We start from the raw sequence: 121,896 nt of genomic DNA on the forward strand, positions 1-121,896 counted from the left end.
CATACATGCCCCCATAGATCAACAAGAAACCATTACACGGCAGTGTGGCACAGTACAGCCATCCATAGAAATAATGGCTACCTCTTTTGTAAGCAGGTTTCTTTTAACCTGAGTCCAGTAGCACTGAAATTTTCTTCAGTCTTACATGTTTGAGTAGATTTTAGTATCTCATCTGTGTGGATGATGAGTCTGTAGGCTTTGGCTCTGAAAGCTGTAATTACCAATGTTTGAAAGACATCTCTGAGGGTGAGGATATGAAGAAAATAAACCAAAACCAAGATGTATAATTACCACACCCCATCTTCCTGTCAGGAACTTTGGATGGTTAAAAGTACATTAGGACATTTAGACAGGCCCTTGTCCTATCAGGGGGTGTCATCAGGTTGCCCCGAATGTACGTAATCAATCTCTTTGGCAGTAAATGACCTCTTTCGCATACACTATTAGCTCAAAGGTCCTTCAAAGACCAAGGATGGAAAAAATCATGCTGCTTTATTACTGAGTGATCATATCCCTGACAATGATTATAAAGGTAATTTTTATTGGGAGGGGGAAAAACACATGGAGAAAGTGAATGAGTCAGGAGACCTCATTTCCAGTTATGATGCCCTCATATGCTAACTGTGAGCCCAGCAGCTTTCCTCAGTTTCTAAACATGCCTCAATTTTCCCATCTGTAAAATGGAAATAATCACAGAATTGCTACATACAAAGAGGTCATAGATATGAATCAAAATACTAGGAGATTTCTATAAAACTCAGGATATAGGAGAGGAAAAAAAAATCAGAGTCAGACCATTTCATTGGAAATTTGGTCATCAGTTTCTGCTTTCATCTATGGTTAAATACTGAAATCATATATATATATATATATATATATATATAGTATTTTCTGAGCATGTTGAATGCATAGCTACAATGTGAGTAGCTAGGACTTGGAAGTGTTGTAAGAAATGACAAGATTTCTTGTCATTGAAAATTAACAAAGCAATTAATCGTTTCAAAAGTAAAGATAGCTTAGACCTGACTCACAGTACTTGTGTTCTACCCAATTTTCTTAGATTTTCTTTAAAGAAAACTTAACAGTTCTGTAAGAACAACTCAAGTGAGACTGGCCCTTGGGTAAAAAAAATGTGGGGAACTAAAGCTTCTTTCCTCAATAACATGTTTGAATGCCTTGTTTACTTTTGTGTTATTAAGTGATACTTAAATAAATACCTTGTTGAGTAATGGTGCAAAACTGAAATTTATTTAGGACACTGCTCCACCCAAGGTGAGTGATTAAAGCTATGAATGTAAACTCATCTACAGAACTCCATAAGTAGGACTAGAAATGAACAATTGTGTGGGGCATATGACATTGCTGGAGGGGAGAATGGGAAAGGCAGGAGAAGTCTCCCTGGAAAAATGAAGAAAGTGTAAAGAGTGGCAGGGAAACTAATAAACTGAAAATTGATTCTGACTATAGACAGCAGTATATCAAGTTGATGCAAATTAAGGTGGCATGAGATTTGCTTTAAAAAAAAAAAAAAAAAGTCTTTTCCCCGAATAGTATAATAACAACCACCTTATTTTAAATGTAGCCAGGAAGGGCTATGTTTGCTCATGTGATCAGGTTTCTGCACTTCCCACACCTGGGGAAGTATCAGCTAATATTGATTCAGCACTAATTTATACCTGATGGTCAGGGCCGACTAGAATAGAAGAGAACTGGTACAAATTAGTGGGGCCCTGGGGTCCTAGAAAGAGGCCTGGGGCCTGACTGTTGTATATCAATACAAATCACCTTTTCTGGGAGGGAATGGAAAAAATATTTTAAAGGACCTGAATCTGGTGCGCTAAAGATTCCCTTTAAGAATTTTGGGAATGGATAAAATCAAGTTATGTTTTTAGATTATATTAAGTTTAGTTCATTAATCCAGGAATCCAGCAAACTAGAAGCAGAACAAGCTTTAAAATCTCTGACTCATTATTATATTATAAATAATATTAGCCAGTCAGTTCCATTTACCAATTCCTTGATGAAATCCCTGTATTTAAAAAAATCTCAAAACTAGTCTCATTATAAATATCACTGTACTTTTTATTTTTTAAAGATTTTTATTTAGTTATTTGACCCAGAGAGATAGAGGGAGAGAGAGTACAAGCAGGGGGAATGGCAGGCAGAGGGAGAGGAAGAAGCAGACTCTCCGCTGAGCAGGGAGCCTGATGTGGGGCTCAATCCCAGGACCGTGAGATCATGACCTGAGCTGGGATCAGCCACTTAACTGACTGAGCTATCCAGGTGCCCAAAATTTTTTTTGTTTTAAACCACAGGAGTTAGAGACTGTTTCTTTCAAAACTGTTTTCTTTGGGTCATTTCCATGAACTGATGTCAATTATCAACATTTCTTTGTATTTGGCTAAAAAGTGAGAAAATATTTGGGGCCTGCAATTAAATTTGGTAGACTTTTATTTATTTCTAATCTATTATTTCCCAGATTTGCCTGATCATAATGATCATTAAAAAATATATAGTCCTACCCTTCCTGCTCCCAGACATGCAAAATTAGACTTTTCAGGAAGGTAGGCTGAAATCTCCATTTTACAGCAAGGACTCCATTTATGCCTCATGATTTACATGTTTGGAAACACAGTTCTGTGTCCTTGTCCTATTCCTCAAACCCCCATCTCACTTTTCCTCAGTGACTGTGGGCTTTTTCTCATTCCATCCCACCTAAGAAATAAGGTGCATACCTATCAAACACTGAGGCCCTCAGTAGCAATAAATCTCTGTGGCAGCAGCCGTGGACAGCATCTACAGTCTTGGGCTGGAAGGTGATGGAATAGAGATGGAGGTGTGGTTTGGAGAAGCATTTCTAGAGACCCTGACCCTCCCCTTTGTGACAGTTGTAGATGACTTTGCTGCCTCCTGCAGTGGCCAGACTCAACCTCCCTTTGTGCTACATAAAATTTTTCTTAACCTCCACTCTATCTCCCAGTGGGGAAAAACATTGTTCCTTTTTGTCAAATTTGTGCTCCTGATCAAATTCTCTACTGCCTCATGGAAGCTAAAACTATGAATACTCCTCCTCATTCAAACCTTGCTTTTTCTTCTTCTTCTTCTTTTTTTTTTTCTCCTTTGGGTTCTTTGGCTTATCGGCATATCAATAGACATTCTTTTTAGACTAAACCAACATATGTTTTCTTGGTCTCTGTTGAACCCCACAATCCCATTTTCATTCATGCCTTATTTTTACTGTCAAATTTCTCAAAAAGAATAGTCTACGTTGGTCATATCTACTTTCTTAATCTTCTCATGAACACAACTGTAACCTTGCTTCCACAGAGCCACATTTTATAGATACTGTCATTTTGGAGATTACCAGTGTTGAGATCCAATGACTTTCTGTGTAGCCCTTAACCTTCTTATCCATTCAGTAGCATTTGATATTGCTGATAACCCTTTTTTAAAACTTAATCAACTGGTGATAATTTAATTATAAGAACAGAAATCTATTCAAGTAATTGAAATAAGGGGGACTTTAATGTAAGACTGCAGAAAGCTTTCCCACAGAATGTGTAATAGGTTGGTACAAGGATTGGAATCAGGAACTGGGAAGCTATCAGTAACCAATGAAGTCTTAACAAATAATTATTGATCACCTCTCATATTCTAGGCACTGGCTAGGTGTTAAGTACTAAACAGAAGAGACAAGGCCCCTGGCCTTAGAGACTTTACAACCTAGTTGGGGAGGCTTACTATAAGCAAGCAAACAAGCAAGTATTTACAACTTGTGATGAACATTGCAAATGAAACAGACTTGCTTTATGATAGATTATTGCAGGTTATTACTGATAGGTGAGGACTCAAAAGATACTCTGAAGACATGACATTTAATCTGAACCATGAAGAATGTGAGGAAGCCACTCAGGGAAACTGAGGAATGTGAAGGATGTGGAAGGAGTGTTTCAGGTTGAAGATAACCTGTGTGAAGACCCTGTAGTAGTGTTTTGGAATAAGTAAAAAGAGGCCACTGTGGCTGGAACTGAAAAGGTGAGGCAGAGAACAGAGAAAGATTAGCCTGGGCAAGGAGACTGAAGCTAGAACAGGCCAGGACTTTTAAGTAAGCAGAGAATCAATTAAACAAGGCATGAGTAGAAGTGGAAAGACCAGTTGGCAACTGTAGCAGTAGCTCCAGTAAATAATGATGGTAGTTTGTGGACTAATGTAGCAGCAAAGAATACGGAGAAAAGGGGATGAATTAGACATCTACTTATGAGGGGCAAATGAGAGGACAAGCTGACGGGTTGGAGTTGAAGAGGAAAGGAGAGTGAGGAATCAAAAATATTGCTCAGGCCATGTTATTTAAAATAACTGGGTGGACAATAACTGGGTGATACCATTTACTGAAGTGGGGGGAAAATACGGGTAGAACTTCTTTTTGATGGAGGGGAAAGCAGGAATAAAGAAATGAAGATTTCAGTTCTTTCAGATATTCATGGAAACTTGACATATCAGACAGGCAATAGAATGCTGAATTTGGAGGAAATGTCTGGGCTGGAGAGATTAATTTGGGAGTTGCCAGCATTTTAGAGTATTTAATATCATGGGAATGCTTGAGATCACAAAGAAGAAAGGAGAAGATTTAGAGCCTGATTTTTAGAGGGGATTGGAGGGAGAAAAATCCTTGAAGGACACTGAACGAGACTGGTTAGAAAAGTAGGAGGCAGAAATACATACTTAGCAATAATTACTTTGAATGTAAATGGACTTAACACCCCAGTCAAAAGACATAGGGTGATGAACGGGTGAAAAAGCAAACCAATCTATATGCTGGCTACAGGAGACTCATTTCAGACCTAAAGACACATGCCAGGGGTGCCTGCATGGCTCAGTTGGTTGAATGGCTGAGCCTTGATTTTGGCTCAGGTCATTAGTTCTGAAATTCCCCTGGAATCGAGGCCTGCAACAAACCAACATTCCTTGGGAAGTCTGCTTGAAATTCTCTCTCTCTCCTCTCTCTGCTCCTTCCCCATTGCTCTCTTACTCTCTGAATAAATAAATATGTAAATAAAATCTTTAAAGACACATGCAGATTGAAAGTGAAAGGATGGAGAAACATTTATTGTGCAAATGACTGTCAGAAGAAACCTGGGGTAGCAATACTTCTATTAGACAAAATAGTCCTTAAAGATTGTTAACAAGAGACAAATAAGGACACAATGTAATAATAATTGGAAAAATCCAACAAGAAAATATATCAATTGTATATATTTATGCACCCAACACAAGAGACCCAAATACATAAAACAGTTAATAAACAAACATAAAGGAACTGATAATAATACAGTAATAGTAAGGGATTTTAACACCCCATTTACATCAATGGACTGAGCATCCAAACAGAAAATCAGTAAGGAAACAGTGACTTTGAATGACACATTAGACCAGATGGATTTAACAGATATCGTCAGAACATTCCTTCCTAAAACAGCAGAATACACATTCTCTTCAAGTGCACAGAGAATGTTCTTAAGAATAGATCACATATTAAGCCACAAAACAAGTCTCAACAAATTCAAAAAGAGCGAAGTCATATCAAAAATAGCTAAGTCATATCATGCATCTTTCCTGACCACAACACTATGAAACTACAGGTCAACCACAATAAAAAATCTGGAAAGACCACAAATACAAGGAGGTTAAATATCATGCTACTAAACAGTGAATGGGTCAACCAAGAAATCATAGAGGAAATCAAAACGTACATGGAGAAAAATGAAAATTAAACCACAGTGTATAAAATCTTTGGGATACACCAACAGCAGTTCTAAGAGGGAAGTTTATAGCGATACAGGCCTACCTCAGGAAACAAGAAAAAAATCTCAAAAAAACAACCTGATTTTACACTTAAAGGAGCTAGAAAAAGAACAAACAAAATCCTAAATCAGCAGAAGGAAGGAAATAATAAAGATTAGGGCAGAAATAAGTGATTTAATAAATAAATGATTCATTTTCTATTATAGAAACTTAAAAAACCCAATAGAACAGATCAATGACACTAGGAGCTGGTTCTTTGAAAAGATCAACCAAATTGAGAAACCCCTAGCCAGACTCATCAACAAACCAAACCAATCAACCAAACGAGGGAGGACTCAAAATCATAAATACAAAAGGAGAAATAACGAAAGATACCACAGAAATACAAAGGAATATTGTGAAAAATTATATGCCAAAAAATTGGACAACCTAGAAAAAAAATGGATAAATTCTTAGAACCATATAACCTACGAAAAGCAGGAAGAAATAGAAAACATGAACAGACATACTACAAGCAATGAAATTGTATCAGTAATCAAAAAACTCCCAACAAACAAAAGTCCAGGATCAGTTAGCTTCACAGGTGAATTTTACTGAACATTTTAAGAACGGTTTATATCTATTCTTCTCAAACTGTTCCAAAAACAGACGAGGAAGGAAAACTTCCAAATTCCTTCTATGAAGCCAGCAATACTCTGATAACAAAACTGGATAAAGACACCTCAAGAAAAGAGAACTACAGGCCCATATCTCTAATGAACATAGATGCAAAACCCTCAACAAAATACTGGCAAACTAAATCCTATAATACATTTAAAAACATCATTTACCATGATCAAATGAGATGTATTACCAGGATGCAAGTGTAGTTCAATATTCACAAGTCAATCAATGTGATACATCACATTTGTACAAAAAAGAATAAAAACCATAGGATAATTTCAATAGATGTAGAAAAAGCATCTGACAAAGTACAACATCCATTCATAATAAAAACCCTCAAAAAAGTAGGTTTAGATAGAACATACCTCAACATAATAAAGCCTTATCTGAAAAACCCACCGCTCATATCAGACTCAACGGCGGAAAAACAGAGCTTTTCCGTAAGGTCAGGAACAAGATAAGAATGTCCACTCTCACCACTTTTATTTCAACATAATACTGGAAGTCTAGCCACAGCAATCAGACAATAAAAAGGAATAAAAGTCTTCCCAATTGGTAAGGAAGAAGTAAAATTTTCACTACTTGCAGAGGACATGATACAATGTATAGAAAACTCTAAGACTCCATCAAAAAAAAACTACTAGAACTGATAAATGCATTCAATAAAGTCACAGGATACAAAATCAATGTAACGAGATTCATAACATTTCTATACTCTAATAATGAAGCAGCAAAGTGATATTAAGGAATCTATCCCATTTATAATTGCACCAAAAAAATAAAATACCTAGGAATAAACTTAACTAGACCTAAAACTATAAAACACCGAGGAAAGAAACTGGAAATGATACAAAGAAATGGAAAGACATTGCATGCTTATGCATTGGAAGAGTATGGTTAAAATATCTATGCTACTGAAAGCAATCCACAGATATAATGCAATCCCTATCAAAATACCAAGAACATATTTCGCAGAACTAACCCTAAAATAACCCTAAACAATAAAATAACCTTAAAATCAGAAAAGAATCAGAAAAGACCCAAATGGCCAAAGCAATCTTAAAAAAGCAAAGCAAAGCTGGAAGAATCACAATTCCAGACTTCAAGTTATATTACAAAGCTGTAATAATCAAAACAGTATGGTACTGGCACAAAAATAGGCACATGGGTCAATAGAATAGAACAGAAAGCCCAGAAACAAATCCACAATTATATGGTCAATAAAGCTTCAGTGAAAGAGGCAAGAATATGCAATGGGAAAAGGCAAATTCCTCAACAAATGGTGTTGCAAAAATGACAGAGACGTGCAAAAAGATGAAACTGGACCACTTTCCTACAGCATACACAAAAGTACACTCAAAATGGATTAAGGAGCTAAATGTGAGACCCGAAACTATAAAAATCCTAGAGGAGAGGACAGGCAAGCATTTATCTGACATTGGCCTTAGCAACATCTCCTTAGGTATGTCTCCTGAGGCAAAGGAAACAAAAGCAAAAATAAACTTTTGGGACTACATCAAAATAAAAAGCTTCTGCAGAGCAAAGGAAACAACCAACAACACTAAAAGACAATCTACCAAATGAGAGAAGATATTTGCAAATGACATATCCCATCAAGGGTTGTATCCAAAATCTATAAAGAACTTATAAGACTCAACACCCCGAAACCAGATAATCCAAATAAAAAATGGGCAGAAGACATGAACAGACATTTCGCCAAAGAAGACATAGAGATGGCCAACAGACACATGAAATAATGCTCAAAATCACTCATCATCAGGAAAATGCAAATCAAAAACACAATGAGCTATCACTCACACCCCTCAGAATGGCTAATAAAAAAAATCAAGAAATAAGTGTTGATGACGATGTAAAAGAAAGGCACTTTCATGCATTGTTGGTAGGAATGAAAAGGTGCAGCCACTGTGGAAGACAGTATTCATGTTCCTCAAAAAAATTCAAAATAGAGCTACCCTATGATCCAGTAATCACATTACTGGGTATTTACCCAAAGAATGCAAAAACACTAATTTAAAGGGATACATGTCCTCCTATATTTATTGCAGCATTATTTACAATAGTGAAACTATCAAAGCTGCCTAAGTGTTCATTGACAGAGGAACGGATAAAGAAGGTAGTGTGTGTGTGTGTGTGTGTGTGTGTATAAAATTGACTATTATTCAGCCATTAAAAAAAAGAACAAAATCTTGCCATTTGCAACATGGATAGAGTTAGGGAGTATGATGCTGAGTGAAATAAGTCCATCAGAGGAAGACAAATACCATATGATCTCACTCATATGTTCAACAAAACAGTTGAACAAAGGATAAAAAAAGAGACAACCCAAAAAACAGACTCTTTACTACAGAGAACAAACGGATGGTTACCACAGGGAAGGTCGGTGGGGGCGGGGGGAATCAGTGAAATAGGTGATGAGGATCAAAGAGCACACTTATCAAAATGAGGGCTGATTAATGTATAGAATTGTTGGATCATTGTACACCCGAAACTAATATACCACCGTATGTTAACTACACTGGAATTAAAGTTTTAAAAAATTAAGGAGAAAAAAGAGAAGAGAAAAGGAAGGAAAGAAAAGTAGAAGGAAAGAAAAGTAGAAGGCAGACCAAGCAGTTGCAGTTAGACTCCAATAGAAGAGACCTTTTGTCAAAAGTTGAGCCTGACCAGCTATGCTAAAAGCTGCTAAGAGTTGGATTAGGATGAGGTCCAAGGAATATTGATTGGATTTGGCAATATGGAGGCTGTTGACAACATTGATTAGCCATTTTCAGTGTCATGTGTGGAGAGAAGCCAGATTAAAGCACATTGAACAAGAAATCAGAGTTAACTTATAGAAAATTTTCTCAAGAAGCACTGCTATGAAGGGATCGGGGAATTAGGGCTACAGATGGAAAGGGATAAAACAAGAATCTTTATTTTCCTTTATTTAAAAATGTTCCAGTGCAACTTGTTCATACATATTTGGGAATAATCAAGCATTGGATAATGAACAAAAGGGAGAGGAAGAGGGGCACGTGGGTGGCTCAGTGGGTTAGAGCCTCTGCCTTTGGCTCAGGTCATGATCCCGGGGTTATGGGATCGAGCCCCGCATCGGGCTCTCTGCTCAGAGGGGAGCCTGCTTCCCCCCACCCTCTGCCTGCCTCTCTGCCTACTTGTGATCTCTGTCTGTCAAATAAATAAATAAAATCTTAAAAAAAAAAAAGGGAGAGGAAGAAGGGAAGGAATTTATAATCACAAGTAGAGAAAATGACTCTCGGTAGGAGGGGAGATAATGCATCACTTATAATCGAAGGGAAAGGGAAATTGGTCCAAATGTCAAAAGATTTGTAGACTTAATGGTAGGGTTATTCTGGAGTTCTATCATGAGAGAGAGGTGTGGGGATGCTTTTAGATGACTGAAAAAAAAGGGGGGGGGAGCATAAGACATAAAAAAATCATCTTGTGTAACCGAGCATACTTTCCACTCCTGTTTCTCCCCCTCCCACCAAACTTATCTTCAGAAACACCAAACACTCTCCATTTTATTAAGGAGGACTTCCTTTCTGCCTTCTTTTCTAGTTAATTTTGTCCTTGATCCTCTTGTCCTTTATTTCTACATTTTTCTCCCTTGTCAACTTAATTTGTGCCCCTGGCTTCAAATACCATGTATACGTGAATACCCCAAAATCCAGATCTCTGCTGTTCTCAACTTCACTATCATTTAAAAACTACCTTCAACAATTTTTTCCCCTCTTTTTTCTTCTTGTATCTATATGAGATAGTCCATGTTAACCAAACTTATTGTGGTAATCATGTTGAAATACATATATGTAAATCCAATCTTTATGCTGCATACCTTAAACTTATCCCAAGCTGTATGTCAGTTATATCTTAATAAGACAAAGAAAACACTGCCTCCACTTGAATAGCCTCTCATTATTTTATTTATAGCTGAATTCACAATTATCTTCTCACCAAACCTACCCATTTTCCTGGCTGCCCTGTTGAACCCACTACTATCCTGCCAGCAGTACAATCCCAAAGCTTCGGAGTTGTCTGACCTACTTTCAAGGTCTATCAGTTGAGAAGGTCCATCACTTTCATCGTTTCCTCCTCTCCACATCCTACGTCATTCCCCTCTCATTCCATAAACTCATGTGGATTACTGTCTGCTAAATCATCTTCCAGTCTGCAGGTTAAAAACTGTCCTTACATCAATCTTCACGAAGCACAGCTCCACTCATGTTCCCCCCACCCACTCAAGAATCTGACAGCTTCTCACTGCATACACTACATAAAGTACAAGCCTTGCCAACCAACCTCCATGGCTGGTCATCAACAGATCTTTCATTAATATATCTTTCATATCTTATTATCATTAACATATCGTTCATTAACAAGCAACCAATGTAGACTGCCCAATTGTCTGCTAACATATCTTGTGCCTTCCTAATAACAAGACTTCCTCATATTCTTCTTCCTGATGCCTTTCCTCAAAAGTGGTCCTTCCTTCCCATCACTTCCACATTATTTCATTGACATCTCTCCTCTCGAATACACGTTCCCGCATCATTTTTGCCTTGATTTTAGGCTTAGCTTTTTGCCTCCGGTAGACCACAATTTACCAAAGAGTGAGAACAGTTTTGCCCTACAGAGTATACAACAGTGTCTGACACTCTGAAGACCCTTAATAAGGAACTTGAGGAGGCCTGCTGCTAGCGATGTGCTAGTAAACCTTCATATAGGCCAACTAGATGTATTAGCACAGCCCTTTTCAATAGGATGCTGAGTAGGGCACTGAAAACTGTGTGCTACAAAGACCTTAAAATAATAAGAAACTTCTCTCATCAAGCACTGCTGATGAATTGATTGCACCCTAACAACAGTGCCTCAACTCACTCATGTAGTAAAAAGTAAAATTCAGACACCTAAGAGGAAATTAATCCAGGACACATTTTGATCATTCTAAAGTCTTATAAAAATACAAAATAACACTATGATAATCAAGCATACTTTCTTCACGGGACTACAACTCTTCTCATGCATTGTTGACACCATGTTTGGAACTAAAACAAATGGAATGCCACAGCGTGGAAAGAGAATATTTGCAGTTTCATTGGTCCCCAGATCTTTAGCCTCTGCAAGTTTTGCCTTTGTACAATATAGTCTTTTAGTTAAAAGATAAAAGTCAACTTATATATCAGCTTAGAGAATGTGTCCCTGGCATCACAGTTGGCTAAAGAAATTGCTGTGGAAATGAAAGGTCATCCTCATCACTATTTTGTATCCCTGTAGAAATAATTGTATACTTACTCTTCTGATATTTACTCTTTAAGAATAAAATATCCCCTATTTCCATTGCTTCTTTTGAACTTCTTTTAGAAAGCAAGCATAGGGAAAAATCTCCCTGACATTCAAGGATTTTATGGATATGACAACCAAAGTACAAGAGCAAAGTAAAACCAAAACAAGTGGAACTACATTAAACTAAAAAGCCTTCTGCATGGCAAAGGATGGGCAAAGGACCTAAACAGAGACTTTTTCCAAAAAAGATATTCACATGGTTAGCAGATATATGAATGTTCAACATCATTAGTCATCAGGGAAATGCAAATCAAAACCACAATGAGATACCACCTCACACTTGTTAGAATTTCTTTTTCAGAAAAGAAAAGATAACAAGTGAGGGTGAGGATGTGAGAGAAGGGAACCCATGAGCACTGTTGGTTAAAATGTAGAGTGGTATAGCCACTATGGCAAAGAGTATGGAAATTCCTCAAAAAGTTAAGTTAAAAGCAGAACTGCCATGTAAATCCCACTTTTGGATATTTTTCCAAAGAAAACGAAATGAGTATCTCAAAGAGGTATTTGCAATCCCATGTTCACTGCAGCATTATTTACAATAACCAGAACATGGAAACATATATAAAGTAGACATAATACAATGTAATATTATTTAGTCATAAAAAACGTCCTGCCATTTGTGATTATATGGATGAAACATGAGGGCATTTTGCTAAGTGAAATAAGTCAGATGCAGAAAGACAAATACTATATATTCTCACTTATATGTGGAATTAAAAAAAAAATTATCAAACAGAACAGATCAGTGTTCACTGAGAGAAAGGGTGAGGAGAGAGGGAAATTGGTGAAGGTGGTCAAAAGATACAGATTTCCAATCATAAAATGAATAAATTCAGGAGCTATAATATACAGTGAGGTGATTGTAATTAATAATACTATACTGTATATTTGAGAGTTGCTAAGAAAATAGATTTTAAAAGTTCTCACCACACACACAAATGTAACTGTGAGGTAATGGATGTTAAATAACCTTATTGTGTTAATCATTTTGCACTATACATCTATATAGTGCAAAATCATTACATTGTATACCTTAAACTTACACAATCTTATGCCATTATATCTCAGGGAAATATGTCATTCTTTATCTAGGGAAAAACAAAGCAAAAATTTTTTTTTACATAAAATGTTTCTTTCTACTTAAATATATATTTTTTTTCAGTTCCTTTATACAGGCCTCTTGGGAATAACTGTTCCTAACAGTGAGAGAGAACAGACTAGAAATCAGCAGATGTCATTCCCTAACTGTCCTCAAATGTGCTTCTCTGTCAATTTCACGTAGTTATTTTATTTTTTTTTTTTGCAAATCTCAACTGCCTTTTTCACCGTCCACTTCCAACCTCTGATGAGCCTCCAATATCCACTAGGACTAATACTTTTCACTTTGCCGAAGGACCAGAATACAAGATATGCTTTCTTTTTGAACACCAACCCCAATATAAATATCTGTAGGGTTTATAGGAGCCACACGGTACACTTTTCTACTCTGGCTATATCTTTTCAGCAGCTCTACCTATGGTTATATTTATTTTTGTGATAAAAGCACAGTTTTGGTTCAACAAGCACTTGTTAAAATTTGCAACTCTTTCAATGATATTGAGCAAATATCGATTGTCTACCATGTACCAAGCACTGTTGTGAAGATTCAGCAGTTATAAATTTAAAAGTCTTGCTTTCATAGCTCTTATATTCTAGACAGACAGAACAAAAAGTAATTATAATACATAACAGGCTGGATTGTGATAAGTTTTCTGGAAAAAAAAATAGGGTAGAGAATAGGAAATGCCTAGGGTGCTTGCAATTTTAACAAGGGTTTTCAGAAAAGCTCTCGTTGTGAAGGTGGTGACATCTGAGCAAAGAACTGGTGGAAATGAGGGAGCAAGCCATGTGGGTATCTGGGGCAAGAACTTTTCAGGCAGAGGGAAGACCTAGTGCAAAGGCGCACGTAGGCTGTCACAAGCAGTAAGGAGTATTACTGTAAGCATCTGCCAGGGACAAAAATTCAGGCAAGGCTTTTTTTGTTGTTGCTATAAAGAATTCACCGACAAGAGAGTTTAATCAGCTTAAGATGAACATCAGTGCAGATCTGTTTAGTGTTCTCTCTCAGCCATGACCTCATTGCTAATACTGACAGCCTGGCCTGACTCTTAGATTTGGATGAACTTTGGACGTGCAGCCTGGCAAACCTGGATGAAACCAGAAAAGAGAGATAGCCTTGTAGGTCCAATGCTTCTTTACCTCATTTTCTCTCCACTTGAGGCTGCATATTAATCATATGTAGCCACTGATTCCAAGTTTTAATTTAATCTAAAATATGTTTACTACTATATATGAATAAGAAATAAATATAATAGAAGGCTCAAAGGCTCAAAGGAGCCAATGGTGGATTTCTGTCCCATTGACAGCCAAGACATAAGGCTACTGAGGACAAAGGTGGTTCCCATGCCACCAAATTGTTTTCTCAATGTTGTTTTCTTCTAGTCAGAGCAACATAGGAAAGAGGTCATTACTAACATTAAGTCTCATATAGAGTGTCCCATTTAGATTCAACCAATACCCTGGACTTTTCCATCCCATAGCTAACACAGTAGTTTAACAGAGCCCCTAGCTGAGCAATCCATACCTCCTTCATGGGTTTTCCAATTTGCTGAGGAGAACATTTTCTTTCTTTCTTTCTTTCTTTCTTTTTTTTCTTTTTTTTTTTAGGAGAACATTTTCTTAAAGTTTATACCCTGAGAGACCACTCCCACCATTGATAAGAATAAAACATTATTAAACATTATTAAGAACTCAACAAATGGACATCTGAAATCAGGGTTTAGTTCATTTTAGCCCACATTTGATTTGTTTGGAGACTGAATTCCTCGCACATGAGGATCAGTACTTATTTCACAAGAATAAAGGTTTAAGAGATGACCAAGATTTCTTTAGCAAAGAGAAGCTGATTGAACATCCACATAGGTCATGATGACTTATAAATAACTAAAAATAGGATTCTAAGATCATAGTAGTTCTTGGTGTGGGTCATTCAGATTTGCTCTAGATGCCTGATTTAATTGGCTATGCTAGATTGAAAGACATAGGAAGCCTTTAAAATATGGCTAGGCATGTGGTTTTAGATCCAAATCAAGTATTGATCATTATCACTGTGGCTTGGTATACATTTAGAATTGTTGTAATTTAATGTGTTGAGGTTGTTCCATACTTATATTTAGGAGTGACCAGAGAGGACATTTCTATAATGAAACTATGCTGTAATCAAATCAACAACTTAGTAATTTACCGGCTTTTAAAAAAATTTCACATTTTAATCTGTCAAGGTTTTTGTTTTTGATATTCTAATGTCATTGCAAAGAAGCTACTTTTTCCTCGTGAAAGAAATCAATTTCCTAATTAATGAAGAGTCTTTAATTTTGGATGGAAAAACAATTATACCAAATTTGAAAGAGTATTTATTTTATGTATAACTAAAATACATGTTATTGTGTAAAGAAAAACGTATAGGTAGCAGGCTATCTTCACTTATAAAATTTCTTTTGAACTAATGGGAACTTAATCTTACACAGGAGATTCTTGGAATGTTGTAAATACTCTATCGTCATATAGTCACAGCCTTAAGCTGTGATGTGCTAGGCTTACTCACAGATTCAAGTTAGTTCACCTAAGTTGGGTTCTTAGCTTCCTTCTTAACTAGCTAAGTAATCTCGGGCAAGACATTTAACATTTTTGTGCTTTAGCTGAGAACATCATGGGGATGATAATAATAGTACCTACCTTGGAGATTATAGTAAAGCTAAATGAGTTAGCTCTACTATAACATTCTAATTTTTTTAAAGATTTATTTATTTGAGAGAGACAGCAAGAGAGAGCATGAGTGGGGAGGAGAAAGAGAAGTAGACCCCCTCCAAGCAGGGAGCCCAATGCAGGGCTCCATCCCAGGACCCTGGGACCATGACCTGAGCCAAAGGCAGATGCTTAATGACTGCGCCACCCAGGCGTCCTTGGGGTTCACCTACTTTTTACAGAAGCTAGTATGCTTTCTGGACTCAGAGCACAAGGAAGCAGAGAGGGATGACTCCTCTAAGTGAAACTAAACCCTGCATATAGGGCCCAAAATCACAGGAAGTTTTTCCAGTGTGGACAGACACCAAGAGCAGACCAATCTGATAACTCACTCTCTCTCTCTATTATCTCAGGGAAATCAATGGAGAGTATTTGAGGTAGACCCTTAAATTAACTGTCCCTGCATAACGTTTAAAACCTTGGTTTACTATGGGGTAAACTTTGGTTTTTGATAGTTACCCAAAATCTTCATATTTCTTCAGTTTCACTGCAGAATAACAACTAAATTTACCACAGTGGATTGTTACTTTAAGTCTGGTATTTATTTCTCCCAAGAGACCATCTGCTTCTGGGGAAAGGCAACAGGGTGTCCTCCATTAATACATCTAACTGATGGTGTAATGATGTACAATTCCTTATTAACCCTTGCAATTCGGCTACTGTGGAACAAAAGATTTGATTCTCTTTTCACTGCATAACTACAAACCTAAAGATAGACTTTTATAAAAATGTTGACCTGTGGTTCAATCCAGCTTCTAGACTTTGCTTTTGATGCCCTGAAGTTCTTTTGGTCAATTAGTCTGTTTGCCACAAAAACTCCATTTCCAAAGTTAGAGGGGAAAGGGTGGATTCTTCTGGTACCAACTCTAAAACGTCCCAACAGAACAGGTGTACTTGCAAAGTAAAGTGAGCCTTAAGCGTCGTTTATCTCAAGTTGTACAACCGGCGCAGGGCGGGGGAGCCCTCGCTACTGGCTTACCCGGGTGTGCGTGTGTCTTTGGGTGTTGGGGCACGCGCAGGACACTCACGAAAAGGGCAGCCCAATCAAACTCTCGCTCTCACCTCAAAGGCTGTCAACTCTCACGCCTCTCCCAGCGCGCACAGCCAGCCCCCGCTTCACTCTTCCACTCCCTCACGCCCAGCCTCCAAAGTAGCATGCACCACTGTCATTGGTAAGTCCTCCTCTCACTCCTACTCCACAACCAATCACTCGCGCTCTGATGGGGAGCGGCGGAGCCAATGGGAATGCTCGTTGCGGCAGATGCCGGGTCCGATCGCCGGGAGGCGGGGCCGGGGGCGGGGTGCGGGTGGGGAATCAGTTGCCATTTGGAGTGAGGAACTGGCGGAGGCGGCGGCGGCGGTGTTTGCGGTGGCGCGGGATCCGCGGAGAGCCAAACACCTCGAGGCCCTTTCCACAGGTCTCGATCCGCAGAAGCAGGGGTCCGGGCCCTCCCAGCAGTTGCCGGGCGATCCCGCGCGTGCAGCCCCGCGAGGCAGCGAGCGGCCCCCGAGGCTGCGTGATCCGGACTGTTGCCCCTCTCCCCTGTCAGCGCGATGCCCGGGGCGGCGGCGGCTCCGGGCTCCTTGCGGCCCCAGCCGTGACCGCCACACGGAGCCCGGCCCGGCGGTTGGGGCCGTTGGGCGTTTGTTTTCGCAGCCTTCCCCTCCCCCCTCGCCGAGGCGGCGGGGGTGCGCGTTGGGAAGGGGGAGCCGAGAGACTCCTCCTCCTCCCCGATACCCCCGCCCCTCCCCCTTACACACTCGCACGCACTATCGCGCCGGCTCCCACACGCTCGCGCGCCTCCCGCTCTGAGCCTCCGTGTCGGCCGGCGTCGTCCCGGGCCCTCGGAGCCACCATGTCCACTGCCGCCTCCTCCAGTTCCTCTCAGACCCCTCATCCCCCGCCGCAGAGGATGCGGCGCAGCGCCGCGGGCTCCCCGCCCGCCGCCCCCTCCGCCGGCAGCGGGAACGGTGCGGGCGGCGGCGGCGTGGGTTGCGCCCCGGCTGCGGGAGCCGGCCGGCTGCTGCAGCCCATCCGCGCCACCGTGCCCTACCAGCTCCTGCGGGGCAGCCAGCACAGTCCCACGCGCCCACCCGCCGCCGCCGCCGCCGCCTCGCTCGGCAATCTCCCGGGGCCCGGCGCGGCCCGCGGCCCCAGCCCACCCAGTCCGACGCTGCCGCCGGCCGCGGCCCCGACCGAGCAGGCGCCGCGGGCCAAGGGACGCCCGAGACGGTCCCCCGAGAACCACCGGAGGAGCAACTCACCTGAGAGACGGAGCCCCGGCTCGCCGGTGTGCAGAGGTAGCGAGCCCAACCCTTCCGTCCTCCCGGGCTGCGTCTTCCCCGACGGTTCCCTCCGTGGAAACTTCAGCCTCTCCGGGCTTCTCTTTGCTAGTGCATTACCGAAGGTGTGAAAGTGGCTTTGGGAATCTCACCTCCCTGCGGTCGCTGCGGGGCTTGGAGGAGCGAACTGCAAAGCAACTTTTATTTGACCCACATGCCGCCCCTCAGATTTTATCTTCCATCACACGCCTGCATCGAAAGGTTTTTCAGTTTGAGCTGATTAGCTCACTCATGTGTTTGCTGTTGGTAGCGGGGGAAGGAGGAGCTGGGCGAAACACTTAAAAATACACGCACACAAACTCTGGCAGCGGATAAGGTGGTGGTTGTAATCTACAGCCTCTTTGTGCTTTCCTACAAAGTTCCTAACGTGTCTGTGACCACTGGAATATATATATATTTCTTCATTTTTGGAAGGGTGATGGCATTAGTTTTGGTATAAGGATATCATAAGGATATGTTGGCTGTGTAGAGGAGACAGTTGTGGATATGCAGTTGAAGTGTAGTGTTTTGGTGGTGGTTTGGTTTGGTGGTGGTTTTTTTTTTTTTTTTTTTTTTTTGGGTCTCCCTGTTTTTTCTACTTTATATAGTCATACGCATCAGAGCAGTACTTCATTGGAAATCATCTATGCCCAACACAAGATTTTCATGGTAAATTTCCAAAGACCTATTTGTGGAGTGTGCTCACTCTTTCCTTCCATTTTTAAGTACACTTAACAGTTCAGCTGAGCTGTTAAAGGATCTCAAGTTTCTTTTTTGTTAGGTGTCAAAGGTAATGGTAAGCTAGGGGATGCTGTCGGCTTCCCTTAATGTTTTGTGTTTTGGTTTGGTTTTGTTTATGTCTGGGGACACAGTGCATGATCTAGTTGGGTCCTGGGGGAGAAAAGGAAGATTAGCCAAAACAGGGACTTAAAGCTCATAAGGGAGAGTGGAGTAGCTAATATAATTAGATACCAGGCTAGAGCTACAGATGCTGCTGCTGCTGCAGCATTGTGGAGACAACTGATCATACCGAGTGGAAAACTCTGTTTGGAAGGGAAATACTGTGGAGCTCTGTACGTTGCTGTGGTATGTGGATTTTTTTTTTTTCTTTAGTGGAGCTTTTTAATGAAAGACTTGGAGAAAGTGATTATGTTATGATGGATTGCAGTTTGGATTTTTTTTTTTTCCTTCTTAATATTTCTGGTTGGTAATTAGCATGTTGCTAAGGCACTTGTTTTCAGACCACTTGATGGTTTGGCAGAGTAGGATGTAGTGCAGTGGTATGTGTACATGAGCACCAAGAAATACCTCCTGTAATCTGTATGCACCAGGAGGAATTTGCTCCCCCACTCCTCCCCCAGGTCAAGCCAGCTGCTGCAGAAACTGACATCCTCCAGCAAATCCTGAATGAATGAATGAAAACAACGTGATCGCCCTAATAATGACCACAACTGAACACACATCTTTGGCTGTATTTTATAGAAAAGGCCACCATTTTCTAACAGATTAATGCCATATGCAGCTCCCTTGCACATTTTCTGGAGCTATATGAAATGAGAGGTAAAAGAACGAATGGAAGGCTGCAGTTAGAGAAATTTTTGAGTGATTTAACTTCAACAGTGCTTAGATTGAGTTTTGGGATTTTCTTTTAGGGACTAATGTAACAGCCATAAAATAACCATTTCAGACTGATTGTGTAGGAAGGTATTGGGGGCAGAGTAAGAGTAGTTGCTGCAACAATGTAATGGCCATCTAGTGCCTCCTCCCCTTTTGTTGATAAACACTAACGTCTTACAACACATCATAGTACAACTTGTTTTTCTGCATCCCTTCAAAAGCCTTAATTGCTTAAGAATTACATGGTCCATCATAAAGTAGTTCTAATGAAATTTGTGATCAGGCTTAAACTGTCCCCTTTGTTGTAGTGTGGCATATCTGAGTTTAATGCAATTTTAATGTAATCATGATGAAAACATTTTCTGAATCTGGTCGCGCAGCAGACAAATTTGCATCACCAGAGAGCTTGTATTGGGAACAGAAGGGGCTTTTCTGCTGTTTTTAACACCAGGTGTTTTGCCAGTTTCTTATATCTAAGGGATTTTGAATGCAGGCTCTTTAGCTTCCAGTTCCCTGATTATATTACCTTTATGTTACTTCTCCACATCCCGCCTTGCTCCTCTCTACTACCCAAATTAAAACTGTGCAACTAATCTATTCTGTTTAGTTAGCCATTTAAAATCCATACTGTGAACAGTTGAACAATTTTTGAAACATTATCTACTCAGTTTCTTTTGAATTCTGCAAGGTTCTGACTTCAGTGGATTTTAGCCTCCACAGGTCAAGGCTCCTGCCGCCGCCGCTGCTGCAGACACTGACATCACTATACTGCATGAATGAAAAACAACAACGTGCTCCATTTCTTGCTCTCCACCTCCTTCCTTTTCTGCACACTCCTGTGTGTGTGTGTGTGTGTGTGTATTTCAGATGGTGTTATGCTGCATTTGAAACTACATTTAAAAATGTTAATTTAAGTAGGTGGTGGTTCAAGGGATAGGTATGTAGTATAGAGGCATATTGTTTACAAAAAGCTTCAAGTGCTATGAGCATTTAGACTGGAAGGGACATAACTGAGCTTTCAATATATGTTTTTTTATCTGGACTGGTGGTTATGGAAGAAAATACAGGTTTAAACTCTTTCTTCGTGATTGTTTTACCGAGAGGGAATTATGAAACAACATGATTTCTAAACATGTTGGATCATTATTATTTCTCTCTTAAACATTCTTAATATGCATATTTATAGGGTTAAGTCTGTAATAAAGAAATGATACTCAGATTATTTCACAAAGCTGAGGAAAAGCTGGGTTGTGTAAAGAGATGCAATCAAATTTTAATATAGTAATTTATAAAATTCAACAAGATGGCAATTAATTTTTATAGCACGAGTTTTAGATCATTTAAAAGGGTATCATAACAGAAGATGCATCTTTACCTGGACTTTTACAAATTAAAACTATCTTGTTTATGCATGTGGATCATATTTTTGTTTGTATTTTAAAAATTTCTTTTGTATTTTTAAAACTTCAAGGTTTGTTATTTATATTCATTTCTTTACTTCTGCCATTAGCAAAATGTCACCCTCCCCCTTGTTTGGTTCTGAAGGGTCTTGAAGTGGTGAATGACAAGCTGCTGAATGCATCCTCAGGCTCCCTGTGATGTGTTTGTAATAGATGTAAAATCATAAAGTATTATGCAAATAGTTATTTTTTTGTAATGGTAATACATAAAGTCTACCTTTGAGATAAATAGAACTCAAATGAGAATATAGCAGGATGTTAGTGTTAAAAATTAATGATCTGTAAGCTAAAATCATGAGTAATAACCAAAAGAAAATAAAGTTGCTTCTTTCTGAAACCTCAGAGCAAAACCTATGGATTTAGAAACATAACAAATGCTCACATTTTACTGTGCAAGATAAGACAGTAAGTAGCAATTGCAGATCCTATTGTGGTTTTTGTAAAGATTGAGCATTAGGATGAATTATAAATTCTAAAAGATATACAATCAGTTGCATTCGAGTACTCTGGATGGAGAATACTGCTTATTCTTAAGTGTGCCAAATCTAGCTAAAAAAACATGGGAGAACTTGTAATTTATATGGCTCCTGTTATGGAAAATAACATGTGTTGATTCCTGGTTTAACATAACATTTATTTAGGACTAATATGCTAGCAGATTACTAACTCTAGAGTGAAATTTGATTAGAGTTTTTCATGATTATTATTGAGAGCTTTATTGTTTAATGCATTAAGAAGTTATGATTATATTTTAAAAGAAAATACAAAGCCAGCCAGCATGTAATGTTGAATGACTTCATGAAATGTGTGTGTCTTTGTATTTTAATCAATTGACTTGCTTTCGGTTTTTTAATCTTTTTATTAAATTTTCCTTTTTGAGCTATTTTATGCTATGCTCAGTTTGTGGAATGCAACGTTTTTAATTACTTTTTTTTTCTCCTTACTTTTTAGAAATACTCAGACATTCTCTTCATACAAAGTTACTCTCAGGCTGGTATTCATAGAAATTAAGCCCTTCTCATGGCCCCATCTTTTAAAATTAATTTTGTTAGAGTGCTTAGAGGAACTTGTTTCAAAGCTTTCCTATACTTGGTAAAAATAGTTAAAAGTTGTGGTTTGTTTCCCCCCTCCCCCTAAAATGACAGGTTTCAAATACTGGTTTTGGGGAAAGGTTTTAGGCCTTTGAGAACTACATTAAGTATCAGCAGCATTGATTATTTTAGCTTTTTCCATCAGTTATGGTGCATAAGATTTAAGGTTCACTTAATAAGTGAAATTATAGAAGTTATCTGTTCTTAAACTACTGTCTTATGTTCAAAGATTATATTCCCCTCAAATAAGGAGCATTAAGCATATTGAATATTATACACCTAAGATATATAAAAAGCACCTTGCTCAATTTAACTGTATGTATAATTTTGTGTGTATATATTGAGCTAAAAATTATTTCATTATTTATAATACTTTTTACAGAAGGACATGCCATTCACTGCAGTGTACATTTCTTTAAGGATTTAGTGCAAATTAGGAATTATGCATTGGGAAATGCTGAAGGGTAATGACATCCTTGTGGTCTTTATTTGTAAAAATGCAGGCTCAATGTGAATAAGAAACCAAATTATTGGGGTCCATGGCAGTGAGTAACAATGGAGATAAATGGTAATGTTCAATAAATGGCTAGTAGAAGGTTTTTCTTAAGGCTGAAATTTAAACAAATTTCTAGAAACCTGTTTTATCAAAGCTTTCACATATCGCTAATAGTCTGCCAAAGATTATATCCTGATGGCCATGATATCCTTAGTTTTAGTTCAGTCTTTTCTCCCCTGCTTAAAATTGTTGGACACCACCACCATGACAGGCTTTTCCCTAGCACCTGTGCCTGGCGCTGTTGCCTTTGGTCTTCAATATATAATTTTGTTACTAAATGATAAGGAAACCAAATTACAGATGCTGTTTCTGTCCTTTATACTTGTATTTTAACAAAGGTTGAACTTGAGACTGAGTCTTTTAATTAGGTTTGCCAAAAGTGGAGGGAAGAGAGAACACTACTCAACTCTTAATATGGAGAGCCGAAGGAACTGATGGCAGAGCCAGAAGTTACCTCTGCCCTTTACCTGGACCCTTAAACTGACCATGATTCCACCTATCATCCAGCTCATTCTAAAACAATAATATCTGTGCTTATTCTGCAAAACAGATTAGTAGTACTTCTGGAAAAAGTAAGGATTTTACTTGCATTATGAACAATTATAGAGAAAAATACTTCTCTAGTATTTCTGTTTAGTAAGGCCATACATGGCAGATACCTTTAAGCAGAGTTGTTTACTTCAAATGAATGCTATTGAGACAAATAACAGAAGGGGGTAAGCTCATGAATACCTGAGTAACTTCCCCTATATTACGTGTGTCTCTGGTTGTAGGTAGAAAGGAAGAAAGCATTTTAGTGCTTTTTATACACTAGGCAATGTATATGTTCATTTATCAAGAAAGTGCATTTGAAGTGCAAATATTCTGATTCTACGTCTAGTGTTTATTCCACAAGACTGTCCCATTGCTCCTAACTCAAGAAGACTCTGATCTTGGTGACCAGCTGTAATTTCTGAGCTAAAAGAATTACTAAAGAGTAGGTTTTCTGTTTTCACAGCACTATTACACTGCTGGGATATGCTTGTCTAAACATGTAAGACAAAGGATGGTGAATGTAACTGGAATAGAATATATATGGATTGGTCACATTTCTCCACTTGTTCTTAAAGAAAAGTTTAAGAGAGGGCAAGAAAGTGAGAAATCTCCTTCCTAAGGGATCAGGGATATGAACTTGACTGTTTCTGCCCTGCTCCCATCTAGAATTTGTTCTGTCTTGAATCATAGTGAGAAGTACTTTTCTCCACGAATGTTAAAATTAGTTACACATGGTGCTAAACTAATGAATGCTTCAGGAATCATTAAGCAGAGACTGGTCTTAAGTGATTGTCTCAGCAACTGGTGCCAGGTTAATTCAGCCCTCCCAAGAGCTAACAAGTTACCACTGCAATTTGTGGGTTTGAACTGTGAATGTTTGTACTTAATGAAGTGCCACCATGGTGCACCTTAATGATGGCTCACCAAAAATAGGGATGAGTGAAAGAATCTAGTGAAACCCATTATTGTGTGGCAAAATCAGTGTCCAAAATTGTCTTACAAGTTATTAGAATTAAGAAATTACTAAACATCTGAATGTTTCATAAACGGCTAGAACTTGCTGCCTAGTGTTACTAAAGATCAAATACATACCACCTACTGACAGTAATAACTCCTTATTTAGCTAGTATAACCACAGGAAGAACTTTTGTGAATAGTTCATAAAGCTAATTTTAACTTTGACATCACTAAAAAATAAGTTTACTGAATGAAACATTTTCTAAAAGTATCATGCACTTATTTTCTTAAGCAGAACAAACAAGATATAAGTGAACTCTTCATGGATTATTTGCTTTATTAATACTTACATGCCTAACAAAATAATTATTATAGATAGTATTGAATATAAGATTGAGTGCTGACTGACAACTAGATTGCCTTGTAACTAATTCTATAAATTCGCTTTTGGGATTGTCTTTTTTTTTTTTTTCCCTTTAAGAGAGGGAGAGAAAGAATCTTAAGTACGTTCCATGCCTAGCCTGCAGTCCAATGTGGGACTCAGTTCCATGAACCTGAGATTAAATCAGGAGTTAGTTGTTTAACTACTGAGCCACCCAGGCACCACAGGATTGTCTTTTTTCTGATGAAGGTGGAATGAAGCAATGTGTGGCTATGTTATTCCTTAATAGAATAACTTAGCTCTTTTCTCCAGAATTGTCACATTAAAGGCCAATTATTTTCTAAATGGTACTATAAGAGTCTCAGAAACAAAAAGGTATACTGAGAGATAATAAATTGGGAGTGAGGTGCCTGGGTGGCTCAGTGGGTTAAGCCTCTGCCTTTGGCTCAGGTCATGATCCCGGGGTCCTGGGATTGAGCCCCGCATCGGGCTCTCTGCTTGGCAGGGGCCTGCTTCCCGCTCTCTCTGTTCCTGCCTCTCTGCCTATTTGTGATCTCTGTCTGTCAAATAAATAAATAAAATCTTTAAAAAAATATAATAAATTGGGAGTTAAGAGACTTGGGTTCTATTTCCAGTTTCAACATTTGACTTGCAGCAAGTCACAGATTTTTGGCATCTTATTTTCTCTGTCTTTAAAGTGAGAGTTTGGGGGGTGGGTGCCCGGGTGGCTCAGTCGTTTAAGCATCTGCCTTTGGCTCAGGTAATGATCCCAGGGTCCTAGGATGGAGCCCCACATTGGGCTCTCTGCTCAGCAGGGAGACTGCTTCTCTCTCACTCTCTCTCTCTCTCTATGTCAGAATAAATAAATAAAATCTTTTAAAAAAAAAAGTGAGAGGTGGGGTTTTTGAGATTTTTGTTAGGTAGAGAAAAAATTCAGAAAGGAAAAGTAAGGTTATTACACTAGATAGTTTTTTTAAGTATTCCTCGCTAGCTTTACTGAAGTATGACTGAGAAATAAAAATTGTCTATATTTAAAGGGTACAGTATGATGATATTATCTATGTATACACTGTGAAATGATTACCACAGTAAAGCTATTAATACACCCATCACATTTTGTTTTGGTGTATGATGAGAACATTTAAGATCTACTCTTGACAGATTTCAAGTACACAATACAGTATTAATTAATTAGAGTCACCGTGCTATATAGGATTCGCTATTATTCACCCAGAATTTGGTCATCTTATGATTGAAAGTTTGTACCCTTGACCTGTATATTCCCATTTTTGTCACCTGTAAGGCCCTGGAAACTATCTCTCAACTCTCTGCTTCCATAAATTTGACTTTTTTAGATTCCACAAGAAAATGAGATCATACAGTATTTGTTTTTCTGTGTCTGGCTTATCTTCTTTGGTTCCAGGTTCATCTGTGTTGCCAATGACAGGATTTCCTTTTTTTTTTTTTTAATGCTGTCTAATATTTGTGTGAGTGTGTGTGACAGTTTCTTTATGCATTCCTCCATAAATGAACATTTATGTTATTTTGTATCTTGACTATTGTGAATAATTTAATGAATGTGGGAGGGCAGATATCTCTTTAAGATACTGATTTCATTTCCTTTGGATGTATATACCCAGAAGAAGGATTGCTGGATCATATGATAGTTCTATATTCAGTGTTCTGAGGAACCTCTATACTATTTTTTTCCTCCAAGATTTTATTTAAATTCAAATTAGTTAACGTATAGCGTAGTAGTAGTTTTTAGGAGTAGAATTTAGTGACTCATCACTTGCATGTAACACCCAGTACTCATCACAAGCGCCCTCAGTGCCCATCACCTTTCAATGCACTCCCCCCCCCGACTTCTCTCCCCTCCAGCAAACCTCAGTTCTCTGTCTTTAAGATTCTCTGTTTTTATTTTATTTTTCCTTCCCTTTCCCTATGTTAATCTGTTTTGTTTCTTAAATCCCACAGATGAGTGAAATCATACAGTATTTGTCTTTATCTGACTGACTGACTTCTTTTTTTTTTTTTTTTTCCCTCTGGGAACTAGCATGAATTTATGACAAATTTATGTCCTTCGTACAGATCCATTAGGTAGATCAAAGAAATGCTCAAGATACAGTGTATCTTACTTTCTGCAAAACTTGATGAAGTTTTACATTTTTTTTTCCAATTTATTTATTTTCAGAAAAACAGTATTCATTATTTTTTCACCACACCCAGTGCTCCATGCAAGCCGTGCCCTCTATAATACCCACCACCTGGTACCCCAACCTCCCACCCCCCCGCCACTTCAAACCCCTCAGATTGTTTTTCAGAGTCCATAGTCTCTCATGGTTCATCTCCCCTTCCAATTTACCCAAAAGCACATACCCTCCCCATTGTCCATAACCCTACCCCCCTTCTCCCAACCCCCCTCCCCCCAGCAACCCACAGTTTGTTTCGTGAGATTAAGAGTCACTTATGGTTTGTCTTGACTGACTTCTCATAGTGTAATACACTCTTGATTCCATCCACATCATTGCAGATGGCAAGATTTCATTCTTTTTGATGGCTGATTCTTTTCATTCTTTTTAATATTCCATTCCATTCCACACAGACACACCCATACCACATCTTCTTTATCCATTCATCAGCAGATGGACATTTGAGCTTTCCATACTTTGGCTGTTGTTGATAATGCTGCTATAAACAGTGAGGTGCATGTGCCCCTTTGAATCAATATTTTTCCATCCTTTGGATAAATAGCTAGTAGTGCATTTGCTGGGTCGTAGGGTAGTTCTACTTTAAGCTTTTTAAGGAACCTCCACACTGTTTTCCAGAGGGGCTGCACCAATTTGCATTCTCACCAACAGTGTAAGAGGGTTCTCCTTTCTCCACATCCTTGCCAACATTTGTTGTTTCCTGACTTGTTAATTTTAGCCATTCTGACAGGTGTATCTGAGGTGGTATCTCATTGTGGTTTTCATTTGTATCTTTCTGATGATGAATGGTGTTGAGCGTTTTTTCATGTGTCTGTTAGCCATCTGTTTGTCATCTTTGGTAAATGTCTGTTCATGCCTTCTGCCCATTTCTTAACTGGATTATATTTTGGGTGTTGAGTTTTGATAACTTTTTTAGATTTTGGATAATAGCCCTTTATCAGGTTTGTCATTTCATACTCCCATTCCATCAGTTACCTTTTTTTTTTTTTTTTAAGATTTTTAAATTTATTTATTTGACAGAGAGAGATCACAAGTAGGCAGAGAGGCAGGCAGAGAGAGAGAGAGAGGAGGAAGCAGGCTCCCTGCTGAGCAGAGAGCCTGATGCAGGACTCGATCTCAGGACCCTGAGATCATGACCTGACCATCAGTTACCTTTTGTTGCAGAAGCTTTTTATCGTGATGAAGTCCCAGTAGTTCATTTTACTTTTGTTTCCCTTTTCTCTGGTGACATGTCTAGTAAGACATTGCTGTAGATGAGTCACAGAGGTTGCTGTCTGGGTTCTCAAGGATTTTGATGGTTTCCTATCTCACATTTAGGTTTTTCATCCATTTTGGATTTGTTTTTGTGTATGGTATTAGAAAGTAGTCCAGTTCCATTATTCTGCATGTGGCTGTCCAATTTTCCTAACATCATTTGTTGAAGAGACTGTCTTTTCCATTGGATATTCTTTCCTGCTTTGTCAAAGAATAGCTGTGGGTCCATTTCTAGGCTCTCTACTCTGTTCTATAGATCTGTGTGTCTGTTTTTAGGCCAATGCCATACTGTCTTGATGATTACAGCTTTGTGATACAGCTTGAAGTCTGGAATTGTGATGCCTTCGGCTTTGGTTTTCTTTCTCAACGTTACTTTGGCTATTCAGGGTCTTTTCTAGTTCCATACAAATTTTAGAATTGTTCTAGCTCCATAAAAAATGCTGATGTTATTTTGATAGGGGTTGCATTGAACTTGTAGATTGCTTTGGGTAGTATAGACCTCTTAGGACTATTTGTTTTTCCAATCCATGAGCATGGAATGTTTTTCCATTTCTTTGTGTCTTCTTCGATTTCTTTCTTAAGTGTTCTGTTGTTTTCAGCATACATATCTTTCACCTGTTCAGTTAGGTTTATTTTTGGTGCAATTGTAAATGGGATCAATTCTTTGATTTTTCTTTCTGCTGCTTCATTATTGGTATATGGAAATGCAACAGATTTCCGTACATTGATTTTACATCCTGCCACTTTGCTAAATTCATGTATCAGTTCTTCCATTTTCTTGGTGGAGTCTTTCAGGTTTTCTACATAGACATATTGTTTTCTATTCCCACCAATTTAAATTCCCAATGATGGCATACTCTTGTTACCTTTTCTCCACATCCTTGCCAATTTTTTATGTCTTATCTTTTGATAATAGCCATTCTAGCAGGTGTGAGTGGTATCTCATTGTGGTTTTAATTTGCATTTCCCTGATGATTAGTGGTGTTGAACACCTTTTCATGTATCTGTTGGCTATTATATGTCTTCTTTGGAAAAATGTCTATTCAACTCTTTTGCCCATTAAAAAAATTTTTTTTTGCTGTTGATTTGCAAACATTTCTTATATTTTTAAAATATTAACTCCTTAAGTTAATATTTTAAATATTAAGTTAAAATATTAACTTCCTTACTCCTTACAGATATTTTCTCCTATTCCATAACTTGCCCTTTTAATTTATTGATTTTTCTTTCCCTTTGCTGTGCAGCAGCTTTTTAGTTTCATGTAGTCCCACTTATTTATTTTTGCTTTTGTTGCTTTGCTTTTGGTGTATATCCAAAATGTCATTGCTAAAACTGATATTAAGGAGATTTTCCCCTATGTTTTCTCCGATGAGGTTTACAGCTTTGGGTCTTATTTTTAAACTTTAATCCATTTTCAGTTAATTTTTTATATGGTGTAAGAAGATCGTCCAGTTTCATTTTTGACATGTGGATATCCAATTTTTCCAACACCATTTATTGAAGAGATTGTCCTATGTCTTCCTATTGTGTGTTCCTGGCACCCTTGTCAAAAATTAGTTGACCATAATACATCTGCGAGTTTGTTTCTGGGCTCTCTATTCTGTTCCATTGGTCTATGTGTCTGTTTTTATGGCAGTATGATATTGGTTTGATTATTGTTGTGTAAACTAGATAATCCTTAGTAAAATGACCATTTATTGAGCTTTTATGTCAACCACTAGTCTTCACTGAAACCTAGTGTAGAGCACTTTTATAACTTCTCTTCACAGATGCGTAAATGACATCCTGACAAGTTAAGTAATTGCCCAAGGTCAGGCAGCATGCATCTGGGGCCCAGAAAGCCCATATAACTCTTTAAGTCCCAACTCAAGTTAACTGAGAGTTGCTTTTGGAACCCAGTTCATTATGGGACAGAAAAGAATGCATAATGGGTTATCCCATTGCTTATACAGTTAAGTCATAGAGAAGCCAAAAATAGCATTAGAGGGTTGGGTGAAGAGAAAGCTACATGGGACTAGACTCTAGGGTCCACAGAACTTAAAATAGTTCCAAATATTCCCAATGATTCAGGCCTCAGGTATGCATATAAGAATGTCATAGCATTTCAAAACCCTATCATGCCATTAGTAAGCCTTCCTCTTGGTCCTTAAAGGATCTATCACTTTGTTAAAGCAGAATTTAGATTTCCATTTTTTTTAAAAACTGCCTTTTGTTTGAATTCTCAAAATCTGGGTAGACTAAGGTCTTTTGTATTTTCTTATTTGACAGTTTAAACTTTACATGTCTAATAAAAGCATCGTAAGGCTCCATTCATCCCTAACACAATTCTTTACGCTTGCCCTCCTTTGATATTTTAGCAACATTCAAAATAGTACCCTTTTATATATCACTTTCTTTTTTTTTTTTTTTTTTTTTTTTAAGATTTTATTTTATTTATTTGAGAGAGAGAGACAGTGAGAGAGAGCATGAGCGAGGAGAAGGTCAGAGGGAGAAGCAGACTCCCCATGGAGCTGGGAGCCTGATGTGGGACTCGATCCCTGGACTCCAGGATCACGCCCTGAGCCGGAGGCAGTCGTTTAACCAACTGCGCCACCCAGGCGTCCCTATATATCACTTTCATGGCAAAACAACAAGGTGCACTATCTTCTCAATTTATAACTGCTTGGGCTCTTTCACTTTTTCTGGATTTGCTGATGTAATCCAGAAAAGATATTCTGAGCTCAATTTTAATAATATCTTCCATGGTGAATTTTTTTCAGTGTCATTTGTGCTTATTGTAAGCTCTCTTTAATAGTAAATGTGGAACACGAGTCCTTTTATAAGTAACATTAGAAATGATATTTTTATTGTTGTGATATTGAAAGTGTTATATAGAGTCTGTGTGATGGATGGAGTTTTTCATGATATTTCCTCTGTAATTAACTTTCCTAGTTAAATACATCAATCTGTAAGTTGAATCAGTGAAGTAATATTTCTATCTTAGAAGATAATAAAAACTGGCAGGGCTTAGTTGCTCAGGGTTACGTTAGGTTTAGCCATAAAAAACTTTGCTATTCTCATGTATACCTGTGAACTGATCTTTCCATGAAGATACAAAAAGATCACAGTGAAATACAGATTTGTTTATATTTGAGCTGATAGTCTGTAAATAAAATATATTTACAATATCTTTGAGGGTTCTGTGACAGTGTCATTTTCTTCTAAAGTATTTTTGGAGGCAATCTGATAAATTGCTGTGAAAAGAATCAGCTGTAAGTTAAACTAAGTGTCTAACATTTCCTAAATAGAGGTTGGCAAACATTGCTAAGTGCAGTTTCATTAGTTTCTAGATGTGGGAGTTAGACTGTGCTCAGAAATAAGATTTTTTTTTTTAAACCTACAATATTCTGCAATATTTTGGTCAGATAGCTTAATAAACGCTTTGAAATCCTCTACATGCCAGAGTGACCCATTATTAAAAAAACAAAACAAGGGGCACCTGGGTGGCTCAGTGGGTTAAGCCTCTGCCTTCGGCTCAGGTCATGATCCCAGGGTCCTGGGATCGAGCCCTGCATGGGGCTCTCTGCTCTGCAGGGAGCCTGCTTCCTCCTCTCTCTCTGCCTGCCTCTCTGCCTACTTGTGATCTCTGTCAGGTAAATAAAGAAAAAATCTTAAAAAAAAAAAAAATCTTAAAAAAAAAAACAACAACAAAACAAAAAATCTAGTCAGTCGCATTTGCTTACTCTTTGGCTTTTTGGTTAACGAATGGCCAAAGGTTAATGTAGCTTTAATGTAATTTCCACGATAACTGTTCATTCATTCAAGAAATGTTTCAGTTACTGTACTGGTTGTTGGCAATATGTTGGTGAGTAAAACTAATGGAATTTCTCCCTTTTTTACACAATAAAAATTGCTTGAATCCCTATTATATTTGAGGAACTCTGAACCTTACGGAATATGTATTTTAGGTACAGTTGGTGTGCTCACAGTCATTTTTCTCAGTAAAATCAATTTAAAATCTGCCAAGATTAAAAAAAAAAAAAATCTGCCAAGATTTTAACCCACTATTTTCTCTAAGCCTTGGGCTTCACATATGAATTTTTATGTTCCTTTGCTTTTCTAAGTTAACTTGAGCTTTTGGTATTTGTTGAATACTAAATACTCTGTTTATATATGTTTTTCTTTGGCTGGATAAAGCCTAGGAGACCTTCATTCTGTGGCTTCTATAATATATCTAGGTCTAAGTTATATCCCTACGTGGATGTATAATGTTCTGCTATAGTTGGCCTAGGATTACTCATTGACACTTTCTCTTCACACATGTAAGCAAATACCCTCTCGGTATTCTGAACTTTTGGATGTGCCTTCTTGTGTAGAAATGTAGTCATATGTAGTAATGATATGTGGTGATACCTGGACATTGGTGTCTTGTGAGACTATTGAAGTGAGTACAGCTTGGTTTTGGCTTAATATCTGCTATTATTGAGCTATAAGAGAATGGAAAAGAAGCTTTTCATATGTTACATTACCATTAATTGATATCATGGTTGAATGCACAATAACTTATTTGTCTTTACTATACTCAGAATTTAGTTTTCTTTTTAAACTATTCTTACAACTTTTTTTTTTTTTTAAGATTTTATTTATTTATTTGACAGAGATCACAGGTAGGCGGAGAGGCATGCAGAGAGAGAGGAGGAAGCAGGCTCCCCACAGAGCAGAGATCCCGATGTGGGGCTCGATCCCAGGACTCTGGGATCACGACCTGAGCCAAAGGCAGAGGCTTTAACCCACTGAGCCATCCAGGCGCCCCTCTTTTTTAAACTATTCTTAAAAGCTTTTATCTTAAAGAATTATTAGCCTTAAAGCCTTTAGTATTAGTATTTGGTTATGTTAGTTAATCTTTAAGATAGTTGTCCTGTTCTACTTTGTACTAAGCCAAGTGGTCAAAAAATAACTTCTTTATACAGTTATTCCATTTAATGAAATAAGTATCACACTTAATCTCATGGTAAAAAAAACAGCTGGTAGGTGAAATGTATGTTCTGGGTCGATTTCTTTTTTTATGTTTCTTATGAATCATTGAAGAAATTCTTTTAATCCCTGAATATAACCATATGATATGATAAACAGTGTAAAATTGTATGTAAGACTTTTACAAAGTAGGAAGGCATAGGAAAAATAATGAAATAAATTATTGCTAATATTTCTTGTGTCACTTAAAAATATTATTCCATTCTTGAATTAAGTGCCTCAAAATGTAAAAGAAAGTACATATAGAGTATATTAGCCAAATCTTCGATTAGACTCACTGTATCATTTCCATAGTTAATATAGCAATTTTAGAGTCCTTGACAGTTTACTTAAAACTTTTCATCCAAACATTGTCTTAATGTTTTTGTAGTTCTGTATTCAGAGTAATTTTGGTGGATGTGCGTGCTTCATCAAATAGCACCTTGTCATTTTCAGTGTTCCGGTGTGGAGCATGGTGGTTGGTGCTTAGAAGGCCCTGCAGCAAACATCTGCTAAATCTTTACATAGGAATTATGAGAGATTTATTTTGGATATATAAGGGTTCAAATCACTGAAGAGTGATTATTGTGACATGCAGTCTTATTGATATCTGGCAAAGATGAAAATTAGTAGACTACATTTGTGTTGCCATGTTTTAAAATACCTAAATGTGGGCGCCTGGGTGGCTCAGTGGGTTAAGCCGCTGCCTTCGGCTCAGGTCATGATCTCAGGGTCATGGGATCGAGTCCCACATTGGGCTCTCTGCTCAGCAGGGAGCCTGCTTCCCTCTCTCTCTCTGCCTGCCTCTCCATCTACTTGTGATTTCTCTCTGTCAAATAAATACATAAAAAATCTTTAAAAAAAATAAAATAAAATACCTAAATGTTTCAGGAACTGATGGGTTTTGTCTTCATTTGTATCATTCAGTGGTAGCCTGTAAGATTGGAAAAGCACTGATTTAAGCCTTCACATGAACTGGGAGCTGGGTGGGACAAGGATGGATTCGGACAAGGATGGGGCAAGGACAAGGGTGGGACAAGGATGGATGATGTCAGGACAGTCCACATTTTGAAACATGGAGAATATATTTCTACAGAGTGAGTTTCTAAGTTACAGTTGGAGTTCTGTTAAGTGAATTTCGGCCTATTGAAGCTCCATGGAATCAGCTTCTAAAGCTGTTAAATTTAGAGAAACTAAAGTTATCATGCCCCAAATTCAGTGGGCTTTTTCAATTAAAATTCTAAATGTTTTTATAGTCTTTCATAATGATCATGATTATACTAAGCTCCAAAAAGAAAAATGTAAATTACATATTAATTTTTGCTGTGTTATAATGTAAAAAAAAATTTTAACTGTAGAGTGGATTTGGTGGTAGTTATTTGCTTTAGAGAATGCCTAACTTATGTGCAAGTAAAATTATTCAATTTACCAAAGTGTTATTGACACAAACTTTTTAGGAAGTCAGTTACACAAGGTTGAGGTTCATCTGAGGTTGTAAAAACATATTACTGAATAGTGTAATTTCTCATTGCTGCATAAAATGTTCTACAGACATTTAGCAGAATTAACTAATATCCTAAGAAGTTGTTACAAATGAACATGAATAGATATTTTCCATCCCCTTTCTAGTCTGAATTTTAAAAAGTCTAAGAAATTTGGTATTCAGCTAACCCCTAAAAGGGAAAGAACTCCTATGCACTGATTATTATATATCTCACATTTCTCTGTGGAAAGATCTGCTTTTAAATTAGTAAATATTCTAAGGCTTTTTCTGAAATATTTTGTCCTAATAAAAAAAAGTTATTCAGTTAAAATTTCCTAGCATACTATTTCTGATCAGCTTCATGAAGGACGTATTTCTTCCTTCATGAAGGACTTTCACAAAATCTTCTACCATTGCTAATGTCAGGAAGACAAAGCATAACTAAGCATAATTATACTAAAAATATTATTAATACTATGAATTATGATTTCATATATAACTGCATATTACTATAGGCTAATTTTAACTTAGTTTCTTTGTACACTTAAGGACCAGGAAATTAATTAGCCAACTAATGTGTTCATTTTGAAGGTCTATACTGTATGGATATGGGCGTGTGTGTGTGTGTGTGTGTGTGTGTGTGTTAAAGAAGTCCCTAAAGTTCACATTCCTATATCGGCAATTACTGGTAATCATTGGCACCTGATACTTTCTCCATACAGAGTAGAGATTCATGGTCATCTTTTCAGAATACTTTTAGTGCTTCCAATATACTCATGGTAGTGATTTAGATTTATCTCATGAAAAATGCAAGCAGTGGACCTATAACCTATAATTCTAAACATCTTCCTTGTATATGGGGAAACTTGCTGTTTATCATGTTACAGTTACATTTCCTTCCTGGAGCATGTCTTGAACGCTGACTTCTTTGACTAAACTGTTTACTTCAGGGTTATTTGGTAAAAAATACATTTTTTGATTTGGAGAAATGAGTTAATCAGTCAAAATAGAAATTGCCTTTTCTAAATCATCTAATAGTTTAGAATGCCAGCCCAGTTATATGCAGTTTAGTTTTATTAATAAATGTATGATAATTTTCTCTGCTGAAGTTGTCTTTAGGATTTTTGAGCAGAAGATTATATTGGTATTTAAACTTAAAGTTTAAACAAGCATTGAAAGGTGTAATTGCATTTCTTTGGACAGAAGAGGGTATTCTAAGTGGGACCTGTGTATAGCAAATTAAAGCAGACATTATCCTTACATTCTGCAAGTTGTCATATCCAGATATTTTTAAAATCCTTTTAATGGTCTTTTGGATGTTTTGTTCATGCTCTTTATCTTCTTGTTAGTCTTGTTACCATCTGTATAAAAGGTTTTAATTTAAAGTGTATTCACAGGGTGCCTGAGTAGCTCAGTTGGTTAAGCATTTTTCTTTGGCTCAGGTCATGATCCCAGGGTCCTAGGATCCAGCCAGAAATCATGCTCCCTGCTCATTGGGGAGCCTTCTTCTCCCTCTTCCACTCCCCCTGTTTGTGCTCTCTCTCTCTGTCAAATAAATAAATAAAACCTTTAAAGGAAAATAAAGTGTGGGGCATCTAGGTGGCTCAGTGGGTTAAAGCCTCTGCTTTTGGCTCAGGTCATGTTCCCAGAGTCCTGGGATTGAACCCTGCATTGGGCTCTCTGCTCAGCGGGAGCCTGCTTCCCCCCCTCTCTCTGCCTGCTTCTCTGCCTACTTGTGACTTGTGATCTGTCCGTCAAATAAATAAATAAAATCTTAAAAAAAAAAAAAAAGAAAATGTATTCAACCTATGTTTTCACAGGGTAGAATATATCATACTCTCTTATTAGCATGCTTTTTTAAAAAGTGGCATATTTTTCTATGCTACTGAGAGAAAATACCTTATTAATAATTTTACTGTATATAATTCCAAATTTGGATTATGTGCTCTATTTATATGTAATAAGATAGGATTAGGAATACAGTTATCAAGGTAAAGTATATCAAATGAGTTAAGTTTTAACTCAGAGATTTGGTACAGAAATGGAGCTGAGGGGCGCCTGGGTGGCTCAGTGGGTTAAAGCCTCTGCCTTCAGCTCAGGTCATGATCCCAGGGTTCTGGGATCGAGCCCCGCATCAGGCTCTCTGCTCAGCGGGGAGCCTGCTTCCTCCTCTCTCTCTCCCTGCCTCTCTGCCTACTTGTAGATCTCTGTCTGTCAAATAAATAAATAAAATCTTTAAAAAAAAAAAAAAAGAAATGGAGCTGAATGTTTTATTTTATTTGCTTATTGGCACTATGGAACACAACCTTGATCAAGACTCTCAGACCCTGGGCAACCATTGGATTAAGTTCTTCCTGTCAGCATAATCATTGACTTTTTACTCCTCCCTCATTTCTCCCATCCTGCTCATCATGGTATCTTGTCCCATCTCCCCTGAATTATGCCCTGAATCTGGTGGCTTCTTTCCATGTCTTAATTATTGTTGTACTGTTGTGTTTTCCCCTGCTAAAACCTCCCATCTCTAATTGAGTCAGCTTACTGCTATAAGCACAGTCTTTCTTAAAAAAGGAAAAATCTAAAGTTTAAAATCCTTAGCTTGGCATAAAAGACTTATCTCGGCACCCTCCGTTGTGTACCTCATGTTCTTTCCGAACTAAACTCACTTTTTCTTGATAATGGTGTTATCCTTCTATCACACCATGCTTTGAATACATGTTCCTTGTCAGGGTGGGGTAAAATAGATTACCTTAAATTAGATTAAGTTAGATTACCCTACTTATGGTTACAATTTATGATAATAATTAGTGAAATTATAAAATCTGGCCCAAACTACCCGGCTCAAGGATAACTGTAGGTGCTAGTACTACCAATTTTACTGCATCTCAGAGTTTAAAGAAAGGTGGTCCACCAGCTGTTACTACTAGAACTACTTTGAAAATTTATCTTGGAAGATCTATTCTTTTCTCATCTGACGCAACACTTTGGCAAGTGGAGTTCATTCTTATCAGTACTTCTGTTAATATGCAAAAGATACTGTGTCTAGTTTGATTGTGTGACCTTGGTGGAATATATTTTTATATGATTTGCTATGTATTCTCAGTAACTAAAGATTCTGTAGATGCTCTTTGATAGTTTTAAAAGACCATCTTCGAAGAAGTTCAGAAATGTTTTCAGCCACGGTAGCCTTCTAAAAATAAGTCCATGGTCTCCCAGAGTGCTTGATAGGACAAGAAGTTTAGTGTATTTATTAAGTGGTCTTACTTCATATAAACATAGTTCTTGAATATACACCATATCAAAAGTTTTTTATTGAATGAACCTATTTTAATTACCTGTTTTTGAAATATCTAAGCGTAGAAATTTTAGTCTTTTATATAGATGTGGAAAATAGGATGACAATAGGACCTGAATTCGAATTAGTCACTGTCTTGTACTTTATTCACAATGATTTTAGATGAGCCTCACATTCAGAATATTAAAAAGAAATATGGAGCTACTCTATTTGAGGCTCTTCTAATAAGTCTTCAGTAAGGAGGTCCAGAATATATGCCAGGTGATTTCTAGTTTTTTAATATTTATTTCACAAGGGCCAAGGAAAGATGAATAAATGATTCCCACAAGTTCAACAAATGTTCGAGTAATTGTGCTAAATATTAGAAAACCAAAAAAAAAGAGAGAGAGAGAGAAACCTTAACTTTGGTGGGATAAGAGTTTATTAACCATTTAAATATGAACTTAGTACAAACTAAACAGTTTAGCAAATGGTATTGGGGTTTTCTTTCTTTCATTAAGTGAAAGTACAATAGCTAAAATATAGGTGGAAAGAAATGTAAGAAAGGGTGACTTGACATCTCCATCAAAAATAAGTTTACTGCATTATTCATAATGTTTAGACATATATTGTTCAGTACTTGTTGTATCTCAAGACTACATAGAAAAGATTCTAAAGATTCTTCTTCTTTTTTTCTTTTTTCTTTGAGAGAGAGAGTGCAGGACCAAGGGAGGGGAGAGGCAGAGGTAGAGAGAGAGAAGCTTAAGCAGGCTCCACACCCCATGTTGAGGTAGCACAGGACTCAGTCTCATGACGATGAGATCATGACCTGAGCTGTAATCAAGAGTCAGACACTTGATTGACTGAGCCACGTAGGTCCCTGAGGATTTTAAAAATTCTGACCAGAAGTAAAGAGGAAAAGAATGTGAAGAAAGGGGAAATATAAATCCAGTCAGCCCACCTTTTTTGTATAATTGGCTTTGGATGGGTTGGTTTTCCTCCCACATTGAGATGAGTCTTCCCAGTATATCTGGAGATTTTTAGGGTTTTGATTCCAAATGGCCCAGCTGTTCTATTCAGGTATTATTAATGATTCAACCTGTATCCAAAATGACAGCCTGGTATTTGTTCACTCAGTTCTTGGGCACTTGGGTTGAATTGTTATTTTATCATTTCAGGACAAAAATAATTCAGATCTAATATAATAAACTCTGAAACTCTGTGACTTTATTCCAGTGGTAGTTCCTAGGCAGTGACACTTTGACTGAAGTACAGTTCAATCAATATCAGTAGACTATTTTTGACTAAGATTATGGCCAGTTCTGTGGCTATTTTAGAGGAATAAAATATGATGCTATTCTAAAATATTTTATGATACTTTTCCCCTGCACTTAGTCATGCCACTAGTAGCTTTATTTTTTCTTAAGTTGCTCTCAGTCCTTGGCAGCATTTCCTGGCAACATTTTATGCACAATATTTGTAGAATTGTTGAGGTGGAAGGTGTTCTGTGTATGGAAACACAGAACTGGTTTTTACCACATTCTGTTTTACTCCATAGCCTCTACAAAGGTGTCATTTTGTCTTAGACATTTTCCTTCAGGATGTTTCCTGCAGCTTTTGGCTATTTCCAACTTCAATGAAGCATCCAATTTTGGATAAACTACTGCTTCACAGCTACATATTTGATTCTTTGGTGTCAATATTTAGGAAAGTAAATTCTAGAGTAAACATCTGTGTTTCCATATTTCTGAGGCCTTCATTCTGTTCAGCCTATTGGTTCTGGGTTTATAGAGAAGTGTAGTTAGTTGTGTATTTGCCAGTCAATGACATGTTCACCATTGCTGGACTGGGGGACACAATGTGGGGAAAATACAGCTCATAGACAGAGTTTAATTTATTAGATTCTTTTTCATTAAGCAGATCAGTGATATCCACACATATCCCAGTACAGATTTCCATTTATCATTTGTCTGCCATCAATAAATTTGCTTTCCTGGCAGTCATATCTCACTGAGATATGGGCCTTTCTGGGCCTTTACTCTTAACTTGTATAGTTAACCATGAAGTTAACCAATTATTATGCCATTATAAGCTAACCTATAGTTATTATTACCTAAGCAAATTGTTTATAGCTTAGACTTAAGTGCTTAAATCTTACCTTTGTAAATTGTATGTTAAAATATATTTGGATTTAGAAATCTTACAAATTTTCAGTGTAGATATCATGAGAAGAAACATTTAATGGTCTAGGAGACTGTAGTGCTTTTTGTGTCATATTCATTCTTAATTCTAATAAGAGGTCAGAATGCTGATAATTTTTTTTCAGAAGCTTTTTCAGAATCAGAGGAACTACCATTGTCATACAGATTTCTAAAGATTTCATTTTACATGGCTGAGTTTTTCATTTTTGTAGTAGTGATAAGACCTCGATCCCATAATGTTAGTAGTCGTAATCATTTCTTTCTTTGCCTTGAAAATTATTTTAAGACTCTGTTCTTTATTGACATACCCAGTAGATGGCTGTGTAGTATGAAAAGAACCTGGTTGTTTTTTTGTTTTGTTTGTTTTCTTTTTTATTTTTTTGTCCCTTCCAGATTTATTAGCCCCTTGCAAGGAGAAGGTCTTCTTCAAGGCTTGTTTCCATCCTGTCTTGTCCATGTGACTCTTTCTAAACCCCTCAGTCCATTGCCTTACCATTCCATTTCTCGAGGTAAACTCTACTTTTTCCCATAAAATTAACTCCTGACTATTGATCCCTTCCTGGTTCTTGCTGCAGCCTTCTTTGGAAACTTGACTCTCTGATTGCCCTCTTTAGAGGGTAGGAATGGGCAAAAATCCCATTAGTGGAGTGACCATGGGATGCTCTGTTTCAGGTAGTTTCCCCTCTAGGTTCACCAAGAGCTCATTTCTTTACCAGGCTACCTAGGAAGAAAGTGTACCTCTCTAAGGTTAGCATCAATTTTTCTCAGAGTCAACACAATCAGAATACTAGAAGAATATTGAAATTTTAAATATGCATGTGTCTGGTTCTAGAAGGAATTTAATAAGTCACATTTGGTTTGTAGCTATTCTGTTAATTTATAGTCTGAGATTCAAATATGCTAAGAGGATAACTATGTGAATTTCAGATCCTCCTCTGGTCATTATTTCATGTAGTGAAAGACTTGCCTTAGCATTATTACGCAGTCTGCTGTCCCTTGTCCTTTGAAAGTTACTACCTGAATGGCTTATACCTTCTAGCAGTTTTTGTGTTAATTCCTCCCAAGCTGTTGGTTATATGGAACTTCAAGAAAAACTCATGGGAACAATATTCCTCATGTTCTCCATATTTCTGTAGCAAGAACACGGCTTTAGTTTTTAATCTGTGCCTTTAATACTTGAAGGTCACTTCAGCTTTATTAAAATGTGTTCAGTGTAGGCCATTCCGGATAATTTTGTCCAGATAAATAAATAAACATATACGTTCATACATACATACATACATACATACACACACATAATTTTATTTTAGGGTTTTTTGTTTTGTTTTTGAGAGAGGGAGTGAGTGCAGGACAAAAGGGAGAGGAAGAGAGAGAATCTCGGTCAGACTTCATGCTGAGCACAGAGCCTGACATTGGGCTCAATCTCACTCACCCCTGAGATCATTACCTGAGCCAAAATCAAGTCAGACACTCAACTGACTGAGCCACCCAGACACCTCTATATTTTTTTAGTTGCTTTGGTTTCCTTCAAGGACTCCTCTATTAAACATGGTGGACCATCTTATTTAAATTACATATTAATCATTTTCTCTTGAAATCTTTTGACCTCATTTTTTTAAAATATAAAATTTGTCTTGTGTTCCATGTTCTATTTCTATTTCTGTTAAGGTGTTGCCCATTGTGCTTTTTGTGATTTAGTCTTCATTCCTGAAATAAATTTTTCTTATGTTTCTAAATCTTTCCTGACTTTGCTCACCTCTCTTTTTATACTTTCCTTGCCCTCGAACACATCACTTCTGATTTTTCTAATTATGAGATTTTTTTGTTGCTTCTATCATTTAAAAAAAAAAAAGATTTTTGGCTAGTTTTGAACAATTAGTATAATTTTCAGTGTATATGGGCATGTCTTTCTTGCATGCTTTCATTATATATAGACCATCATTGATTCCTTGTGCTGTTTTTCCCTTGTGGTATGATTATGTGGGATTAGTCCCCCCCCCCCATAATTTAAGTGAAATGATTTTTCCTGTACTTTGGGAGGGAGATGTCATTCAGGATAGCTTTTCTAGCCTCAGAACTCTATTTTTCTCAATTATCTTTGTTTGTTTGTTTATAAAATGACTTAAAATCTCTCGGTTCTGTTATCACCCTCCTTACCTACCTTCCCCAACTTTATCTCGACTTTCTCTTTGCTTTGCTTGTATTGTCCCTGTAATGTTCAGTTTGGATTAGACTCACAGTAATTTCTCTTTCGTGTTGGACTCTGTATTGGAAGCAGCTTTTGTTACATTTGAGACTCATCCTTCGTTCTGGTACTTCAGACTTTCTTCAGTTGGTGTCCTGCACTCCTGTAGAACCCCCTCCCAATTTTCGCTACGGTTCTGATTGCATTTACCTTCTAGTGATTGGTGTCCTTTTGTTCTCAGGATCTTCAGAACCCACATATTTTCCTTCTGCTGCCTCTCAGACAGATCCTAAAAACATGATGGTTAATTTCTGAATCTTTGTCCCTACTAACTTATATTTGGAGTTTTTGTGGGGCTATTTTGTGACAGTATTGTGTTGCAGATGATGTCCCTGAGTCTTTTGTTTGGCTAGTTTCATTGTTCTGTTGTCACATGAGCTTTAAAATCTTTTCTGCTATCAGCTTTTCTCCTTTTGGAATGTTTTGACATTAACTTTTATATGAAGAACTGCCTTGAATACTGACTTACTGCTCTACGTAATGGACAGAAAATGCTACATATATTAGAAACCTGCCATAATGCTAAAATAAAAATAAGAGGTTCATATTATGAAATAAAAAGTTCCTGGACATAGGGAGTGAGTGCTTCACCAGTCTTCACTATGACTTCACCAAGGTTCTTTAAAGGACTATTATTTTGCCACCAGAAAAAAATGAAATAAAACATCATTAATATCTTATCTGCTATACATATAACTTCTTTGGAGATGTTTTCCAAAGGTCAGAGCTCTGTCTCCCTTTGTTACGTATTCTTCCACTGCTTGTCACCAGGCTTTGTGGTGATCTTAGGGAAGTTTTTTTTAATAACTCTTGATTCCAAAAGATACTCTCTTGGGTTTCCTTTGAAAACAAGCTGAAGGCTTTTCTCTGAATGTCTTATTTCAACTTACGTGACATTTGACACAAGTTTGAGTGAGTGAGCTATATCTCAGAGAGTTCTTCCTAAATGGCTGCATGACTACATTTTTTTAAAAAATTGTTTTTCTTGACAGACCTCAGGTTACAGGCTGTGTCAGGCTTCATTTGGTCAGAAGCATGTTTGTTTCTCTTGTCAACTTCTTGATTGGTTCCTTTCCAGATTTCTGGAGGGCAGCCATATGGTCATTTCGGCATGTTCTCTAGATTGCCTCTATGGCAGAATTCCAGGTCTGGTTGATTTGTGTTTCAGAATCTACCCACTCTAAGAGGGTTTCAATTTTTGCCGTTTAGTTTGATTTCAGATAACATATTCAGCTCTCGTGTCCTTCCTTTCTCTTATCTGAAGTTCATTTAATTTTGATGATTTTATTTCAGGTGGCCAGTGTATTTTCATATTCTTATATGTCAAGGAAGAGAGACCCATAAAGGCCATCAGTAAAGTTCCTGGACTATACTGATTTTGGAAAACTGAATCTAGTAATAATTTTATTAGATAAGCAATATTAGTGTTAGATTGGCTAGAGAAGTATACTAACCTTCCTTTCTACAGTTTTAAATTATTTCTTACACAGTTACAAAATTTTTTTAGCTAATTTATTTTAAAAATCATTCTCTGTAACTGTCAGGTAAGGAGAAAATTACTGATGTTAAAGAAAAAAATATTTATGAGACTTGTTAAAGAAAGGTAAAGCAAACTTCATTCAGGGAGACTATCATGATTGGTGTAGGGACCACTGCAATGGAGTTTTGGAGTCAGGGAGAGAGATTGGGCTCAAACTCTGAATACAACTAGGATTGGTGGGGATTTCTAGGCAAGGAGCATGGTGAGTATTAGTGGATGAAAAATTACTATAGAGGAAGGAAATATTGGAGTAAGGAGGGATTCTGGCTAAACATTTCTCACAGGATTATCGTTAAAGGTAGACCAGGGTGATTAGCTATCATATGGGGAGGGGTAGAGGTTGAGGAACCTGATCAGATATCAAGGGAGATCAAAAATTGAGGATGGGGAATTCTTTCTAAAATTGGATAGTGCAGAGATAAACATGGAAGTCCAAAAGTTAGGGCCTAGTTGAGAAGAGTTCAAAGGAGACTGACTAAAGTTTGGTCAAGGAGAAACTCTGATAGTGATAATAACTTAAAACTATAACTCTCAAGGAAGAGGTCTTATTACAGAAATACTGATGCAAACCTCTGATAACAGATCTTTAGCAAACTTATGGTTAACCTCTGTGAGCCAATAGGAGGAATATTTCCAGCCTGTATTTATTTATGGTTGTTTGTGATCTCCACTAGATCAGGAACTGTATCATTTCAAGTTGAAAAAGGCAACTTAATGTCTTCAGTCTTGGCTCAATTTTTTATTTTGATTTCAGTGGTGAAGATTGAAGTTATATGAATGAGTTAAGTTTGACATCATGAAAAGCTCATTGATTTTCTGGTAAAGGTTGTTTAATTAACTTGGGCTTAAATGCTTTAATCAAATTAATTATTAAGATTTAACTTTGCTTATATATTCAATTTAATTTTGTTCTGGCACTTTCATTTTATAAGGGAACCTACTTTATATATTTTTTCAGACTTCCTCATATTTTTCAGGAAGTAGATTTTATTGTACTTAACTTATATTTGCATGCAAAATACCCTGTTTGGGTGGGAAGGTCTCTGTCCAAAAGAAGCTTTATTGAACTTTGTTATCGCATCGGTCTGGTGTCCCTAAGCATTCTGCCTAGAGTGCTCTTAAAATTTGAAGGTTTCTATGTCATGGCTGGCACTAAATTTAGAAAATGACATTTTGAAGGAGATGATGAGTGTTTAAATTTATTAGATTCTAGGGGCGCCTGGGTGGCTTAGTTGGTTAAGTGTCAGACTCCTGATTTCAGCGCAGGTCATGATCTCAGAGTCATGAGATGGAACCCTGGGCTCCAGGCTGGGGGTGGGGCCTGCTGGAGATTATCTCACCCCTCTGCCTCTCCCTCAACCCACCACTCACACCCCCTCTATCTCTCTCTAAAATAAATAAATAAATAAATAAATAAATAAAAATAAAAAGTATTAGATTCTAGAAGTTTAGCTGCTAGTAGCAGATTTCAAAGAATTGGGTGATATATTTGCAGCAGGATATTTCCTTAGGTTTGTGTAGTCAAACTTTTTAAATGTTTTTTAATGTTTTAAATGAGAGTAAGTTAAATGAGTTTTAAATGAGAGTAAGTTACTGTCATAAAAGGATTTTCTTTTCTTTTCTTTTTTAAATTCTATTTATTTGACAGACAAGATATCACAAGTAGGCAGAGAGGCAGGCAGAGAGAGAGGGGGGAAGCAGGCTTTCTGCTATGCAGAGAGCCTGATGCGGGGCTCAATCCCAGGACCCCGGGATCATGATCTGAGCCGAAGGCAGAGGATTTAACCCACTGAGCCACTCAGGTGCTCCAAAGGATTTTATTTTCTAGCACCTAAAATTCCAAACAATCTAGTACCAATCCTTCAGACAAAGGTTCTTAAGCTTTCAGTAGCATTAAGAGTCACCTGAGATGCTTACTAAAAATTCAGATCTCTTGATCCCACTACCAGAGAGTGTCACATGGTTGATAAGAAATCAGGCACAGAAATGAGCATATTTAACAAAAGTCTTTCACTTTGAGAAGCATTGCTTTAGGACTTATGTGTTTCCCAGCCCTTATGATGCATCTCTATCAGTCAGGTTTGGTTTTAAAAACTATGTGTTAATAACCTGGTTCCATCCTGTAACCTCTTGATTAGAATCTCTGGGAGTGTGGCCTGGTAACTTGCATTTTGAACAAGCTGCCTGGTTCTCCTTATATGGAAAGCCACATAGGATCCCATCCTTGAGTTCCATCGCTTAGTCCACAATTGAATTGTCTGAGGGTCTTGTGTCTTTTTATTCTAGGATCTCCCAATATCTCATTTCTAGATGAAATACTAAAAAGCTGATGCTTTTGTTTTCAGACAGGCCCAGGTGTTAATGTTGTAGTGGCTAAAAAGCATTGCCAGTTTTTTTAAAGCATTTTTTAACATTGTTCTAATCAATACTAGGTAATTTAAGTCATATGCATACACACACACATGCATAATGGGACTTAATGACTGTTTTTGTTTTGAATGTTAACAAAGTTAAGTGATAAACATGATTATTTTTACTATGATAACTTAAATGATAAAAAGATTTTATATACTTAAGAAGCTTAAATTTAAGACAGAATATCATAGATGTATGTTTTGATACTGTTGGCTAGCACTGTTAATGTGACATTTTAAAAACTAGTTTTATGAGTTCTGAGATACAAACAGCTGGAAGATTCAGATTAGTACTTAGTTGTCTTAAGCTTTTTGCTCCATTGCATGGTTTAAGATTCTTTACAATTGTAATCAATGGATTTTGAATAAAGAAAGAAGCAGTTAATTCATGGTTTTGTAATGGCTAAGATTCATGGAATTATAGTTGTTACACAATGGTTGAAGAAGTAATAGCTTTTTTCAAAAAGTTTTAAACAGTTATTTAAATGCTTTCTCTAAGTTTAGATGTGCTTTATGTAATAAGTATAAATGGAAAGCTTTGGCTAATAATCATTTATTGAGAATTAAACACAAAGGATTGATAATGCTTATGTAGATTGAACGTAGTATGAAAAAGTTGAGGTGTGTTAATAGCCCAAGAAAGAATATGAGCACTTTTAAAAATTCTGCGTGGTGGTTTACATTCTGTGTGGCTACATTATGGTTTACATTCTGTGTGGCTACATTATGGCACTCAAAAATATTGTATCATCTTTGCCACTTACGTTAGTTTGGAAGATGTGGTGGCTTGTTTCATAGCTAAAGTTCTTTAAGTTTCCAATATTCAATAATTTTTTTTTAACTTGTGGAAGTTTTAGTTTGTTTTCCACTGCAGATTAGTTTCTTAAGGCCTGAGCGTTCTAAACTCACTAACCAGAAAATCTTCAGGCATTACCACTGAAGTAAAAATTGTTGGGAAAAGATAAATTAATATCATGTTACACTGCTTCGGCAGGTTTTGCCCATTTTGAACAATGCTTAATTTGCTATTCAAATTCAGGGTTCCCTAATTTAGAGTTTCTTGCCTTTAAACCTGTTTTTTTGTTTGTTTGTTTTGTTTTTTAATTATTACATTAAAGCTGAATTTCCATTTGGTTGTTAGAGAGCAAGAATTACTTTGTACAGTCCTCCGTAGGTATCTTGAGGAGGCCCAAGCCTACCAACTGCTGCTGCCATGTGGCTTCCTATTCAGGGAGGTGAAGAGGGACAGGAAAGCACAACCTTTAGATGAATGTAATGAGGAAGACTTTTTATATATTGTGGCTATCAACAGTTTTTTTTTGGTTCTGTTAAAAGGATGATAGTACTGGAAATGGATGTGATTTTATTTTATTTAAAATTTATTTATTTATTTATTTATTTTTTGCTGAAGTTATTCTGTATCTTATCCTCAAATATTAAGTAAGGGTATTAGCAACAGGATTGGTAAGTAGCATGGCAAAGACTCTTACTAGTCCTTTGGTGTAGTTGGAGAGCATCATTCTTGCTATCTGCTGAATATTTTTTGCCTTGTTTGCCTTCTTATCCTTCATTGTTGTATGTTTGCCATACATACATTGCTTTATATTATAATTCAGTTATATGTATCATATCTCCCCAACTAGTATATAAACTCCTTGAAGAGAGTCTGAAACTTATTTTGTAATTTCCCTTGGTACATGTAACAGTCCTTTCCATATGGTAGATGTTTAGCAAGTTTTCTTTAGAAATAATGATTACCTGTTTTGACCACTCGTGAAGGTACTGTTTTCCTGATGCCTCTTTACTTTAAGTAATGATAATAAGTATTTATTTGATTTTCTTTCATACTTTATGTAAGTATAATTGAATCTTTATTTTAGCAATTTTATTAGGTTATTCAAGCTCTTATAAATTAATTCACAAATTGTTTCTAGTAATGCTTGCTTCTAGCTCATAAGGTGTCCTCTGGTTTGATCTAACCTGAATTGAGGTAATTTTGTAATAATTAGTAGAAAAATATTGTGATTACCCAATTCAGAAATAAATACATATTCTAATAACAACTATAATGCTGAAATAAACAATTTATTGTGTTGAATATATAAGTAATGCAAAACCAGTGTTGATTTTCCTTAGTGCAGTACATTGTAAAATCTGAATTGGTAGGAGATACTATGAAATTAATAAATAAAAATTTGTGAGAGTCAGGGCTTAGATATAAGGCAGTTAAAGACTAACTCACTGCCATGGAAGTTTGGATAATAGTAACAGGTCATCTTGTTGAAATAGAACTGTACTGTTTATGATAAACCTTTTGTTAAATCTAAGGCTTTAGTGATACTTGATAGATGGGGTTATTATGACTAATCATATCTTGGAAGAAACTATCCTCGCCAATTTTCAAACCTGTTCTGAATTTTTACACTTCAGATAGTTTGGAAATTAATAATACCCTGTCTTTGACATTTTCCTGGTTGTGAGCAGTGGTGAGAATCTTTATTTTAAAGACTATCTTTGAAATAGGAACTTTCAAGAATATTTGCTTCATATACTTCAGTTTCTTGAAAAAAATGATGACGGGTAGAGTGAATTTTCTAACAAGATATGGATATTGTGTTGTCCTAACTTACTTTTTCCTTTCAAAGGAGATCTTTTTATTTGTTTGTTTTGGTGTTGGTAATACCTGGTGCTTATTTATACATTCTTAACACGATTAAGCGGTAGGGTAATATCATGAAACTAGACAGCTAAGTGGCCAATCTGTGCATTGAGTCTAGCACTCAGTTTCAGGTCCATTAAAGTGAGTGGGGCCGTCTGTTGAGATACAGGGAGAAAACATCATAATTTTTATTTTTTATACATGCATATTTTTATTTTGTATGCCATATCATATATGTTTGTTTTGTCTATTTTATAATATTTAGCATATTTGTAATATAGTACATACCACATTTATAAATAAATAGCCTATTTACCAATAGGAGTTAAGTCAAAATGGTTTGAAGACCACAGTTCTGACAAAGTAGCTGATCACAGGATATTAAGAGGAGAATATGTGATCATTTGAGAGTGATGGGCAAAGGTCCAGTGATAAATAGTAGGAGTTACTAAATACAAATTAAAATATATAGATCAAGGGGCCTATTTATATAGATTCTTCATCATAAAACATAAAAATGGCCCCGATAGTTTGTTTTCCAAGTTAGGAGGAGTTTTAATAGCTGTAAGTTGAATACATACATTTTAATAGTTTGGAGCAATTTAAGTTTAGGCACAGGTTTTTCACATGTAATGGTTCTTCTTTTCCTGGTTATAGCTGACCTTTATGTTGGACTTTTTTTTATTTAGTAGTGTACTGCTATAAATGTTGGCTTTTTTTTAGGGGATAATATGTTTTTGTCTTTTGTGTCCTGCTGGTGGAGGGAATATAAAGTAACTTCTAAAACTTTTAAACAAATTATTATAAATTAGATTATGAGAGACATGTTTTCCAGAGTTCCTAATATTTGTGGGTATTGCTTTTATAGCCAGGAAAAAAATTCTTGAAAGAATTAACAGAAATAATTTCTACTATTAAAAACAGTTTACATTGATATTAGTTTTTACAAGAAGAGAGAGAAAAAAAAAACAGTGAAATACAGGACATACAACAAGGAAGCATCGCAAATAGGAAGAAAAATGTTACATGACAAGTTAAACTTTTTATAGCAATAACATAAGTGGGATAAATTTACTTTCTACAAGAAGGCATACTACAAAGTTTTTTTCTTTTTTTTTCAAAAAGCCTAGTTTATATACTGTATACAAGAGACACATAAACAGAATGATTGAAGGAAAGGGAAAATTAAAGAATAGGGACCCAGGCAAATTATAATAGAGAGCAAAAGGGGGTCATAATGTTTCATTTAAAAGATTTTTTTTTTTTTTAAGATTTTATTTATTTGTCAGAGAGAGAGAGGGAGAGTGAGCGAGAACAAGCAGACAGAATGACAGGCAGAGACAGAGGGAGAAACAGGCTCCCTGCCGAGCAAGGAGCCAGATGTGGGACCCGATCCCCAGACGCTGGGATCATGACCGGAGCCGAAGGCAGCTGCTTAACCAACTGAGCCACCCAGGCGTCCCTAAAAGAGTTTTTTTAAAAAGTGATAAATGGAACAGATTATAATGGTGAAGTGTGCAAACCATGATGATGACATCATGGATCAGTATGTGTTAAATTACACAGAACTCAAATATAAATGATAAAAAATTGCAAGAAAGAAAGGCATGTGTGTGGCTTAGTTGTTTGAGCATCTGGCTTTTGATTTTGCCTCAGGTCATGATCTCAGGGTCCTGGGATCAAACCCTCTGTCAGGCTCCATGCTCAGCATGGAATCTGCTTGTCTCTCTCTGTCTACTCCTGCTCGTGTGCTCTCTCTCTCTCCAATAAATAAATAAACTGCAGGAAAGAAAGAGAATTATTAGTTCTCAATGGTAGTTTAGAAATTTGAGAGTTTTCTTCTAAATCTGTGACAGATCCACTGGTAATTATTTTATTCCTATATTCTATATTTTTATTTCAGTTGATGTACAAGACAAATAAAGAGCTCTATATTCTGAAAACAGAAAATATATATCTTCTTCATGACTCATGAAGTGTTTATAAAAATTGAAAGAAAATTCAGGTAATTGCAAAGAGTAGGTAGAAATAGGTCATCCTAGATTCTCTGCCCACGGTGAAATGAAATTAGGGTGCTGTGTTTTGTTGTCTGATTAAAAAAAAAAAACCTACTTAATGTATTCTGGTTTCAGGAAGATAGTTAAAGAACAGTGTTCAGTAACAAATGTCTCTTGACTATAATGTGCAAGGCATTTTAGTTCAATGTGAGATATAATCCTGAATAAGACTTTGAGCCTTGGAGCTTGTAATTCAAGGGGTTTTATTATAGAAAGCACATCGGTGGTAAATTACTGGGGATGTATATATGAAAACCTCTATAATTTCTTTGTAAAGAAAAAAAATATAGAGTTAGTTATGATCATTTTCATTTAGAGTTACCCAAAAGGAGAAAAGTAGGTGGTTGTGGTAGATGGAGTGAAAGGTATAGAATGCCTGGAGATCTTGCTTCTTTTTTACCTCTGTCTTCTGTTAGCAGTTCTCTTTCACTAGACAATTCAGTTTTATCCCTCTGGGCGTCAGATTCTTCATATGTAAATGATGAAATTGAATTCAAATATAGAGTTCTTTATACATGTTATTTTTGTGTAGCTGTGAATAAATTGATCAAATAAATGTTGAGCATTGACTCCTTTTCCGTATGCAGAGGCTAAACTTGTTGGGAAGAAAGACAGACTTACGGTTGCATGCAAGCAGAGGTAGAGATGGAGAAAGAAAACACTGGGAAAAGTTTCACAGAGGCGGTATGACACCGAAACTGGTCTGGGAGATAAGACTTTGTTAAGTGAACAAAAAAAGGAGAGCGTTCTAGGCTCAGTAAATAATAGAATGTGTAGAGGCAAGGAAGGGAGTGTTTTACATTTGGGAAACTGCAGTTAGTTCATTTGGCACTTTGTAGTTAGTGTGGATTTATAGAGGAGTAGCAAGATACTAAACACAGAGGTCTGTGGGAGCCAAATTGTAAAAAATGCAGGCTTTACATTAAAGGCAATGATTAACCACGGAAATGGTTTTTTTAGTGGTGTGGGGCGGTAGCCCTGTAAGATTTAATTGAGATGGATGCAGGGATAGCAGTTAGAAAACTGGCAGTCCAGGTGAGACCTGAGAGAGTCTTAATTAAAGTAATGGCAGTGACAAAGATGGGTAGGTTTTAGAATAGATTTCTAAAATGGGTGAGCTTCACAGCATCTGTGACAGCCCTGGAAGGATATGCAAGATTTAACATGTAAATGTATTTTCCTTCGGAGAGGGTCTACAAATTTCATCAGGTCATAGAAGGGAACTTTTAGGGTAAATACATATTCTAGGGAAAATTGACAGGGTGACATTCGCTCTAAGCTATGAAGTTTAAATAATTTTAAATTTTACGTAATTTGTCAGTGACTAATTAATTTTTTTTTCACTTTTTATAGTGGACAGGCCAAAATCTCAGCAAGTTCGAACCTCTAGTACAATAAGGCGAACCTCTTCTTTGGATACGATAACAGGACCTTATCTCACAGGACAGTGGCCACGGGATCCTCATGTTCATTACCCTTCATGCATGAAAGATAAAGCTACTCAGGTAAAATAAGCAAATCAAAATCAGTTTTATTACTCTGCAGTTCTTCTGTTTTGATCACATTAAAGAAAATGTAATTTCATTAAATTTTTTCAAATTTAAAATATATTCAACCAAAAAGGGAAGCCATTTCTTTTTTAAACTTTGTTTTTTGTCATTTGAGTTTTAAAAGTTTTAAAATTATTTAGAATTTAATAAATAGCACAGAAGTCTTTATTACATGGTTTTTGAGACATAGTTTTAAGAATTGCTTAACAGAAATTAATATAATAACTAGTGTCTAAATGAGAAAATTATAAATAAGTTTTGGAGAAAAGTTTGCACTGTTCTTGGACATAATTTGTAAAATATTAACACATGGCTTCTCACACTTTTCTACATGTCGAAGGTTCCCCAACCTTTTTGATTTTAGAAGTGTTTCCTTCCAAGTCAGGAAAAAGTCTGAAAACATCTTAATTTATGATTTCTGAGTTCTTGACCATATCTTCATAATAGTAGTCAATCAGCATTGTAAAGAACTAAAAATATAAGAGATGGTTATTGGTGTTAAAGAACTTGGAGCATAGTTAGGAACATAGATGTTAATTTCTGAAAATCAGTAATAGAAGATAGTATGTAATTAGATGTTTGATGAAGAAAGCACTTCAATGTGAGAGACTCAAAAGGAATGAGAAGATTTGGGGCTTTGTGGATTAGGGAAATGGAAGGATTAGAGCTTCATGTCTGAAGAAAAAAGGGAGAAAATTTTGGACATGATTTATGAGAATCTTTGCAATTTTTGTAATTTTCTCAGCAAGTTGAAACCATGAAATTAGCTTCTTTATCATTCCTCATATCAATTTTGTCTTTGTAATATTTTGTGCTTCTCCCCTGCACCCCTGGTCTTTTGCTTTCTGCTCTTCATTTTGTGAGGAAAAGATCAGTTGATATGGTATGCAGTGGGATTCTCCAACAGAAATAACTAGCAAAACTTAGATGTAGGCCTGGACACTTAGAAATGGATGCAGGTAATTCAGGACCACCTTTCTGGAGAGGTTGGGTTGACATGTGTGTTAAGTGTAGACATGGAACATAAAGAAAGGTCAAGAGACCAAGGACTTAGTCTTTGGAAATGCACAGAGGGAAAGAAAAAACTAATATATTCATCTGGAAGCAACATGAAGAGGAGGGAGGGGGTTAACATTTACTGACGATGGATCCTGTGCTGTGTGTTTTATATTCTGAGTTTCATTTAATTCTCATAGAATGTTACAAGATGACACAGATGGGGAAGCTGAGACTCAGGGAGGATAAGTGACTTACTCAGGATCATAAAGCCAGAAAGTGCCGGAGCCAGGTTTCTGACACAAGTTAGTTTGTCAGTAATTCTGAGCTTCAGTTTTATGGTGTTTTTAGGATGAATGGAATGCTGTGCGTGCATGTATCACTTAGTCGAGTGACTGGCACTGTACTTCAAGATAAAATCTCTTTTTAGATTTGAAAAAAATCCTACTTTGTATTGATCATGTACTTTATGCAGACACTATTCAGAAAGAGGAGCCAGAAAAAGAGCAAAACCTTAGAGAACTTATAGTCTAGCCTTAGAAGAAAGGGAAAGATGTTCTGAGGAAGAATTGGTAACACTGTCAGGTGCTAAAGAGAAACCATGGAGAAGAAGGGCTCAAGTTAGGAATTCGGGGCACATTATTTTGGAGAGTGTAATATTGATGATATGACAGAGGAGGAAACGCAGATATTGGAGAGTTAAGAAAGCGAGGTAGAGATAGAAAAAAGGGTTTCTTAAGCTTGTCTGTTTCTTTATCTGCATGACGGGGTTAGTGAAGCCTAGCTCATGATAATGTTACATGACTAAATATGATAATATTTGAAAGTGAGTATGTCAATACCTATTGGTAGTAGATACAGATAGGGTCATTTGTAATGCAAATTTAAATGAAGACCAACATACCATGTACATCTAAGTTAAAATAATAAATGTGTGTGTGTATGTGTGTGCTTAAAATAGATTTTGTTCTCCCACTTTGACAAATATACCCTATGGACCTTGAACTTTAGGTTTGAACTAAAGTTGGATTCTTCAGACATACATGCCAGAATATGTCTGCATGCATTGAATACATCCTGCCTTTTGAACCTAAATCTGTATCTCTTCCTACCCCACACACCTTTCTCTTCTCTGAGGGATAGCTTCACACATAACATTTCAACCACCCCGTCCTCACATCTATGCTTCATTCATATTTCTTCAGCAAGTGAGACCCAGGGTATAGGTTCTTTCAGACCTTGGAGGCAAGGCTACTCTTTTTAGGCAAGGAATTCCTGGGTCTAGATTACCCAGGGCATAGACTGAGGCAGAGGTGTGGGCTCATGGTATGTATGTTCTTTTGGACCTATGATCTCTTCACCTGTGAGGAGGGGTATGATTAGAAGAGGACCAGAACAGTTGCCCCTAAAACTTGAGGTCCAGGGCAAAAGTCTGCATGGATCTCCATTTAGATACTTATTTGAGAAAGGACATTGAAAGGAAGGTAAAACAAAAGCCTCATTTTACAGATGAGATACTGAGGCATGGAGAAGTTAAGTAATTTGTTGTTTATATTGCTACTAAATCAAGAGATTTGAACCCAGATTTGGCTGATTCTAAAGCTTTGGCTTTTTCTCCAAATCCCCACTGCCTCTCAGAGTAACCACATAAAGCATATGACACTTAAGCGTAAGAAATGTTCTTGCCCCCAAGCATCTGTTGGTTTAATTAAAGATACAAGAGATGAACATACGAAATTTTTTTTTTTTAATTGCCACATCCATTCTTCTTGGGCTAACTCTTGAGCTCTTAGGGAGACAAGTAGAAGTTTTTGTTTATTTAGAGGGAAGTCAGTGGAGGGAACGTGTACAGTCTGTTTACTACAGATATTAAATATCGAGGCTGTCTGGTTTTGATGGAGGGTATCTCTAGTATTTTCTTCCTTTCATATTTCCATATTTCAACTACTGTAATTATTGAGGGCTAGGAATAAAATTCTTAATGTTTAATATACTTACACATTGGACCTTTTAGAAAGAAGTAGCGTAGTGTTGTGAAAAATACCATGGACCTTGGAGATGGATCATGTGTTCAAATCAAGGCCCAATCTGAGAGAACCTACCTTCTGGGAGAATGGAAGTTTTTTTATATCTTGATAGAGATGTTTGTTATGTGGATGAATGTACTTGTCAGAATGTATACAAGTATACACTTGTATATTTTACTATATAACTTCATTTTTAAAATATAGAGCAATAAACAAATATTGAACTCTAATCGGATGTTTAGGGGTGAAGTATACTGCTGTCTGCAGCTTGCCTTGAAATGAATCAAAAATAAGATCAGTTGATGGACAGGTAGATATATGTTGAGTCAAATAATGTAAAGTATTATGTATAGAATTTGTTGACATTATGAGTGCTCACTAAGGGGTTTTTTTTTCAGTAAAGTGGTATGTTAGCAATTTTTTGAATAATATATTGGGGAAATAATCATGGCCCACTAAATTAACTTTCATTTTGTCCAGACTTCACTTTCCTTTTCTATAAATTGAAGTTAGCAATACCCAGTTTGCAGAATCATGCATTTATTCTGAGGACTGAAAGAGAAGCATCTTCACACGTTTAAGGCCAGTGAAGACATGGATCATTGCCAGATTATTAGAATAATCTGTATAGCTTAATAGAAATAAAAACTAAAAACCCATTTGTGGAATTTAATATTACTTTAAGACATTAGCCTTGCAGATACAACCTTTTTTTAAAGAAAAAATTATTGCCAACTCTTAAAATTGAACTTTATAGTTAAGGTTACAGTAATCAGTACTATTTTCTCAGTTTTCACCATATAGTCTAAAGCTTCATCTCTGGATGGATTTAAAGTTCTGAACATGAGCATGTTTTTATTTTTTATTTTATTTTATTTTATTTTTTTAAAGATTTTATTTATTTATTTGAGAGAGAGAGACAGTGAGAGAGAGCATGAGTGAGGAGAAGGTCAGAGAGCGAAGCAGACTCCCCATGGAGCTGGGAGCCTGATGTGGGACTCGATCCCGGGACTCCAGGATCACGCCCTGAGCCGAAGGCAGCCGTCCAACCAACGGAGCCACCCAGGCATCCCATGAGCATGTTTTTAAATGAGAAAGTAATGTATATAGTTTTTATGAAGTGGTCAAACAGTGAAATATAGCTTAGAGCAATAATAAAAGGTGTTTCTTCTGAATTCCTAGGTATAGTAGCAATGAGGGCTTTTCACAAATATATACATTCTCTCTTCATGGCATATGGTAGGATTTTACTTCTCTGCCCACTTAAAGTTAAGTTTGGCCATGAAACTTACTATGGGAAGAAGCTTTAAAGAACTGGTGCACCAAAACAAGCCAAATTATATGAAAATAATATGAAAAATATATGACAGTGTCCCTGATGAATTTAGATGTAAAAAAAAACCTCAAAAAAATATTAGCAAACCTAATTCAACAATACATTAAAAGGATCATACACCATAATCAGTGAGATTTATTCCAGGGATACAAAGATGGTGTAACACCTGAAAATTATTCAGTGTGATATACCACATTAACAGAAGGATTAAAAGTATACGATTTTCTCAGTAGATGCAGAAAAAGCAGTGGACAGAATTCAACATTCACTTGTGATTAAACAAGAATTTCAAGGGGCCCCTGGGTGGCTCAGTGGGTTAAAGCCTCTGCCTTCGACTCAGGTCATGATCCCGGGACCCTGGGATCGAGCCCCACATTGGGCTCTCTGCTCAGCAGGGAGCCTGCTTCCCTTCCTCTCTCTCTGGCTGCCTCTCTGACTACTTGCGATCTCTGTCAAATAAATGAAATCTTTAATTTAAAAAAAAAAAAGGAATTTCAAAATAATGAGTATAGAGACAATGTATCTCAACACAATAAAGGCCATATCTGCCAAGCCCATACCTAACATCATACTCAATGGTGAAAAACTGAAAACAACTTCTTTAACATCAGAAACAAAATAAGGATGCCCGCTCCACGTACTCCACATAGTATTGGACATCTTAGCCAGAGCAGTTAGGCAAGAAAAGGAACTAAAAGGCTTCCAAATAGGAAAAGAAGAAGTAACACTGTCACTATTTGCAGATAACATGATGTTATATAGGAGACCCTGAAAACTCCAAAAGACGGGTAGAACTAATAAATGAATTCAGTATGAAGTTGCAGGATACAATATCAATATACAGAAATTTGTTGTGTTTCTTTATGCTAATAATGTATCAGACATTTTAAGAAAATCGCATTTACAATTGCATCAAGAGAATAAAATAGGTAGGAAAATAACCTAACATAATAAAAATTTTTTTAAAAAAAGGAAATAATCTAACCAAGGAGGTGAAAGACCTGTACACTGAACTATATAAGGCATTGACTAAAGAAATGGAGGAAGACCCAGATCAATAGCTATTCCATGCTTATGGATTGGAAGAATTAATATTGTTAAAATGTTCATATTACCTAAAGGATTGAATGCAATCCCTGTCGAAATTCCGGTGGCATTTTTCACAGAAATAGAACAAACAATCCTAAAATTTATATTGAACCACAAAAGACTCTGAATAGCAAAAGCATCCTGAGAAAAAACAAGCTGGAGACATCATAATTCCTTACTTCAAACTATATTACAATGCTATTATAATCAAAACAGTGTGTTATTGGTGTAAAAACAGACACCTAGATCAGTGGAAGAGAACAGAGCCCGGAAATAAACGCGTGCATATATAATCAATTGACCACTGAGGAGGAAAGAATATACAATGTGGAAAGGACAAGGCTCCTCAATAAATGATGTTGGGAAAACTGGACCACTATCATATATTATACACAAAAATTTAACTCAGATGGACTAATGACTTAAATGTTAAGACCTGAAACCATAAAAAAAATTCTAGAAAAAACAGCTTTTTGACATAGGTCTTAGTGAAAATCTTTTGAATTTGACATTAAAAGTAAAGGCAACAAAGGCAAAAATAAACAAGTTGGACTACATCAGACTAAAAAGCTTCTGCATAGCAAAGGAAACCATAAACAAAATGAAAAGATATCCTATTGAACAGGAGAAAATATTTACAAATTATATCCAAAGTGGCAAAGAACTCCTATAATTCAATGGCAAAATAACAAACAATCCAGTTAAAAAATGGATAGAAGATCTGAATACACATTTTTCCAAAGAAGGCATTTAGACAACTAGAAGGAATATGAAAAGAAGCTCAGCATCACTAATGATAAGGGAAATGCAATCAAAGCCACAGTGAGATACCATCTCACACCTGTCAGACTGTTGGGAAAAAAATAAGAGATAACAAATGTTGGCCAGGATGTGGAAAAAGGGAAATGCTTATTCATTGTTGGTAGGAATATAAATTGGTAACAGTATGGAGTTTCTTCAAAAAATTAAAAATAGAACTACCATATCATCCAGCAATTCTACTTCTGGGTATTTATCCAAAGAAGACAAAATACTAAGCCGAATACGTACATACACCCCCATGTTCTTTGGACAGTTATTTATAGTAGCCAAGGTGTGGAAGCAATCTAAATGATTATCAACAGATAGATAGACAAAGAAGTTGGGCTTTGTAGATACGATGGAATATTATTCAGCCATAAAAAAAGAATGAAAGCTTGTCATTTGCAGTAACATGAATGGACCTTGATATAATGAAAGCATTATACTTCAGTGAAATAAATCAAAGTCAAAGATAAACATGATCAAATATGATCTCACGTATATGTGGAATCCTAAAAAAAAAAAGACACAGATACAAAGAACAGATTGATGGTTGCTGGGAGTTGGGGGGTTGGGTGAAATGGGTGAAAATAAAATTATTTATAAAATAATTTGTCTAGTGGGTATCATGTACCCCATGGCAACTATAGTTACTAATCCTGTATTGCATATTTGAAAGTTGGTAAGAAAGAAAATCTTAAAAGTTGTCATTACAAGAAAAAATTCCCATAACTGTGAGTGGTGATGGTGTTAGGATTATTGTGCTGATCCCTTCACAGCATAGACAAATATTGAACCAAGTTTTACACCTAAAGCTAATATAATGCTATATGTCAGTTATATCTCAATAAACTTAACTGCTGCATTCATTCTGACAGGAGTAGCATTAAGTATACTCATTTTACTAATTGTTTTTCTTCTTAAATTGGAAGTGATTCTTTATGTGTGAAATGCCATCGCATCATTGAAGTGAATATGTTGTTTTGACTCATTATGTGTAAGATGGTGAATTTCTTTAATAGATTACTTTATAATTGGTCATGACTACATTTTGGAATAAATGCTATTTATGGAGTCCTTTTTAAAAAATATACAGTGGCGTGATGCAACATGGGGGCTTAAGTGGGTAGGAGAAGAATCCATGAAACAAGATGGGATTGGGAGGGAGACAAACCATAAGTGACTCTTAATCTCACGAAACAAACTGTGGGTTGCTGGGGGGAGGGGGGTTGGGAGAAGGGGGGTAGGGTTATGGACATTGGGGAGGGTATGTACTTTTGGGTAAATTGGAAGGGGAGATGAACCATGAGAGACTATGGACTCTGAAAAACAATCTGAGGGGTTTGAAGTGGCGGGGGGGTGGGAGGTTGGGGTACCAGGTGGTGGGTATTATAGAGGGCACAGCTTGCATGGAGCACTGGGTGTGGTGAAAAAATAATGAATACTGTTTTTCTGAAAATAAATAAATTGGAAAAAAAAAAAACAAATTAGAGAATCAAAAAAAAAATTTCTAAAAAGAAAAAAAAATATATACAGTGGCAAATGAAGTGTTTGTTAATATTTATATTTGTTTCAGAATTCAGAAATAAGGTCTGAACTTTTTTCTTTTTCATAATGTAATCCTTAGATTAGTGTCATACTTGCTTCATATGAAGATTTTGCAAGTTTCCTTCCTTCCTTTGTGCTCTGGCACAGATGGCGAAAATATCCCAATTATCTGTTATTTGAGTCCAAAAAGATTTTACCTATGAAGCTAACTAGACTAGTGTGTTTTCAGATTGTAACTCTTTAGTAAAGTCTCAATTTTTTCCCATGGCTCTTGGTTTCTATTTTTTTTTTTTAAGATTTTATTTGAAAGAGAGTACTTGCACATAGGGAGGAGGTGGGGAGGGAGAGGGAGAACGAGTCGTAAGCAGACTCACACTGAGCACAGATCCTGAGGGAGCCCAACACAGGGCTCAATCTCAGGACCCTGATAATATGCCCAGAGTGGAAACGAAGACTTGGACATTTAACTAGTTGGACCATCCAGGCACCCCTTTGGCTTTTGGTTTCTGTTTCTTTTGTTTATTTTCATTTGAATATAATCCATTTCGTCTAGCTTTTCAAGTATTTTGCATAGTTTCACAAAATATTCTTATATAATTGTTTTAATTTCTTGTATTTCTGTAGTTATTTTTTTTTACTTATAATATTGCATATGTGTTTGAGTGATTAAATTTATTAGGTTATATAGTATTTTTTTAAAAAAGTAATGTGTTGAAATTTGTTTTCTTATTTTTCTTTTTCCTAGTTCATTGCTGTCTGACTTTGCCCTATCATTGCCTTACTTCTGCCTTCCTGGAGTGTATATATTTTTTCGTAATTCTAGAGATAAATGCTTAATTTTTGTATGTGTTTCTTGTTCAGTAATATAGGTGTTTTATGCCAAGACTTACTCTTTGAGCTCATTTGTATTTGCAAGATACTGTGTAGTTTCAGTTTTGATATGCTGTTTAGTATATGAGACTTTTTGTTTTTAATTTCTAAATGGTTAAAATTTCTGAGTAAAAATTTGATTTCTAGCTTTATTGTATTTAGAAAATAGAATTATGTATCTGTGGAAACGTCAGTGAAATTTTCTTTGTGAACTAATGTAAGATCTTTTTTTTTTTTTAATGCTCTTTGGGTATTTGAAAACAAGGCATAGTCTTTACTTCTAGATACAGAATTCATTACATATTAATTCAGCCTTATTAATTATGTTATTCAGTTTCTCTATAGCCCCTTTATATCTGTTTGTTCCATCATAAGCTGGCAGTTACTGAATTAAAATTTCTGCTGATGTATGTTTCCAGTGATCATTGCTTTATATATCTTAATAATACAGATGTATAAAGATTTATGTCCATTATATCTTTGTTTTGGTTGGTATTATTTATTATTATAGGTACTCTGTATCTTGATTCATATTTTTCCCCTGAATTTAACCTTTTCGTAATATAAATTAGTATCAAAAACTGTTTCACTTACTAATTTTTTCTTCCATTGGTCAAGAGCTCTGGTTCTGGAAGCAAACTGGTGTTGAATCTTGGCTCCAGCATTTTCCTGCTTTGTAATTCTGGGCAAATCCCTTTATTTCAGTGTCTCACTTCTCTCATTTGTTACTGGGATATTATTGTACCTCATAGGGTTATTGTAAGGGCTAAAATAACTTAATGTGTTTGAAATGCTAGGAATAGAGACCAACACATTAAATGTCAATAAGTAATTGGTATTATTATTTATATTTACCAGCAGAGAGAGTGAAAGATAGGTGAATGTTTGACTAGTGGCCTTGGCACTGTAAATTCACAGTTAGAAAGGGGAACTTCAAGAGGAAATTTGTTCCTCTTCTCTCTTACCTCTTTCCCATGTTTTTTATTTCTTAGTTTGTTTTTGTCTTTTGTCTTTCTGTTCTAGTTAATCTTGCTTATTGCTGGAAATAATTAGCTTTGCACCATTTATTTATTAATTTATCTATGTATCTGTTTATTTATTTGTTTTGGAGTCCTCTGCCATATTTCCCTATTAGCGAACAATGTATGGTGAACATGGCAGTTTTTTAAAAATTTCTGATGAGCAAGTGATCTGAGAATAGCTTTTACTGTACATCAATCTTTCCACTTTGATATCTAGTCTACTCCCCTCATTTACTTTCCCTCCAAATTTGGTATCAGAGAAGACTGTAGAATTTTTCTCATTTACCTTTTCTATCCTTTGAAGAATAAGAGATAGGATGATTAGATCCTAAGTGAAATTCTACATATTTTACTTTTATTTTCCAGATGATGTTTTTCTTTGGTATTTTATTTTTTAAAATCAGTTTTCAAAATTTGAAGTAAGAAACATTTAAACATGCCAAAAACACAAAAAATATCATTTTAATTTATTTTTCTTAATTTCATTAGGTTTGAATGTATGGAGTATTATGATCCTAACTCCATGCCAGCATCTTTCTCTAGAAATTTATTTATCTGTTTACTTTTTTTTAAGATTTATTTTATTTTATTTATTTGACAGAGTGAGAATGAGAGAGAGCATGAGAGGCCTCAGAGAGAGTCAGAGTGAGAAGCAGACTCCTGGCTGAGCAGGGAGCCTGATGTGGGACTTGATTCTGGGACTCCAGGATCATGACCTGAGCTAAAGGCATTCACTTAATCAAATGAGCCACCTAGGTGTCACCAGAAATTTATTGATTGATTGACTGATTTATAGAGATGGGATGGTCAGAGGGAGAGAGAGAGTCTTTTTTTTTTTTTAATATTTTATTGGTTTATTTAACAGAGAGAGACAGAGAGATCACAAGTAGACAGAGAGGCAGGCGGGGGGGCGGGGGACAGGCTCCCTGCTGAGCAGAGAGCCCGATGTGGGGCTCTCGATCCCAGGACCCTGAGATCATGACCTGAGCCGAAGGCAGAGGTTTAACCCACTGAGCTACCCAGGTGCTCCAAGAGAGAGAATCTTAAGCAGGCTCCATGCCCAGTGCAGAGCCCGATGGGGAGGCTCCATCTCACAACCTTGAACTGAAATTAGAGTCAGGTACTTAACTGACCGAGCCATCCAGGCACTCCTATTTTTATTTATTTTTAAGTATCAGATCTGGAGTAAGTACTTTGCATTTGGCTTTAGCCATAATCAATAAAATTAGCAACTCTGAACTAAAATGTATAAATTTTGTGCTATTGAAATTACATTTAAAATAATCTGTCCTTTTCCTCCTTCTGTGAAAGGAGCTTGGCTGGGGAGGAATTGAATCAAAGGAGTGGATGATATACCTCAAATAGTAATACATATGAAAGAGAACTTTCAGTTTTACCACTGATCAAAAACTCATTTCCTGACCAGAAGTCATGCTTAATACAGTTGTTTGGGTTTCCTGTGTCCTTGTTAAACAAGTTTGTTTAAGAAGCAGCAGTTGATGGAACTATTTGGGGGAGTGGGAGGCTTCTCTGCAACTGGAAACAAGTCTAAAGATTTGGCCGTTTTGGCCTCTTAGATTGTATTCCAGGGACCCAAGTTGTTATTGTTACTGGGCTGGTCCCCAACTGGCTGTTGAGTGAATGTTTAAAGAGTCTTTCCTGTTGGAAGATCACCTTTACTTTCTCTTTCAGCTATTGGCTAATTCAGAGACAGAGGATTGTATAATCCTAAGAGTTTTGACAGTCCACATGAAAGTAGTCATGTTCCTAACTTAGGGAGTAATATTTTTGGTTGCCAAAGGAATATACTCAGCTTTATTGATGAAAAACTAAAATCCATGGCTAAAATATTTAATATTCATCATTTTCAAACACTAATTCTAAAATTATCAGAAACTCAAAGTACTACTTATTAATATTTTTTAAAGATTTTATTTATTTATTTGACAGAGAGACAGCAAGAGAGGGAACATAAGCCGGGGGAGGGGCAAAGGGAGAGGGAGAAGCAGGCTCCCCGCTGAACAAGGAACCCAAGGATGCAGGGCTCCATCCCAGGACTCTGGATCATGATCTGAATCAAAGACAGACGCTCAATGACTGAGCCACCCAGGCGCCCCGCTACTTAATAGTTTTTATTTTTATTTTTTTTAAGATTTTATTTATTTATTTGACAGACAGATATCACAAGTAGACAGAGAGGCAGGCAGAGAGGGGGGGAAGCAGGCTCCCTGCTGAGCAGAGAGCCTGATGCGGGGCTCAATCTCAGGACTCCGGGATCATGACCCGAGCCGAAGGCAGAAGCTCAACCCACTGAGCCACCCAGGCGCCCCCTACTTAATAATTTTTAATAGATAGTAAATTCATTTTATTTAAAAGTAAAAGGTTTTTAGTGAAGAGCCTCCCCCATACTCATATTATCCATCTACTTGGGTTTCTTCCCATTACCAGAAACATTTGCCCGGTAACAGAGTTAAACTCCTTTCCTTAGTCTCTTCCACCATACCTATATCCCTAATTTAGCTGTAGGTAAAATTATGAAGTAGGTTGTGTTTATTTGGAACAACCCTGTTACTCTATCATACTGACCTTTGTAATCTGGTACATTGGTTCTCGTCCTTTTATAACTTCTAACCTGTCACTTTTCTGTCAAAAATCCTGTAATAGTAATAAATAATTAATATTTACTTAGAGAATGTTAGGACATTAAGCTTTAAGAACTTAAGAATTAAGTCAATAGCTAAGGGCATATATATGGAATGAGAAAGCAACATGCCTTTCAACTTATTAATAACTACTTTGTATAAATGAATGATTGGGATAGGATCTGTCACATTCCCAGGAAACATTAGTATGAACTGAGTGAATTAATATAAACTGAGTGAGTTTTCATTGCTGTTGGAATTCTCATAGCTTTCAGGAAATACCACTGGTAACTATTGCAGTGAGGATTACATAAAATAATCCATGTTCAGCTTCTAGCACATATCTAGGACATGGTAGATATTGGTAAATGTTAGTTTGCTTTGTATTAGAATCTATAATATTTTACTGTCAGGAAGCTTAAATTTAATGATAGTGAATGAAGTGACAGAGAAAGTCATTATTACTAATGTGAACAATTGATATGCAATTATGAGCATTAAGTTTGAAGTGGTAGGAGATGGCATAGGAATTACACAGACAGCTCCGCCGCATGATAAGGGTATGAAACAATAAATAGTTTCTGGTAGGTCAGGATTTACTCAGTCCTAAGTAGCTATTGTTGTCTACTGCACAGTCTTCACCAATAAGAAATGGCAGTTCAGATTGGTGGGTCCATTTATGGGAAAGTGGAGATTGTTAAGGAAACGTCTTCTTTCCTCATGACTTAGATATCCTGTTGATGATAGTCATGCAATCAGTTGAGCACTGTTAGTTTTTATGACTTTGGAATAGTGTGGAAATATTTTTCGATGATATCTCATAGTCACTTATGTTGCTGATTTTCTGTCAGGTGTGAAAGATTTTTGTTTAAATATTAAAAGCTATCAAGAAACAACAAAGGTAGTTTATCTCTTGGATAATTCAGATACTCCAATGTGATTGTTAAATATATTATTTAAAGTGTTAGAGTATATTATTTTTTAAAAAGTTTTGAAATCCAGCAACCAAGGTAAATTGTAATTTAGAAGATTGTAACACCAAAGAATTAGTACATTCTAATGCTCTCTAAAAGCCGAAAATTAGATCTCCTCATTTGATTTTAAATTCCTTCCCAATATTAGTGATAGAATATGTCAGAAAGGGTATTATTGTTAGGTACAAATACCAAGTAATAAATTGAAATATTGTTCATACTTTTAATTCCTCACATAACCATCCGCTTTTAGTAGTGGAAGCTCGTTATTTGTGGAGAGTCTATTAGTAACTCTGTTTCTCTAGGAAGCCAGAGAATAGTATTTTCATTGTACACTTTATGTTATGTCTTTGATTTTTTTGTTAAATGTTCTCAGCATGACTTGAGAAACCTAACTGGATAGATTATTAATGTACGGTCCCTTCTGGCCTCTTCTATTCAATTACTTGACTAGTGCCTCTATGTGATTTGAAACTTGGCAAGAAAAGCGTGACAGAAAATATCAGTTATTTTTGAGAAAATGCAAATAATGCTTGAGACTTTTGGATTCAGCAGTACATGGCTTTTCTTTGAATTGGAAAATGAGGCTGATTTATAATTGCCTCTTTGACTTAACTATTTTTGGAATCGTTTTATTGAGATATAATTTATATACCAAACAGTTCACCTATTAAAAGTATACAGTTCAGTGGTTCTTAATATATTAAATTCAGGGTTGTGTAACCATTGCCATAATCAATTTTAGAATATTTTCATCACTCTAAAAAGAAACCACTGTACTCATTAGCAGTCACTCACTGTTCTCCCTGAATCCTCTTTCTCTCAGCCATAGACACACACAAATCTACTTTCTGCCTCTGTAGGTTTGTACATTCTGAACAGATAATATAAATGGACTCACACAATATGGGGCCTTTGGTATCTGCTTTCTTCTACTGAGTATAGTATTTCTAAGGTTCATCCATACTATACCATGTATCAGTATTTTATCCCTTTTTATCGCTAACTAATATTCCAGGGTATTTAATAAAATTTATTTCTACATTCATGAGTTCATGTACTGCTGTGAACATTTGTGTACACCTTTTTGTGTGGACACATTTTTGTTTCTCTGGGAATTACTGGATCATATGCTAGCTCTGTTGTTTAACTTTTTCAGGAGAACATTTTTATAGATATTTTTTTCTCTTACATAATCAAAGTGTACCATGAAAGGCATAACTGAACTGAATTATAACTTCCTGTCAGTATTTTCATCAATAACTTTCCACTAATATTTCTGAGAATTTGACATTTCAAGGACCTTCACTTTTCAGTTACTCTAAACATAAAATGTTCCTGCTTACCTGAAGTCTCTAACTCTGTTCCCATTGCTGATAGTTGGTAATCTGTGTTTAGACCCTTGGAATTTGGAGGAAACCCTAATCCCCTCAGAAGAGACCAGTCTACTAAAAAATATTTAATGTAATGTATAGTGCCATTCTAACCTACATGTAATTTATGGGTAACCTGTCTTCCAAAATAGATTTGACATTTATATCTAAAGTTAGGAGGGCTTTCTCATTGTAGATATATAGCCATACTTACCAATCCTGTAGCATAGCACTATTAATTTTTTTAAATGCTCTTCCTAATTTTGAAAACAGTAGTCATTGTAGAAAATTTAGAAAATACAAAAAAATCACAGAATAAGTTGCCTGTATTGCTAATATCCAGACATAGCTATTTTTTAACAATGTGATATATATATAATTTTATATCTTGATTATTTACCCTTAAAAATCAATTTAAAAGTAGAATTCAGATGATATGATAGGTTGTGTTTTGTAATCTTTTTGATACAAAGTCATAGCCTTTTCCCATGACACTAAATATTCCTAAGCATGGTTTTAAGTCTTTTTTTTCCCTGATTTTTTTCTCATTCAGCCAAAGAAAAAATCTATGGATTTACTATAGCATTATCTAGAATTCTCACTACTATTTATAGTTTGAAATGTCTCTCTCTAGTCTTTTTCTCTTTGTGTGTATTTGCTTACTAAAGTGGGATTGTAGTCCATATAATATTTTATATTGTAAGACTGTGCCACAGTTTTTCATTTCTCTACTGATAGACATTTAATTTATTTCCAGTGCATCTCTGGGTGCACATCTCAGGTTAATTCTTGGGAATAGAATTACTGTGAATATTGTGAAGGTTTTTGGCACATTTATGATTGCTTTTTCTCAAATTAGCATTTCTTACGGAGTAAGGCAGATTATTTCATTTTATCATATGGAACACAGATGCAATACTTGATTTCTGTGGTATTTCCTGTTTTCAGAACTTGCAGTTCACCAACTCCCTCTCTCCCCCCTCACCTTAAACTTAAGAAATACACCTTCTTAAATCTTCTGAATAAGTTCCTTGGTACTAATCTGGAAAGTCACAAACCATTACTTCACAGATTATCATTCAGTTGTGTTTTGCGCATATTGAGGCCCAATTAAAGTAGATAACAAATGTTATGCATTTTGCTTAAATACTCAGGCATGTTAACCCTTGCTAGGGACTACTGTTTAAGGTTCCTCAGTGATGAAAAATTTCTCCCTATCAATGTAACTTTCCCCGTGGCTCCAAATGATATTTACATTAACTTATGTTAATTTCCAAACATATAATTATATGCAAATTGATATTATACTCGTTAATAGATATTAGCCTCTAATAAAAATGAGTGGATATATGGTTAGTCTGGGACCTTGAGCACAGAATCTATTTCTTACTCATTTTTTTAAAAGATTTTATTTATTTATTTGACAGACAGAAGTCACAAGTAAGCAGAGAGGCAGGCAGAGAGAGTGGGGGAGGCAGGCTCCCTGCCAAGCAGAGAGCCCTGGGGCTTGATCCCAAGATCCTGGGATCATGACCTGAGCCGAAGGCACCCACTGAGCCACCCAGGCGCCCCTATTTCTTATTCATTTTTATATTCTTACTCTAATAATGGTTTTCAGACTTAAGCTTGCATCATCATCATCTGGAGATCTTGTTAGAACATGGGTTGCTGAGCTTTATCTAAGAATATCAGATTCAGTAATTCTGGGATTGACCCTGAGAGTTTGCATCTCTAACATGATCCCTGATGAGGCTGATGCTGCTTGTCCACAGACCACACTACTGAAACTGGTCTAACCTAATGAGCACATAACTTGCTGTGTAGTTGAAGTGTGATAAAAATATTTGAGCATGTAAGTGCTGCTGTCACTGAATTTCTAAAGCTTTTTCAGCTGAACTCTTTTCTTTTGTACATTATTTGTTAACAAGTGAAACAGCAATTTATATTTATACTTAGTTATAAAGCTATTCTTGTATACTGTTATCAGAAGAACAAAGGATAATAATAGTAGAATCATCATCTTTTTTGTGCTTCTTTTAATGTTTCATCAGGATGGACTTTTCAAAATCTTTTAAGTTAAAAGTTTTTTAAAGTTTAAGCATTTTTTTATTGGAGAAAAAAAGCAAATCTCTAAATGATATACTTATAAATAATGAAGAATTTATAATTGTGTATTATAAAGTTTTTTATAACTTAAAATCAGTCTACCACCATAATTATTAACTTAATTATCACTGATCATCATGTAATTTCACTTCATTTCATTTCTTGCCAGGTTGATCAGTACTTTAAGGATCATCTCTTTAGGGGCGCCTGGGTGGGTCAGTGGGTTAAAGCCTCTGCCTTCAGCTCGATCCTGGGATCGAGCCCCGCATCAGGCTGTCTGCTCGGCGGGGAGCCTGCTTCCCCCTCTCTCTCTGCCTGCCTCTGCCTTCTTGTGATCTCTGGCTGTCAAATGAATAAATAAAATCTTTAAAAAAAAAAAAAAGGATCATCTCTTTAAGTACTGTAAAATAATTAGTCAGTAATCACATTTCTACTATAGATTATAAACTACATTAAATTCCAAGACCAAAGATTAATTGTACAAAAAATAGATTTTTTCAGTTTTATATCAGGGGTGCCTGGCTGGCTCAGTTGGTGGAGCATGCAACTCTTGACCTCGGATTGTGAATTCAAGCCCCACATTGGGCATAACGTTTACTTTAAAATAAAAAAAAATTATTTAAAAATGAGTTTTAAATAAGATTCTAAGAATTTTTTTAAGTGATTAGTGTTTTTGGTTTTGGGGGCATTTTAGAAGTGGCTTTGGGCTCGTGCATATTGAAAAATTGTACTTTCTTGCTAGGAGTTAGTTTAATCTGTTTTGAAATTGATAAACCAGGAAAGCACATTTGCTCTTGCTAGTTTTTGAATAAAGATATAACAGAATTATCTAGTATTCACATCTGTTTAAGGACCATTATCCAAAATATACAAAAAATTCTTAAAGCTTAGCAGTTAAGAAAACAAACAACCTGATTAAAAAATGGGCCAAAGTCCCTAACAGATACCTCACAAAGCAAGATGGCAGGCAAGCATGTGAAAAGATGCTCTTCATCATTTGTCATGAGAGAAATACAAATAAAAACACACCTATTCGAATGGCCAAAAGTCAGGACAATGACAACTCAGAGAAGTAGGAACTTCCATTCGCTGGTGGTAGGAATGCAATAACTGATAGCCACGTTGGAAGACAGTTTGGTGGTTTCTTACAAAACTGAACATAACCTTTTCATACCATCCAGCATTCATGCTCCTTGGTATTTACCCAGAGGAGCTGAAAACTTCGGTCCACACAAAAACCCAGACACAGATGTTGTTAACAGTTTCATTCATAATTGCCAAAACTTGGAAGCAGCCAAGACGTCCCTCAGTAGGTGAACAGATAGGTAATGTTGGTCACCCAGACAACAGTGTATTGCTGAGCACTAAAAAGAAATGCACTATCAAGCTGTGAAAAGACATGGAGGATCTTAAATCTATGTTACTGACTGAAAGAAGCCACTCTGAAAATGTGACCCTACCTGCCATATGATTCCAACTACATGGAGAAGCAAAAGTAAAGGAGAAAATAAAAAGACTGATGGTTGCTGGGTATTAGGAGATATGGGGAGGAATGAATAAGTAGAATACAGAGGATTTTTAGGGTAGTGAAAATAGTCAGTCTGATACTGTACTAGTGGGATACATAGCACATACACATTTGTCCACGTCCATAGAATGTACACACCACCAAGAGTGAACCCTAGTTGTAAACTGTGGACTCACGGTGACAGTGTTGGGTCAGTAGAAGTTCATCAGTTGTATCAAATGTACCGCTCTGGTGAGAGATAGCTGTGCCTGTGGGGTGGAAATGGGATATATGGGAAATCTCTGTAACTTTTTCTCAGTTTTGCTGTGAACCTAAAGCGTCTCTTAAAAAATTATCGTAATGAATACGTGATCCCGTGCCAATAGAACTGTTTTCTGTGTATTTCACTCGTAGAAAAAGAGACCCTCATAAAGGAAATGAAGAGGTAGTAGATGGACCTTGAGGGTTGGAGAGAAAGCTTCATGGGCTGGACTTTGGACAATTCTGAGAGGCAAAAATGGAAAATAGCCTTTTTCACCTATAGGTATCCTTAGTCATGTAGAGGGAATTTTTTTTAGCCAACTACCTTTTTGTCACCAGTCTTAGAAATGTCTTTGGTTCTGCATTATTTAAGTGTACCAAAGGTTTACTTTCTCTTTGGTAGTTTAGGTGGAGGCAACTAGAAAGGAAGAATCCCCTAAGTGTGGTGAATGAAAAGCAAGCAATTATATACAGTATGAATCACTGAGGATTAGATTTCTTTCTAAGCTCCCTCTGGAAGATGTTGAAAGTCTACTTGTAAAATAAGTGTTGCAGGGTTATGTAAGTAAGAGTAAAAAAGTAAAGCAGGTTTTAAGAAAGTGTATTTGAATTTTTGAAATGCTAATTGCATTGTACGTGGAGTATAGGAAGGTATGAAATACCGTATTTCCCAAATTAATTTGACCATCAAACTCTTACCTATATTCTTACCAACATCCAGGAGCAGGTTGTAAGTAGCACAGTTCATAAAGTTCTACTCTAGATCAGTGGACAGTGTAGTTGGAAGGAATGTTACTGATACGAAAGGAAAGATCTTTTGCTGCTTTGTGTTGTTTATGTGATTTTAATATTAAAACATTTCTCAAATCTTCAGATTTAACAAATTAGATACAAATTAGTTCGTCTTCTGTGACTTCACAAGCATGAATTTTATATAGATTTAATAAACCAAAGAACTATCTTTTGGTTTTTGCTTTGACTGAAATAACTAGTTAAAAATCTGTGATTAAACGCATAAAACACTGCTCTCCGTAGAAGTTTCTGCAGTTATAGAATGTTCCACATTTGTGCCGTCTTGTGTAGCAGCCAGTAGCCATGAGCCACATGTGGTTATTGAGCATTTGAAATGTGCTAGTGTGACTGAGGAGCTGAATTTTGAGTTTTATTTCATTTTCACTAATTTAAACTGTTGGAAGCGGCTAAGTGTAGCTGTTATGTTGGACAATGCAGTCTGTAGAATATATTTTGCAGACTAGAGCATTCTTCATACTACTTATTTTAAATTGATGTGATTAAGATGAAATTACTTTTGGGGGGAGTATTTCTTTAAGTTGATAGTATGATGAATGTAGTTAAACAATTTATATGCATGTAATTCTGCATCCACATGACTGAGAAATCTTCTAATAGTCTTACACTCTTAAAAAACTACCTATTTTCAACAAAACAAAACAAAACAAAAAAAACCCTACCTATTTCCCTAGCTAGATTTCAGGAGCATAAATGTTCCTTTGTAGTGAGTTTTTTATTTCTTTTGCGTAACTAACACTGCACTCTGTAATAATCAAATAGGTTTTCACATTCAGTTTTTTTTTTTTTAAAGATTTTATTTATTTATTTGGCAGAGGGAGAGAGAGAAGCAGGCTTTTTGCTGAGCAGGGAGTCCAATGCAGGGCTCGATCCCAGGACCCTGGAATCATGACGTGAGCCAAAGGCAGCCACTTAACCAACTGAGCCACCCAGGCACCCCTCACATTCAGTTTTAAGAAAAGAATGATAATATGAAGAAAAAAGGTCTTCTGTGAGAGAAGAGACCTCAGATGCAGTTATATTTGCCATTGGCATATTTGGTAGTATTAAGATAATTGTAAAAGTTTTGTGGCTGTTGATTTATCTCTAAGTTGGAGATATAGTTTATGTAAATGTCTTTTGAAAAAGTTAAGAGTTATATAGAATGAAAACAATTCCTGTTATAAATGTAATTATTAAGTAATTATGGAACATACCAGAAATTTCACTCATTTTCCGTGAATGTACTTTTGAGTTTTAAACATTGTGATCCTTAATCATTTGATCTTTGACAAGAGTAATGCTTACACTTGGCAGAAAAATATAAGTAATAGGGCATATAAATTCTCAAAAGTTCGACAAAGATAAGCTGTTATAGCTGAATAATTTTAAAATAGTTGATTATTAAAGATATGACTACTTGGTAGAGGGGGTGCTAAATTTTTTCAGTGAAGTTTGACTTATTTAGGCTTGGGAACTTGGGAAATTTTAAGAACTTAGTTTTTGCAAACAACTTATTTGATATAGTGATACCTCTTACCCTTGAACTTGTCAACTGAATAAACTCTTTTGCTTCACCAAATAGCTTCGCTTTGGTATTTGAACTGGTTAACCAATTTGTGTTTTTATTCAACTAGCATTTAATTGTTAGTTTTGTTTTGTAATAGTATTACTTTTAAGGGGTGGTAATTATTTAAAAAGTTGTTCACAAGCATTTTGAATTGTATCAAGTGGAACTGATGGTTCTTCAGAAGAAACCATATAGCATCAACCTCAACATAAGGATTGGTTTTTTTCAGTATGTAATAGTTGTTTTTTAAAGCTATATATATTTATTGTGCTAATCATTATCCTTTGTCTGTCTTTAGAGATGTTACTTTTCTTCATTTACATTACACTGTTTTCCCATATCTTAAGGATGATATTTTAAACCACTCCTAAATAGTCTTGCTATTTTAGTGTTTTGTGTTACATTTGGGTATATACAGTGTCTGTTACTGGTTGAACTATTGAACATGAGATTTTAAGTAAAAACAATTCTCTTCTCTGACATGTAGCTCAAGTTCTTTTTTTAAAAAGATGTATTGCTTCTGATTATAGTAAGTTCATTTAGCTGACTGTTTTTCTTTTTCATTTTTATAATTTTATATTTTCATTTAAAGATGCTGGATGTTTTTCAAAAAAAGAATACTGTTGCTAACACTCTTTCCTGAATATAGGAAGAACAGTACAGTCAGCCCTTTCGCTAGCTAGATATTTGACATGTAGGTCATGTGTAATCCCACTGCTTCTGAGCTAGTTCTGTTAATCTCATTTCCATCTATTTTACTTAGTAGAAATGCCATTTTATATTTAGTTTGGCAGTTCTCTTTAAAAGCACCAATTTGTGTATCTTCACAGTTCTCTTTGACTTGATAACTTTAAGTTATTAATGTTAAGGTCAAAAAACAAATGTTTTGAGTAGCATTACTCAGAGATGTCAGAGATTGATCATATCTAATTAGAATATGACAGAATGTTTTAAATATTTCACAGGTCATGAAAATCTTAGCATTTAAGGGATTTTAGTATTTAGTATAACCCCGTAACTGGTATGTGCTAAGATTTTGAAATATGTTTGAGTTGCTGTGAGATTAAGGAGCAGAGACAAAGTTCCTTATTTTATTATTTTTATTATTATTCTCTTAAATTAAAGACACCTAGCTGTTGGGCAGAAGAGGGAGCAGAAAAAAGGTCACATCAGCGTTCTGCATCATGGGGGAGTGCTGATCAACTAAAAGAGGTAAGTTTTTCTGTTTTCAGCCTATACCCTGTTTTAATCCTAGCAATAATCTTACTGTTTCCCGAATATAATGGTACTTTCTTTTTTTGTGCTAACCTTACCTCATTCAGAGTTTAAAGGTTGCTTTCCAGGTTGTTTTCAAGTCTGAGTTTACCTTATTTTTGCCCTTCATATTGCTTATAGAGTATTTGTTATGCAGCCATTCAGCTTGAGCCTTTTCAGAGTGAAGTCTGGTTGTGTGTAGCAGCCTCTGTATCTTGTTTCTTTTAGCCATCTTCTGTTCTTACTTAAGCTCTCTTGTTTTTGAAAAGTTTTTTCTGCTTCTAATAGCTTTTTTGTAATATCCAACATGGTGTTGCCCTTTGAGACTCAGGAGTGCAGTAGAATCCATGTATTTTAGGAATAGTTCTTGACTCTTTCCTTTATTATCAAAACCTAAATTATGATAATCTTTATGCATACTTTGGACTATTCTCCATGATAGTGTAATTTTTTATCCATCTAAATTCTTAGATAATTATTTTTATAAAATTACAGAGAATAGAGTTGAAAGGTCATCTAGTTCATCTCCTGAATAAATGCTCCTTAAAAATGTGGTCTTCTAGTCTATTATCATTCTCAGGGAGAGAGGTTCATCACTTTGCAAAAGAACCAGATGAGTTCCCTTGTTTTAGCTTGAGTCATTATTTTATTTTGTACATTGAACTCAGAATTAGTTTGATTCTGCCTTTTGTATCAATATCGAGTAAGTCTACTTTAAATATTTGAAAGGCTAGCAGCAGTTATTTTTTTTTCGGACTAACGATTGACATTTCTCTCAATATTTTTCATATGTCATATGTCGTATGTTCATATGTCATAGTTTCCATACCTTTTATTATTACTTTCATATAGTGTAGGCTATCAGTATTTCTCATATACTGTGGTGTCTGGACTGAATAGATATAGTCGGTTAGCATGATTTCACCTGTGACTACACTACATTTTTAGCAGCTTCTTTATTTTATTGATGTAGGGAAATTTTCAGCTTTTCTATATACCCTGTACACAAGCATATATGCACAAAATGAGTTTTTCCCAGAAGCAATAAAAAAGAAAGGAGGGTGAATCTAATATGTCTAGTCTAAAATAGTTGCACATCTGTGCATAGAATATGAATAACAAAAAAGTGAACTTGCAGTTTTATCTCAGAGGTAAGTATAATCTCAAAGTTATAGCCAAGATTTGGCATAGTTAAATTTTGGACTACAGGGACGCCTGGGTGGCTCAGTTGGTTAAGCAGCTGCCTTCAGCTCAGGTCATGATCCCAGCGTCCTGGGATCGAGTCCCACATCGGGCTCCTTGCTTGGCGGGGAGCCTGCTTCTCTCTCTGCCTCTGCCTGCCATTCTGTCTGCCTGTGCTCGCTCTCTCTCCCTCTCTCTCTCTGACAAATAAATAAAATCTTAAAAAAAAAAAATTTTGGACTACAGCAACACATGATATACACTATTAAAAAGGAATGTCTGAAATGACTGACTGAGATATTTGCTACTTTCCCCACAAAGGAAACATAAAGCTAGACAAAATTGTCAAAACAGCTAATTCAGTGCTCTGGAAATCAACCAAACAAATGGAGACTTTATTCATGAAAAGCACTGAACTCGAGGTATAAGAACAACACAAATTTATGGTGTTATCTGGTGCTACACCTCATCCCTTCTACCTTATCCCCAGCTTTGTTGGTGTGGCATTTCAACCAAGATGGGGCAAGCCTTGAAACTGGAATCTTTGTAGCCCTTGCTGGAGAGAGAGAGCACTTGATAGGAAGTGTTGTACATTAAAATAGTAACCAGGAGGACCAGTGACTTCTCTAGTCTAAGGTGTGGTCCAGTTAGTGGCAAGTAACAGACTCATGAAGTAGCAGGATTTTATGGAGAGCCCTAGAAGATAAGATAGTCTTGGGGGATTGAAAAGCTCATGACATATCCCAGGTTGACTGGAGGCTGGAGATATGCACAGCAGAAAATGAATAAGCCACGCATGCGTCACTGGTTAGTGGAAACTAGGAAATCTGTGGAGAGGAGATTCAAGCAGGCCTACTGGTAATAAAATCTGGGGCCATCTTGTGAAAGGTTCAGACTTTGAATGCACTCTTCATTCTACATACAAATCCCATCCTGGGAGTGGAAGCCTTACTGGGTTGAGATAATTGAATAAAATCTGTGATCAGTCTTTAGTCAAAAACTAAGGTGAACACTGGAGACCAGCTTGAAAGATCTTAAAAAGAAAAATGGGGTCAAGGGGAAAGGAGTAGAGAAATCAGTGGCCACACAGTGCAAGGGAAACAGATTTTTAGTTCATCGAGATGCTAAAATACAAACTGATAAGATAACCCACCACCCTCAAGGAAAATTAGAATCTAGAGTTGCTATAATGTATTATTTTAAATGTCCAATGTCTAATAAAAAATTGAGATATGCAAAGAAACAAGAAAGTATGACCTATACTTAAAAAAAAAAAAAATCACTAGAAATTGTATCTAAGTGTCTCCATATGTTGGATTTAGCAGACAAAAGCATTAAAGCAGCAATTAGAAGTATGCTAAAAAAAAAAAAAAAAAAAAACCAAACAGAGAAAACCATAGTTAAAGCAATAAAGTGAAGTATGGTGATAGTGACTCAATGAATAAGGAATTTCCACAAAGAGATAATTATTATAAAAAAGAAACAAAAACTCTAGAGTTAAAAAGTATAGTAACTAAGTTTACTCAATGGGCTCAGCAGCAGATTTGACATGGCAAAAAATAATGAGTAAATTTGAATATAGGTCGATATAATTTATACTCCTTGAAGAATAGAGAGAAAAAGATTGAAGAAAAGTCCACAGAGCCTCAGAGGCCTGCGAGAAAACCTTAAGTAGATACACATATACATAATGGGAGATCCAAGAGAGGAGAGAGCAAGAGGAGTTAAAAAATATATGAAGAAATGATGACAGAAATCTTTCCAGATTTAATGTAAAGCTATCTGTAGATTCAAGCTCCACAAACCCCAACTTGGAAAACACAAAGAGGACCTACATAGACACATCATAGTTAAACTATTGAAAGCCAGAGTAAAAGAGAAAATCTTAAAAGCTGGAAGGACAAAACTGACTTATTGACATATAGGGAACTGACCTAATAATTACCTTTAATGGCTGACTTCCCATCAGAAACAGTAGAGACCTTACAGCTTGACACATTCAAAATGTAGAAAGGAAAAAAAAAAATGTCAACCAAGTATTCAATATCCAGAAGAACAGGTCTTCAAATTAAAGGTGAATTCTTTTCAGATAAACAAAGATTGTGAGAATTTCCTGCTGCTAGATGGTCTTATAATAAATATTAAAGGAAAATTTTCAGGCTGAAAGGAAATGACTCCAGATGTTAATTCAAATCTATAAGAAGAACTTAAAGAGTATTGAGAATGATAAATGTTTGGGTAAATATGAAAGAGTCTATAGATATATTTTTCTTACTTTCCACATTTAAAATACATGTATAATCATATAAAGCAATAATTATAATACTGTTATATTGGGTTTATGACATATATACATGAAATGTACATATGGCAAAGTACAAAAGAGGGACAAAGAAATGGACAAATACTAGAGTATAGTTTCTGTTTTATTGGAATTATTATTTTGAAGTAATGTGATAAATTAAGATGCAGATTATAATCCCTAGAACAGCTGTTAAGAAACTAACTCTGAAAAAATAGAAAGTAAAAAATATAGAGGGATTAAAATGGTACACTATAAGTATTTATCACAAAAGAAAGCAATAAAGGAGGAACAGAGGATAGAAAAAGGTGTGACATAAATAGAAAATAATTAACAAAGTGGCAAAAGTAAATCCAACCCTGTATGAATTACATTAAATATAAATGGACTGAACATTCTCCTTAAGAAGCAGAGACTGTCAAAACTGGATAAAAACACAACACGCAGCTATATATTGTCTGTAAGAAGCACACCTAATGATAAGAAAGCTTAACTGACACAATAGACTTTAAGACAAGAAGTGTTACTAAGACAGACATTTCATAATGATAAAAAGGTCAATACACCAGGAAGATATAAAATCATAAATTGTATATACATCTAACAATGGTCCCCAAATTCATGAAGTGGAACTATGAAAGGAGAAATAAGGTTTCTACAGTAATAATTGGAGATTTCAGTACCCCATTCTCAATACGTGATAGAGCAACTAACTAGACACAAAATAAGCAAGAAGATAGAAGATTTCAACAACATTATCAATCAACTTGACCTAATTGACATATATAGAAAATTCCACCTAGTGACTTCATTCTTTTCAAACATATGGGAAACCTTCTCTAGGTCATATAGATCATATGTTTGGCCATAAAACAAGTCTCAGTAGAGTACAAAAGATGAAATCATATAACAGAGATCTGAAAAAGCCCCAAATAGTTGTCAGTTAAAAACCCAAGGGAAATTTTTAAGTTTTTAATGAATGAAAACAAAATCTTAGAATTTGTGTGTGCAGATAAGGCAGGGCTTCATGGAAAACTTATACCTTTGGGACGCCTGGGTGGCGCAGTTGGTTGGACGACTGCCTCCGGCTCAGGGCGTGATCCTGGAGTCCCGGGATCGAGTCCCGCATCAGGCTCCCAGCTCCATGGGGAGTCTGCTTCGCTCTCTGACCTTCTCCTCGCTCATGCTCTCTCTCACTGTCTCTCTCTCTCAAATAAATAAATAAAATCTTAAAAAAAAAAAAAACTTATACCTTTAAATGCATATATAAGAAAAAAGAGAAAACTCTTAAATCAGTCCTAAGTTTCCAGCTTAAGAAACTGGAAAAATAAGAGGAAACAAGACCAAAAGAAAGCAGAGGAAGGAATTAATAAAGCATACAGCAGAAACCAACAGAACAGAAAAATGTTAGAGAAGAATCAGTGAAACTAGAAGTTGGTTCTTTGGAAAGATCAACAAAGTTGACAAAACTTTAGCTACACTGACCCAAAAAAAAAAAAAAAAAAGTTTACCAAAGGGGTGAAAGGGGTGAAATTACTACCAACCTCACAGAATTTGAAAGTAGTATAAAGGAATATTATGATCAATTTTATATTATCACTGTAGAAACTAAAGTTAAATAGATGACTTAGAAAGGCAAGTTATTAGAGACAAATTGTAAAAACTAATTTAAGAACAAATAGAAATAGACTTCTCATAAGTAAAGAAATGGAATAAGGAATTAAAAATCTTCCCACAATGAAAATCCCAGGATCAAATTTGGTAAATTCTATCAAATATTCAAAGAAGTAATATTAATTCTTCACAAATGCTTTCAGAAAATAGGAAAGAAAGAAAACTTCCCAGTTTACTTTGTCAAGCCAATTTAACTGACTTCAAAGCCAGGACAAAGACATCTCAAGAAATAAAATGACAGATCAATATCTCTCTTGAATAAAGAAGCAAAAAACCTTACCAGAATATTAGCAAACCAAAGCTAGCCGCTACATCCTATGAAAAGGATTATATACCTTGAGCAAGTTGGATTTGTTCCAGAAATGGGAGGGTGGATTAAGATCCAAAATTCAATTAATGTAATACATTATATTAATAAAATAAAGAACAGAACTATATAATCATCTCAGTAGAGGCAGAGAAAACATTTGCCAAACTTCTAACACCCATTCAAACTAAAAATCTCTCAACAAACCAGGAAAGAAAAAAGAACTTTCTCTGCCTGATAAAGGGCATTTATGAATAAAACAAAAACCTACAGATCACATCCTATTCGTTTTTTTTTTTTTTTCAAGATTTTATTTATTTATTTGACAGAGATCACAAGCAGGCAGAGAGGCAGGCAGAGAGAGAGCGGGAAGCAGGCTCCCCGCTGAGCAGAGAGCCCGATGCAGGGCTCGATCCCAGGACCCCGAGATCATGACCCGAGCCGAAGCCAGAGGCTTACCCACTGAGCCACCCAGGCGCCCCTGTTCTTTTTTTTTTTTTTTTTTTTTTTTTTAAGCAGTCTCCGCACCCAACATGGGGTTTCAACTCATAACTCTGAGATCAAGAATTGCATGCTCTGCTGACTGAGCCAGCCAAGTGCCCCATCATAGTCATATTCATTCAGTTCAACGGTGAAAGCCAGAATGTTTTCTTCCTAAGATTAGGAACAAGGCAATGTCATCCACTGTCACCTTGTCACTATTTCTACTGACATTACATAGTAGGTTCTAGTCAGTATAGTCAGGCAAGAAAAATAAAGACATCCATATTGTAAAAGAAATGGTAAAACTTCTTAATACCCACCACCAGAGCACTGGGTGTGGTGTATAAACAATGAATCTTGGAACACTGAAAAAATAAAATAAATTTCTTTTAAAAAAAGGTAAAAGTACTCTTATTTACAGAAAACATGTAGAAACTATATTTAGACTGCTAGGAAATACGCAGAAACACAGATAATACTAAAACTAGTAAACGTGTTCTGCAAGATTGCAGGGTACAAGATCAGCATACAGAAATCAGTTATATTTCTAGATCCTAGATAGGAATAGTCCAAAAAATAAGAAAATAATTTATTACAGTTGTGTCAAAAAGATGAAAATACTTGGGAATAAATTTAACAAAATCAATGTAAGTTTTGTACACTAAAGACAACAAAACATTGCTGGAAAAAATTAAAAATTTAAATAAATGAAAGACTTACTTTGTTCATGAATTAGAAGACTCAATATTAAGATGGTAATTCGTCCCAAATTGATTCATTGAAATCCCTTTTAAAATTCCATATTTTTTGGATTTGGTAGAAATTGACAGGCTAATCTTAAAATTTATGTGGAAATGCAAAGGACTTAGAGTGGTCAAAAGAATTTATTTTTGAAGATTGATTTATTTATTTTAAAGAAAGCATTGGGAGGGAGAGAGGGAGAGAAGCAGGCTCCCTGCAGAGTGCAAAGCCCAGATGCAGGGCTCAGTCTCAAGAACCTGAGATCACAACCAGAGCCAAAATCAAAGGCCAGATGCTCAACTGACTGAGCTACCCAGGCACCCCCAAAATATTTTTGAAAACAAATTTAGAATATTTAAATCACACAATTTCAGTATTTATTATAGATCTACATTAATAAAGTCAGCAGAAGAAAGACACATAAATAAGTAGATCAGAATTGTGAATCCAGAAATAAACCTTTATATTTGTGGTCAGTTGATTTTCACAAAGTACTGACACAGTTCAGTAGGAAAGCACAGTGTTTCCAACAATTGGTGCTGGGATAATTATATTCTATGTGTAAGGAGAAGCAAACAAAAAACAAGTCCTTGACTGTCACATTGAAAAAAACTAACTCAAAAGGAATCATAGTTCTAAATACAGGCTTTAAAACTATAAAACTTATAGAAGAACTTGTATTAATCACCAAGGCATTTTTAGATTGCAACATCAAGAATAAAGCCATAAAACAAACAATAATAATAATAATGATAACAAATTCATTAAATTGAACATTATACTTCAAAAGACACCACTAGGGAATGAAACCACGAGAGACTCTGAGAAACAAACTGAGGGTTTTGGAGGGGAGAGGATGAGGGGTTGCGTGAGCCTGGTGGTGAGTATTATGGAGGACACGTATTGCATGGAGCACTGGGTGTGGTGCATAAACAATGAATTTTGGAACACTGAAAAAAAATTTTTTTAAAAAAGACAAGTTTCAGACTGGAGGAAATATTAACAAATCCTATATCTAAAAGGGCTTATATCCTGAATATATAAAGAACTCTTAAGATCAATAATAGGAAGACAAGCTAACTTAAAAATGGATAAGACAATTGGATAGTTCATCAAATATTTCATCAAAGATCTATGCATGGATGGCAGATAACCACATGAAAAAATGTTCAACATCATGAGTCAATTGGCAAATGCAAATTTAAACCATAAAATACACCTACACACTCAATACAATGACTATAATTTAAAAGATCAACAGTGCCAAGTGTTGGCAAGGATAAAGAGAATCTGGAGTCCTCACGTGTTCTTGGGAACATAAAATAGTACAGCCACTTTGGAAAACAGTTTGTCAATTTCTTTTACAGTTAATCAGAAACTTAGCATATAACCCAGCAATTCAGTTCCCTAGAAATCTGTATAAGAAAGGTGAGAACACCGTCTAGATTGAGACATGTACACAAGATGTTTATAGCTGAGTCCACATATGCATGGATTGATAAATGGAGAGACAAAATGTGATGTATTCATGCAATAACATACTATTCAGCAACAAAAAAGTAAAAATACACTGAATACCAACAATGCTATAATGTGAATTAACCTCAAATATGTCATACTAAGTCAAGAGTCAGCAAATTTTTTCTGTAAAAGACCAGATTAGTAAGCATTTTAGGGTTTGTGAGCCATATATTCTCTGTTGCAAGGGTTCGACTCTGCTGCTATAGTATGAAAGCAGCCATAGACAATACGGGATGTTCCATAAATTTTTTTTACAGTAACACATGGCAGGCTGGATTTGTCCTTTAGATTATGGCTTGCCAATCCCCGCTAAGTGTAAGAAGTGAGATGACTAAGACTGCATATTATATTGGTCCATTTAATTTTGAAATGCCAGAAAAGGCAAATTTATAGGAGGGGGAGAAAGCCCACTTGTTGTTGCATGTGGCTGGGAGTGGGGCTGAAGGAATGCTGCAAACAGACTCAAGGCAAATTTGGGGGGTGCTGAAAAGTTATAAAAAGTTATAAAAGTACAATGTGAGTATTGTCAAACAACTCTAAATAGTGATTAAAACTTACTGAATTTTTACCCTTATAGTTAAGGGAATGTAAATTGTATCTCAGTAAAGATGAAAAAGAAAGGAATAGATGTAAAAGACTGGTGGTTTTTTGTGGTATACCTTGAAGATACTAAGTGCCATGTGATATATATAACTGAGGCTAGCAGACAATAAGAACACATTGGTAAAAAGTGAAAAGAAGAATAGTTACAATAGATAACAGAATTGGAATTTGAGAAAATTATGAAAAGACAAAACTATTATTGAAAGCCATATTTTAAAAAATTGCCTACTAAAATTGTGTTATTTTAAAAAATAACTTTGACCCACTTCCTTGAAATAGGATCAAAGTCAAAAGTACTACATGTCGTTTCTTCCTGAGTCACATACATACTCTCCCCCCTCACAGTAATGTGAATCAGGATTGCAGATTAAAATGTCAGTGAAAGCACCTGTATAATCTGTCTCCACTTTGCTCCAAGTTTATGAGAATGTGATGTGAAAATTTTTCAAAGAAATAAGTAACTATATTTTAGTTACATTTAAGACAAAACCCCTGCAGACCATGAGTAGACAGGAAACCCTTAGTAATGAGGGGATGTTGATGCTGTCTGGCTCACAGAAACCTAGGTCATGTGGGCCAGGGCTTAAAAAGTGGGTTTTTAAGCCAAACTTAAGAGAGTATAGGTTGCTAGACATTTTAAGAATGCCAAATGTGTCTTGCAAATGGTAGGAGATTGGAACTGGGCTGTCTGCATAAAGCAGGGAACTGGGACCATGTTTCTAGGCCATAAAACTAGACCTGAAATAACTCCACCTGACACTGTTGGTGTTTTCCTGTGGGCCAAAGAGGCAGCTATGCAAAAATGGAAATGGTAACCATATGTTGTGTGTGCATGTGGCATCTGGAATAGAGCTCTACCCATGTGGAACCAAAGCCCCAGTCTTTCTAATTTAAGACCTGCTCCGGAGCTGTGCAACTCCAGAGGGATAGTCTGAGCCACCATGAAACAACATGGCAGGAAAGAGCTCACAAAGGATAAGACTTCCACATAAGGTGTGTTTGCAGGCAAGTATTTTAGGACATGTATGGAAATCTGTTACCACAAGAGACAGCAGATACATCAAATGGGATCATTTACATCCAAGGAAATAGAAATAAGAACACATTCTCAAAGCCCTTAAACATTGAAATGCTTAAGAATTTCAAATGAAAAATAATTGGCACTAAGAAAAGGAATAAGAAGAGGCAGAATGATAAAAGACTGATGACAAATCTTATAAGTAATAAAAATTGATCAAATTGAAAATAACAAACTCTTTGGTAGATTTAATTCACATAACAGAAGACTGAATTAGTGAGTCAGAACTCTCAACTGAGACTTGTCAGTCTGGAAGAGTGAATCTTCTAGAATATAGAACAAAAAGTTAAGGAGGTTGAAAATATGAAAGAGATGTTAAGAAACGTGGAAAACAGACTGAGTTAGGGGTTCCAGAAGGTAAGAATATTCTGTAAGCATTATGGAAGAGAAATTTTTTAAAGGTTGAAAGTTCGCTGTATTTGAAGAGCAATTGGAAAAGCCCACTAGTTTCAAGAGGATAAATAGGACAAAGGAAAACTGCCCACCTTAAGTATAGTATAATGGATTGTAGATTAAGGACACACACACACTTCTTGCAGTAAGGAAAAAAAAAGCAGGTTACTTACAGCAGAAATGGCAGATTATCAATACATTTATCAGAAGTTATGATTGATACCAGTATACATGAAGTTGTGGGTTGTGTTCATGTTAAGGAAACTAATCCAAGTGAAGCATTTTCCTTTATAAAATTACTAATTTTCCTCCTTTGAGTTATGTTCCTTGGAGGGTTGTCAACCCAAGTAAGCAAATGTGCAAATGCACTTTTCCACTTGTTAGAAATGTGGCTCCTGCTTACAAAACACAATTTAAAGTTCATTTATAAAGCATAAGTAGAGTTTAAGGAGTCTGTAACTAAATGGTAAGAGTTTAATTAACATGACTTTTTATGGTACTTCATTTGTATATGTTCAGTAGAGTAAAAGAGAAGAAAGGGAAATCTTGAAAATAATCATCAGCATTTGGTGGCACTGCATTTGTTCATGGAAGAACATCAGATCAGTAAATCTGTATACCCAATAGTGTGTGAAGGATCTAGAATTTCAAAAGAAACAATAGGTACAATCTACTTCACATTAGGAAAAACAACCAAGATCTTAAGGAATAATCACAAAGGACTTTATGTTAAATTCCAGTGTCCTTATTGAGTGAGAGAAGTTTGTCTCTTGCCCATAGTGCAAACTAGAATCTGATCACTTTTACAATCCTGTCGTCCCTTTGAGCGAGCATGCTTTCTAGTTTCTTAAAATAGTCAAATTCCAGCTGCTTTTATGGTTCTAGCTACTCCCCCTGTCCTAGCTAGGGCCTTACTATGGTTGGGGGACTTCTTTCTGAAGTGATCAGGGAACCTCCCCTTCTGTTTCTTCTTCTTCTTTTTTAAAGATTTTATTTATTTATTTGACAGAGATCACAAATAGGCAGAGAGGCAGGCAGAGAGAGAGGCAGGGGAGAAGCAGGCTCCTTGCCAAGCAGAAAGCCTGATGCGAGACTCAATCCAGGACCCTGGGATCACAACCCTAGCCCTAGGCAGTGGCCCAACTGACTTGAGCCACCCACGTGCCCTCCCCTTCTGTTTCTTGCTTACCTCTTTCCTCACTCTATAGCTGCCATTTCTGACTCCTCTGGAGTTAGAGCTTAGGGGAGAAAGGGGGAGGTAGGAGGAATAGAAATGTGACTCCTTGACTGGTTTATATATATTATAAGATGCCTTTACATCCCCTGGGCTTGACAGGTTTTTAAAACTGACTTTCTTTGGTAGAGTAGTTTCATGGAGTATCTGGAGATCCCTTGTTGCTATACATCTGTTCCCTACTGTTCAGTCTTTCTGAGTTTGTAATTCCCTTACTCCATCCTTAGCCTCTAGATTCATAGAAATAACATTCAGTTTCTGAGCTGCTAAGTCAGTTCGCTGTTCAAGGCAGCCCTCTCATGTAGAACCAAAGACAACTTTGCACAGGTCTTCACTCAGATTTCCTAAATGGATCCTGGTAAACTCTCATACATTTTTTTTTCTTTTTTTCTTTTCTTTTTTCCTCTTCTTCTTCTTCTTCTTTTTCTTCTTTTGGTCTGGTTAATGTCTAGGAGTTTAGGCTGATTCTAATGCAACTGTATATCTCTAACATCCTTGTTCAACATTTTCAGTATCTAGAGTAGAAGTCAGATACCCGTCCATCATGTCCTCTTCTCTGTAGGGAAGATAAATCCATCTTTCCAAGTTGTTTCATTGAAACTTCTTTCTCTTCATTTGAGAAGTATTTCCTCTGAGGTCTTGGATTTTACTTTTTCCTACTTACAGTGTAATAAATTAGCCTTTTACTCTTTCATGAATGCTGGCAGAAGGCATGAAATGCCTGTATTAGAGACAATGGACTTTGTTATTTCCAGCACAGCAAGTATCAAGACTATCAGGTTTGCCTTGCTTCTCCTGAATCAAGTCCCATAGGGTAATGGGGAGAGCCCAAATGGATTCAAACACATATAGTAGGTCACATTATAGGAGAGAAATACAGAGCATGGGGGAATCCACTGTTTTTATAGTAAGCAGTTAGCAAACCTGCTTTTTATCCCAGGGGTAACAGTCCAAGAAAACATAAATAATACTGTTGTGTTGTTTTGATTTTTTTTTTTTAACGATCTCTGATTTTGATAGAAATTGAAAAAGGTGGGTTTGCCATTCTTAAGTCCTTCAGGGGAAATAAAGAAAAAGCATGGGTTGCTTCCTTATCTCACCAGTAAGCTTTTCTTTCATTAGTAGGATAGTTTTTCTTAGATGGAACCATCTGGAGCAGTAACTGAAATGATTAGGGGTATTTCTCACATCTGATCAAACCGTGATAAAAACATATTACTGATGTGGTCTTCCTTTTTTAAATAAGCAAAATAGAAGTGTCTGTATATACCTTCTGCCCCAACATTTTGTTAATTTTTGGTATTAAAATTTTTTATCATAATATACCAAGGGGGAAATAATTGCAACAATATTTTCTCTGGACCTAAAAGACAACAGTCTGCAGAATTTTGAGTATCCCTTTGAACTCAAGGGAATTACGTGATAAACTTAAAAAAAAATACAAATATTTATTCAGTAAAGTCTCTGTCTATACCCATATTAAGTTGAATTAGAAAGATGCTTTAAAATCTTTTCAATATTTAAAATTCTCTCCAATAAGGAAAATTTTTAAGGTCATACAAACTGCTTGTCAAAAAAACAGACACCGATCAGTAGCTTAGTATGTTAAAGGCTTCATCAAATTTTTGTTCATCTTTATTTCAGTTTCACATCTTGCAATATCTTCAACATTAAGAAAGGAAGTTACTTTGCAAGTGGTTGAGATTGTGAGCTAATACACAGTGACTGGTAATTACTTGCAGTTGAACATTAACATAGAATTACTTCCAGACGCATTGGTAGGTAAAAGAAAGAGGTTATAAATTAAAGGCTAGAGGACTGGGTCTGCCACTTACTAGCTGAGTTACCTTACCTCAGTTACTTTATTTTTGAGAATGTGTCCTCATCTGTAAAGTAAATATAATAATACGGGATCAAGCAGGTTTATGAACTAAATGTTTTTTAAATCTTAATCTGGTGTTATTTACATGCTCTGGTGACAAACATGCTTTATTGGTGGCTGTAAATATAATTCTGTATTAAGACTTACATGTAAAAAAGTCCAAAAGCTAGCTATATCTGTGAGGATGAGTTTGTGTGTGGGAGTATCTCTGTTCCTGGGTTAGCGGGTTTGTGTGCGTCTGCACATGCAGACTAAGGCATGTCTGTGGGCATGCAAGGGTCGATGTGCACTCAGGTGACCTATCTGTGTTTGTTCGTTATGGATGTTTGTGCGTGCATATGCCCGTGTTCATTTCATAGGGCTGAACGAATAACAATTAGTTTTTTAGGTTTCGCCTATTGGTGCTTTAAAAAAAAAACAGGAAAATAACTCAAATTATTCATATTTATGGAAAGATTATAAGAAGTTTTAGATTTTTATTTTTGATGTTAGATTAGGCACTATTGCATGTTAAATTTCTTTTAACACTGACAGGGATAAATTTGTTTTTAGACTGCAGAACCTTTGTTTTGAGACACTTGATCTTTATAAACACTAAAGTTTGTCACATATTCCTTTTGTTCGTATAAAAGGGAATGGCAGCTTGAAGTTCATGACTTCTCAAACTGTATTTACAGAAAAAATGCTGGGCTATTATCTTTTATAGTTGTTTCAGGGTTTTCTTTTTGTTAGTTTAGCTGTTACGTTTTTCTAGGGTTTTGTTGTCTCCTGTAAGTTATTAACTTGTTTCTTTAGGCAGTACAGAATAATGGTTAGGAGAGCAAACTCTGGAATTCTACTTCCTAAGTTCAAATATTTGTTTCACCACTTAACTATGTGACTTTTGAGTAAGCTTTTTAACCTTCTGCCTCAGTTTCCCTTGCCTATAAAATGGGGATGATAACAGTACCTATTTCATGTGCTTTTATTTAAAAATGAATGAGATAATTTACATAAAAATTTACGGAAAAGCAAGTGGCATATTGCCTCCTTCCTTATTTTGAAACTAGCTCTCTTCTCATTTTTTTCTTCTCCTGAAGTCCCAGGACCCTGCTTCCTTTCCTACTGCTAGCTTTTAGTCCTTTGGACTTAAGATTTCTCATTTCCCTGACCTACTCTGGAGTAGAATTCATTGTGAGAAATCTTTCTCTCCCTTTCAGTGTCTGAGGCGAAGGTACTCAACCAGTCTTTTGAGGCTGAGTTTTGTTTTATTTTGTTTTTAAATTTCTACAATAGTGGGGAAAACTAACAGGATAGAAATAGCAAATGAATAGGGATGATGTTAATTAGGTTTACAAAAATTTACAATAAAATGTATTCCTAGTTCTCAGTTTTTAAGTGGGGCCAGTCTCGGATTTTTCTTCATCTAGTTTCACAAATGTTTTAGTCAGTTCTTTGTGTTTATGCTAATTCTTCTCTCTACACTTATTATTTCTTCTTTGTGACCCAGGGTCACTTATTCTCTGGCTTTTTTAAACTTTGGAGCTCATGTGCTTGAAATCCCTTTCATGTTTAAAGAGGTTCCTCTCTCCTTTCCTCTCAATATTTTTTTCTTTCAGCTTCACTGAGCTATAATTGACCTATAACTTTGTGTAGGTTTAAGGTATAGAGTGTACTGATTTGATAGATGGATATACTTACCACCATAAGCTTAGTTAACACAACTGTCACCTCACATAATTACAGTTGTTTTGTGTGTAGTGAGAACTTTTTAAGATCTATTCCCCTAACAACTTTCAAATTGCTGTACGGCGTTGTTAACTATAGCCACCATGCTGTCTGTTCTATTCCAGAACGTATGCTCGTAACTGGCAGTTTGTACGCTTTGACCCTATTGCCCATTTCCTATCCACCACCCCATCTTTGGCAACCTGCTCTTTGTTTCTATGAATTTTTTTTTGAGGTTCACATATAAGTGAGATCAAACTGTATTTTTCATTGGCTGATTTATTTTACTTAGCAGAATACCCTCAAGGTCCATACTTAATTTTTTTCCTAAGGTTACAGAGTAGCTAATGGAATATTTAGAAACACAAAGTCAGATAGATATATCTATAGTTTAACTTAAAAAATCGAGTCAGGGGGCGCCTGGGTGGCTCAGTGGGTTGAGCCTCTGCTTTCTGCTTGGGTCATGATCTCAGGGTCCTGGGATCGAGCCCCGCATCGGGCTCTCTGCTCAGCAGGGAGCCTGCTTCACCCCTACCTCTGCCTGCTGCTCTGCCTACTTGTGACCTCTCTCTCTCTCTCTCTCTCTCTCTCTGTCAAATAAATAAATAAATAAAATCTTGGGGGGAAAAAAAATCGAGTCAGTGAAACATAATGTTCCCTTTGTAAATGAGGTTGTGTGGGCATTTCAGCATAGTGACTGGGGTGGGTAGATGCCCTGAAGTGGGGACTTCTGTGCAACGTGATGGAATGTGGGCCTACAGAGGCTGTCTTGGGCAGAGCTTCAGAGCTGTGGATGAGGTAGGATGGGTTGTGTATATATATGTGTATGTGTGTGCCCCTTCCTCCCAGAGACAACTTTGTGTCTACTTTCTACTGGTTCTAAAGTCAACTCTGCACTGGATTCGGATGGCTGTGGGCTCTTGAGCATCCAAGGAAAAAGAGAAGGGAAATTCTAGGCAAAACTATGGAGGGTGAGAGTGTTGGCCATTGTTATGTAGACCTGCTCCTCTTCTGAATGTGCTTGTAACCAGTGATCATAACCAGCACTTTGTTGTGAAGCAAAGGATGACTTAGGGTGCCTTGCTTTCATGTTACATAGTTCTTGACAAAATTTATAATCTGAGTATATATGATTAGAAAGATGGGCTCCCTTTTATCCTAATCTCTGCTGAATCAAAAATAGTGTAGCTATATAATATTTCAGAAATGAACAGTATTATGTGAAAACTGTAAGGTTGCATAGTTGAACTGGGTATTCCAGGCAAAGTAAGGTGTATACTGTGATGGGTGCTTTTTGTTTTCAGGGTTTTGTTAAAGGCTGTTAAGAACAAAAACTTTCCTGGCTTACTTTGATGTTTCTAGGCCTTAAAAAAATAAGAGTGATTAGAATTGATCAGTTCTCAATTTATTTTAGTTTGTTTATTTTTGAAGATTATTTTTAAAAATGAAAAATTATAAATTGCCTTGATTAATCTCTAGGGATTATGGGCTCTTCTGTACAAGCTCTTGCCAGTTTTGAAACAACACTGAAACATCATTAGTATTCAGAAAACACTATTTTATACCCTCTACCCTAATTAAATGACTTGTACAACTTGAAATCCTGTTTATTTTTTATCATAGAAAATAATCTATCTTGATTTACAGTGATTACCTACTAATTTTGATTCCTGTTCTCATGAAAATTAATGCTCTCCAGAAGAAAATTATGTCATTTCAACAGAGCAGGGAACACAAAGATTAACATATATAATCTTATTTTTATATATTTGCAACAACATTGTATGAGAGGTCCATTAGCTACAAAAGAGCTTTAAAAAACTGAAGGAATTAAAAAAACCACACACACACCCCTAAAAAACAAAAAACAAGTGAAGGAATCTAAGGATCTTAATATAAAAGAAAAGACATAGGGACGCCTGGGTGGTTGAGTTTGTTAAGCCACTGCCTTTGGCTCAGGTCTTTATAAGCCGCTGCCATCAGCTCAGGTCCTGATCCCAGGGTCCTTATCAGGCTCTCTGCCTCTGCCTACCATTCTGCCTGCTTGTGCTCTCTCTCTCACAAATTAATAAATAAAATCTAGGAAAAAAAAAAGAAAGGACATAAACCATTCCATTGTTTAGGTGCTTTTTTACTTCCATGCTTCTATTGGCCATATGTGAAAAATGATTTTTTCTAGCAACCTATATACTTTAACTCTTGAGCATTTGTAGGTTTTAGTAGCAACTGTCTATTTTGCTTCTTATTGCCATGGTTATCCAAGGTAAGTATTTAGCTAATATTAAAATACAATGTATTTTTGCTTTAGGTCTTTGAGGAAATCAATTTATTTTGCAGACTTTACTTTTTGTTTACACTTGGCCTAATAAATAGGTAAATATAAAACTGGGCTCACTATAGGTATTCAAGGAATAATTGATTAGTGTCATCTTTCCTACAAAGAAAATAATGCCAATATTTTTTTTTTTTTAAAGATTTTATTTATTTATTTGACAGAGAGAGATCACAAGTAGGCAGAGAGGCAGGCAGAGAGAGAGAGAGAGGAAAGCAGGCTCTCCACTCAGCGGAGAGCCCGATGCGGGACTCGATCCCAGGACCCTGGGATCATGAGCTGAGCTGAAGGCAGCGGCTTAACCCACTGAGCCACCCAGGCGCCCCAAATAATGCCAATATTAAGTAACCTCCCCAAATTGCTAATTATTCCCTTATAAAATGCTCAGGAATATTTTACTCCTGGTCTGGCTATTTAAAGCAGATTATACATCATCTAAAATATATGAGTTTTTTTGAGTTTCAGCCAGGTTGTTTAGTATAAATTGTTTCTGTTTGAAATGTACCTTCTGGCAATACTTATGTTCCAGTTTTAAGCTTATATTTAATTTTGAAAAAAATTTATTCTGCCACAATAAATTCTAAGGAAAATGTCCTACAGTGTTGTGAAGGCATGATAGAATCCTTTGTCTGCTAAATGTTGCCATCATAGGCTATACACAGTTGGAGATGGGTCTGGTGGTTGCATTTCTGTAACCTCAAACACTCTGGACCAAGGACTCCCAAATGCTGAAGCATAGGGAGATGCATATACAGAACCACAAAAACCGGTCTGGGACAGGCACAGGGTTCTGTGTTGGTCAGGACTTAGAGTTTGGTGGGGGTGGAGGGTGGTTTGTTATTCTGTTTTGTTTTGAGTTTTTAGTTTTAGTTTCCTGGATGATTCCAAGAGAGAGGCACCTGTAAATACAGAGATCTTCAGCTGAGTACATGTTCTCTTTGGGGGCATATCTCAAAAAAGAACAGCCCCATGAGTTTGAAAGGCCCTCCTTGGGTGCCTGGATGACTTAGTGGGTTAAAGCCTCTGCCTTCGGCTCAGGTCGTGATCCCTGGGTCCTGGGATCAAGCCCCGCATTGGTCCTGGGATTGAGCCCTGCATCAGGAAGCAGGGACCCTGCTTCCCCCTCTCTCTCTCTGCCTGCCTCTCTGCCTACCTGTGATCTCTGTCTGTCAAATAAATAAAATCTTAAAAAAAAAAAAAAGAAAGAAAGAAAGAAACAGTAGAGTGGTGATAGCTACCAGAAGCTGGAGGGTAGAGGAAATTGGGGTTGTTCAAGAGATACACACTTCCAGTTATAAGATGTATAAGTTCTAGGGATCTAATGTATAGCATTTTGATTATACTTAATAATATGGTATTGTATATTTAAAAGCCGCTAAAAGAGTAAATCTCGACTGTTCTCACCACAAAAAATGAAATGGTAATTATGGGATGGGGTAGAGGTATTAACTAATGCTACGGTGGCATTGTTTTGCAAATAGGTATCAGATCAACATGTTCAATACCTTTAAACTTCCACAATACTGTAGGTCAAAATTATATCTCAGTAGAGCTGGAAAGTAAAATAAAAGTTGAGTGACTATGAGGAATATATAGTAAGATATTCAATGCTAGTAAGTTGCTAACGCTAAACACTTTGATTTTCCTCACTACCAAAAGATTTACAATTTTGAAGTGTTTAGTAATTAATAAGGTAGGTGCATTTTGTTTATATAAGATGGGAACTTGGAAACTAGTGTGGTCTCTGTATTAATATTGGCTTTGACTTTCAATTGGCATGTGAAATACTGGTTTTTTGCTTTATAAAAAGTGTTTAAAGAAGAAGATATTCTTGGTGTACAAAGGTACAATCTGAAATAATGAGGAGAAATTTAGTCTATATCTTTACCAGAACACTATTTAAATTGTACAAGTGAAGCATTTATAGCCTATTTTACACAATAAATTTAGTTGACATATTAGTTTCAGTTGGATAACATAGTTATTCAACATTTATATACATTATGAAATGATTACCACCACAAGTCTAGTTACCTTCTGTCACCAAACATAGTTATTACAATATTATTGACTGTATTCCCTATGCTGTACTTTACATCCCTGTGACTTATTGTTTAACTGGTAGTCTACACCTCTTATTTTCAGTAGTTTTAATCCTAGGAACTTGGAAGAGTAAATCTTTGCAGTGAAATATTATCTCTTTTTGAGACCTGTGAGGAAGAAATGATTTATTAGTATCTGAAAATTAAAATAAGAAGTATTTAAAAACTGGTATTCACTTCTATTCTTATTTCTCCTCCCCTCTCCCCAAAACAGATTGCCAAACTGAGGCAGCAACTACAACGTAGTAAACAGAGTAGTCGGCACAGTAAGGAGAAAGATCGTCAGTCACCTCTTCATGGCAACCATATAACAATCAGTCACACTCAGGTAGGCTAATTTCTTGTCCACATGTGAATAATTCCTTTTAAAGGGTTCATTTTAAAGGGGGTGATCCATTATTTTAGGATTAAAAAATTAATAATATAAATCCCTAGCTTTACTAAATTATTACTAGTAGTTAAACTGTTGCAAGAAGTTTTTTTGCCCCTCCATATATACAATTTTCTTTTAATAATAGACATAACAAAGTGTAGTCGACTCAAGGATGACTGAAACTAAAATCCTAGCTTGTTCACTTATTAAGGAACTATGGGCGTTATCTCATTTAATCTTCCTGATAGTACTTTAAGTCATCTTTATCTCTTTTTATATATTTACCCCTGTTTACGTAGGAAGATATTGAGGATTAGAGTTCTGTTGAGGGTCTCCCCCAACCCCATCCTCCCAGGAACATGTACTTCCAATGGAATAAGTTTGGGAAATGCTGTGCTAGACCAGATTCACTCAAAATATTGATACAAATTTTAGTGAATCGAATACAGTAGTATAGAAAAAGAAACCCAAGTAGTGAATCAAAGCAGATCTAATCAGGGTGTTTCAGAAACACAAGGATGATTCAGCATTAAGAAAGGTGTTAGTTTGGTTAATTGCATCAGAAGGTCAAAGTAGATGCTGAACAACACTTGATAAAAACTCAGTATTCCTATGTGACAAAATCTTAGTAACTCAAAATAGGACACTTCCTATGTGACTAACTGCAAGTGTAGTGAGATCCTAACAATAAAATATTGGAAGCATTTCTGTTAAAATAAAAATCAAGTCATAGATGCCCATAATTATTGATATTACTTGCTAGTGGTTTAGAAGCTTTGGGCAGAGCAGTAAGAAAAAGAAATAGTTTTCGTTATCTGTGTATGATATGATTATATTTAGAAAATCAAAGTGAATGAACTAAACCATTAAAACCGACAGGAGAGCTAATACCAAGTGTTGGTGAGGATGTGGACCAACTAGAACAGACATTTGTTGCTAATGGGAACACGAAATGGTACCACCACTTTGGAAAACAGTTTGGCATTTTTCTTAAAATGTTAAAACTCATATACTGATCATAGAGCCCCCAAATTCTACTCTTTGTTATCTAGCCGCAAGAAATAAAAACATATGTCCATACTAAGACTTTTACATCAGTATTCATGAAGGCATTATTTATAAGAGTCAAAAAATGGAAACAAATATTAACTGGTGAATGGGTAAAACATTTCATAACATCCATGCAGTACCACTCAACAGTAGAAAAGAAGGAACTACTGATACAACAAGAACATGGTTGAATCTCAAACACCATGCTGAAAGAAGTCAGAAGCAGAAGACAACATACTGTATAATTCGTTATGTTAAATTCTGGAAAAGGCAATATTGTAGAGACAAAGTAAGATTTCTTTTCTTAATCTGGTAGAAATAATATATTATTTTTACCCTGTTTATTTCAAGTGCCTTTTCTATAAGAGCCCAATGCATTATAGAAGAGCTATTGACTTGCTGACTTAACAAAAAAGACTGAGGCAAATGTTCTTCATTTACATTGAATTTTTGACATTGTGGTTATGTGCAAAAATAATTATCTGCCAGACATACTGAAATATTCGTAGTAGGTGAGGTATCAAGTCTAGAATGTGCCTCAAAATAATCAAGAACAGGGGCACCTGGGTGGTCAGTGTATTAAAGCCTGTGCCTTCGGCTCAGGTTATGATCCCAGGGTCCTGGGATCGAGCCCCACATTGGGCTCTCTACTCAGCAAGGAACCTGCTTCCTCCTCTCTCTCTGCCTACTTGTGATCTCTGTCTGTCAAATAAAGAAATAAAATCTTAAAAAAAATAAAATAATCAAGAACAGAAGAAAAATGGATATTTAGATGAAGCAAGATTGGCAGATGTTGGTAATTTTTGAAGCTGGATGATGTGCACCTGAGGGGTCATTATGGTATGGCATTTAATTATGCTTATGATTATAATTTTTCATAACAGAAGGAAAAAACTGAAAACTCATGAGATGATTAGATAAAATATAAACATAAAAATCAGTACTTTTCTCTTATATGAATGAAGGTAAACCAGTGTACTCTCTACATAGAATACTTCCGACACCAAATGTGTGGGAAGTTTTCCCGTACCGTTTGCCAACTCTCTAGATACTAACTGAGCGTCTTATAATTCAATTATATCACTAAATACTTGGAGTTGGCACAGACCCCACAGTTTAAGGGCTTAGCCCTATAAGACTGCTCACCCTGCCTTAAGATGCCAGTGACAAGTCCCAGATTGTCATCTGTACTTCTGACCATCTGGCTATAAGGAAGGAATTCCCAACAACCACTTCAGGTTCAGTCATTTGCTAGAATGGCTCACAGAAATCAGGGAATCACTTACGTGTACTGCTTTATTGTAAGGGATATAATAAAGAATGCAGACAAACAGTTCGATAAAGAGGGTACATAGGGCAGGGTCTTAAGAGGTCCCAAGTTCAGGGGCTTCTCCCTCTATGGAGTTGGGGTGTGCCACCCTTTTGGCATGTGGATACGTGTCCACCCACCTGGAAGTTCTCTGAACCCATAGAGACTTTTGTGAAGGTTTCATCACGTCGCATGATCCATTATTAACTCTATCTCCAGCCCCTCCGCCCTCTTTAGGGGATGCTGTGTGGGCCTGGAAGTTCCAAGCTTAAAATCAAGCTTGATCTTTCTGTTGACTGGTCCCATCCTGAAGCTACCCAGGAGCCTGTCAAGAGTCACCTCATGAGAAGAGAAGACTCTTCCTTCTATCGCCCAGGAAATTCCAAGGCATTTAGGAGCTCTGTGTCCCGTCCCAGGGTCAGAAACCAAATATCGGAATCAAAGTTGCCCCTAGCAGAATTATCACTCAGGAAATTACAAGAATTTTAGGAAATGTTTGTCAAGAACCAGGACAGACACCAAATATATGTTACTTGTTATGTTACAGTTCTCAATAACATGTTAGTATATGTAAGAAAAATATACAATGCCTAGAATTTGACATAAAAGAAATATGCAAATCATAAGACTTTATTGAGTATTTGGGGTGCCTAGGTGGCTCAGTCATTAAGTGTCTACCTTCGGCTCAGGTCATGATCCCAGGGTCCTGGGATTGAGCCCAGCATCCGGCTCCCTGCTTGGCGGGAAGCCTGCTTCTCCCTCTCCCACATCCCCTGCTTGTGCTCCCTCTCTTGCTGAGCTTCTCTGTCAAATAAATAAACAAATAAAATCTTAAAAAAAAAAAAGACTTGAGTATAGGAAATAGAAAACCAAGACCTAAATGAGAAATCTCAACACATTTATGCATGGGAAAAGAAGACTCAATATTTTTCCAATAGCAGTTTATTAGTTCTGAAACTAATGTGCAGGTTGAGTTCCAAAGGAAATTCAAAAGGATTTGTTTTGTTACTTGAAAAGTTGTTCTCAAAGGTAATATGGAAAACTGATGCCAATTAATAGAAAAGAAAATTTGGATAGGCTTTTCGTATAAGATACCAACATGTACTATAGAATAGCAATTAAAGTGAAGCTCTGTATAGCGATTATCTGTTAAGAAGGAAACGAAATCAGAACCAAATCAAATATAGAAATCCATAAGGAAATCAAATATAGAATCATAAATGTTGGCAGTTTGAATACTGGGTGGCAAAAAACACACTACCTCACACCATACACAAAAATAAATCATGATAGGTTAAATATTAAATATGAAAAACCATAAAAGTACTGAATGATATCTGGTACTAAAGTTAGCACACATGTATGACAAAGAGTTACAACTTCAGTATGAAAACCTCTCATGCATCAGTAACAAAGGACATTAGCAGGCAGTGGTTCACAGATGGCAGAAGCACAGTGCTGAGTATAGGAAATATTCATGTGTTAATCAGTGATTAGCAGTCCACCTCATTATGAATCATACATATCAACTTTAATCATTCAGAGTAAGAGACCAGATATTAGTTTTATTTTTACCTTGTTCATCTTTGCTTTTCATACTTCCTTTCTGTGGTAGAAGCTCCTTGAGCATCGAAAGGCTTGTCTTGCTCTTAACTGTGGAGAACAAACAGATGGTTACCAGAGGGGAGTGTGTGGGGGGATGGCTGAAACAGGTGATGGGGATGAGCAGTACACTTCCCATGATGAGCATTTTGGTACCCCCTGTGACAGCTGTGAGAGGTGGCTAATTCTTGAGAATTCCTCCAAAAGACTTTTGAAAACAACCTTACAGTTGGTAAGTGAATGTTACTGAACTGAACATGATATGCTGTTGCCACACTATTTAATAATCCATGAAGTTTTCTTAAATGGTTGACAAAATGGAAATGAAAAATACTAGAAGGTAATTGTAATAGTGAAGGAAATGAATCTTTTAAACACACACACAGAGCTGTCCAGTAAAGCCACATGATACACATAACTGACATGATTTCATCTATGCTTTTTCGGTAAAAATAGCAAAGGGAAAAAGAAAACCATGCAGAAGAGTCTGTCTGTTCTCCTACCGAAATAGTGTATACGTATACCATTATACCTCTACACTTCAATGTAAAGGAGTATTTTGATTGTAGCCTTTTTACCTTCCTTACTTTAGGATCTGAATTTCTGTATGTGAATCTGAATTTATAAATTGTATTTGAAAGGTTGAAAAACTCTCCTTACTTGAGTTGCCATTTTCAGATTTACCATGCTTTTCAGTTCTTGATTTCTTGGGGTTTTTTGACCACAAGTAATTTGACACTACCTTATCTTATGTTTTGTAGGCTGCTGGATCAAGATCAGTCCCTATGCCGCTGTCAAATATAGCAGTGCCAAAATCTTCCGTTTCACGTGTGCCCTGCAATGTAGAAGGGATAAGTCCTGAATTAGAAAAGGTATTCATTAAAGAAAATAATGGGAAGGAGGAAGTGTCCAAGGTAAGGTTCCATGGGATGTTGGAATCCCTTTTTTTTCCTTTAATATTCAGAACTGTCTCTAAAGTCCTTTTTTTGGTAACAGCTTTGTTAGCTATAATTCACGTACCATGCAATTTACCCATGTGAAATGTACAACTCAGTGGTTTGTTGGGTTTTTTTTTAGTATATTCCCAGTTGTGCAACCATCACCATAATCAATTTTATAGCATTTTTAATCACCCCAGAAAGAAACTCTGTATCTTTTAGCAATCATCCCTCATTTCCTTCCAGTACTCCCAGCTGTAGGCAGCTACTAATCTCCTTTCTTGATCTACAGCTTTGCCCTTTCTAGACATTTCACATAAATGGAATCCTGCAATACATGGCCTTTTGTAACTGACTGTTTTCATTTAGCATAATGTTTTTAAGGTTCAGCCGTGTTGTAAGACTTCAGTACTTCACTCCTTTTTATTGTCAAATACTCAATTGTGTGGATTTTGTTTAGCTAGTCATCAATTGGGGAACATGATCTTGTTCCTACTTTTTGGCTATCATGAATAATGCTGCTATGAAATTCATATACAAGATTTCATTCGAACATGTTTTCATTTCTCTTGGGTATATACCTAGCTGTGGAATGGGTGGTTTGGTAGCTGTTTGTTTAACCTTTTGAGAAACTGCCAGACTATTTTCCAAAGTGTCTGCACTGCACCATTTACTTGAGTGAAGGTTCCAGTTTCTCCATCTTCATCCATACTTGTATTTCTGCCTTTTTTATTGTAGCCATCCTAGTGGGTGTGGGTGTGGGCATCTTCTCATGGTGTGGCTATGTGTTTCCTGAAGGCTAATAATGTTAAGCATCTTTTATGTGCTATTGGCCATTTGTATCTCTTCTTTGGAAATTAGATCATTTGCCCTATTTTATTTTATTTTATTTTATTTATTTATTTATCTTTAAAAATTTATTTATCAGAGAGAGAGAGAGGAAGAGAGAGCGAGCACAGGCAGACAGAATGGCAGGCAGAGGCAGAGGGGAGAAGCAGGCTCCCTGCCAAGCAAGGAGCCCGATGTGGGACTCGATCCCAGGACGCTGAGATCATGACCTGAGCCGAAGGCAGCTGCTTAACCAACTGAGCCACCCAGGCGTCCCCCATGCCCTATTTTAAAACTGGATTATTTGTCTTTTTATTGTTGAATTATAAAAATTCTTTATGAGGTTTAGTCTCTAGATAAAAGTTTTTATTAGATGTATGATTTGAAAATCTCTCCCATTCTGAGGGTTGTCTTTCTTAAACTTTTTTTTTTTTAAAGATTTTATTTATTTATTTGACAGAGAGAAGTCACAAGTAGATGGAGAGGCAGGCAGAGAGAGAGAGAGGGAAGCAGGCTCCCTGCTGAGCAGAGAGCCCGATGCGGGACTCGATCCCAGGACCCTGAGATCATGACCTGAGCCGAAGGCAGCGGCTTAACCCACTGAGCCACCCAGGCGCCCCTGAGGGTTGTCTTTCACTCTTTACTTTATTGATGCTGTCCTTTGAAACAAATACTTTGTCAGTTTTGACAAAGCTTGATATATTGTTTTTCTTCATTTTTTTCCTTCCTTTTTAAACAATTTTATTTATTTATTTGAAAGAGCAAGTGTGCACAGGCAGGGGGAGGAGCCGAGGGAGAGGGAGAAGCAGACTCCCCACTGAGCAGGGAGCCCTATGTGGGCTACATCCAAGGACCTGGAGATCATGATCTGAGCCAAAGGCAGATGCTTAACCGGCTGAGCCAGCCAGGACCCCTATTGTTTTTCTTTTGTTGTTTGTATATTTGATGTCATATTTAAGAAACCATTGCCTAATCTAGGGTCACAATGATACTTATGTTTTCTTCTAAGAGTTTTTTAGTTTGACCTTTCCTTATGGTTAGGTCATTGAGCCATTTTGGATTTTACAAAAATGCTTTATAAATTACCTCTGTCCCAGAAAAGAAATCTGGACTCTACTGTGTGTGAACCTGTATTTTGACCACATCTTAAATGTGTACTCAACAAAAGAAAACATCAAATAGCCTTTGACTTAACTACCCCTGTGATTTTTTTTTTTTGAAACCAAAATAATTATTTAATTTATGTCAAATGTGTGTCTTTTCTTTAAGTAATGTGCAGGTTTTAAAACTGATTTAATTTCAAAATCTAAACAGTTCAATTTTATATTTATAAAATTAAAAAGTAAGACTTCCTTTCAACTCTCTGTATTGCCTAGCATTGTGAGGAGTATCTTGTATATCTTTCCTGATATGTGTGTGTATTCTAATGTCTAGTGAATCATTGTATGAACGTACCATAACTTAGAAGTCCCCTGTTGATGGGCATTTGGATTGTTCTCAGTTTTTGTCATCACAAGCAGTGCTACATGTAGAAAACATATACTCTTAAAGACAATTTTCCGGCAGTGAAATTGCTGGGTCAAAGCATTTGTATGTTTTAAATTTTGAAGAACATTGCTAAAATTATCCTCCCAAAAAGTTGTTCATATGTTTATGGCTGCAGCAGTTGGGAGAGTCCACTGTGACAGAAACTCTGATGCCTTGTAATCAGCATGACGTCAGAAGCACTAAACTGTAGGTCCTTTATTTGTAAGGATGTTGGAATAATGAGCTCTAAGGTCTTTTGGGTCTAAAATACATGTTTCTGTGATTATAGTTTCATTTCCGTTTCTTATTTTTGCCACTCAGAATAGTGTATTAGAAGAACCAAGTGAAATTATGAGTAGTCCTACATAGGTGGATATACCAAAATAGTAGAATTGTTTTAAATTTTATTAACATCCTTTATGGAATAGTAATAGAATCAATCTCCTTTTTGGAAACTTTGGGTAATCTGTAGAGGAAATGGAAAACATGGTTCTGTTCTGATGTCTAAAAAATTAAAGAATGAACAGAAAAATCTATACCTGCGGGAATGCAATTTTACTTTTCTTACTAGCAAGTCAGAGTAACTTCTTGCAGTTTAATCACTTTGTTCAGCGCATGTTTTTTGGATGTCTGCCATGTGCCAGACACCGTGGTAGGTGTTGGGGACAGTGTTGAAAAAGCCCCTCCCCTGGAGGAGTATTACAGAAGTGCTAATCTATAGATGCATACAGAGAGTTACGGAATTGGTAAAAACAGCTTATCCTTAGTAGTTGGAAGTCAATTTTTGGTTCGGTGGAGACAATGTGCAGAAATCAGGACATAAAACTGGTGTCTTTTAATGTCTGAAAAATCACCTGTGGTGAGATGGTTGTGGAAGGTGAAAACCAAGGCCCCGCTGTGTCCCTCTGCAGACACCACACGTGATGGTTGTTTCTCTTCCAGCCCTTGGAGATCCCGGACGGTCGAAGAGCTCCACTCCCTGCCCACTACCGGAGCAGCAGCACTCGCAGCATCGACACGCAGACCCCCTCTGTGCAGGAGCGCAGCAGCAGCTGTAGCAGCCATTCACCCTGCGTCTCCCCCTTTTGCCCCCCCGAGTCCCAGGATGGGAGCCCTTGCTCAACAGAAGATTTACTCTATGATCGTGATAAAGGTGAGAGGGAAATCATCCACTTAGACAGAGGGTTCCTTGTAAGGCCTTGCTCATTATACTTTCTTTGTCTGAGACCATTACATCCCTTTATTTTCTTTTGTGGAATGGTGGGATTGTGAAGGATTGGTCAATCTAGGTTCGTCCATTGGTTTCCCGTACCCCCTTCTTTGTGGCTTTCACAAACATCTTCCATAAATGTGTCAGAGAAGCACAGCGCATGGTTCTAACAGCTGATGAAAGCTCTCAAATGGAGTGCATACAGCTTTACATCCTAGAACACACAAGGTTTTCCTTGGTACTGTCCGAGCTAATGATGATTATGGTTGAGTTTATACTGTGCATGCCTAAAGGTCGATTTTATAATCAGATTGACTGAGGAGGAAGTAATTTCTAGATATTCTGTTGGAAGGATGATATATTTTTAACCAAGTAGGTAAAGTTTGAGAAGTACCTACCAGATGTCAGAGATTGTTATGGTATGTAAAAGAATTATTAACTAAAACCGATAAGAGGGTGGCACCTCTGGGATTTTTGTTACTTTTTGGCCTCACCTGTCTCCTCTGACTCTCCTGTCCCTGTGTCAGGCACTTGGCCACCTCTTACTCTCTTTCTGTTTCTGGCCCCCTTGGACCCAGACCCAGATGGCAGCAAAGATTGCCCAGCTTCCCCCTCCCTGGTTACTTCCAAGGAAACCCTGAACTTATCGCACATTTACTGCTTCTTACCACAGAGAAATCCACCATAGGCCAGAATTTTAAAACTTAAAAAGGTAAAAGTTATAGAAACTTATAGGATTTTTGTGGTCCTTGTCCTGATTTGACCATCATTCCCCTTCATTTTTTTTTTTAATTTGGAGGTATTATTACATTTAAATTGCCAGATTTTAAGTGCTCATCCCAGTGAATTTTTACATATGTATGCACTCATGAAACTACTACCTAGATGAAGATACAGAACATTTTTAGCATCCCAGAAGGTTCCCTCGGGCCCCCTTCCCTTCTCCATCTGGAAGTAACCACTGTTCTGATTTCCATCGCCATAATTTAATTTTTTCATGTACTGTATTTTACAGAAATGGAATGGTGCATGTGTATTCTTGTGTCTGGCTTCTTTCACTCATCATTATGCCTAACTCTCTGCTGAGATGTTAAATAGCAGTTACTTTGGACTTTGTCTTCTGCTTTTCTTTCTGTGGTTGGATCTCCGTAGCCCTCTGCTTGCTTTTCACCCTTTCATGATTGACAAGCCTTGTGCACTTCCTTACTCCATTAGGGATGTACTGAAGGCATACCATAGGCATACCATCTCTTTGCTTCAAGTGGGAGGTCTTGATATTTCATAGAATGTCAGGTGAGGGAACTTTGATTTCACTGAGGCATCATCCTACTGGCACAAACACCTTCAGTCATTTCTGGATGTTTCACAGTTAAACAAAAAAAACACTTTGCTTCTAATAGGATTATGAAGGTAATTGGAAATATTTAGAGAATAGTAATTTGTTTTAGGCTACACGAGTGGTAAGAGGCAAGAGAGGTCTGTCTTGATTCCAAAACCTGTATTCTGTGTTTGTTATATCAGTAGAAAGGATAAGTGCAGTCCAGGTTGACTACTCTTGCTATTTTTTAGTCCATGTAGTTGGGGAAAGTAAAAATAGCGGTGATAATAAGGCTAGGCAATTAATTTCTGGAGTTTTGTTTTCTTCTTTCTAAGTTTAATATTGTGCATAATTGAGAGACACTGAACCAAAAAGAAAGTGTATTGGGAAGATGATGAGTGAGTTCTACTCTGGTTAACTGTTTAAGAGATTGCCTTCAGGACATCTATGTGCTAATATTCAGTGAGGCAGATAAATACATGGTTTCAGAAAAGGTACTCACTTAGATCCAAGTTTAAAACAGTGTATGTTTTTACATAGAACATATGTAAGTTTAAGGAGTACAGTAATGATTTGATACATGTATATATATTTGCACAATGTTTACCACAATAAAGTTAGTTACCATATCCTTCACCTCACATAATTACCATTTTGTTGTCATTGCTATGGTGAGAACATTCAAGTTTTACTCTCGTAGCAGCTTTGAAGTATGCAATACAGTGTTATTAACTGTAGTCACCATGCTGTACCTTAGATTCCCAGACCTTATTCATCTTATAACTGAAGGTTTGTACTCTTTGACTGTCATCTTCCTATATTCTTGGTTCCTGGCAACCACTGTTCTACTCTCTATTTCTGTAAGTTTGATGTTTTTAAGATTACACGTATAAGTAAGATCATACAGTGTTTTTCTCTGACTTATTTCACTTACCATAATGCCCTGAAGATCCTGTTCCTCTTTTTTTTTAATGTAAAATGAGACCATTGGTCCAGATCATCTCTAAGATGATCTGGATCATCACTTTTTTCCTAATAAAAAAAATAATTCTTAATAAAGTGGGGGGGTGATAATACCTACCTCAGTATCATTATTAGGGTTAATGAGATATTGTAGCAAAGTGCTTATTAGCACAACCTTTGGTCCATAGTAAACAATAAATTGTGTTGGGTGTGGCTAATTGTGACTTTTTAAAAATCTGCGTAATGGGGCACCGGGGTGGCTCAGTGGGTTAAGCCTCTGCCTTCGGCTCAGGTCATGATCTCAGAGCCCTGGGATCAAGCCTCGCATTGGGCTCTCTGCTCAGCGGGGAGCCTGCTTCCCCCTCTCTCTCTGCCTGCCCCTCTGCCTACTTGTGATCTTTTTCTCTGTCAAGTAAATAAATAAAATCTTTAAAAAAATAAAAAATAAAAATCTGCATAAAAGTTATGGAGCACTCAATCATTTTAGACATTTTTCTCTATACTACAAGATTATTTCAGCTTGGGAATTAAGACACTAGTTTTTTAACATATTGACCATATTTAGCTTTGAGTATTACTTTGTGATTGAGATTAAGATGATGTTACTGTTCCCTGGAAAATAGGTGACCATGTATTATAATGTGCACTTTCTAGTTCTTAAACCAAATCCTCTCTTTGTGAAGAAAAAATTAAAATAACATCTATCTCTCTTATATATGCATGTATGTCTATACATACACACACGTATGGACTTTAGGATCAGGAATGGAGGTTTATGTATTCAACTGAGTTTATCCTCCTAGTTTAAGAAACATTGTTATAATGGACTGTATGTCAGGAACTCCAGTAGAGAATGGAGGAGAAATAGAAATGAATAAGATGTGAAATCTGTTTTTAAGGAATTTATGGTCTAATATGGAACAATAGTAACATAAATAAATAACACACTATTATACAAGTATGTTCAGAATACCAAAGGTACTAAAGAGTAAGTTGTTATATAGTTTCTGAAACCTACATATTTTATGTGATTTAAACTATAGAAATAGTCTCTGACTCGTTATTTCTCTATGTACAGACCGAATTTTGTGCTTTTTAAAAGATACCCATTCTTATAATTTGCATTTTCCAGTTAAGAAAAAAATGGAAGCTATACATTTTGAATAGGTTTGTCTTATTAACTATGAAGATGGAATTGATACTGTGATTTTGTAGTCCACTTGAATATACTTGGAGTACCTACATATTCCGCAGTTCCTGTGAATAAACTTGCTCTGTGGTAGAATAGCCAGTTCAAACATTGTTTGGCCCTGGATACGTGTGCTCAAGAGGGGAGGGGGTAGCCATTGTGAATACGTGCTCTCATGAGGGATGTGCTAGTGAGCTGATTAGTTTTCTAATACTCATCTGTGATATACTTAACCTTTTCATGATTTTGCTAACGTTATTTTTTCCTATTCCTAATATACAATCTTTTCCATGAGCCATGTATAATTGAGACCTATAAAGTAATTTCAATTGATTAGGATATTGGTTTTTTCCTTTGGCTATTTCAGTTGCAGTGCCAGGACAAAAGCACTCTATTGAGAAAGGTCCAGCCATTAAGAGACTGTTTCCAGGTTCCCAAACCTGAAAACAGGTTTTTCCATTTTTTGCTAGGTTTTTTCAGGGACCTAAAGACTGAAGACAGCCTGGTTACATGTATAAGTTGTCAGGCTAACAAATGTAGTACCCACCACACTTCCTACAGTGTGGTCCGAATGGAGAATTCAGAATCCAGAATAAGAGTTCTCATCTTGACATCCTTAGAATATACCCTAAGAGTTAGCATAAATTTTTTTACATTATCATGGCCGAAATGCAAGGCAGAAAAATAGTCACTTATGTAATAGAAATGGCAACATCAGAATATTCTTTTAGCAGCTCTGCCAGTGCTCCTCATGGTGGCCAGAGTGGAGCTGGGTGAGCCACAAGCTTGAGCCGTGAGCCTGCCACTTAGAGTTGATCTTTGGCACAGTTCACTTAGGCAGTTGTTCTACAGTTCTGCAGTTTTGCAAGATATTTCGGAAACAACTGATCATTCTAATCATGAAGTCAACTGAACCATTCTCCTCAGGCCAGCTACGAACAATCATATTCCAAGAGTCCATAAATTGAGTACTTGGAACTTAAACTGCATTTTCCCACAAGAACAACATATATTAGGTGGATGGAGTTTCCCAAGACCAATGCATATAAGCCTATTTACCTCATACTGTGATTAACTCATAAATATTAATATTCCTAAACTTTGGTTGTTAGGACTGAGTGTCCCTTGGTTGTAGGGGAGAAAGAAATAAAGTATTACCTTGTCTTTTCTGGGCCCAGGGCTGCACCTAGTCAGACTTTTGAAAGAGACTCTTTTTGACATCATCTTACTCCTTTCTACTTACATTTTAACTCTATTTTCATTTATCTCTAGGGCTTTTCTTTGATCTTTGCCCTTAACAGACTTTAACCCTCTATCTTCCAGAGAGCCTATAATCAGTTGAGATTTTGTAGTACTTTTCTGTTTGTGTTTTATATTGTGAAAATAAATATGTCATACATACTGCTTTTAGCCACTACATCTTAAAATCACTGCTTTTGAGCCTGAGTCTGTTTTCTCTATCAAAAAAGCCTCATATAGTTCTAGGACGCCTTATTATCCTGGAAGAACCTCTTGGTGGTAAAGTCACAGAGTATAGAGATAAAACATTGCAGTATTCCGTGGGTTAATGATGACCTATTCTAGAATCCTGTCCCTAACATCATCTCCCTGTTTCTCTCTTTCAAGATAACATTTAAAATCACTTATATTCCCATGTCTGACAGCAGTTAAGAAGCGTCCAGGAGGGGCGCCTGGGTGGCTCAGGGGGTTAAAGCCTCTGCCTTCGGCTCAGGTCATGATCCCAGGGTCCTGGGATCGAGCCCCACGTCAGGCTCTCTGCTCAGCAGGGAGCCTGCTTCCTCCTCTCTCTCTGCCTCTCTCTCTGCCTGTCTCTCTGCCTCTTTGTGATCTCTGTCTGTCAAATAAATAAATAAAATCTTTAAAAAAAAAAAAAAGAAGCGTCCAGGAAATGCCTATTTCCCCTCTTTAGGAAAATGTTCACTGTTGCACTGAGGGCAGATGCTATGCTGGCACTCTCAGGATGACGAGTTATTATTTATAATTCAAAACTAATAAGTATGCATCTCAGTTCTAGTAGGTATAAGCCGAAGTCCAGAATAGAAGCAAACTCAAATTGATTAACATGCCTGCATATATATGTCACTTAATCTCCTATTATCTATTTACCAGAATATAAGCTCCAGCAGGAGCTGGTAACCTCATTTTGCTCCTTGCTTCCTCCTCAGCAAATGGAGTAGTGCCTAGCATGGAGTATTGCCTAGTGGAGATACTTTTAGGTATTCCTTTAAGACATTTCTTTATGGTATGTCCTTTTTTTTTTTTTACCCCCCTAAGATTTTATTTATTTATTTATTTATTTGACACACAGAGAGATCACAAGTAGGCAGAGAGGCAGGCAGAGAGAGAGAGGGAAGCAGGCTCCCTGCTGAGCAGAGAGCCCATTGCGGGATTCAATCCCAGGACCCTGAGATCATGACCTGTGCTGAAGGCAGAGGCTTAACTCACTGAGCCACCAGGCGCCCGGTATGTCCATTTTTAAGGGTGTATTTTTATAGTTGTGTTGAACATCAGTATCTTTCTTTAGGTTATTGTATGTGTTAGGCTTTTGAATGTTCGGGAAGGGTGTGATAATGTCCTCCTTTCCCATTGTCACCAAAAAAAAAAAAAAAAAAGACAGTAAAGAGAACTAAACAAGTAAGATTATACTAATTTAATGATGAGCTTTTGGTGGAAAAGAAGCCATGAAGTTCAAATTCCCTATTGAACTGCTGTCAAGGGATGTAACTTTGCTAAAATCCATCTCATCTTCCACTCTGATCAGGACAGGGGAGAAAATAGGGTATCAGCTAGATTAGAGGAAAAGGGGATCTATTTAATTTTTTTCTCCCTGTTATATCTTTTGTGTTTCTTTAAGAATATAGAGGCCGTTCCTTACACCTTGTCTCCTTGTGAGACTAATAGAAGGCAGGTCCAGTGAAGCTGTTACCTGAGCTATAAGATTTCAATTAGAAGCATGGACCATTAGACAGAAGGAATGTGATCAATCATCTGTTCCCCTCCTCATATCTCCAGTGAGGGCACTAAGTTGAGCTAGATCAAAACGTAGTAAGACAGAGAGTCTAATGGTAATGAGCTCCGCCTCGGGTACAGCTGGGTTGAATACCTGCTCTGCCACTTACCAAATCATGTGTCTTTGGGCGAGTTACTCAACCTCTCTGTATCTCAGTTTCTTACCTATAAATTAGGGATAATGGTGGTACCTGCCTCATAGGATTAATGCAGTGATCAGATGTGCTCGGGTGATTTTACTTTTGTCATCTCCTGTAATATTACCACAATCTTATGAGTAGGGGACAGTGTTGTTATTTTAAAAAAGGGGAATCTGAGGGTGTTGAAAATGAAGTAACTTTCGTAAATTCTTTGGAGTCCAACAGTGATCTTCTGTAGGAACCTCCTACGACTACTGGCTACCCTTGCAGGAGGAATAGCCGTATGCACGCATTCAGCTGTGAAAGGTCCAGGTGTGTGGAGAACAGTCAGAAACTGTGTGGTTAGAACACAGGGGTGACGGGTGGGGAGCAGAAAGCAGCGAGAGGAGAGAGGTTGAAAGGTCACTGTTTCATAAGGGGCCTTGTAGGCCTTCTGAAGAGAAACGACAGACCAAGCACAGATCTTTGTTAGCTAAAAGACATGACCAGCTTTATCTTTAAAGGCCACACGCAGGTGGAACTACAGAAGTGGAGACAGCAGAAGGACAAGATAAGGTGCTATTTAAATAGTCTGGTCCTGTAGTCTCCAAACTTATTTATCACGTGTTCTTTCAGCAATGTTGAATCTGTTCATATATCTCTAAGTTATGTATGTATTTAATTCAGTCCACAAACTAAATATGTACTAGCGAAGCAAACTTTTCTTATTTCTAAAGAGAGAAAGTAAGCATATGTAAGTGTTCTAATATTCCTGCATGTCAGCAGATTGTTTTGTGCCCTGAGTTGGGAAACCACAGGTGCAGGGCAGAGCGAGACTGGGGTCTGCAGAGGAGTTGGAGGACAGGGACAGAAGAGGAGTCAGCAGCGCCTGGTGGCTGGATCGATGGATGAGGTACGGGAGGGGAAAGGCCAGTTTCTAACAGAGTTCTAGTTTGGGAGATGCAGAAGGTGATTACCACCATTAATTAGGCACTGAGTATCAAAGAAGGAATAGGCTTTAAGGAGAAAATAGTCATAAGTCTAAGATTCTATGTTGGTTTCTGCCCAAAGACATTATAATTCCATTTTTCTTTAGCAAGAATGGGGGGGGGGGCAGAGTAAATACTGAGTTTTACCTAATACAGTAAGACAACATTTAAAGCATTTTGCTTTGCCTTCTATTTTGCACATAGTTAAGTGCTCAGTAAATATTTAAGTGAGCATTTAAAATTACAGTGAAATTTTTATTATAAGTGTTTATTTTTCCCCATTAGCACACTTTAGGAGCAGTTTAATATGAACAGTGTATTTTAGCTTTTTGAAAACTGACACCCTGGAAATATTTCCATTTAAAAAGCTCAAGAGTATAAAAACTAAGATTGTATCAGAATGATTTTCCTAAGAATCTCAATTACTTTTATTTTTTTAAAGATTTTTTATTTTTTTATTTGAGAGGGGAGAGGTCAGAGGGAGAAACAGACTCCCCGCCGAGCTGGGAGCCCGATGGGGACTCGATCCCAGGACTCCAGGATCATGACCTGAGCCGAAGGCAGTTGCTTAACCAAATGAGCCACCCAGGTGCCCTTTTTTCTTTTATTTTTTTTTTAAAGATTTTTTAGAGAATCTTAATTACATCTAAAGCTATAAAATATTCTGTATAATCTGAAATTTATTTTCAGTGTAACTATTGTGATTTATAGTTATTTATTATTTTTTTTTAAGATTTTATTTATTTATTTGACAGAGATCACAAGTAGGCAGAGAGAGTGAAAGGGAAGCAGGCTGCCCGCCGAGCAGAGAGCCTGATGCGGGACTTGATCCCAGGACCCTGAGATCATGACCTGAGCCGAAGGCAGCGGCTTAAACCACTGAGCCATCCAGGTGCCCCTGTGATTTATATTTAAAAGAGGCAGGATTTTAGTCTATAAATTGGTTTGAGGACTGTGTTCAATAAAGTATTTTGCTTTCATTTTTAACTGTCATGTCAGATAGGCAAATTCAGCGTGACCAGTTAGCATATCAACAACTCTAGGTCCCACTTCAAGTTAATAATATTAAGCCCTGTTCTGCATATCAGGATTGTTTGTTGAAAAAAGTTTGCACTTACTGTGATACACAAAAATAAAGGAGCAGCTGTGATTTGTGTGCTTAATTTACAAATTGTTAATTCAGTAAATACTTAGGGAACAGTAAGTAATTAAAACACCTCCCCCCATATGACAAATATTTGATTAATGGAACCAAACATTTGGAATGTAAGTTAAGCCCAGTATTCCAAAACACAGTCTTACTTGAAGCAGAGTTCAAAAATGTAAGGACCTTACCTTCTTTATTGAATGCTGGTGTAAGGGAGATACTAGCTACAGCTGATGTCTTGTTTTATTAAAATCCTGTAACCGGGGACGCCTGGGTGGCGCAGTTGGTTGGACGACTGCCTTCGGCTCAGGGCATGATCCTGGAGTCCCGGGATCGAGTCCCACATCAGGCTCCCAGCTCCATGGGGAGTCTGCTTCGCTCTCTGACCTTCTCCTCGCTTGTGCTCTCTCTCACTGTCTCTCTCTCTCAAATAAATAAATAAAATATTTAAAAAAAAAAAAAAAATCCTGTAACCTTCTCTTAAAGGTTGACTTTGAAATTTTAGAGACACCTTAGAGACTACTTGTAAAAGCCAAATTTTCTCCTTACTTGTTTCCAGTTTGGTCTTGGAGTTAACTGAACGCATTTTCAATACAGTTGGCAATAACAACAGGTTCCAAAATTTGTTGCCAAGGAATGCTATACGGTTTTGTGTTCTCTCCTGATTACATTAGGTTGTCGAACCACACTACAGCTGATAATTTCATTTCCAGAAGCAAAAGAAGTAATTTTAATACTAGAGTAGTAATTATTTAGGTCCTATTTTTAGTCAGTCATACTTCTAACTCTATTGGCTACCTTTTCATTATGCTTCTCGTCTGTCGTTGAGTATAGTTTTGGTGGAACTCTACTCTCACTTACCAGACTCTTACTCCGCTGTGAAGATAGAATAAGAAGGACATTCTCCTGGTTAGATCTTTGTAAAAGAATATAGAGTCTGCTTTAGACACTGATTTGAATTTCAGGATAATAGAGGATGACATTATGAACTGGCAGAATCTATGCTGGGCAGTCTCAACGGGGGACTCTGCTACTCCACGTGTTACCCTGCCTCCCTATGAGACACCAAATCTTACCTTTATACACCTGAACAGAAGTAGAATACATGGATCTTTTAAAAATAACTTTCTTATTCCTCTCTTCTGCTGAGAAAAAGTAGAATAGGTGCTTAATTTCTGGATGGTTCACCATTTTAAATTAGCAAACTAGGAACAACATGTGCTTGCTACTGCTAAAGTCATATTTATTGAGAGTTCACTATGTTTCAGGCATCATCTTGATTCTTTTATACATTTTTTTTTATAGCTGTGTATCAGTAGTTCCATTTTGTAGATCAAAAAAGGGATCAGACTTTTCCTATGTCATGGTGTCAGGCCGGGTAGAAGTCAGGCAAGGCAGCCTGATTCCAAACCAGTGTTTTGACCTTTTCATGACTGGCTTTCAAATTTGGCTCTGTTAAAAGCATGTGGGGATTTTACCAAAAAAAGTGGAGGGGGGGAGCACATGCTGGGGAGGAACCCCAGACTAATTAAATTAGAATATCTTAGAGATGAGGTCTGGACAGTGATATTTATTGGTATTTTTGAAACCTCTCCTCATGAGTCTGATGTGAAACCAGGGTTAAGAACTGCTGCTCTGGAATTGCATAGCTTGTTTTAGTACCAATTTCGCTTCATTTGATAAAGTGATCTGATAGTAAGAGACCGCTAAAGACTTCAGGCTAGAATAGAACCATAGCAAAGATTTTACATACCTACCTGCAGAATGACTTAACTGAATAATGTGATTTTTTATGCTGAAATTGTGGACCATATTTAATATACCAGAAATAATGAAGGCCATATATAGGAGAAATTCAGAAAACTATAAAAGTACATGTAGTTTAAAAAATACTGTTTCTATGTGGAATTCCATTGTCTAAAGCATCTCTAATTTTTTCAAGTTTTAACTCATCATGAGTTCAAAAATATTTGATAAGCTACTTGTATTTTAATGGTAAATATGGTACCCATGTATAAGTATTATCTATTATAACAGCCAATAAAATAGTTCCATACTCCGGATTTTCAGAGTTGGGTGATTCTTTAAAGAGATAGGTAAGACTATTATAAATACAGACAGACAGAATCATATTTGTTACATTTCATTTTATTAATTGACATTGGCTATGATGTTATAAGAATACAAAGTAACATTTAATGTGAACTAAATGTCTAGTTATTTCCTACTAAGAGATAACAGAATGTGAAAATTTATCATGCTTGTGAACAAGAAGGATTGAATTAGATTACTGTGAGACTTTTCATCTAAGTTCCTGAGCAGACATGCTTACCTCACATTTATGTTCTGTTACTGAACTCTTCATTAAACTCAACACAGAGTTTTGAATGAATCTGTTAAAGACTCCAAGTCTGAAATGGATAGAATAGTTGTTCATGTGAGTTGTTTTTATTTATTTATTTATTATTTACTTTAGAGAGAGTGAGTGTGGGGGAGGGACAGGGAGAGTCTTAGGCAGACTCTGTTCTGAGCATGGAGCCCAATGCGGGGCTCGATATCACAACCCTGAGATCACAACCTGAGCTGAAACCAAGAATCGGACACTTAACTGACTGTACCACCCGGGTACCCCTATGAGTGATGTTTTTAAATCATGCCACTTTGTAAATGAAAAAATAGGACCCTTGTTAGGACCCTTAAAAATGCCACAGATTTTAGTTAGGAGTGGTAATTCCTTTAGTTTTCTAGAAGCTCAGAAAGGCATTTGTGTTCAAAGTTATACAACTAGTGACAGAGCTGAAACCACAGACAGGGTGTCTCCATTTTCTCTTCCTCTTTGCCTTCTACCAGATTGCATACTTACCTGAGGAAAAAACTGCAGATTGAACAAATCTGTTGCTTTCCATTTTTTTTTCCAAGCTTTGTCTTTCTAAACATTCAAATAAATGTTAGATATATATATTCTCAACAACAAAACCCAACTTTTTTTTTTTAATTTTTTAATTTTTTTATAAACATATATTATTAGCCCCGGGGAACAGGTCTTTGAATCACCAGGTTTACATACTTCACAGCACTCACCATAGCACATACCCTCCCCAATGTCCATGACCCCACCACCCTCTCCCTACACCCCTCCCCCCAGCCACCCTCAGTTTGTTTTGTGACATTAAGAGTCTCTTTTGAAAACCCAACTTTTTTCATTGAAGAGGCAAAGAGATATAATAGTACTGAATATTCTCTTTCTAAGATAACAGTATATTTATTTTTTAACATTAAACAGCCCCCCATCCCCCAAAAAAGAACAAGAATGTTTAAGTGGGTAAAATTTTAAAAATATAAGCCTCTTTGGGATGCCTGAGTAGCTCAGTGGATTAAGCCGCTGCCTTGGGCTCAGGTCGTGATCTCAGGGTCCTGGGATCGAGTCCCGCATCGGGCTTTCTCCTCAGCAGGGAGCCTGCTTCCTCCTCTCTCTCTCTCTGCCTGCCTCTCTGCCTACTTGTGATCTCTCTCTGTCAAATAAATAAATAAAATCTTTAAATATATATATATAAGCCTCTGAAATTAGAAAAAATTTAGGAAGAAACACTGTTTGATTTATTGTAGATGTTAATAAGAAGGCAGTCAGTTTTGTAGACTGTCCAACTCACGTCTAGCTTTCAGTCCTGGGAGAGTCTTTTCTTTACCTTGAAGCCATTACTGAAGTCAGGAGAGAAATCCTGCAGTCAGCTTGGTGATGTCGTACAGAAGGAGAGCCCAGGAAACTGCAGCTGTGGCCAAGATGACTTTTCTGACATGCTGATGGGGAGAGTCCTTGACCACTGACACGGTCACACTGCCGCTCAAAGCCCAAAAAAACTTGTCATAGCTGTTGAGCCCACGACTTCAGGCCAGTTGTGCCCTTCCCGGGTTCTGCCGTCACCAACAGGAAGCTCCCCAGAGGCGTCACACATTTTCTCTCTTTTGCCTTGCTTTGCCTCTATGGGACTTGTTGCTGCTTGGACGGGAAAGCGGGGTCAGGCTTTATTACAACGAGCTCAAGGCCTTGTTCTCACCACTTTTTGACTGTGGACCAGTCTTTTCCATCTGGCCTCACTCAAGTAGAGAGCAGCAAACTCAGACTCTAGCCAGGTTAGTTGTGTTGTGCAACCACCTACGAGAGAAAATTATATTCTTCCTGCTGCCTCGCATTTGTGTAAGTAATGTAAGATGAATGTTAAAAAATTTTAAGAAAATCCTTAAATCTGAATGGCACGTGAAAAAACCAAACTTAATTCTAAGACCCAGTTTCTTCCAAAGGTCTGTAGGAATATCTGTAACAGTAGTGACAAAGAAACTGTGGTTTTTTTAGGTTTCACAGTGGTGTGGCCTTTTGTAGATAGTGATTTCCCAGTTATTGCCATATTTAAACCTAAGCACACATCTCCATTCCCAAGACTAACATAGATGCTCTTTGAATCATTCACCAAATACACTAAGTGCGCCTCAAGAGTCTACTTTCTAAGCATGTATTATAGTTCATTAATGATGATAAAAACATCGCTATTATTCAGATTCTGAATATTGTGCTGTGTTCTGTAGCCTAAACTAAAGCAACTCATTAAAATTGTGACAAACATAATTATGATGCCAATGCCAGCTTTCAGAAATATACGTAAAAATCATACATCTCAACAGAATGTGAGCTTAGTATTTTAGCAGTGGGGATTGGTTTGCATTAAGTCAGAATTTGTTTAAATGGGACTATTATATTTATACAGGTATGTTACTGACTTTACAGCTTGGCATCTTACAAAGATAATGACACATTTTGGTGGATTTGAATTTCCAAAATCCTTTGCCAGGTAGGAAAGGGAGAAATTACATATAGGTTTTATGGCCTTTCATGAATAGACCATTTTCTTTTTTTGGTCAAAAATGTGAAGAAAGCATATTAGGTAGAGATGCTTTTAGATTTCTCATGCTTTGAGTTGCAAAAATACAAACTGCTGGAAAAAGTCTTTTATATAAGACCTTTTAAAGGAGAAATTCTGAGCAAATTCTGTTTTCATAGTGGGCTAAGGGAAAAAGACATTATGTGTTGTAAACCTGTTTTTTCCCTGCATACATTTATTTGTGGTGTTTAATAAAAGTAATGTTTCTGCTAGGAACGTTTGTAATGAAGATTATTCCACATGCTAAATTTTTTAATTAAATCGGTTGGACAGTGAGAAAACAGAGTACCCTGTATTATAATCTCTTATAATTCTGTCGCATGATTTATACATATTACCCCATTCATTTACATTTTGAAATACATACCGCTGTATTTGTTTTCCAGATTATAGTTCTACTTTATTCAAAATGCAATTTCTGACCAAAATAACGCCCTTTTATGTTCCGTGGTATGGCAGATTACTGTTGCATCGAAGCTTATATTTCTAAGAAATGTACTACGTGAGGCTGTTAGTAATAGCTGTGCAATAAAGGAAGTTCTGTGGTGGAAGCAGAGGGGCCATAGTGGATAAACTGGGCAAAGGCTGCTTGTTTGGAAATCAAACTTAATTTAAAAGAGCTTTCAATCACTAGTTAATATAACTGCTTTAAATTTACAGACAGTGGGAGTAGCTCACCGTTACCCAAGTACGCTTCATCTCCCAAACCAAACAACAGCTACATGTTCAAACGGGAGCCCCCAGAGGGATGTGAGCGAGTGAAGGTCTTTGAGGAACTGGCGTAAGTAATGTCTTTTCTATCAGCTGGGATCTGCAAAGCTGTAAAGCTTTTTACTGAGACCAGTTGATTATAGATGAATCAACTACTCCATCCAGCTGATAATGCGTTTTAAAACCAAATTATGAAAAGAGCATTGAATAGGCAGAAGGGATCTTAGTGGAGAATTGGAGCCTACGTGTTGGAAATACATAAGCTAATACAAAAAAGCTTGGAAACTTATCCCTACAACCTAAAAGGTCTATTTTTTAATCACTACGAATTATCCTTTCCAAAGCTCTACTAATTTGGATGGCTAACAAGAAGGTGTTCAGCGGCAAAGTTAGTATCTAAGATGGCTGGCCTTATGACAGGATCCCATAAGCCAGAAGGAAACTAACTTGTCTCCCTGTAGACACATCTAGCGTGTGTATTCGTTTAATATAGACATCTCATCCACAGATTTTTTTTCTTTTTGAAATTTCATAAATTAGAAATTAAGGGAAAAGAGGTTCATGCTGTAAATACTTGGCAGACTAGCTCAGGGGAAAAAAAAAAAAAAAAAAAAGACTGTGAGAGACTGTGTGGCTGTTGGACTCACTCATCCCTTTGTCCCAGTACAGGTGCCTGGGGGAGGCCGCTGTACTCTTGCAACCTGGAAGGGGACAGAGACCGGTCTTGCAGGAGTTGATGGCTTAGTTCCTGGGAATGGGAGGGGAGGAAAGTCTTGAGGACCCTGCTCTGTTGGGCTGACTTGCTTTTTGCGAAATTCCTGAAACTCTTTTTTTTTTACCCCCTGATTTGTTAGTAGAAGTTTGTATAGTGATGCAGAAAAAGGAGAAAGTGCTTAAAACCAAATATATGATTAGGTAATCCCTCTCCCATTATACTTTTCCTTAGCAGAAATGGTCATTCTAACGTGGCATAATCTTCAACTATAATGTAGGAGGTTTTTCCATCTTCCTAAATGATTGAAAGCAAACTAATGATCTCGGAAAAAAATTGCCCAGTCCTTTTGAAATCCTTTTGTCTCAAATATCACTTGGTGCTGTGTACATCCGTAGTCTGCCAGCTGACTTGTGCTATGGAAGATGTTTACCCCTCTGTGTACACTTAACTCATTCCCCGCCATTCACATTGTAGCTGTCGTAGAGAACTCCGGCTAATTCAGAAAGCTTGGAAGCTTTTCGTGATTGTAAATGTCATTTTCTTTTACGGTTTTAGGTCTCGTCAGCCTATCTCAGCCCCTCTCTTTTCATGTCCTGACAAAAACAAGGTTAATTTCATCCCCACCGGATCAGCTTTCTGTCCTGTAAAACTTCTAGGCCCTCTCTTACCTGCCTCCGACCTGATGCTCAAGAACTCTCCTAATTCAGGCCAGAGCTCAGCCCTGGCCACTCTGACCGTGGAGCAGCTCTCCTCCCGGGTTTCCTTTACGTCTCTTTCCGACGACACCAGCTCGGTGGGCACCATGGAGGCCTCCGTCCCACAGCCATCCCAGCAGCAGCAGCTCCTGCAGGACCTGCAGGGCTAGGAGCACATCTCTGCTCAGAACTATGTGATCATCTAAAACCGAGGGGGAGCTGGCCTCTACCCTACCTTCACGGATTAGGAACTAGACCTCAGACAGCTTATCTGCATGGAGTGACAAACTTTCAGAACACCACCACCACCAACAGAATACTTATCAGCATCAGAAAGTATCTCTTAACACTGATCTTGGCAGGGACGGAACTCCTATTCAGCAGTTTTTGTGGAAAGCAGGACTGCTTGCAAAATGTGTGTGTCATTCAGCGTTTTAAGTGGAGACTATGCATTTCATAGTATGTTTGACAGATTAGTACTGTGTCCTGTGTTTTGTTCCAAATTCTTCAGTATAAATAAGCTCTATATCAAAAAGTTGCCTGTCTAAATAGAAAATGTCTTGCTGTGTTTTGTCCTATGGAAAATACTGTACTTCAGGATTATGTTTACAATTGATCCAGGTGTTTGTTTCTAACTTCTATAATACATACAATGCAAAAAATAAATAAGTAAATGGCCACAACAGTTGCACAGTGCCCACCCTATGGCCTAGCTTCAGGTACTTCAGTTGAAGTCTAAACTCAGGTAACTTGGAATGTATATCATATTGGGATATTAAATATTTCACAGCTAAAAAGCTAAAGAGGGAACATCACTCTTTTGCCTTTCCTTATTTTATGCATTTCCCTTTCCTCATTACATTCCACATTCTTTGAATAAGAAGTGCATTCAACCCTAGGAGAACAATAATCCTGGACATGGGTGAACATGAGGAGAACCAGCAAATCTGTGGTGTCTGACATCACTTTTGTCGTGCGGTTACAAGTAAAACACAACTGTTGAATTCACTGTTTCAACATGTGTACATGTGGCTTCTTTTTTTTTTTTTTTTTTTTTTTTAAAACAAATTCAGAAATTCAGGTGTTGCTCAGTTCCTGACTGTTACAATGTTGCAAATGAAGTGGCTCCGGTACCAGGCTGTACATAAACATTCCAATTGTGTGTGCTGGAATTTAACAAGAAAGTCTAGGTTTAATTGCAAAAAAAGTGAACTCTCACAAGGGATGGGTGAGATTTTTTTGTTTATATTGGCCAGCAAAGTCACAAAGTGCTGTTGTTTTAGCTAAAGGCATTATTAATGTTCAGTTTCTCTCTCGGAGTTCTTTAACTTGAGGGTTTACAAATGTCACACTTTTTGGTTCTTGTTTTCCTCCAGCAGTTGAGGTGCATGAGTTGCATTCATGTGGAGAGAGAATGTGTGGGTCTCAGAAGCAGTGCAGCACAGAAAGCTGGGCGTTTGGTGACTTAGAAAAGCAGTAGTTTGCAGCTGTCTCTTCAAGCCTCTGCTCACAGTATCATGGATGGTTCGGTTAGTATTTCAGATGTGCAAAGTAAAGCAAAAACCCAAGTAAATCGCCTTGCACTTGCAGACTCGACCTGAATTCTCAACGAAGTTGTGTGATGAGAGCCCTAGATAATCCCAGGTGGTCAGTGGAAGAGCCCAACTCTCGGACTTTGTTTTCTGCAGCACAAAGAGAGTCTCCAAAAGCAAAGGGAAGTTTTTGTATTTTAATTGCATTGCTTTCAGTTCAGTAAAGCATAGAGTTGTTTCATCTGTACCTACAGAATATGGCACTGTTTTCTTAAGAATTAGGGGAATAAGGTGCTTACAGTCACAGGAACGTTTCAGTTCCCTTCAGTCATTCCTTGGGGTTTCTTTGTTTTATTTTTTAAGGAGGTTGAAGAAGGAAGAGGTGATAGAGAAGAAAGCAACACCATTGATTTTTTTTTTAAGAAATGATATATATATGTGTATATGTATATGTTTGCGTGTGTATGTATTCTGTGTATTATTTTGTCATGATCCCAATTATCTTCTTTCCACCAAAGTTTGCAGTAATATTCTCTCCTGAAGGTGCATTCTGGCTCCTTTAAATTAGTCAGTGTTATATTGTAGGAGACTGTCATGGAAAAGGACTCAGTTTACTTTTGCCATTTTCACAGGGGAACCTTTTAAAACAATCTCTTCAGCAGCAGACACCTTTAACCCTAATAATCTCAGGCCTTGATGAAAATACTATATTTTGTAGATTATGGTTAAAGGGAGAAAATTATTAGTTCTGTAAGATAAATATGAGCTCCATTAACTTCTGATATCTGGTTTAGCATTACATAATGTGTTGATCTTACGCTCTGCTTTTGTCCAAATATGATGCAATAGTGTATCAATATCAATTTCTGAAAGATGGACTGAATGGTTTTTTGGTGATGAAATCTGATGTACGATATTTATAGTGACATGTGCTTTTATTTTCTCATGAGAAACTAAATATTAATTGTGTTGTACATTTGTTCTTAGCCTATATTAAAGTTTTGAACCAAATGTGTTAAAGCGTATGCTTTGCCACGTAAACTTCCCAGAAGTTGTTGAGCTCAAATGTATCCTACATCCAGCTGTAGAAATTTGTCAGAAATTGTTTAAATTTTGTATATAGTTGTACTGTTTAATTCTAGCCACTGCGCTGAACAGTATTGGAGTTACCATACAATATGGCTTTACACAAGGAAATGTGTGGCTTTTGTTTTGTATTTTTTCGGTATAGAAGTTCCTGTGTCTTATTTAAATAAAGTTATTAGTAAAACTGGAATAGTTCACATATATCTTTGGAAAGACTGGGTTGTTAGCATCTTACCTTGACAGAGAGGGACTCAGATCAGGTTGATGGCGGCGGAATCCAGTGCTCACTGAATTCCTGACCTGCATCTCTGGCACTGGAGGGACTCTGACTGGATCGGATTTCCACAGCCTGATGTCTTCTGGACAGGTCATTTGCATACTTTCCATCACAAGGTAAGAAGCTGGATGACTAAAGCTCTGAGTCTTTGTACTGGTTTCCCAGCTGTGAGCCCCTTAAA

The 121,896-nt window shown here is 36.7% G+C and overlaps 1 protein-coding gene across 2 annotated transcripts; it reads left to right on the top strand.

Moving 5' to 3' along the window:
* The first annotated feature begins 17,455 nt into the window (after positions 1-17,455).
* GLCCI1 (glucocorticoid induced 1) lies at positions 17,456-121,628 on the top strand. 2 transcript variants are annotated; one of them, XM_044246095.1, is made up of 8 exons: positions 17,456-17,973; positions 52,271-52,422; positions 74,504-74,590; positions 94,388-94,501; positions 99,269-99,421; positions 102,743-102,953; positions 117,360-117,480; positions 118,681-121,628. In XM_044246095.1, exons 1-8 carry the CDS (start codon positions 17,529-17,531, stop codon positions 118,988-118,990), a joined length of 1,593 nt encoding a protein of 530 aa, XP_044102030.1. In that variant the 5' UTR covers positions 17,456-17,528; the 3' UTR covers positions 118,991-121,628. The 2 variants fall into 2 exon arrangements, with proteins under 2 accessions (XP_044102030.1, XP_044102031.1); XM_044246096.1 differs by lacking the exon at positions 117,360-117,480 and having other exon boundaries at positions 118,681-118,866.
* The last annotated feature ends 268 nt before the right edge of the window (positions 121,629-121,896 follow it).

This window comes from Neovison vison, chromosome 4 (assembly GCF_020171115.1).
Source record: "Neovison vison isolate M4711 chromosome 4, ASM_NN_V1, whole genome shotgun sequence".
Lineage (NCBI taxonomy): Eukaryota > Metazoa > Chordata > Mammalia > Carnivora > Mustelidae > Neogale > Neogale vison.

Excerpts from the sequence above, each read along its gene's own strand:
- GLCCI1 (XM_044246095.1), top strand. The coding sequence starts at position 17,529 with ATGTCCACTGCCGCCTCCTCCAGTTCCTCTCAGACCCCTCATCCCCCG. Across the intron at positions 17,974-52,270 it reads CGGCTCGCCGGTGTGCAGAG|TGGACAGGCCAAAATCTCAG; the intron begins GTAGCGAGCCCA and ends CACTTTTTATAG. Across the intron at positions 94,502-99,268 it reads TAACAATCAGTCACACTCAG|GCTGCTGGATCAAGATCAGT; the intron begins GTAGGCTAATTT and ends TATGTTTTGTAG.